The sequence below is a fragment of the Leptidea sinapis genome, chromosome 35, assembly GCF_905404315.1.
Source record: "Leptidea sinapis chromosome 35, ilLepSina1.1, whole genome shotgun sequence".
Lineage (NCBI taxonomy): Eukaryota > Metazoa > Arthropoda > Insecta > Lepidoptera > Pieridae > Leptidea > Leptidea sinapis.
In genome coordinates, this window is record NC_066299.1 from 8,081,096 (window position 1) to 8,202,991 (window position 121,896).

At 33.9% G+C, this 121,896-nt stretch overlaps 3 protein-coding genes across 9 annotated transcripts; all 3 read left to right on the top strand.

Annotated features, from left to right (window-relative positions):
- Nucleotides 1–20,708: 20,708 nt before the first annotated feature.
- On the top strand, nt 20,709–24,993 carry LOC126975267 (circumsporozoite protein-like). The gene is made up of 4 exons (XM_050823078.1): nt 20,709–20,827; nt 21,497–21,896; nt 23,028–23,170; nt 24,866–24,993. Exons 1-4 carry the CDS (start codon nt 20,797–20,799, stop codon nt 24,922–24,924), a joined length of 633 nt encoding a protein of 210 aa, XP_050679035.1. The 5' UTR covers nt 20,709–20,796; the 3' UTR covers nt 24,925–24,993.
- Nucleotides 24,994–36,589: 11,596 nt separating this feature from the next.
- LOC126975227 (uncharacterized) lies at nt 36,590–43,244 on the top strand. The gene is made up of 6 exons (XM_050823024.1): nt 36,590–36,946; nt 37,235–37,376; nt 38,330–38,505; nt 39,721–39,909; nt 41,786–41,980; nt 43,013–43,244. Exons 1-6 carry the CDS (start codon nt 36,922–36,924, stop codon nt 43,222–43,224), a joined length of 939 nt encoding a protein of 312 aa, XP_050678981.1. The 5' UTR covers nt 36,590–36,921; the 3' UTR covers nt 43,225–43,244.
- Nucleotides 43,245–50,169: 6,925 nt separating this feature from the next.
- Nucleotides 50,170–120,544, top strand: LOC126975196 (transcription initiation factor TFIID subunit 4). 7 transcript variants are annotated; one of them, XM_050822966.1, is made up of 14 exons: nt 50,170–50,359; nt 83,365–83,644; nt 91,522–91,665; nt 107,066–107,313; nt 108,023–108,151; nt 108,404–108,562; nt 109,896–110,059; nt 110,991–111,057; nt 111,832–112,048; nt 113,092–113,270; nt 114,851–114,994; nt 116,070–116,148; nt 117,427–117,658; nt 118,289–120,544. In XM_050822966.1, exons 1-14 carry the CDS (start codon nt 50,276–50,278, stop codon nt 118,488–118,490), a joined length of 2,328 nt encoding a protein of 775 aa, XP_050678923.1. In that variant the 5' UTR covers nt 50,170–50,275; the 3' UTR covers nt 118,491–120,544. The 7 variants fall into 7 exon arrangements, with proteins under 7 accessions (XP_050678923.1, XP_050678924.1, XP_050678929.1 ...); XM_050822967.1 differs by having other exon boundaries at nt 109,896–110,044; XM_050822968.1 differs by lacking the exon at nt 50,170–50,359 and adding an exon at nt 51,505–52,136.
- The last annotated feature ends 1,352 nt before the right edge of the window (nt 120,545–121,896 follow it).

The window sequence follows — 121,896 nt, forward strand, 5'->3', positions numbered from 1 at the left end:
TTATAATTATATTATTACTAGAAGAATACTTATAATTAATATTATGTTTTATCATGTTTAATATTTCTCTGACTACTACTACTGCTACTCTTAATAAGTTATTGTAATCATGTATTGTTAACGATAGCGTTAGTTAAATAAAAATAATATTAAATACTTATAACATTATAAAAAAATATAACAGATTATACAATAAAGATTTATTTTATTTCTATTATTATTATAGAAAATCAATAACCACCGTGTATGTACAAGCACCTATAAAGGCGCGCTGCACATTTCAATCCAGTTCATTGGTTCACCCATAGATAAATTACAATGTATAGTAACAATGAATGCGAGACAAACATACAGAACATCTCTCACAAAGATATAGCAAGACAGAAAAGGAAAGCGAATCTCTTGTTGTTACAATTTTCACTGAAGATTAGTCGTAAGTAAGTAAGCCACGCTTGACATTACTATGTGTTTCAACATACATGTCGAATATTAAACCACTAACTAACTAGACTACGCTAGTTTATTCCTTAGAATACACTAGTAATACACTATGAAAAAGATCTAAGCCTTATGTGTCCGTCTGTGCGCATGTAATTAAACTTTCCAACATTTGAAGTGGACTGATAACCCTAACATGAGTCGCCAGTCGGTCTAACGTCGAAGCAGCTGCGCATGTTTTTGTCTTTGTTTTCGTCATCGCTTGATAAAAGGGTCAAATGCGACCTTTTGTTATCAACACGATACTGCTGGTGATCTCATACTTGCTGATATTGACACGTACTGACATATCACGACTTCAGCTGACACTGTAAAAATATTTTATTCTAGCTTTTGCATACGACTTCGCAATCTCTGGAGAACTCGTAAAAAAGGATGACACGTTGTGTGTGAAAGATGTGAAAAATCTCAGTGAATACTCAAATTCTTAACAAAGAATGGGTCACTAATACGATTGGCCTCGAATATGATGTATCTTGACTGCCGGGCAGACAGGCATATAAACGAGCGATCTAATATTTGTTTCGGTTTCACTTAAACGGTATTATGTACGGAACGGTATTTATTATTTACGTACTTTATATTCAATCAGAACCACTGCAAGAGTTTTGGACCCGATGTCCATCTGTTCCTTAATCCCAAATTTCTTCTTTACTATGCTGAGAACCTTGTAAACAATATCCATCCATAGTTGCAATGAAAATTTTCTGCTGTTGCCATTTTTGTTTAAATAATGATCCCAAATTCCTTCTTCACTACGTTGAGAACCTTGTAAACAATATCCATATTGTTGCAATGAAAATTTTCTGCCGCAACCGTCTTTGTTTAAATAATGATCCCAAATTCCTTATTTCTACCTTGAGAACCTTGTAAACAATATCCATATTGTTGCAATGAAAATTTACTGCCGCTGCCATCTTTGTTTACTTTCTACTATCTTTGCACCCAGAACTTCGGAAAGGATCTCAATGATAATTCTTCTTCTCAATCGTTCACTTTTGTTAGAGTGGTCGTGGTTGCCAAGATAACGCAACATTAGTCGCCGATGGTCTCCCCAGTTATGGGTCGCACTGCCTCTCTCGTGATGCTCCTCCAGTTTTGACGGTTTGCAGCATTGCTGGAGCACTCCACAACAGGTGGGTCACTGTTTTGATAAGGTCCATCCATCGCGTGGGTGAGCGTTCTCTCGCTCATTTCCCCTCGACCTTGCCCTGCACTATCAACTGCTCAATCGATCCTTCATTTCTGGAGAGTGACTAAAGAACTTCAGAATTCGTAGTTGCACAGTCGACGATAGTCTTTCTTTTATCTTCAGTTCTTTTAAGATGGAATTGTTGGTTCGGAAAGCCGTCCAAGGGATCTTCAGGAGGCGTCTCCATTACCACATCTCTAAGGCATCAATTTTGCGGCAGTCTTGAAGTCTAGGAGATCAGGTTTCAGTTCCGTAGACGAAGATTGGAAACACAAGGCACCTCACATAAGCCGAACCTTTGTGGTTTTGGTGATCCTTATGTCCTTCCAAATCTTATTGAGCTTCTCTACCGCAGACCTGGTTATAGCACATCGCCTTCGGATTTCCAGCTCGCAACCCCCGTTATTGGAGATAGTAGAACTAAGATATGTGTAGGTTGGCACCACCTCACAGTTAGCTAGTCAGTTTATTAATGTGTTGATGATATATTCCGTCGAATCTTTAAGTTCTTGAATCATCTCGAATATAAAATTATACATCCTAGTGTTTAATGACTCTGCCTACTGGGCTATAGACACCGGTTCGAATCCCGGTATGTGCAAACATTACCCCGTGACCCGATTGTACAATGTATTGCATTTTAATATTCGCTCAAAATTAAAAGTCTACATTTTGACCTAATTAGTGCACCGATTTCGTTCATGTTTTGTATATCGTCAGCAAATGCTATAACAAGTAGGTATGTGGCTACATTTAATTCATAAATGCAAAATACATACTGTACTCGTATGATGAATATGGATGTTTGTTTTCGAGCCATGGATAAGAATGTATTTTTTTAAATATATCGTTGTCTTGTAGGCTTTACTTACTTTGGGGCAAGATAATTATTTAGTTTAAAAGTGTGTTAATATTATTATTAAAAAATAAGCCTAAATTCGTTCTATACTACTCCAAGAACCTTGGAAACTACATCCATATTGTCGCAATCATAATTTTTCGCAGCGGCTATCTTAGGCTTAAATATCATACTCTTGAAGAAACTATACTCAGCAGGTATCCACGGGAATCTACTCCGTTGGTTTACTTCTTATATTGATAGAAGATCACAGGCTGTGGCGGTAAATGCCTACGTTTCAAAGTGGTACACAATTCCTTCTGGCGTTCCACAGGGATCTCCCCTTGGCCCACTCCTTTTTAACGTATTTGTAAACGACATACACACCTGTTTTTAAGAACTCAAATTTTTTGATGTATGCTGATGATTTAAAAATTTACAAACAAATTAACAGCTCTGATGACTGCTTCCTATTGCAACAAGACTAAATTTTAACAATACTGCACACAAAACAAACACGATTTAAATGTATCGAAATGTTTCTACATGATTTTTAGTCGAAAAGAGAAACCGATACAATTTAATTATAAACTTAAAAACCACGAACTAAACCGCGTAGATGAAATACGCGATCTGGGCAAATTTCAAAGTTCTTGGTCAACGCAAAATAACTTGAGAGTGTCGAAATATAGGTACGCTTTTTGCTACATAAACGGCCGTTTCTTTTTTTACCTTAAGTAAGATATTAATTTTTTTTCACAGTTTCAAGAGACTGTAGACCTAAGTTCCTATATCATTTTAATTTCAACTCGATAACCTCCACGCGTTCACGAGATAAAGGGTTTTTACAGACAGACAGACAGACGGATGGATGTAAAACAAAGAGATTTTATAAGGGTTCCGTATCTTCCATTTGAGGTACGGAACCTTTTAAATAATAAGTAACAGAACAGGCGAGAAAATAAGTCTTTAGTGGAGCTATTGCATGTATGATGTAGTTAATGAGGAAATTGTTGTACGTATTAAAATTCAATGAATAAACTCCAATGAACACTTACTACACTCATCAAACTACTACATTATTAGGACTTCATTATTAAATTGAAATATAATAAAAAATAATGGCAATACAACAGAGATATATTAATTCGATTTTGTCGATTTCGGTAATTAATTAGCAAAACCGTTTCTTTTTAAATAAACACTCGTAAATCGCAAGGAGATGTCTTTAAACAAAGCAAAGTTTGTAAACAACACATTTATAAATATTAATGTTGAAGGACAAAGATTACCTACCTTACATATTTTGATTATAAGCTCATTAAAATAAATAGAGCGCCATATTTTTAACGCTACAATGAATCATTTCAAATTAATTAAACTTCTATAATATAATATATAAAAATGTGTTAAATTCTATGCTACACAATATGCAACAACTAGAAAAAGAGATATTGAAAGACTTAGAAAACTTACCAGCAACAACAAATACACACAAAAGTACCCTCCAGCTTAACATTTCCACCGAAATAGCGTCCAAACAAAGCCGCCTCACTCACTATCTAATTAATATTAGCACTAATTACTAATTTGTTAAGCTTGCTTTGTAATGCGGGAATGAATTGTTGAGTGGAACAGATTGATTGGTTTACTGCATCGATGGATATGGTACAGACGACAGGACAGTAGAGGGAGTAGGATGGATAGCGAGCTCGAACACTCAGTCGCTGATAACCTCTGCTTCGGTCGGAGGACACTGATAACAGGCCCCTCCAACGGGCAAACAATTATTTCCACTACTGTTTTGTTTTGTTTTTAATGTAAATAAAATTGTAAATACAAACAATTTGTGGGTCACTGTACGATTATATTAGCCATTTTGATAAGTTGTGAATACTTACTTAAATGATTTATTTAATTCTGATTTTTTAAAGCACCAAACAAATACTCAGATTGCTTAAGGAAATAATATAAATACGTATTATTTAAATTATATTATATTGGTTTCAAAATTCGAGTTGATAAGAATTTGCATAAATCATGTCCTTCATAAGATGCTAAATACATACTTCATATAATTAAATTAATCCTGAGAAATCTTTTCCAAAAGATCTGTTCACGCCCAAACAAGGATATCACTTTCAAGTTTTTATTTCAAATTGAATTGACAGTGATTATTGATACTATTAACTAGAGATTTTAAAAAGCTTTATAGAAATGTTCGCAAAGATCGAACTAGGCGTGTAGTCCTACCTTACCAGAGAGTACCAGGTAAAGAATACAAACATAGGAGAGCATGTTTGAAAGAGATTAAATGCTAGTGAAGGAAGCCAGGCGAGTTTTGTGAGGGCCGTAGCAAATAGAAGTCCGTCATCTGTGCCTACCTCTCTGGGAAAAAAAAAACACAAACAACACCTAGACGACGTTTTTTCCAGTAAATTTATTTTGATTAGTTCAGGCAGAGCACAAAATATCTTTTTTGGCTCCAGCAAGGACCTTTTTTATGTTATTAGATGATGTTTTATTATATTTTTTGCGTAGAGACATTTTTATTTCTTTTAGAAAGGTTATATGATTTTAATAACTACAACAAATAAAACTCACATACTTTTTTTTACCTTTACCTTTACTTACTCAAACAATAAAAATAAAACACTCGCAACCCACTGTTTTATTGGTAGGAATATTCAAGAAGAAGCAGCGAAAACACTTTCACAACTTTTTTTTACAAAAATATGATATTAGTATTAAGTAAAAAACGTTATTGGTGAAATTATATTCATACTTTCGGCAGAAAATTTGATCAAATGGAAATTATCAAATATAACAACGAATTAATACCCTATTGATTACTACTATTATTTATATTATAGTCATAATAAGAAATGCTGATATCGATGTTTTGCTCAATGTTAACGACATTTTTTTATAAACAAAAAATTAGTTATGCAGCACTTGGTGAATGACTAATTTTCTTATAAATTGTGATATTTTATTTAATGTCATGAATGAAATTGATCATCAATTCAATCACAATTCATCAATCACATCATTGAAATGAAGAAAAGAGAATCTTTAAAATTATTGTAAGTCCAATTACGCGCGTGTCTTCTGGGCCGGTTGTTCCCCTCCGAGTGAAAAAAAAAATGGTAAAAAGATGACCTATGATCTTTTTATGTAGTAATTTCGTATCAAAAGACGCGTATTATGTACCTTATGCAGGCAATACTGCTCATTGTTATTCATACACTTAGTCAAAAGAACTTTTGAAGTACAAAAATAATTAATAATATAGTTTTTTAACAAAGATTCATTCATTTCACATTAATATTTCTTTCCACGTTTGAACCCTGAGGAGATATGACCTTAGCTAGGGTTCATCATCATCATCAGCCGGAAGAGGTCCACTGCTGGACAAAAGCCTCCCCCAAAGATATCCATGACGATTGGTCCTGTTATAGCGATCTTGACCAGATCGTCGGTCCATCTTGTGAGGGGCCTACTAACACTGCGTCTGCTAGGGTAACCAGATGAAAAAATAAAAAATCTGGAGGAAAGACCTGATTTCCTTTGAAAAATCCTGAGACTTTTTACAGTTTCAGAATTTAAAAAAATATTAATATCATCGTTTTTATGCACTAGGGCACTAACGGTGACTTCGGTTCGAGCTGTACCTTTAATTCATATATTTTGAATATACATGTGGGGCATATAATAAATCAATAAATAAAATAAACCGCACTTGAAAAGTATCTTCACATATTAAGTATGCTAAAACACCTACTTGGATAAAAAGGTATTGATTTTAGTTGCGCACTTATTAGTCATAGACGATTTTTATAACATTTATTTATATTTGTACTTTTTGCTAAAGAGATCTTTAAAATATACACTCTATTCTATTAAAAACTCTAAAAACTCTGAGATTTCACTGGATTTGCTAATAATCCTAATCCAGAGAAGATTCTAAAAATCCTGAGATATGGTAACCCTAGCCTTTGCCATTAACCATTAATTGTAGAGCTAGAGTACATGGACTGTACGCAATATTAGACTGTACGCCTAAATGATATTGATAGCAAAATTGACCTCTCGCGTTTCGTCTACAAATCCTTAAATTAATGTCTTTATTATTACTAGTTTCCTTAGTCATATTAACGCCAAAGGTATCTATGAGTTTTATTATTTCAACAATGACATTTAATATTATATGGTCTCAATTTGTTGAATTGAAATATTTGTACTAAGTATACCATAATTGGACATTTTCATTTGTATTGTATTTGGTTATTGGTTTAGCTGGATAATAAGATGTATATATTTCTATATTTCTAATTTATATATTATATAAAATAAGGATATATTAATGGTTAAAATCTCTAAAATTTAATCAATTTTAAAAACCACTTTTATTCGCAATCAATCAAGATTCTTTTATGTTATTCACATTTTTATACAGTCATCGCCGTATGTAATTTAAAACAAATATCTAGTATTTATTATTATTGATATAACACGTTTAATATAGAAATACCCGGTTAAATATCTTTAATGAAATCTAAATGTATAGTAGTGAAATAGTCAAGAACATGGGAATATTACTTAGTTCTCACATGGAATGATTAGTGGAAATAATTATATGCCTAATATATCTTTTTATAATATAAATAAAATAAAATAATGAGCTTATCTTTTGATATAAGTAGTAACCTAGTAAAAGTTGCAACTCGACCTGCTTTGTCTTTTTATAAACGGGTGTAATTTAAACAAAAAATAACTGTAATAGCCGTATTTTGAGTCATTATGTTCTCGCAATACAAAATAAATTGTACTGCTTACATTACCCTACAGTAAAAAAAGACAATAACTTTAAATATAAGCTAAATATGATAATATAAGCAAATTTGACAGCAGATAAATATTTTATTTTAAGAGGCAGAGAGCTGGCTCATATATTTATACATCTAGATAGACTGTGTCAGATGTGAAAACGTCGACAAAATTAAGGTTGACTGTTAACCTCTATTTTGAACAATGCACGCACACTAACACAAAATGACATACAAATCGCGAGTGTAGGATGTAGCTTGTCACGTACACTAAAGTAAGAAATTTAGCCTGTTTTCAGAGGCTCTATATAGACGTATAAATTATCTAAGAGCTATCGCTTGAATATTTTTTATATTTCTGCCAATAACAGCTGGCAAAACAAACTATAGAGTGACAAGGATCTTTTAGCAGTCGAATGCCATCTTGCAATACTCTTTAATAATTGTATTAGTCGAGGCGTGTTTCCTGACCTTCTGAAACATAGTAAAATTACACCAATATTTAAGTCGAGTTGCTCTTCTGACCCGAATAACAATCGTCCTGTGTCGGTTTTGCCGACCTTTAGTAAAATTTTTGAAAAAATATTTTTATGCCAAATGCTTACTTACTTTAACTCTCATAAGTTACTTCATTTGAAACAATTTGGCTTTACTAGGGGACGTTCAACAACGGATGCAGGTGTTGAGCTAATCAAGAATATTTTTGATGCCTAGGAGGAATTGCAGAATGCACTTGGCATCTTCTGTGATTTATCTAAGGCTTTTGATTGTGTTCAACATTCAACGCTGGTCAGGAAGCTATACCAGTATGGCAAAAAAGGAACTGCACTCGATCTTTTGACTTCATATCTAAACAATAGAATTCAGAGGGTCGACGTGAATGGCAAGAGATCTCCTGGGACTCTTCTCAGTATGGGGGTACCACAAGGGTCTATTCTTGGACCGTTCCTCTTCCTTATCTATATAAATGATCTTTCTAATCTTATAGAGAAAAAAAATAAGGTAGTATTGTTTGCAGACGACACTTCACTGATTTTCAAAGTGAAAAGAAACCAAGCTATGTATGACGAAGTGAACGATTTTTTATCTGACATCATGTACTGGTTAAGCGATAAAAACCTATTGTTAAATAGCAAGAAAACTAAATACATTAAATTTACTAATAAAAATGTAAATGCAAATATTTTGTTAAACGGACAGGTGATAGAACTGGTGGTATCTGCTATATTTCTTGGTATAACTCTAGATTCCAAATTACAATGGGGCCCCCATATTGAAGGATTGGCGAACAGACTTAGTTCTGCAAAATACGCGGTTAAAAAGATTAGACAATTTACTGACATACATACGGCGCGACTAGTATACTTTAGTTATTTCCATAGTATTATGTCCTATGGTATATTGCTATGGAGCTGAGCTGCCGATATTAATACAATATTTGTGCTGCAGAAGAGGGCTATTCGCGCTATTTATAACCTAGGTCCTAAAGAATCATTGAGAGCAAAATTCAAAGAAATTAACATCTTGACTGTTGCTTCTCAATATATTCTTGATAATGTAATGTATGTTCATAGGCACATAAGTGAATTTGCCAGAAACTGCCATAACTATAATGTTAACGCCAGGAACAAACATAAACTTATGATGCCTACTACTCGGCTAAGTCGAGTTAGTAAGTCTTTTGTGGGGCGATGTATATGTTTTTACAACAAGATCCCAGAAAATTTTCAAAACAAAAGTATAACGTTATTCAAAAGAATTGTTAAAAAACGTTTGTGTGGTAAAGGTTACTATAACATAAATGACGACCTTAATGATACCACAGACAATGGAGTGACCGCCCTCGGGCTATTAAATAATAAGATTAATTGTACAATATTACTTTGTAAACATATTTATTCGATGAAAAAAAAAAGCCCGTTGAGTTTGTTGCGCCCATTCTTCTCAGGTCTGAGGCATTCATTTTGGAATGGGTGGTAGTTTTTTGACTTTCAATAAGTGATGTCACATCCTATTTTGAATAAAAATATTTGAATTTTGAATTTTGAAGGGCGCCGTAGCTAGTGAAACTACTGGGCAAATGAGACTTAACATCTTATGTCTTAAGGTGACGAGCGCAGTTATAGTGCCGCTCAGAATTTTTGGGGTTTTTCAAGAATCCTGAGCAGCACTGCATTGTATTGGGCAGGGCGCATCAATTACCATCAGCTGAACGTTCTGCTCGTCTCATCCCTTATTTTCATAAAATAAAAGTTCGTGCCCGCTCCTCATATATTATGAAAATTAATATTATTGTATAATCAAGTCTTCATATTCATTATATTTTTTATATATCTGTGTTCTAAATAATATTTTTTTTTTAAAAAGCGAACTCAAACTCCTTTGAGTTATGGGTCTCCACCCATAACACACTATACGCCACAAATTAGGGTACATACTTATCATCCTGACTACAGGGATGTCTGGCATTTCTCTACAGTGCGATTTTCAAGTGTTGTCATTGATCACATCAAGTGTCCCGCACGCTCGCTTGTCCACCTCTACCATAATAAGAAGAAGAATGGTTGGTTTGCATCTTTATAGTTTTCGTGGGATGGTAGGACTGACAGTAAACGGTTTATTAACAGTCGTTTTAATTGTACGGTGGTTAGTCGGCCATTGAATTATGTGCTCTGTGCCGAGTTATAATGTGGATTTCCCAAACTGACTCACTGATTTTAAACTTAATTCTGATTTTTAACAAAACAGAATACTTCTAGTATAATCTTACGGCTTTCGTGATGTTAAGCAATCAATCTTGTTCAGTCTCTCATATGACAAGATTGTTTTAACTGGTATACACAATTTCGCTTTGAATAAAAATATTTGTGGTATTTTTCTGATATTTTATTTATTCTTGGGCAATGCTTTGAAATTTGTGGGGCTAATCATAGATTTGTACCAATGTTATTGAAAGTGTAATAAATAATTTCAATAACTGAATAATTATTCATCATTAGATGACTGAAAGCAAGTAAAGGTCTCTTAAGCCAACTAATAGTAAATTAGCAATGAATTCTGATGGAGCACCAACGTTGCTCAGTCACTTCCTTTAGAAATGTAATGTAAACGAAATTTTAATTTTATTTTTGTTAGCCCAGTAGAAATAATTAAATTTTTAAATGTCTAGAGCAGGAGTCGGCAAGTTTTAGGTGTGGTTGACACGGTGGGAAAAATTTTAACGAGGTCCAGAAAAAACAACTGATAATAATTAAGTGCCATCTATTTATTGTATGGTGTGATATGGTATGGTATAAAATACAACAAGGCCTAAAATTAATGTGAGAGACTGCACTGGCAGTCTTGAGCCAGTTTTTTTTATAGTTTAGTATTAATTTGTACCTAGTATTCAATATTTGGCGGTCCGAGGTTTGACATAATAATCAGAGTCTGCAAACGAACCACGGTCCGCCTTTTGACGACCCTTAGTCTAGAGAGAACCGCTGATGTAAGGGGTATTTCGGACAATATGATCATTTGATAATTGATGATATCAACTCTTGCAATACTTGTATTCAACATGGCGTGCTTCTTGACCTTCTGAAGCATAGTAAAATTACATTAAGCACTTCTGACACAAATAACTGTAATACGTTCTGTTTCGGAATTACATTTTTACTATCAACTGATTTCATATTTAAACAAAAAATCAGGAAGTCGATGTGACTGAAGATCTCATGGGAGATCTCCTCCCAATATAGTGTATATTATTGTACAGTTCCTCTTCTGTATATGCATTTATGTACCTCATTTTGTAGAGTAGTAAAACACATATTAGTATTGTTTGTAGATGATACTTCACTCATATTCAAAGTGAAAAGAAACCAACCGTATGACGAAATAAACGATGTTCTATCTGATACTGATTTTGCGCCAATAATCTATTGTTTTTAGCAAGAAAACTAAGAAAAAATAAAGAACATATAGATAGTGTTTTGTAAGCGGTGAGGTGGTAAAACCAGTGGAATCTCATATGGATTAGCATTACTCTAGGTTGCAAATAACAATGGGGCCCGCATATTGAATGATTGCCATTTGATTTAGTACTGCATCATACGTGATCAAAACGATTACACAAATAACTGACATAGATACGGCGCGCCTTGTTTACTTTACTTGCTTTCATCGTATTATAGAAAAGTCTCGTGCCAGATTTTGGCGAGACAACACTGAGTTGAGTAAGAGTCCTGAGGATGCAGGTGTAGAGGCGAAACACGTGTCGAATTGTTTAAAGACAAACATTGGCGGAATTAACACTAAAGAAAATTCAAATCATTTGTATATTCATCGTATTATATCCAATGGCATATTGTTATGGAGTAGATATCAATACCACCTAAATGCTTCAGATGGGGTTATCTGCGCTATTTATGACTTAGGTACTCAAAAATTATTGAGAGAAAAATTTCAAAAAATATTTATAGACTGTTGTGTATCAATATTATATTCTTGATAATGTAATGTATGTACATAGGCACATTAGCGAATAATCTATAAACTGTGATAATCGTCATGTTTTCTCCAGGAACAAACTTTTTATGCATACTACTCTGTTAAGTCGAGTTACAGTAAAACCCGCTTAAGAAGATTTCACTGGAACCCCCCAACCAACAAAGCGTCTTAAGCGAGAAAGGGTATTATTCTGCAGGTCATGGAAATAAAACTTACTACATTTATAAATAAAATAAAATACATAGTGTAATTTTAATTACTTATTTTGGTTTGACAGAAAGATTTTGGTGCAAATTAATTATTACAAGATTTTCAACATAATTTAACTTTAGCAGAGCGTCTTCGCTTTGATTTAAAGAAGGCGACTTAAATCACTAACTGCTGATAACGTATGGGCGATTGATAAAATCGGAGTTTACTCCACTTCGTCTTTATCATTCTCACTTAGGGCTCCTTTTTGTGTATAATTCACATTCTCAATAAGATTTTCAATTCATTGAATTTCTTAGGGTACCACAATGTCATCTATGGAAGAATATCCAGGAAAACCCTGCGGTATCAGGGGTTTTGTTCTTCTGGCGTATTAATCGGGATGACGAATCGTAAAGCGTAAAGTAATGTAAGAAAACATGTGTTAAGTTGCAGGGACTGCCGTAAAATGGCGTAATAAGCGAGAAATTGTATTAAGTGTAATCGTATTATGTGGGTTCTACTAGGTAATTAAAGAGACGTCTTTTGTTCGGCGATGTACCAATATGCTTTCACAACTGCTATGCTTTTACATAAATTAATATGTTTTTTATGTAAAAGTAAAAGGGCACTTGCAGTCCCTTTTTTTTGCACAAAACTAACAAACTCTGTAAATTATACCTTAAGTGAATTTTAAGTAATTCCACTTCAGTCGCGCGTAAAGATTACACCCCAAACTTATTTTTATCATTTTCCGGCAGCGTAACTTTTTTACATTTTTTATCAGTCTCAATCAGATATCGTATGGTATACAGGAAAATACACAGAGCCATCCGAGATGGAGCTACATCACTAAATGCCACTTCAGCCACAAGGAAAATCTTAAAAAAACATTGCGTGAATATTTTCTTAAGTTAAATTCATAGCTCTGCCGCTACACAATTTTCAAAACGATGATTCAAAAACAAATGGCAATCACGTTTTTTAATTAGTTGTATATCAAAGTGTCATTTTAACAGATCAAGAGAAGAAATGTTTTTTTTTCACTTTGTAGAATTCTACATTAAACGACATTTTCTTCAAGGTACGCCCTCCGACTGCAGTTGAAGCATTAAGTATTTTCAATAACTCGTTAATATTGTTATGAAGGTCACGCCAAACGTCAAATTTTCCGAACCCTAGGCCTAATCGAATGCGTAACCTTAAAAAATTAATACGTCTATATATAGTCTCTTGCTGTTAGACAACCGATAAAAACAGACCAGGAATAATACTTTAGTGTGCGTGAAAAGCTATGTCTTACCTACACTCGCGATTTGTATGACACTTTGTGTTACTTGTTAGTGTGCGTGCATTGCTGAAAATAGTGATTAGTTCTAAAGTCAATTTTGTTCGTCTATCTAGGCGTATAAATGATCTTACTACGTAACAATATTATTTATTACACGAACATTAACCTCGATTATAACCGTATAGGGGCTCTGGTACGTATCTTGAACTGTGAGTATTTGTGTGCAGTGTTATTACTCGCGAGGATTCCCCAAAGACCACTCATTACGATATTTCTCAGAAAATTATAATGACAAGCGGGTATTTATCTATACCTACACACATAATAACCTGTCCTGACTGACTGTTTCATCATTCAGAGCCTGTGCCACTGACCCTGAGGCTACAAACTTGTTAAACGGCATTTGTTTTCTCAAAATTGATTCCTTTAGAATTCTTTTTGATTTAATTTCTAATGCTACCACCGCTTCGGAGAGAAATGGCGCTCTGATAGAGTAGAAGCGGTGCAAGAAACTCTCCCAGCATTCTTTTTATAATTAGGTATAAGTGTTACGGCAGACTTACCAGTTTCATTATTAATTATATTCCAAGTTGCTTGTAATATTTTATTATTACTGTTTTTAATTTTATCTGCAATAAAACGTCGCGTAATAATTCTGATATAATATTGTATAAAGCCTCCTTACGTGACGTAAGCGAGCACTAAAACGGGATTTTTTGATATTTCACCCCTGAAGGTATTAAATAAAGTACGAACGGTAGTAGTCATTTACAAAGCACATAATTAAACATAGGTACTGCTGGTTATAGACGTAAAAGTATTTCAGCATCTCGCAAAATTATGACCCCTAAGAGGGTGAAGTAGGGGTTGAACTCTTGTGTTAATAGAAGGTACATCAGTTTTGAAGGAAGCTGAAATTAAGATCAAATCTTCTCGAACGATGGTCTTTTAACTCGTTAAAAATCACATATTTTAATTATGCCAGGGCTTCATACATAAAAACTTTGTTTCACTTTCAATTATAAAAATAAAAAATAAAGGAAAAAATAATATGTACTAAGAAATTCTAATGATACAAGATCTAGTTTCCGGTTTTATACAGATTCTTAAATTATAAATTTTAATTTGAAATAATATAAATTTAATTTTGATATAAAAAACATTGCATCCCTTCGAATTAGTTCGCCTTTAAGTGCCAAAGGTAGGTCACACTAAAAGTTTTGCGTAACTTAAAAAAATTACATGTTATAACCAAAATATTATGTTTATTGCTTTTCAAAATACTCTCCTTTACATTTTAAACATTTTTTTATGCGATCGAACCATTTTTAAAACAGGAGGACCACAGATCTCAAGGCATGTTTTCTACGCGCTGATTGAACGCTATCACGGCCTCTTCAGAATTAGTAAAAGTGAAACCTCTCCTCAAATCTTTGATTTTGGGGAAAATACAGAAATCACAGGCTAGGTCGGGGCTATGTGCAGGATGGGTGACGAGTTGTACTTTTTCGGAAGCTAAAAATCACTTAGTTTTGTTGGCCGTGTGTGAAGAAGCGTTGTAATGATGTAGGAGAACGCGGCTTTTTGGTCGTCTTTCGCGAACGCTTACTTTGGGTATTAAAACTCTTTTAATCTTCAAGTGGAATTGTGCTGATGGGACCCATAGCTGAGAAAAAAAATGCGATCATTTTTTATCAATCTTTCTCGCCTGCCTCACTTATGTCGGCCTTCTCTCATTTTTAAACACCATTCACAAGATTGCTGTTGTTTTTCGGGTATTAAACAATAAATCCACGTTTCGTCTCTTGTGACAATGTCATAAACAGCATCAGAATGTCTGTGGTCGTACTTCATTAGCATCTGTGAGCACCATTCCACGCGAGTCCGCTTCTGCTCCGATTTCATTTCAATTCTTCGTGTTAAAATTTTCTAAATTTGTCTCATACCAATCCCCAATAGTCCTCGAATTATCTCATAGGTAATTCGCGGGTTTTCTTCAATTAGCCGCTTAACAGTAGCCACATTATGTTGGTTGCAACGTTTCAAAAAATATAACATTGAAGTTCCGATTAGATAGAAGAGGAAAACTAGTGTAACACCATGTACTTATAAGAAATTTGAAACGGACAGTAATGAGTTTTTGATCCACTATAAAAGTGCGCCACAGTTACATTAACCGTGCACTTTTTAAAATTGGAACATCTAATTTTTCTAAGTGTTCAGCGCCAAAAAAATCTAACGAAAATATTGTTTGAATAAAGGCTGGCTGATACGACGGCCCCGAGTCGCGCAGCCGGCTGAATTAAAAAAAAATATATCAAATTAAAACGCGCGAACTACAGCCCGCGTTTTCGTAAAATTTTCACGGATTGTTAGAAATTCATGGTTTTGTTTTGAAAAATGAGTTCTTTAGTGACAATTAAAGTATAGAATTAACTCCTGAAAGCTATGACGTTCATTGCCTGATAGTATTAGAAGTGACGCAAGAAATGTGATGGATATTTTATTACCTGCAAAATCCCGGGAGAAATATATGAAAGCCTATGGTAATATTATTGAATGGAAAAATACAAGAGGCGCTTAGAATTTTTCAAAATCTGTGTTGGCCTACTTCCAGTACTTAGCCAAAACTAAACAACTTTCCACTCCTTGGAGTACCTACTCAATGCTAAAATCAACAGTCAGTTCTAATAACGACGTAAAACTGGACACATTCGAGATTAATAGCGTATCTGAAGAGGATGTCTAATTGATTTAAAACTAAAAAGTCCAAAGTCTTGTCAGTCAAAAATATGGAGAATTTCCTTATTGAGGCACCCGACAAAGTCTTACTTGCCGTTAAAGTAAATAACTATGTATATGGTGGATTAGTAAGTGTTTTAAAATACGCATTTTATCTCAACCAGTACTTCGGTATGGGAAAATTTGTGGGAAAAATTAACACTCTTATCTGAAGTTAACAGATATCAAGCTGTATTCAGGACATTGTATTCGTCGTACTGTTCTGAAGCGACATAATTCATTAACATCATCACATTCAAACCTTCAGTTAATCTATCCATGCCGCTGTCGCCGCGCCCATCTATATCCAAACAACGACATTCACCGTCACATTTTCCTCAAAAAAAGCCAGATTCGTATATTATTTCAAACTCGCAGAATATAAAATCTACAACAATCTCTATTCCTAATACACCTGTAACAATAAATTTTCATAATTGCGAAAATGTCTCAAATGTAAAATAAGTTTTTAGTTTGATTTATTATTAGATACGATTGAATTCCAGATTAATTGTTACACTAATTAGTTGTTTATTAAATAATAATATTACAATAAAATATGAGGCATCTTTTATTTCCTCATTGTGAGTGATCAGAAGAGTTTATCACTCGGGCGCAAAATATATTTTTGGCTCTGGCGAAATATTTTGAATCCCTCGCTACGTTCAGGATTCTACCAAATATTTTATCCTTGTATAGAAGTTCAATTATATCAACAATTGTTTTATTGCTCCCTTTTTTGCAATGAAACAATGTCCACCGCAGACCTATCAACCGTGCGTCAAAAATTATTTTTATAGAAATGTAAATACAAAGATACAAAATAAAGATAAAGTAGTAGTAAAAATAATTTAATGTTTCGAATCGAATCAAAGGATAAAAGCAAGTGGCGTTCTGTTGTCTCTGCCTACCCCAACGGTATTAAGGCATGAGTGTATGTGTAGTGTCTCGAATCGAAATAAAAAGAATGATATATCTCTCAAGCTGAAGCAAAATGCACACAGTGTGCAAAATATTATTGAAATCCGTTTAGGAGCTTATCGTAGGAAAACAACGTGACACGAAATTTTTATAATGTATAAAGATTTACATTATTTTGAGCACTAAATCAGTTCTCAAACGCACTATAAAAAGCCAAAGTACTTATAGCTCGCGGATCTCCGTTGCTATGATAATAATACGCGTTAGGATATCCACAAACCAAATTAATCCCGGGACAAATATTTAATATTTATCTGTAAAACTATTTTTACATAAGTGTAAGATGTAACTTAGTATTACGTCATGCTTGATTATTATTAGTAACAATGACATCAAGTAAACTAATACTCGTCAAGTAGATAATTAAAATTTTATCTATTTTCAGTATTTGCCGCAGGCTCATATATCTCATGAATAGAACAAGAATACACTAAATATAGACGAATGTCCACAAACATTATTGACAGTCGAAAGTTGAAACTTAACAATATTAGGAACACTGGTTATAAGGTTCTGGTACATGTTAAATATGCTAAAACTCAAAGAAATCATCAATCAAATCAAGCTCAGCGCTTTTCAATTATCATTACATTTTTCATTAAATTTATTTAATCTTTTACACGAGCGTTAAACTTGGAGAATGCAAAAAGTCCACTTTTTAAACAATTAAAATCAATGTAGTAGTATACCTATTTTATACATTATCTGGTTTTAGATTGCGGAGCCTATAAAGAATTTTCCTCAAGGTGTACCAAAATTTGATTTGAAAATTAATATTATTTATTTCGGATCGATTGGTAGATTTAATAAAAGTTAGTTAATAGTCGATTGGGTTTTGAAGGCGTCCAATAGTGATATATTTTGAACAACGTATTACTCTGGAAATAAACTTTTTATTGATATATATTTCTATAAAATGCAACTGTTTATAATTAATGTTTGTTATTAATGTGCATATAGTTTTGAAAAAATAAATACTTATCAACAATATATAATACATCGGCATATTATCACAAAATAAAGAGGAATAATACGAAGCATAACAAAACAATAATTAACCAGATTAGGGTAAAGACGACAAATATCGCCATCTTAACATTATTCGACGAGCTCGTGATTTCTTTTAGGTAATAAGGTTATAAGTAAATTAATCTTTTAAAAATTTCATCATAACATAATTGTTAATTTGTATATGGTTTCGTGTTTTATTGTATATTAAGTTGACATTAAACTTATTGAAGAATACTACAATAAATCCAGACTCAGTTTATCTCATCGTTTATGTAACATAGAGTTGGGTCTAGAATTGGGAGGGTGGATGAAATCATCCCAAAACTACCATAAAATGCAGGAGAGATCATCCAATGTCTCATATATTGCCATGAAGTACCTTATAAACTAATTTGTTCTGTATATTACAGCCATTGTAAAATACTCTATTGGTTGAAAAGAGTGGCCGTTGAGTTACTTGTATGTTTTTCTCACGAAGTCAACTTTGTACGGACATATGGTAAATTCAGTAATTTAAAAAAACATTTGTAGTGATGATTAAAAGCGCTTAGTTTAAGACTAATTAAATAAAGTTTATTTGACTTTGTCTTTGAATACTGATCAAAATCCTTCAAGCTTATCTTGCCTTATAATCTTACGACCGAATTATAATTTGCAGATAGCCAAAACGAACCATCAGGGACTAGTCTATGATTGTCTTCAATAATAACTTATGTAATAAAAAAATAGTATTATTATTAAAATAGCGCTATAAAGAATACTGGTAGAGTTTCATGCACCATATCTACTCTCTATGAATTCAGAAGCAGTGGTAGTTCAAATTCAAATATTTTTATTCAAAATAGGATTTAAAATCACTTATTGAACGTCAAAAACTACCACCCATTCAAAAGAGACTGCCTCAGACCTGAGAAGAATGGGCGCAAGAAACTCAGCGGGCTTTTTTTTTAAATATAAAATATGGATTACAATGTAATATCGTACAATAAACATTTATAATTAAAGAGCCTGAGGGTGTTCGCTTTATTCCCAGTCCGTGGTGTCATTAAGAAAATCATTTATGCTATAATAACCTTCCCACACAAACGTTTTTTAACAATTCTTTTAAATTTCGTAACACTTTTGTTTTGTACATTTTCTGGGATCATATTGTAGAAGCATATACATCGCCCAACAAAAGACTTACTAACTCGACCCAACCGAGTAGTAGGCATAACAAGTTTATGTTTGTTCCTCGTGTTAACATTATGAATGTCACAGTTTCTAGAATATTCCTCAATGTGCTTATGAACATACAGAACCTTATCAAAAATGTATTGAGAAGCAACAGTCAAAATGTTTATTTCTTTCAATTTTTCTCTTAATGATTCTTTAGGATCTAGGTTATAAATTGCGCGAATAGCCCTTTTCTGTAGCACAAAGATGGTATTAATATCGGCCGCACTGCCCCATAACAATATACCATAGGACATAATACTATGAAAATAACTAAAGCATACTAATCTCGGCGTCTATGTCAGTTAACCGTCTAATTTTCTTGACCGCATATGTTGCAGAACTAAGCCTATTCGCCAATCCTTCAATGTGGGGGTCCCACTGCAATTTGGAATCAAGAGTAATGCCAAGAAATACAGCAGATTCCACTGGTTTTACCACCTCTCCATTTAATAAAATATTCGCATCTACATTTTTGACGTTTCGCGCGGTGAATTTAATATATTTGGTTTTATGACTATTTAACAATAAGTTATTGGCGCTAAGCCAGTACACGATGTCAGATAGAGCATTGTTTACTTCGTCATATAAAACTTGGCTTCATTTCACTTTGAATATAAGTGTAGTGTCATCCGCAAACAATACCACCTTGTGTTTTTTCTACATATATACAAGTGATTCATTTAACTTCAAAAATATATATCAAGGCAGAACATTATAAATGTTACAAATTAACGAAATAAATATCCACTATTCTGTACGTCAGAAGTAAACTGTGCTAAGACATTTTTTCCTAATTGCTTTAAAAATTTAATATTTTTGTGTGCAAAATATTAATTTTCAGTAAGTGACACTTTTATCTCCATACTTTTCAAAATTCTTAAATTGATATTATATTAACTCCACATTTAGTTCGAGGCATAATATTATTCAAGTCCAACATAACACAAGAGGCTTCTAGTATTCTTGAGTAGTAATTAGTTTTAAGTCCCACACGATACTCTGTACCTCTGTGGATTTTTAAACAAAGTAACGTCACTTCGTTTTAAGGGGCCCTTTTTAGTGTCAATGTTAATGTTTTTGATTTAACATACACTACCTCTTGGTAGGTATACTGTTGATACAATTAATTTGATAAATCACAAAGAGAAACCGCCAAATTCAAGAAGTTGCCACAGATCTATGAACAGATTATCACTGAGGCTCTGAGAGACGTTACATGGAGCTTATGTTGGATAGGCTCTTGCTCAATTAAATAAGGTATAATTTCATATAAAATTAGACACTTCAACTTTTGAATATTTATAATTAATGTAGAAAATTGTTTAGGTAGGGACCAATATTATACGAGTTTACCCTACATGAGACATAAAATGCTGTCAGACAAGGTGCGCTTATAAGTAGAATGACCGGCAGTTGACACCAGTTATACAACCGACCTCGGACTATTCAATATCGCGGGTTATTTTATTTAAATATTATGGATAAAATATATCTTGTTTTATATAGTGGTAAGATAAATTATTTTATTTAAATAATATTGGTGTACTTTTGATTGTGTTTCTTATTATTTTTTTATGATTTCTATAATCGGTTGAATTAATTTCGGCATGTGAATGTAAATTCTTAATTTTTAATTACTGTATATCCCTACAATATAACCGGATAAGGTCCACTCGGTGGGTGTTCATAACGATTGTTATAAACAGAAATTTAGAACAGCCTCAAACTTGCTGAATTTTAATTACAACAAATAAGAGAAACCATTGATTGTACCAATGTATTTAATGTAACTCCAGGACAAATAATATCATCCAATCGAACTTCAGCACTGTTCATAAGAGTGAGAATTCGTCTCACTCGACCAAGTTGCTCATAAACAATATAGAACAACAACAAGAATAAATAAAACATAAAAGCCTTTTATTTATTTTATAAAAAATAACAATAGATCTTTGTTTGAATCATAAGTTCCTACTAAAAAAATATTAATATATTTTTGATTAGAATTAGTATTTATTATATTATTGTATTTTGAGTCCCTGGTTGCCCCCTACTAAGATTATCAGCACCCCGAAACAGCTTTTAGTATCCATGGACACAACCATGTCTTAATGAGTTCGTTTTGCTATCTCGTAAGAATAGGATCAACGTTATTCTAATTATCATATACTTTGCAGTTTTGCTGGCCAACGTCGTGTTTGGACTGAGCATTCGTCATAAACGGCAAAATGATAATGATGAATTAGAAGACAGGTATGCGTGGCAAGAATCTTTTCCTGGAATAAGTAACCCCAGGCCGCGACCAAATGGATTTCCATTCCCACCACAAAACCCTGGCCGTTTTCCCTTCCCAAATCCGAATTTTATCCCTAACCAAAACAATTTTCCCAACTCAAATAATTTCCCCAACCAAGATAATTTCCCCAACCAAAATAATTTCCCCAACCAAAATAATTTCCCCAACCAAAATAATTTCCCCAACCAAAATAATTTCCCCAACCAAAATAATTTTCCCAGCCCTAACCCGTTTCCGAACCCTATTCCAACAGTGGCGCCTACAGTCCAACCAAACGGAGGGTAAGTAATCCATATTTTTTTTATTAACTGGTAGGAATTATGTACTCGTAAAGAGCAAATTCTTAAATAATGCATTAAATATAATTGCAAGACACATCATTGGAATATCTTGCGAGCATAATACTTATGGACTACATTTTTGAGTGGGAATATATTTAACAAAAAACAGGTGAACTTTTACTTGAGCATTGTGTCTGAAATATGAATAATTAATTAAACTCCCACGTAATAATGCATTAGTAACTGCTTAAAAAACAAAACACGTCCCACCTACATCAAACTCTTATCTTTTAATTGCCAATCTAAAGCTTATTTTTTATCTATTCCATACCAAAATAAACCCAATAAAACCTTTGAATATAATTTAAAACATCATATCGGAATTGTACTGTGGGATTTGTAGGCAACATATTTTTGCATCGGCAAGGGCAATTAGAGCGGTTTATAAAACGTATTTAAGGGACTAATTAAGAGAGAGGTTTAGTCAAATCAATTTAATAACAGTACACTGCTAGTACCTACGGGAACCTGGTGTCCGCCGATTAAAATATTAACTAATTTAAAAATAATTGTGGTGTACTTACTATACATATGTATGTAAAATAAATCATTATTAACATCATAATATTATGTTAAAAAATATTTAAAAGCTAAAATTAGTTGGGACTTCTTTTCCTGTTTGCCTTCACATAAGTTTTTTCTGTACTATTTGTGACTTCTACTAAATAACTTGTAAAGTTTTAAAGTGAATGTATGTAAAGAAAGTAAATTGTATGAATTGGAATTTGAATAACCCCTGAGTAAAATAATTACCTATTTTCATTGACTCTTACGAGCATCAAAAATTTAATAAAAAAGCACATGCACAGCTTTTAAATATTGATGATTCCTGTAAAAAAATCCAAAATCTTGAAGGTTTATGCAAAAAAGTAGACACAAACCCTTACGCCTTACAAACTTGTATAGCTTGGGCCAGTGAGAATAGCAATTGCGAAGCCGGTCAGATTTTAGGATTTTCAAAAAATCTTTAAAAAGCCTGTAACTATCATCACTAGGCCGTCTTTCGCGTCTTTTTCACATAAAAAGGTATTGAAAATTATGCATTGTAACTGATTAATGGTAAATATACAGGACTACTACCACCCAGTCACCAGCAGTTCAAAACTGCATCCGCAGCTGCCCAGTGACACCGGAGTACAACCCAGTCTGTGGATCTAACGGCAACACTTACGACAACCCTGGAAGATTGACTTGCGCCCAATCTTGTGGTGTTCGTGAGTACCATTTTGGTTCAATCTGCCTTTTATCCTAGAGCATACAACGGTATCAAAAATGTCGTGCACTCGGTCACATTTATTGTCCAAACGGGAAGAAGCGAGGCACCAAAATTATTACTGTTGATTTTGGAAGAATCTTCTTTGTGGTATGGATATCTATATTTCAACGTAGCTTACATATAAACACATACACTTTTGCCAAGTATGTTGGCCAGGTGGCGATTGCCAATAATAATTAAAATATATACCTTAAAGTTATAATGAACTTATTCATGAAATTATGATCATATTGACGAACAATATTCGTCTTACCATTTATCTTTTTATTCCTCTAGCCAAAATGCCTCGTCAAGTATCAGAATACTGGAGCTGGAAATAGAAGAAACTAGGGGTCATCAATAGTTAGTTATAATATTGTTCCCACCTTTGGCATCGATTCATTGTGTGCTTAGTATCGCATTTTGACAACGCGGATTGTCTGTAAAGCTGTTTGAGTTGATTCCAGCTGCGGAATTTCACTTTCACACCTCATGCTTAGAAATCATCCTCAATATTTAGTATTCATCCGCAGTGCGGTTTTCAAGGAGCTTTCATCCATACTACAAAGCTGTGAAATGAACTTTCTTGTGCGGTGTTTCCGATGTTATGACGATACGACACAGGTACCTTCAAAAAAGCGCCTACACCTTCCTTAAAGGCCGGCAACGCTCCTATGTTTCCTCTAGTATTGCAAGAGAGTGTGGGCGGCGGTGATCACTTAACACCAGGTGACCCTCGTCGCTCGTTTGTGCTCCTTTTCTTTAAAAAAAAAGACAAGAGTGTTTTCACAGTTGTATCTGAAATTATAAATGGCGTGTATTTGAAAAAATGTTCATGCAATGATTTAAATTAGTAATTAATTAATAATATTATTGAACTCCAAATTAACATTGAGTGGAATCAGAACAAAAAATGGCGAACAGTGATAAGTAAGTTTTGAAAATATATACAAAGATAACATTATGAATGGGTACAAGTTATGTTCAAGTTAGATAATACTTATCTGGCAACGAGGAAAAACCCAATAGAATATTATTAAACTTGTTTAAATTTTAAGTGTGTTTATAAGTAGTCCAACTATTATAATATCTAAATCCTTTGCAAGGATTGATGTACAAGGATGAAAGAAGAAGAAGAAGGCAGGAGAATAAATCATAACAGAAGATGTTGTTAAAAGTTGTAAATTACAGATTATGGAGATGTATCCTAACATGACTGTAAATATTTGAATTTTTGATAATTTATATGTCTAGATAGAATCCTCTTGCAAAATGCTGCTAGACAACCGATGAAAACAGGCCAGGCTTATTACTTTAGTGTGCGTGGCAAGCTACACCTTATTGAGGTTAACAGTCCCCAAATTTATCTACGTATTCACAACTATCAAAGCCTACCTAGACGTCTAGTTATACGTATAAATGATCAAAAATTTTAATAATTAAGTCTCAATATAATTGTTAGTTAAGAATATTTGTTTATTAGACAAGAAAATAGACCAATTTCAAGAAGCCTGAATCTACACATATGAATTATATTATTAATTAGCTTATATCTTTGTAGTATTGTTGATTTGAATCTAATTAATAAGTTCTCATATTTGATTCATAGTGGGGACTATGTTAGAAAGACGATGATTTTACTTATTTGTTCCAGCTGTCCGCCTGCTGAGATCTTCAAGGTGTCCAACCACCACGCCTGCTCCTACCGCATAAATTAACTGTAATTTATAATTATGTAAATATTAGACCTCGATACGCATACTATAAGTTTTTTGTCATTTACGAAGTCTTTTATTTCTTCTATGTAGTTTGATTATATTTTAGTTTAATTTTAATTCCTTATATTATGTTTACTTGCAACAGTCTTGCATTGTATCTAGGTTTCTACGAAAGCAGAAACTACAAATTTCGAGAAACAGTTACAGTATAACCCTCCAAATATCTGCTTTTAGCACAAATCTTCCCTGAACTATGGCCGCTCATAAATTGTAAACGTAAAGAACACTGCGATAGAAACCTTGTGAATGTAATGGAGAATCTATATGATAAACATTTCTTTCACAAATTTGTAAGGACCACTCAAAAATATCTACGAAGAAGTCTCATGGAATTTCTGCACACTGTTTCTCGTTCAATGTTACCGATTTTTCTTGTTTGTCATCAACATGCGGTATGTGTTGGATGAAACAACATGCTATTTCACCATATTTGCGTTAACGATAGACTGGACCGGGAAGGGCCCTCTTTACTCTCATTTGCCCAGTAATATCACTAGCTTCCCCAGCGCCCTTCAGTCCGAAACACAACAATTGTACATTACTTCTTTAATTGCTAAGCATATATCTTTGACAAAAATTGAAACGTCTGTCAATTGTTACTAGATGTAGATCTAATCCAAGTCTTAGATAATATTCAAATACTATTCATGGAAGTATAAATAAACTACATAAGAGTCAATCTTAAGGAAAACCTCATATAAATTATCATTAATATTTAAACGTAACATCCAATGCCACAATCTTCGTCATAATAATAATTGTTTATGACGAGGTGTGATGCAACTGGTCAACATTTGAAATCATATTGCTATTGTTTCATATAAATAATTAATAATGAAGACGTCATAATTTTTTTATAATAGCTCGTTTTACGTTCGTCTTTATATCTGTGTGGGAAATAGTGATGTTACGAGTACGCACGCAGTGACTTTGTAATTGCGACGTAACTTATAGCCTAACCACATGATCAGATTTGGTCCAGACGCGGTCTGATAGCGGACCATATGCGATGGTATATCACATTAGTACAAAATTATTATGATTACAGTCCGGACCGTACCAAGTACGACGCCGGATCAAACGACGTCCGATGGTCCGGCCTGTCTTTCAGTTATTAGAATCAGCCTTCACAATGTCTCAGATCAGTAATGCGTGCTCTTGTATTTCGACTACAGATTAAATTTTAAGGGCTTTCAAAAATAGATTGAAGCAGAATAGGCGTGGCTTAACCATGAAGTTACCAATCACTTGTACGCCAATACCACCACAGAAAAAGGTAGCAAGTACCTACGAAAATTTTATCTAGGTAAGCGACGTTCGACATATTTGCGCAAAATCTGAGATATAAACATAATATTATATAGGTACTTCGTACAAGAAAAGAAAGCCTAGGTATTATAACGTGTAATATAAAAAAACAAATAATATGTAATATTATTCTATATTATAAAGAAACATAATTACTTTGTTTTTTGTATTGATTTTAATTCAATAATTCAACAAATCACATATTCCTTGTTGTTAATTATTTTGTTTCTTGTATATCTATAAAAAAGATTTTGTAATATGTTATAGATTCTATAACAGAGCAATAACTTTTTTTTGGCGTGTTAACTCGATAAGAATGAAACACTTCAATTAGATATGACATTTATTAAAGTGTTAGTTTATCTTATATATAAAATATAAGTAATATTTATTAGTTGAATCGTTTGTTGAAGCATTCCGTTGACAAAATGGCGATGAAACGTTGCCAACTTCTTGCTTGCACTTGCGCGAAGGTGCAGTCACAGTCAGAAACCACTAATCCATTTATGTTTAAAGTTAACTCTTTTGAATGTAGATTTTAAGCATACATTTTACCAAGCCTGGGTGTTAAATCAATCAATGTTTATGCGTATTTATGTGACTACTCTGTGTGTTGCTCTACCACTCCTCAGATTGACACGAAAGCTCATGAGCTTTACAAACCATCACATTTAATATTTTTTATGATAATCCAATTAATATATTCTAAAGTGTTGTTACAAAGTTACACAGATTTTGTCGCCTGTTTGTATTTTTCTGATCAAAATTTTCATGAAAATTTGTACATCCATGTCACCGAGGCCGGAGAATATATTTGCATTATGTGTTGCACTTGACTTTAACTTGATGTAAAATAACGATGCTATTAAAATAAGCCATGCTGACCGGAAACTTCCAACGTCCTTGTGGTGCGATGCTAATTACGCGGCAGGAATAAGCTCGACCAACTTTTCCGAACATTCCCGTGATAAGAATAAGACACGAAATATAGCTATGTGACTCAACGTGATGGAACGTCACCCCGCACCCCCCGCCCTGTCCAGCCGCGCACTACAAGCACAAGTCCGCAGTGAGAAACGGGACGTTATCACTAACCCACTCCACTCACCCTGATGAAGGACCTCCCCGTACCCACACCTATAAAACGTGAGTAAAGCCGTTTTACTAAATAAAGCCATGGAATACATAATGATAGTACTGAACCTCTGCGTTTCACATGTTCATCTGCAGGTGTGCTCATGTTTCACATGATCACACCTGCAGTGTGAGGGCATTACAATTTTCCTTTGCTGAATGGGCCACGATACCATTTTCTGTATGTAGTGGCGACAGTCACGGCGTTACAAGTAACTGGAGTTAAGGCCCAAATTATGCGTGTTCTGGAAGTTCTTGAAAGCTGACTTAACCATTGCCTGCGCCCCTAGCGATACGAGCGAGGTGGGTGTCTCCGACTCTAACAGAATCGTTTTCTCTTACATATTCTGATTTAGTGAAAATGGCACGAAATGGATACTACTATACTTATACAAAACATACGGCACTTGGCCTTTGTCACGCCGGTATTCCATGCGAGTGTGCTGTTAGTCCGTAGTTTGTTGCCACTCACATCACTAAAAATAAACAATATTGTCACTACAGTCATCAATGAATATTTAACGCCTGCCATAAATTTTTTGCAAAATATATTTCTGTGTCTTTTTCCTTTCTCATGTTCGCAAACACAATTTTGTGTTCAGATGCATTTTCAACTCTACTATATCCAAAGAATTATTTAATCGGATGATTAGTTTTGAGGATTATATTATAGATTATATATTTATAGGATCCTATACAAAATTGGGAGACAGAAACTATACCGCGTTTGTAATTATTATTACCATAAATGCCCATCAAAATAATTTAATGAAGTAAATGGCTGGATTTTTTTATTTTATTTTTACTATTATTAAAGCCTAGCTAGTAGTTACTAATAGGTTATAAGCATTAATTTAAAAATTACAAAAATTTGTTTTTTTACATTCTAAAAATTATCAAACACATCAAATAATAGATAAAAACATTCTTATTCAATTAAAAAATAAATATTCTTTCCCGGCAAGATATTTCGGCTATTCAAACGCGCCATTTTGCGCGGGGTTTCTGTGACGTCAGAGTCTATCCCAAGAATATAGATAGAGAAAATACTTTTAAGTAAGTTTTTGCCTTTGGTCAATTATTTTATAAATCACAAAATGTAATTAAATTTAATACATTTCACCAGAATTGTTACAAATTTGTTTACACAAGACAAGTGCTGATCCGACAATACCCCGCGCCCGCTCATTGTATGACTTACCACATGTAATTTTATGGACTGAATTGGTTGTATTGCGAATTTACAAAATTTAGGTAGAAAAGAATATTCGCAGTTTCCGCATTTGTCAAAATTACCAGAAACGCTACAAGATGATGACATTTTATTATATGTCACTCACTTGGACGCATTACATAAGGATATTACGGAGAGGTTTGAGGATCTTTTAAATTTACAAATTCCTCAATGGGTAATAAATCCGTACAAAACTACAGCTATAGAAGAAGCCAATGTGATAATGCAAGAAGAGTTGATTACCATCAGCACAGACAAAGAGCTTCAGCAGAAGTTCAACAAAGGCTATCAGAAGTTTCTGTTAGCCTTGGTTATCCCACATTGTGGAACATTGCTGAAAAATATATTATCGCTTTTCCATCATCATACCTAGTTGAAAAAAGCTTCAGTGTGGTAACAAACATTTTGACGAAACAAAGAAACCGTTTGAAAATCAACGAACGTGGAGACACCAATATTGAACCGGATGTAGCTAGATTGGTAGATAATCACCAGGTTCATACATCACACTGAATGTTTTATTTTCATTTTGTGAATTAATACTTTTTTCAATATAATTTCCTACCTACTTAAGATTCTTTAAGTACTTAATTTGTAATAATCATTATAAATTAAACTTGATTGTATGTCTTTTTATTTTGTTAAATTTTGATGAGAAAATGAAGTCAACTTTACTCACTTAACCAGGTGCAAAGTTTTCCAATTGGTACCTTAGTACTTACTCAGGTATTTTGTATTAATAGGAAAAAACTAAAGATAGGTCCCCTTATTCATAATAGTCTGCTAACTTAAAGCTTTCTAATTCTCACTCTGTGTTCTACTATTGACCTAAGTCAGAATGAAAAGTAACACTCTGTACCACTCTGACCACATTCCGGTTTGAGGACTTAACTAATACGTCACCGTTATGTGCTAATAATTGTAGATTAATTTCACCATTAAACACAGTGTCAATATAGCAGCGGTGTGGCGAGTGGGGTTCGATAGAAGAGGTGTTTCAAATCTCAGTGAATATTGTTAAGTTTTATTTATTTGGTACTTGTTTATTTTAATTATTCATAATTCTTTTTTTATATTGCTCTTTTTATTTAAAATGGATAAGAATAATTGTTCTAAATGCAAGAAAAATATTATAAACAAGGAAGTTTTTGTCTGCTCAACGTGCTGGAAAAAATTTCATGTCACATGTACTAATGTTACAATATGCAGGTTTTATAATACAATGCAGCAACATTTGCACTGTAAATTTGAATAATAATGCTAAGAACTCTTCTTTGCCAACAACGTCAACGGCTCTACTAGATGAGAGTAAATTCACTGGAAAATCTCGTGATTATGTGGCAAAAAGAGCAAAGTACGAAATTGAGGTTCCAACCGAAAACTCTTTTTCATCTCTAGAATTAGAAGAATCAGACATTACTGATAGATTAGGCAGAAGTTGTCCAGACCTTACCAGAGACTTAAATGAGAAGAGAGAAGAACTACACGAGAAAAATTTGAATCTTCAGGATAAATTTGATAGCGCTGAGGAGAAGATAGCAATTATCGGAAATATATTCCTAAAAAAAGCAGCTCGAAGATTATGCACGCTACATACGAAAACTAGCTCCAGTTTCAACACTTAAACAAAGCTCAAGAAAATCAAAATGTAACACTCCGTGCTCCACTACTGCTTCGGAAAAAGTCATGAAAATATTATCGTATACACAGACAGTAAGCCCAAAATCAATTACACATCTAAATAAGTCATTTGAACCACTGTGTAATCAGGAAGATCCGTCAGAAAGCTACAAACTGTAAATCAACATAATGAATCTAATATAGAGTCCCAGATATCTCTTTTAAAGAATAATATCCACAAAGATTCTGTATGTGAAACAAAATCTGGTAAGAAGCCACGGAACAGTAAAAAAACACTTTTCCTCGAAGGAGACGAAGAACTTTTAGGCTTATCTGCTACACTTATTAAGAGTCGGTATGGTAAATGGAATGATAACTACACCCCATTTAGTTTTATTATAAATAGTTGCACAAGCAAGGAAATTTTTGAGTATTTAAAAAATACAAAACATGCTTGGACAAATACTGATACTATTATATTAAGCTTAGGTAGTAATGACAAAAATCCTCAAACTCTACATAAAAATATCTGTTTGATGCTTGACACGCTGAAGAATGCCACTGTTATTGTTTTACCTGTAAACACTAATCCATATCTTAATGAATCCTATTTGAATTATTACCTTAAACTCTGGACCAAAAACTCATATAAATGTTCTTTTATACATATTGACAAGTCAAACCTACATCAGTATATATACATCAAAACCGTTCGCAAAAATAATAATTTTCTAATTGACACTTATGAATATGACGCTATGTATTTAACTTTCAAATCAGACCAAAAAGAAGAACCATTCTTTTGGACTATTTTCGTCGCGCTCCTAAACCTTCAAATGTAATGTGTCCGCCTAAAACAGACGAGTCGACTGCTAACGCACGTATAAAAGGTACCATACCCTATTATTATATTATTTTCCAATGCTTTCTAAACGGCAAGTTCATGAATTAAAACCGGACAATAATTCAATTTGTTTTCGTCCCGTGGAAACTAATATGTCCTTGCTACACCAAAACATACAAGGTCTCCTAACTAAAATCGAAATTTTAGACTTAACACTTTCGGACATGAAGATTAAGCCGGATATCATCTGTTTGACAGAAACTTTTCTTAAAACGGGAGAAGAAAAAAAATTTATACTTACACACTACGAATTAGCCTCATTTTGCTCCCGAAATTGTAAAAGGGGAGGATCTTGCATCTTGGTAAAGAAAGGTCTGTGTTTTAAAAAAATAGAGACTTTTGACCGTCTTATAACGAAATTCCAGTTCGAGTGTTGCTCTATATTAATACGTCACAATAATATAATAATTGTGTGTCTACAAAAATCATTCTAAGCTGATTGCAGACATTGATTTGTTTTTCTATAAATTTGAGTCAATAATTAATTAATATTTTAAATATCCAAAAAAAGGATTATTATTGCAGGTGATATAAACATCAACACTCTTGCTTCTAGTGAATCATGCAGTAGACTTTTAGATTTAACAAAAAATTATAATCTACAACTTGATATACACGAACCAACCAGAGGAAAAGCGTGTATAGATCACATTTTAAGTAATATAGGTACCAAATGCAAGGGGATCAGTACTACCACTTAAATTGTCTGATCAATTATTTACTTTTAAAGTAGACTCAAAGAAAATAATTTGCACTCCTAAAATAATATTCCAAAGATGTTACAGTGCAGATAATATTGAAAAATTCAAATATTGTTTGGAATGTCTCTCTTTCTCTGAGGTTTTTATGGAATCAGATATGAATTCGGCTTTTGATAAATTTCATTAAATGTTTACTTTATTCTATAATTTATGTTTGCCGGTACTTAAGATAAGCATTAAATCTAAAGTCTAAACCATATATGAGCTGGATATCAAAAGGTTTGAAGAAAAGCTGTATTACCAAGAATAAGCTACGTTTTAAAAGTTATATAAATAAAACAATACAGAACAAATCTAAATATAGGAAATATAGTAAACTGTTTAAAAAATGCATAAATAGAGCCAAAAAGATCATTAATGATAAATACATACGAAATAGTAAGAATAAAATGAAGGCCACCTGGGATAATATACATAATGAGACTGGTTCTAGTGTTGGATTGCACAATATTGATTTCATCGAACATAATAATAATATTATTACACATCCCATGCAAATAGCCGAAATTTTTAACAGTAATTTTATAGAGTTGACAAATAAAATGAATAATAAAACATCGATGACAAATTCAAGACGCGCTGTAAATAATTCAATATATCTGTGTCCTACTCACAAATATGAGGTTTTAAAAACAATTGTTAGTTCAAAGAATACAAATTCAGAAGGCTACGACAATATAAACACAAAGGTAATTAAAGCTTGCAAAGAAAAGTTAAGTGACATTCTAGTGTTTTTAATTAATTTATCAATACAAACTGGTGTATTTCCTGAAAAATCTAAAATTATCAATAATCAAACCTCTTTTTAAAAAAGGTGATAGAAGTAATATAAATAATTACAGTTACCCTCATATCCACACTGTCTAAGGTTTTCGAGAAAATTATTCACGCTATTATTAATCACATTATTAATGAAATTTTTTAATCAGTTTGAATTCATAAAAAGAAATTAGTACGGGTTTCATAGACAAAAATCAACGCTACACGCTTGTTTTGATTTAGTAAAAAATATTATGTTTGGTCGTAATGAAAATAAATATACTTCAGCTTTATTTTTTGATATGTCAAAAGCCTTCGACTTCGTTTCTCATGAACAATTGTTGTCTAAGCTAGAACATAATGGAATCAGAGGTTTGAAACAGAGTTGGATAAGATCCTATTTGTCTAACAGAGCTTAATATGTTGAGGTAACTAAAGTTAATGAGAATCATGCACCGGAAAAATTTAAATCAGAATCTAAAGTTAATAAATTTGGAGTACCACAGGGCAGTGTGCTTGGCCCTCTTCTTTTTTTAATTTACATTAATGACTTACCAGAAGTAACATCCCACAAAGTGGTCCTATTTGCGGATGATATATCTGTTATTGTTACCACAGATAAACGAGATGGATTACGTGTCCACGAATCAGAACTTAATAACACAATAAAAAAAAATATTATGGTTTAATCAAAATAATCTACAGATAAATTTTAATAAGACGACATATATACATTTCAATAAAAGAAATAAATGATATTGACAATTCCGATTCGATGAATATACATTTTGACCAAAATATGATAACCCATGTAGAAAGTACAAATTTTCTTGGTGTGACTATCGATAGAGATCTAAGTTGGAAACATCAAGTATGTAAAGTTTGTAGCAAAATAAACAGTTTCTCCTTTGCACTTTATAAGTTGACGAAAGTTAGTTCGAGGCAAACGGCCTTAATTACCTACCATGCGTACATTGAGTCCATACTTAGATATGGTTTCATACTGTGGGGCAACTCTTCAATAATAAACAAAGCATTTATTGCACAGAAAAAATGCATCAGATCAATCTGTGTTATTAAGCCTGACGTTTCATGCAAGCCCTTTTTCAAGTCACTGAAATTATTGACACTGCCCGATCTATACATTTACGAGATGGCAAAATTTGTAAAGGAAAATCACTGTGTGCTATACTTACAGCAAATGCATATGACCCACAGTACTAGAATACTTAGGAAAGCTGATAGGTTAGTGACTAGAGTCGTTCCGCATAGCACTTTGATGGGCATGAAAATTTTCAATAAGATCCCTGATTCATTTAAGTTGTTACCTTTTTCAAGATTTAAAGTATCCTTAGACAGTTGGCTTCTTCAAAACACATTTTATTCTATAGAATGGTTTTCTGACCACAAAGAGTAAAGGATTGGACATTGCATTCTCAGTGGATTATTATCTTGACTTTAATATTTTTTTGTATTGTATGAAATTATAATTTTGTGTTATATAAAACAAATTAATTTATATTGTAATAAAATTTTTGCCCAAGACCAAGTTTTCATGCTATTGGTAATGGCTAAATAGGAGATATTGTAAGACCAAATTTGTACCACCCTATTAAATAGCAAATAAATTAATATGAATATGTAGGAGCTGTTTTAAGTTAGCGGACCATTATGAACTAGGGAGTTGATGTTAAATGTAGGTAATTTGGCCATGGGGGTCTGAGGTAATAGTTCATTTTGGAAAACAGGTCACTTGTCCAAAATAGTTTGGGGATCCCTGGTTTAACATATGTCAAACAAACGCGTAGAAATATTGAACATTTATCGAACATGATTGAACTGAGACTCAGTAATGTGAACTGATTCTAAAAAATAAGGCGAGATTTGTAGAGTATAAAATAGATAAAATATTACGAAAGCACTGTCAAACTGTGCTACGTTTACCGCCACATAACCTCCAATTTAATCATATTGAAAATATATGGAGGGTAGTGAAAAATTACGACGCAAACAAAATGTCACAATGAACATAATAGTGTGCTATAATGACATTATATGAGGATACATTAACTAATAACATAATTGTAGAGGAATTGATAATTTGTTTATCTACATGGTATTAAAGACGAAAAGAAATTTCAAGGCACGGATAAGAATTTAGAACAAAGTTAACACAAATGATTCATGGGATGAAAGTGAGGATGAGGATAGTACGAAGTGTCTGGAGTTGAAAAAAGTTTGAATTAAAAATTATGTTTATATATTCACTATTTTAATATCCTATAATATTATTTATTTCATATGAAGAACCTGGCTATAAAAATTATATAAAAATATGAAACTTTTGGTTTATTTATTTCTGTGCTGACCGCACACCCACACAAATGCAAAAACGTCTCGAAAGTAATTTATCTGTAGTGATTCTGAATACTTTTATTTTACCTTTAAAAAATTCCGAACAGCTCAAAACTGGATGCTTTAAAAGGGTTAAAGCTGAGACTGGGTTATATTTTACAAATTAAATCATCTTATATACAAGGAACACTCTTCAACGTCAACCAAATTATGAAGTGAGCTTCCTGTAATAAAAATGCAATTAGATGAGCGGCACTGAGCAATCGAGCGAAGTTAAATTGGGATTATTTAATTTTTGTTTGTTTAACAATTATTAGAATTTAGTTTTTTTTACTATGTTCAAATAATGCTGCTTTAGTGTCTAAAAATTAAATTAAATACTATAAAGTATATTTTATTTGAAAAAAATAATTCAGCATAGACCTCGATATAAGAAATTAAAATAGAGTCACATTCAGAATATCTTTTTCACCATAAAAAATACCGTTAATTTAAAAATCCTATTTCAGTGTTTGTTGCATTTTATCTAGTCCTTCATATTTTGTACTTCATAGACCTCAATTATTGTTTTGAATTTGAAGAAATATAACAATATTCGTTTAAAGTCCCATAAAGGACGTTTTGGAATGTATTATTAAGAGATTCATAGACATAGAGACACTTCAACAGCATTCATATTAATACATTAACAAACACGACATTATTTACAGTTTTAATATAAACCTATAACAAAATGCATTAAACGAGTATTAATTAAAGTAAGTGTTTTTTAATTAAGTATCAATTAAGGTTACAGTGAAAATTGAAGTTACTAAGTATTTATTAGTTAGTAGTTTGACTTTAGTGTGTAATTTATTTTTATAAGAGCTAAAAGAATCGTTGAATATATTTACTTTAGTTATATTTGATTATTTTCTTATAAGCATGCGTTCACCAGATCTGATAATTGGAGAGTTAAGTCACAAATTAGATTTTATAATGAACATATTTGGAGCTCGAAGGTAAAGACTAAGGGCTATATGAGATCTATAGAGCTCACTTAGACTTTGCTCAGACTTTACTTAATTTAAACTTAGCTGAGTGTGATAAAACGCGAACTTGATTTTTGGATTAGACTGTCTTAGATTAAGCTCAGCATATTTTCATCTGCCAAATAACTAATAAAAACGAAATCAAATAATATGCTAAACTTACACTCAGCTACGTTTTACGTAAGTAAAGTCTGAGCAAAGTCTAAGTACAGTCTATAGATCTCAACCTAAGACGTTTTATGAAGTTAATTTCTAGGAGGCTCTATTATCGATATATATTTGATAAATGAAAATATAGTAAAATTAGTTCAATGAAGGACCAAAGAAACCAGAATACTATAGTTATTAAATCAAATTTTGTTTTCGACAGATTCTAAAAAAAAATCAAGGAAGCTATTTTGAAAAAATGAATGTCTCTTAAGACTTTGAGATACAATTGGAACAACAACACGCCATAAAATTAGTCACAATGACAAATGGCATGAATTATAATCATAATATAGAAATGGTAAGCATTCCATAATATATTGATCAAATATGGCACATTGAAGGAAAAGTCTTATATCGAAGCCTTCAAAATGGCATTCTAATCGAATGTGCAGTTATATTTCGGATTAAATCGGATAACATATCCTATTGTGAGTCAGGAAAAACATGAGTTATATTTTATAAATATCCGGCAGTATGAGATGAATTTAATAAGGCAGCACACGTACCAGCGGTCATTTAGTTATCTAACACTGTTCTGTTATTACGTTATCTAAACAACCAATTAATGATTACCAAATTGTCTTTAACTTAGTGTATTAATATTACGTTGGTATAGATGGATTCATCTGCGTTGCTTGTCGGTAAGTCTTTTTTTCTTTTTTAGTATTCTTCGACAAACTTGAACTACACTGTCAATTTTTTTTTACATCGTTTCTTTGTTAGAGTTTTTCATTTTATTTGTGAGTTGTATTAGGGTTGTTGAATTTATAAATTCAATTATGAGCTAAAATTGCGTAGAGCTTTGACTTTACGTGTAAAGACCTTACTACCATCCTGTTTGTTTACCAATTATTAATAATTACGAGTCAGACAAAAAATTTGTTCCTGCAAGAAGTTAAAACTTTTCTGTAGTTGTTATTTTTTTTCAGTTATTCTATCAATTGTCTGCCAGGCGACTGCATTTAGTTGGTTTCCCCATTTTCATGACAAATGGTTAAGTGACTTTAGTGATTTTAAAGACAACGATGTACTGGATAATGATAAAATATATTTTCCTGATGATGACGACAGGTATAATTCACAAAGTTTTTATAATATTAATAATTTATTTAAATGTAAGCATATCACATAAGTAATAATTTTTAATTAAGGAAAATATACAGGAAATAACCATAATACGTCTGTTTTGCATTAAGACAAAACAGGTATTATATGATGGAGAAAACAGCAATGAGGCAATGACCTTGCTGATGATGAAGACTGCAATGGCGCCTGACAGCAAAACTTTCGGTAAAGTGCTTTCAACGCCCTCTGGTGTAAGAAATAGGAAACATATTCTCGATATACAGACTAAGTATGGCTGATATTCTCGTTTTGAACAGAATCATAGGACTGCTTCTTCAAATCATTGCTATATTTTCGAGGACATATAATATATAAAAATATGGAATTATCCTTGTTGCGTCATAAAAAGTCTGAATTGAACATTCACTCAAAGCGCGCTTTATGGAATAATTATTGCGGGAAAGAAATTTATGATAATTCAAAACTTCTTCGAACAAAAAACGAAGTGTATTTACCTAATATAAGCTGTACGCTGATAAGAAAGCAATGAGAGAGCAAAAAAGAGCAATGGAGAGGGCTATTTCTGGAGTTTCCCTGCGAGATCGACTCAGAAATGAGGAGTTCCGTAGGAGAACCAAGGTCACCGACATAGCCCTAATGATTGCGAAACTGAAGTGGTAGTGGACATGGCACATAGCTCTCCGGACCGATGGCCGTCGGGGCAGTAAAATCCTCGAATGGTGACCGCGTACCGAAAGACGCAGTGTTGGTATACCCCCACAAGATGGACCGATGACCTGGTCAAGATCACCGAAATACGTTGGATGAGGGCAGCACAGGACCGATCGACGTGGAGATCTTTGGGGGACGCCTTTGACCAGAAGTGGTTGTCTTCCGGCTGATATGATGATGATGATCAAGAAGCTATAATCTCTTAAATCTGATATCCTTGATTCCAGATGGCAAACAACTAGTACAACCATGTCACCAGACACAACAGCACGAACTGACATTCAGATAGTGACCTGCATGAATACGTGTCCCATGACCCTTGACTACAACCCTGTCTGTGCGAGCGATGGAGTTACTTTTCAGAACATTGGACACTTGCTCTGTGCTGTCAAGTGTGGTATAGGTTAGTATTGATCCTTTACTTTAACCTTGAGCAATAAAGTTTTGAGCCTGTATGTATAAATGTTTTTAGACTTAAAAGCATATGATTACATCTTTATTTGTTTTAATATGCCTGTACCTGTAATAGTTAGTAAATCATTGTATTTGTTGGATGCAATTACTAATTGTGACAGTAATCGCGACCATCATCTTCACGATGCACCCTTGCACAAACAGTTATTGAAATAATTTATATTACTTAAACACGACTCATATGTTGGATGCAACAACCTTACAAACTAATTTGTTATGTACTAAATTGTATTGGAAGACGCAAACCAGAAAAAATTATGAAATTGTATCTTCTGATGCTATAACTAGATTAGAAAGCTATACCTTTTTTCTTCTTTTGACAATCCATAAAATACTTGAAAATAATCGATCCCCTGAATATCCTATAAAATCATTTTTTGCGCATGTTGTCTCAAGTCAAGGCAGAATTCGACTTTACTATAAGCGAGGCTTATATTTATAACAATAGATACAAGTTTTTTATCGTGATGATTCAGTAATGAAATAAATATTAACCCAAATGATTCTACACTGGGTTTTCTCAGCTGCATACATATTTGTCTTCTGTGGTTAAAACTTTGTAAGATGGTTCTCTATTTATGCATATAATTAGATGTTGCAACTATTTATATGAAAATGACGAGTTACTATAACTTCCGTGTATTTTTTAAGCATTTGTATCCAAATAGATCAGTGATCATGCAATACACTCCGCTATTTGAGTCCGCGTCTTTGATTGACCAAATTTTGGACCTCCAATTTTTTTCGTCCCTGAATATCAGTTTTGCTAATAGATGTTGAGATTAGATATTAATTTATAATTATGTCTCTTGAATATAACTTTTAATGGGTATACCATGTATATTTGCAGAATCTTGAATTTAGCATCAAAAAAAGTATTTTTAAGATTTATGAGCAAACATTTTTATGTATAAATTCGCTTTTTTAAGAAAAATCAAGCATTCAAGTATTGTTAGTTAAATAGGATAACACATAGATAACAGTTTGTGACCAAACAGTTCCACAGAATAAAATATAATCGACTATATTTAGTAAATTTTATATGCATGCTATCTTTTAGTGGCTTTAAAGTTTTACAGAAGAAACGTTATGAATTCTGAAGTATTGTGACATATCTTAACTCATAGATTATTGTGTTTTACAGATGTCAGAATCGAGCGTTTAGGTGCTTGTCCTAAGCCCGAGGGACTAAAGCCTACAGTCTCTCAGAAGCGCTTAAAGGGCTGTATGGCTGTCTGTCCAACAACTTCGGACGATAATCCAGTTTGCGGAACGGATAATGTCACTTACAAAAATGAAGAAAGCCTCTACTGCGCTAAAATGTGTGGAGCGGGTAAGTTATATTATATTTTTACCCACAAGAAAACTATTAAGACTGTTTGTAAGGGTTCCATTTGCAGAGGAATACTGTAAATAATTCTCCGCTGTGCGCCGCCCTGCGTCTCTTGGTCTATATGTCAAAGTGAAAGTCAAATAAACTTTATTCAATTAGGCTTAAACTAAGCGCTTTTGAATCGTCACTATAAATATTTCTTTTAAATTACTGAATCTACTAATCTAATAACCTACTCAATATGTTCGGAAAAAGTACAGCTCGTGTGAAGAACACACAAGCAACTCAACAGCCACTCTTTTCAAACAATAGAGTATTTTATACAAAACAAATTACTTGTCAGCGGGCTAAATCTCAGGACTGATCACCGTGGAGATCTTTTGGCCTTTGTCCAGCAGTGGACGTCTTCCGGCTCATGATGATGGGCTAAATCTCATACAACGTGATCGCTATTGTTTACTTAATAGTAATTACTATTACTGCTTTATTAAAACGCAATAAAAACTAAGGTGGCGATATCTAAATTGCCACATGCAATTTGCATGGATCTTAATTAAAATAAATTATAGTTAAATAAACTAAAACACACATTTAAAAAAATTAAAATAGAAACTAATGTTCAATAAGTATAATTTACAAACAAAAATCTATTTTTATTGCAAAAAACATGGATGCTTCCTGTCAATTACTATAACTTTTTGACAGATATATGTAAAAATGTCATATTAAAAAATATTTTTGGTTTTTTAGTATTTTTTATTAAAACGATGGTAATTTTGTAGCAACGTATTTACACGCGCCTTAGCTATTGGCAAAAGACACTACTATTAAAAGGTATCCTGCATAAAAACTCACTATTGCTGAAGGTAAGAAATATGGGGCAAACTATTTATGTGCAGTTTCAAATTAAGCCAACGTTTTGAAGGAGTCGAAAGTCACGATTAAACATTCCATTAAATAAAAACAGACGTATAAAACTAGAATAAAAGTAAGAAAAACTATTTAAATTATTGTAATGTTATCGGCGCTTTTACAAGTACTTCAATAAGTACTTACACAAAATTTCAAGTCGATTCAATAATTTTAAGTGGGTGAAAATCGTGTCACCCAAGTCAAGCTAATAAAAAGCGTGTAAAAATTAAGGATGTGTGTTTAAGCCGACCTTGTTATTATCTTGTGCTTCTTTTGCACCTTTTTTATACGATTTTTTGAGTTATTTAGTAAGTTTTTAATTTGACTGAGCTTTTCTGTTCCTATAATGTCATTGTCATGCAATTTATTGTACTTGTTAATCATGAGCACACATTTTGAAGTTACGTTTCTATCCTAACGCCACTGACTAGTAAAAAAATAAGGACTCCGTGTCACCTTACATAACAGTGTAGCACCAAAACTAGCCGATTAACGCGTAAATACATAGCCCCACGCACATACTTACACTACTACAGGCTGATAGGCAGCCATTGTGAGAATTGTCATCGTCTGTGACAGATCAGTTTGCGTCTCAATAAACTATTTTAAAAATGCCTTCCTGCGTAGTGAAAAAGTGTAAAAACGATACAATATAAGTATTTGTGGCCATATATGATTATTTAAGGGAGAAAAAACCGTGTAACTAGTATCCCCCGTAACCGCACACACACAGCATAACGGTGCTTCACTTGCTAATATCATGGCGCGGAGTCCTTCTTTTTTTACTCGTCCGTGCCTAACGCTAAATCATTAACAAATATAATAAAAGGAGTAGACCCAAATGAGGTCCTTGGGGCAGGCCATATTGCTGAGCAGTGAGGAGTTAAAACAAGACATCAGAATATAAATAAGCTGCATTTTGAAAACCTTATTTTTAATATAAAATATTAATTACTTACTACAGGTGTGGATCTGAAGCGCAAATCACGGTGTTCATCAACAATCACGACAACAACAATCGCGCCAAATAAGAATGTACAGATACAGAATTGTATCTCGGGCTGTCCTGTCACGTCGGAATACAATCCTGTCTGCGGCTCCAACTATGTCACGTATAAAAACATCGGGATGCTACAGTGTGCGAATTCTTGTGGAATAGGTTAGATAATGGTTTATTTTATCACTACTATAAATCCTCGGATAAGAATTGATATCTTATTCGAGCAGTTTTTGATTAATTGTATGTACTATGATTTCACGTTTACCGTGATGTTTTTGTCATCTAGTGTGAATAAATCCTTTTGCATTGCGTGATTCAAAAAAGATACCTGTTCTGTGGCGTGATTGTACCACCAAATAAAAACTATGAGAAGAAATGAGTCAAGGTGCAACTCATAATGATAATCGTTTTATGTTATCCTTTTGATAAATTACGAAGACGTCATGGACAGTCATCATCGAATACTTAAAATATGATCTATCGAGATACGATTATTAACTGTTAATAATTCATAAATTAGTCGGGGTTTTCTATGCTGAGTAATACCACACTTGTGGTACCTAATACTAATACCTGAATAGGAACATTGTGTTCAATTAAGCCAGCATGATCAGTATTGATAGCATATTGCATACATATTTAGACGTGAATAGTTGATGTTTTATTTTTGTTTTGCTTGAATATGTCTGTCTTTGAATCTAAAAGTAGGAAATCGTGGTTATGTCTTACCTGATAGTAAGTGATAACCATCATTCATGTTCTATTGTAAAAGCAAAGGTATCCCACAACCTGTTCCTATTGCAAGGTATTCATGTCATTCCAACTTGGAATCTCTCTCTAATGAAGGAAAATCGTTGCAATGTTTGTTAAAAGCCTTTTATGAATCGGACAGTGAATGAACACTACCTATTTAATTGGTGATGATAGTGAATTGGTACGAACTTATGATAAAATAATTAAACTGTGGGAAGAGTTTTTATTGAAAACTCAAAGTGCTGCAGCAATATTTCAAGACCAAGCGTATCGTGAAGTGTCAAACGTTTTATCATGATATTTAATATTAAAAGGTAATCAATTTAACAACAGATCAAAAACACTAGGGTTGAGCTGCCGTATAGATGCAAATTGTATGGAACTGAGGAAGTTTTGGAAGAGGGCATTGTAAAATTCTGAATATTTGTATATTTCCAGATGTAAATGTACTCGCTCACACTGCCTGCTTTCTGCTCACAACGACGCCTCCTCCATCTACACAACCAGCTCCCCAAGACTCTTTACCAACCACCACAACTCAATCAACTGCAAATACCATTCCGCAAGAAATTTTGGACAGTATCTTCAAAAAGCCAGATAATGACGAAATTCCTAACATCGACCCAAGAAGTAATCCTGTAAAGGAATAAAGAAACCTTTGATTTATGTATTTACTTATTTACATTTCTATCCTTCTATATTGCGTCAATGCCGCTGGGTTTGGTTTTGTCTGTGGATAATTCGGAGGAACATCCCTCACCCTCACAGACAAATAACGGCACGGCTAAAAAAATACTACTCCAGGACGGTACCAGACTAAGCAGTCCTGGAGAATCCATCCATGGACGTTCACAATTAGAACTTGTACCTGAAATGTGGATGCTCGGGCTACCCCGCGTGAGCTGGAGCGAGCAAAACTGTGCTGACTCGAGGCAAAGAAACCATGAGGCTCAAACCACCCACCTCCACATTGTTATAACGGAAAAAAGCTTATTATTTTTCAAATTCATATTTTGAATGCTTTTGTTATATTAGAAACTTTGATAATTTCCCGCCATTTCAGATATTTTTTCGAGGTAAATATTAAATTACAATTATGGAATGGTTGTGCAAGAAAACAGAATTGCAGTGATAACTTTGCAAGCCTTAAGTGGGTATGAAGTCGTTTTTTACAAGAGACATCAAATCTAGGTCTTTAGCCGTATGTTCGTTTATCATACTATCGATAGATATAACAACACATCCTCTGTCGAAGACCATAATATAAGATCGGGGCAACGAATAATAATCTAAATATCGGCGATAATGAAGATACCCGCTAGAACTCTTTAACGTACCTATCATCAAATAAGATCTGAAACTATAGGTGCTTATCGTCGATACGAGGGTTAAAATGCAAGATCTTAGAAAATCAAAACATAAATAAAAGTTGCATATTATTTGTTCTACTATATCTTTTCAAAATAGTTTTTCCAAGACAATCTGCAGTAACTATTTTTCGATCCCCTAAAAAAAATGTCTTGAAATGTCCTCTCCTTCCGAAGAACGAGGCCACTATCTTTGGCAATTACTCAGAAGTAAACACAATTAGCAAAGAGTTCCATTTAAAATAAAACATTATATTGTTTACACCCTCGTATACAGGATATCTTCTAAATTAATACCTAAAGTTACAGAGTCGCTCTCGATTAAAATACTATCTGTACCGATACACACATAAAAATTACAGAAATATGATATTCACTGATGAAAAAAAAATATAATTAAAGGGCAATGCAACAAGCTAAATGATTAAGTGTACCTTCATAGCTCCAAAGAAGCTTTACAAGTGGTGGAAAAAGTGCAACATGGTCATCTGCGTCAGTCATGTTCTGGTAGGGGTATCTTATCAAGGAGTAAGGCAAAGCTTCATTTTTGTGAAAAAGCAGTGAAAACTCAACCCAAACTGTATCAAGATAGTCTCTTAGATCGTGTTAGGAAACCTCTTAGCAATACGCAATTTAAAAATATACATTGGATTTTCCAGCAAGACTTTACACCTAGTCATAACTCATAAGTAGGGACGACTTATCCAAGCTTGGCTAGAAGTCACCGTTCCGGACTTTATAAGTGCTGATGACTGGCCCTTTTCTGGCCCACTATGGACTTCAAATTATGATCAGCTTTACAAGGCATGTCTTGCACCTTGATTTTTCGTTTGGTAACAGTGCGTTGATGCATAGATACGTAGCTAGACACCTGATTTAAGCCTGGATTAAAGCCAGGGGGTCTACTCTCTTTCTCCGAAACGAAACTTCGTAAACGAACGAAATTTAAATGAAGTTTCAACAGTGGCCCTATTCTATTTAGTTTTCGGACACATCGACGAAGTTCAGAACAATAGCGAACATTCGTGAACGAATGGTGAACGATTGAAATGAACGTATCTTAATCCGACTAATTTGAAGAGATCTATTTCATGCCAACGTTGGGTAGTAACTTATGACAATCTAAGATGTCTGTATCACAGACGCGATATAAACATGTCAAATTAGTATATGATATGGTTTTTGTTTGAATTGTTTAAAAACTTTTCTAAAAAGAGTTCTCAATTTTGGTGGTAATAAATGATTTTTTATAAAGTAAAGTTAAAAACACACCTTGCAATTGCAATACCTACTCATTCTATCAGAAAGTTTCAAGTAAATATCAGTTATATATTTATTTGTTTTTTTTTTTCACTAAAAATATTGCCTCTACATATTACCATCATCTTTTATAGGTACATTTTTGTAAATGGCTGCACATAACATGATGATGAAGCTATACTTTTTATTTTATATGTCTGAAAACTTACTTACAGCTAACAAAGAGTACCTCTCTTTGTTAGCTGTAAGTAAGTTTTCCTGTAATAATAAAATAAAATAAAAAATAATTTAGCTCTTTTATAATAAAAAAAATGTAATTTATTATAAATGTCACTAAAGATAAGAATACCGAATACCACTACTGTTTGAAAGGAATAAGTAAGATAAAGTTCTACCTTCATCCTTTCTAACAGTTGTACTAATGCAGTTCATGCCCTTCGACCTGCCTGTAGAGCTTGAGGTGAAGATGCAGCTGATTAAGAGGTACCCGCCTGCTTCTTTAACATTGGAGTTCATCCTCTGTTAACTCGGGAATATTAATACCAACCCTTATACATAATTTATGTAAAACACAGCAGGCTATAATTTATTCTATAATTTCCTACATACTCTTAGTCGGGACTTTCACTAATATTAAATTGTTTGCGCAAGCGACACCTTTTCCCTCTACGTTCTCAATGTTCGTCACTTAGAGCAGCCTCGATTATAAGCATACCTATTCCAAGCAAGCCATTTCAAGCAAATTTGCAACAAAATTCACACAAATGAAAATCAAAAGGTTTTTTTATAACAAAAAACTTACAGCTAACTAAGAGTATTTACTCAGACATATAAATTAAAAGTTATAGCTTCATCATTGTATGTGCATGTGTATTTGAAAATATGTATATATATATACCTATATACCTATACCTTTTAAAAGGATGGTTATATGTAAAGGCAATATTTTAAGGGAAAAACAAATAAGAATACAACTGATATTAACTTGAAACTTTCTAATAGAACGAGTAGGTATCGTGCTTGCGAGGTGTGTTAAGGAGCACTTTAAAAGATAATTTATTATCATAATTCAGAGCTATTTTTAGAAAACTTTTAAAAGAATTTAAAGACTTAACATTTAAATAACCAGTTTAACTAATTATTTTATGTATATAATATTATATTTGTGTATTAGTTTCTCTCATTAAAAGTTACCTTAACTTATTAAATCCAAACCCCTTTAGAACGTGAAGAAGTAACGAATATAAACATAAGCTAATAAATAAACATACAAACTTTCCCCTTTATAATATGAGTGTGATTTTTGATTAAAAACGAAAAAAAAACCTCCGACTTAACAGATCTTGATCGGAAAATAGAGACAGACTGAAGAACGTAAAACTTATAGCAACCCTCTTTTTCGTATGGGTTTAAAAAAATACCTAACTACTCCTCTGATGTCACTGTCCAAATCGGGTTCTCAATTCAAAATACGCAGCTGAAACTGAAATAGTGTTTACATTGCTGCCTATTGGCCAATAAAATTTTAAAAAACTGGAGTAAACGCAGAAATGTATAGACATAGCAGTCGAAGCTTATTATGGTGTCATTTGTGGCATATGCCATATTTCGGCTTTTTTTTGTATGAGGTGCAGTGTTTATATGTATAGAACGTCATTGTTCGCAACGTAAATGAATTTTGGAAATTCGAAATGTCAAACAATGGACTTTCGGGACGAACCGAATGAAACCGTAGTAAACATCCAAAACTTCAATCGAAACTTCGTTTTTTGTTGAATAAGAGTAGACCTACTTGTCCAATTTAACCCCCTGTGGGCGGCGGTAATCACTTAACACCTGACGCTCATTTGTCCTCTTTATCCATAAAAAAATAAAGAACAAATATATTTATAAATAATCAATTTTATTGAAGTTTTTGGGCATATTGATTTGCTATTATATTCAGGCTAAAGTAATGGTTTAAAGAATTTTGTATAGCTCCATCAATTGGTTGTATTATCTAATCAGGTCTATTTTACTAATATACCTAATTTTTATATTTTATATATATACTTATTTTTTATTAGTCTATTTGACGCCGCGCTTACAAAGGATATTGGACTGGATACCTATTAGAATGATTTTTATTAATATGTCATGTACCGATTACCAATTAGATCCGAGTAATAAAGAAATCTTTAGCCGCCAATATATACTGGGTCGCATTTTATTTAATCCGAGAATAATTAAAAAGCGAATGAAGAAAGCACGAGGAAAATTTTGATGCCACACAAAAAAAGGTTAATTAATTTATTTCATAGTAAATACCTCGGGACCTGGCCCGCATAACAGCTGTAGGAAGCACCATGGAAGCACGGTCAGCAAGAAAAACTCAACAAAAGCGGTTTATATCAACCATTATTGTAGACAATAAAATTTCATATCTTCTATTTACTGCAAACTTTTTTGTAAAACTTACTGCTAACGGTTTATGGCCCATTTAATGAACCGGTTTTTCGATCTCGGCTGATATCTCTTAAAATATTGTGTTACTAAAAAAATCTATCAATTTTAATAGATTAGTTTATTTTCGACAACTTTTGTCTGAAACTTTTTTTTCTAATGTCCATACTTTTTGAGAATATTTCAATAATTTCAAGGTTAATATAACGTTAAAAATTAAAAAAAAAAATTTGAAGAAACATCCAAATTGTTTATGTTCTTAAACATTATTAGGTAGTTCATTTCCTTACTTGCAATAGTAATGAACTTTTTATATTTAATTTTATTATATTCCGTACAGCAAAAAATATTTAGTAAGTAATTACCAATTATTATTAATTATGTTCAGATGCTACAATAAAATGTAAGAAAGCGAGCTTAACAGTATAATAATCGACGGGGTTTCAGTGTGCTAAGTTGCTATCGCTACTAAGAGGCGCCTATTTCTGCCGTGAAGCAGTAATGTGTAAGCATTACTGTGTTTCGGTCTAAAGGGCGCCGCGGCCGTAGCTAGTGAAATTACTGGGCAAATGAGACTTAACATCTTATGTCTCAAGCTTAGTTGTAGTGCCATTAAGAATATTCGGGGTTTTTCAAGAATCCTGAGCGGCACTGCGTTGTAATTGCCAGGGCATATCAATTACCATCAGCTCAACGTCCTGCTCGTCTTGTCCCTTATTTACATAAAAAAAATAAGAGGACGACACGGCGGGGTGGTGAACGCGGAGGAAGGAGAGTGTCAGTCTAACGCGCACGGGGCTTGATGGTAGGTATTCCACCCCGCTCATTATATCGTCAATAATAAACAATCAGCTGACTCTTTTATTCGCTATACACTGGCATCGCCTGTGTCCCTCTAGGTTTATTACATAAAAAATTGTAGGTAATTTTCAGCCACTTTTATTTACGTCTGCTTAGATAATGTATGTACCTCTAGATTTATCTATTAAGGGATATTAGTTTAGTTTGCGTGACGAGCTACGTCTTACACTCACGATTTGTATGACACTTTGCGTTAGTGTGCGTGAAAAGCTCAAAATAAAGGTTAGTTCTAAATTCAATTTTTTTCGAAGTTTTCACAGTGGTATAGTCTATCTAGACGTATAAATAATCTAAGGACGCCTGTTTAACTGACAAATTGCACACGTCATACTGCATCCTAACCAGGATCACCAGGTAAATCAAACAAATCAATCGACCAAATTGTTTTCCTGTTGATAAATTAAGAGCATATTTACTTCCAAACAGATTTTTAAATATAATTAAAATAGGGTCGTAAATCTTTCATAATCTATTTCTATGATAAGTATTTTTCATACTAAAATCGTAACAAAGTAAAAACTGTATATATAATATTTTCTTTAAGAATACTTACTGTGTGTTGTATAAACAATAGCGAATCCAAAATAGTAGTATAATCGATTTTTTTTCCTGCTTTTTTTTCTCTGTATGTATGTCCAAGAAAAGGCAACAAATAATAATTGAAGTGCAAATTAATAAGATAAGAAATTGTTAAAAGCATTTTCAATCTAACACAAAAATCTAGTTGATCTTTATAAGAAAAATTGTATTTAGAAAATTTAAAATAAATTTATAAACTTTAATTATTCGATTCAGTTCTAGTTAGCTGTTCAATGGACTTGCGCTCGCTGTATCGACCGCCGCACTGTTAGGAACGTCCCTCAAATATCGATAAATATTCCAACTTTGAATTACGTTGCATTATTTTACGTAAAATCAGCAATGACTGTGCATTGACTTCAACCAAAGAAGTAAGTGAGTTTTAATTTATTTATTTCTACTCCTATACAAATTATGATATTATTTTAAGGATTTTCAAATACTTATTTAGATATTTTTTTGAGCTCATCATTATGGATATTGTAATTTAAATTATCGTTGTATTTCAACCCTCAATTGTAGTGGTAGTATCAATATATAAAAATAGACCTTTAAAAAATATTGACGAAGCTAAACCTTCCACGTAAAAAACATGGAGTTCCTGTTTATGTCCACTTTTAGTAAAGCAGTTTAAATAATACATACTTAAATAAATTTAATGATAGTCATGTAAATGCTGTAGAATAGGTAAATGAAAAATATCACTTAAGCACAGTACGTAATAATAATAAATAATAATAATACTTTATTTCATTTTCTTTTACACTCACTGCTAATAACTTAAATTACTAAATGTACAATATTTATTACATAATACCAATTATTTACATCTTTTTATCGCTAATAGTAACAATACATTGAACATTGAAAACCGGTTTTGCAGTGATATTAAAAGAGGTTTTGCAGTGATATTAAAAGACCTCTGACGTACCTACCCTACAACGAACAGTATAGCTCACTTAGTATTTCATTACTGTGGCATTGTATCAATTGTCGTAGTTGCAATTTTCTTATTCACATAAAAATAGGATGTCGGTATTAAGTATATGTTGGAAATATCGATTAGTCAGCTGACATTCCCTATAGGTTAGGGGATGGCAGAAGTACGCGGCAAAGTTCGCGTGACGGTCGCGCGGGCGGCTGCTTATGCAGCCAACCGTCCGCGTTGCAACTAAATAATCACGCATTCACCATGGGCCAGGCATCAGGTGCTGAAAGTAACCTCGACGATGACGATGAAGCCCGCATTCGTGTAAACCCGACTGAAAATTCACTGGTGAGTTTCTTGACGCATTTGTCCGCATTGCCGGCTTGATTTTTTGTTGAATCAACCTTTCAAGATCGCTTTTTTTCCAATTTTTGTATATCTTATTAATTCGAAGAAAATTTATCCATAGTAATTGTAGTGTGTATATTTACCATTACAATTTATAATAATTTTTAAATACTATTGCATACTTAGGTACTTATGATTATATTTACACGTGATTTATTTTATTACCTAGGTACTTACTTAGTATCGATTTGATATTACCTACTTATATTCTTGGGGGAGTTTATATTGCCGTGTAGGTAAACGTAAGTTTTAGCTGAGAACTGCGAGATATTTTAAATTTTCATAATTAATACCTCATGATTGTTACATAATTCACATTAAGTACCTATGTAAAAGTTATCTGTATTTTCTAATTTGAAAAAGAAAAACTGTTAACCTTATAAGAATTGTGGATAAAAATAAAATTATATTTTATTAAATAAGTACGTATTAGATACTTATTTTATGTACCTATTATTGTACTAAAAGTACATTTCTATTATATATTACGCTGAGTTAAAATAATTTCACTATTGATAGCAACTGTATCAGGATTGTGGTTGTCATAATAATTTGTAAATAAGTCATGCGTTTGTCTCAGTCTTCGAAAATTTATTTAGGCGCGCAGCTTCTATTGTTAAAAATGACAAAGGGTACAACAAGCCCATTGGCGACTGGCGTGTTGGACGTTGCGTCATCGCGTGTAAACAATCCACTGAGAAGTGAATTCTGAGCACTGACATTGACAGATATGTTTAAATTTAACATTTATACTTGACAGTTCAGTTCATGTCGGAATGATTTGCAAAATTGCTGCGGTACGATTATCGATTTTAGCAATTTGCTAAGCTTACCAGCTTTGATATTAGAGAAGATTTCACAACTTATTTTTCTTTCAAAGCTAGTAATAGCAAAGACGGAAAAACACGCATCTCGAAAGAATCATAAAGCATTAAAATATCGGCTTTTGGTGAGTTACGCTTAACTCATGTATTATGGATTTTGCCCTTTTATTTAGCCATTACCAGTATATATATAGGTGTATATATATGTATGGTATGCATGTTTTTTGCATGAAGCCTTGTGATGAAACTTTGCCTGCTCTTAATATAATATATTATATGAATATTCGTAAATTTTGTTATTTTCATTAGCGATTCCTTTATTCTTGAACTCGTGCCTGAATTATTTACAGTAATCGATATTAGGTAATATTCTATACTCGGTCTCATTTGACAGAAGTGAGAACTCTCATTCCGCAAGTTTGTTTCGTACGTAGCGACGTGCTATTGAGTATTGCGATTTGCAATACCAACCAACATTCAGCAGCTGACTGCTGAGTTTAAAATAGCTGATTTTGTAAACACAACAAATTATTTTGTTCAGTAAAATATGTTGCTTACTAAACGTTAATAGAATGATGCTATATATTACGAACGTTTTCTTGAACTAAATAGACGAACAATAATTAAAAGTGTATTTATTCTATTAAAAGTGCAGTGTCAAAATCACGCACTCTGAATATAGGGCTGTGAGACATGAGTGTTGTGTGTTGCAAATAATGCTGTGTTTCCATTAACGAATTATCAACTATTATTGAAAACTCGAGTCAACTTACGATTTATCTGTGGCTGCGTCATATAGAAATTCTGTGCAATTTATACACAAAATGTCTAAAGTGTCTCTTAGTAATATTCCTTCAAATCCACGTATAAACCGCCTTAGAACATTTTCCAGGGTAAGTGAAGTATTTAGAATAAGGAAAGTTTGTCTATCTCTTTTTCCTCATTTTTATTATATGAATTAATTTGTTTTGAGGTTAGTTAAATAACAATCAGTATTCTATTTTTAAAATAGACGCGTTACCCACATTGGAAACGCAAAAAGTTCAATGCAATTCCTACAAAGAAGTATGTAAGCTAAAAACTGTTTTTATTAGATATGCATAGCAAAAGAATACGATAATAAACGTTCTTATTATTGTTTCAAATATTGTTGGTTGTTTGATAACATATTTTGTTATCATACAATAGGCACTAGTTAGAACTAGAATTCAAGAGTATTCTAAAACATAATCATTTCTTTCCTGAAATGCTTAAAATAGTTGTTGTGTTTACAAATGTAATAATATGATGTAGTTCAATTATATATTTCAATAGATTACAAAAATCACAATAGGCAAGTAGTTAGTTTAAAATATGAGTATTATAATACATTTGTTTAGTATCTCTTTATGATATTATGTCCAAACAAGTGTGACTCATTAGACTATTGTTAATAATTTATCTAACAACAACCTCAACCTGTACACAAGTAAACAACAGTGAATTAATGATAAAGCTTAGTATAAAATAGAATTGTGTAAAATAAAAAAGGACTGTTTAACAAATATGATTAGTTCTAAAAATTATGGCTGTTTTAGTGTTTTAATATTTAATAATAAAACTATAGTTCATATTAAAAATATTTATATGTAATATATATAATAAATAAGATATTGTGTAGTTATTTTAATTGTGGCTAAAGAGGCAAAACTCTGTGGCCATCTTGATAGGGTTGATAGGTCAGTTTCAGGTCAGGGACTATCCCTATAAATTATAATTATTTTATTATTATTATATTTGAAAAATTGTGTACATATAAAACCAAAGGACCCTGCTGCAGCTGTTGTAAAAAAAAATACATCTGCAAATCCACAATCTCTATACCAGAGTCTAAATTTTCATGTACATTTAGAGCATAGTTTCTCAACCTAATATAAATATTGCTCACCACCTACTTTGAGAATATGTTTTTTTCTAGAGTATTTTCGTGTATTTTTTGCCTTTTTAGACTGTATTTTTTAATCTACCCACACCCCATCTGTGCTGTCTCAATGCCTCCTAATTTTCTCTGGGTCTTCTACTGCCCCCCCGAAAGTCTCAAACACCCACAAGGGGGTGTTATCGCCCATGTTGAGAACCTTTGATTTAGAGTAATGAAACATAGAAATCATTATGTGTCATTTAGATTTGAATTATTTTAAAATAAAATTGTTTGTATTTACAATATTTGTATTGTCTGTGTTACTGTGTCCAATGATTCCAGATAGATGACAGATTAATTATTAAATAACTGTATAAAGAAATTATTAGTTATTCACCATTTAAAACTGTGTTTTTTAATTTATTACAATTAGAACTTCCCACTTTTTTAAACTATAATACTTCGATTGAGCGCAGCAGAGACCAATCCTTAATCTAAGCTAAAATATAAATAAATCACTCAAAATGTTAACCACAGTTTCATAACATTGTTAATTTTAAATATTTACAGATTCTTGGCCCACCTTTAGAAGAATTTTGTTAAAGTATATAACATCGGTTTTGTTGTGAAAAATATAAACAGTGTTTTCTGAGTAGGTAACCAGGTTTTGAAATAATAAGCTGAAATATTATGTTCTACTGTGATATACATTCTAAAAGCAAAATCAAATTTTTAGTAGGCAGTCTACATAAAATTTATGTCACCTATTTATTTATTTTCTTGGAATACTGTTATTTCACTTTTCTGACTTCTTGATTACTGGTTTTGTTGATTTAGTTGTCAACTTGGTGTTATTTATCATTTGTCATGATCTTAAGTTTGCTAAATTTCATCTCTGTACCAACATATAGAGAGACTTCATTTAACGTTTGGATTGTTATTTGTGAATTGCCTGGATGTTTCAGTGGATTTTTAAATAATGGTTCTCACATGGCCCAACATATTATGTGTGCTCCTGAATCCATCTTGTTCAGTAGAATTATAAAAAAGGGGTTATTATTTTTGTCAACAGTTTATAAAGGTTAGATAACAAAATGATAGGGAGGTAGTTGTTAAGGTATATTTTGTAATAATTTTTGAATAACAATAGTTGCTAATAATAATAAATTTGAATAGCACTTTACCAGTCTAGTTGCCGAGCTTTTTTTTAAAGGTATATCTTCTGATAGGAATTTCATTATGTATTATTGTTCAATATTATTTGATTCCTCTTATATGAGGGTCCAAAGCTTTTAGGAGCATATAGATTTTAATATTATTCTTCTTTGATTTTAATTAGATAATTCTCTTTATCATCAAATTTTCCGTCACATGCTTTTCTAAAAATTTCAAGCCCTTTGTCTTTTTCTATCATGGACTGCACAGTTTTCTCTTGATATTCTTTCATGTCTCTACTACTAACTTTCTTATACAATTGGAGACATGACTTTAGCCCTGATAATTCTATGGTCACTTCAAGTGTGAAGCAGCGGCCTAGTGCCGCTATGTTTCGCATAGTTTAGTGTCGAGGACCGGAGGCCATCCCTCCCCCAACATAATATGAGACCGGTACGAAATAAGAAATTACCCCAGGATGGTACAGGCTCAACCAGAGCCGGAGAATCCCTCCCCGAGCACTCTCGCTCAGGCTGCCCTTTGTCAAGGTCGGCAACGCTCTTGTGATTCCTCTGGTGTTGCAAGAGAATGTGGGCGGCGGTGATCACTTAACACCAGGTGACCCGTACGCTCGTTTGTCCTCCTATTTGAGAAAAAAAAAGTGTCTTGTTTCAATATTTGTGACTGCTGAATATACAATCAATCTCATTTTTATCTCTAACTCTAAATCACCTTTACCTTAATTATATTATTATTATTATACTAGCTGACCCGGTAAATGTTGCATAAAAATATAAAGAAAAAAAATTGCAATAACAAAAATTACCTACCTGACCTTTTCTCAGACCTACCACATATAAATATAAAAATTGATCAAGCTATTTCCGACGAGTATGGCAACTAACATTCTAACATGAGAATTTTATACCTATAAATAGATATTACAACAATATAATACCTCACATTCCTAAGCTTCAAATGAGAATAGCACTAAATCATAAATTTACAATATAAATATGTATTAAGTATATATAGAGGAGTATAGTGTGTAATTAATATGCTGTCAGCATAATTGCTTCCAAGTCATTAGATTCAATGTCAAAAGCAATACGCATGCTTTTAATCATGAGCACATGCAATTGATAGGAATGTGCATAAACATATATGGTTATTCAGAATTGGTTTACTTAAAGACTACTATTTTTAAATAAAATTTAATATTATAGAATGATTGGACTTCTTATTTAATGTGTATGGATTGATTATTTATGTGTAATTTCTTATTAGTATTGTATTATATTTGTTTTTGTTTATTTAGTTTTTTGGCTGCTTGTAAAAATAAATTAAACAGTAAAGCTTTTATTTTATCACATTGTATTAGGGGCATTCCTGTATTGATTATTTTAATCCTTTTAGATAACTAAATAAATATATATAGGTAAAAAAGTGAATAACCTAGCATCTAGGATTGCTTTTACAAAATACCAATAACTAAAGGTGAATGTTGTGTAGTGGCTAGGGTTGCCAACTTTTTCTGGACGATCCTCTGGATTCTCTGAAAGCAGTAGAAGAGAGAAACTTAAGAAGGAGTATAGATTAATAAAAAGGGGGGTTAAAACTTAGTAGCACTAATTATGAGGTAAAAAATATTGTAATTTATAGTTTTAGTCCACGATTATAATGCCTACCTACCTACCTTCCCCCCACCCTAATTTGTTATTGGGGGGAAAACGCCTACAATTCGGTTCTGGCACTCTACGGCCGCTACTGCGCCCCCGCTACGCTCGGCTCGTGCGTTGTTTTACCTGTTCTAACATAACCTAATCTAACCAATTTTAATAAATTTTAATTGATAGAGCTTTGGGCATTTTATACTTATACTAAAAGTGTGGTTTAAAATAACAATGAACCCTTTTATAAATGTTTTCCTTTTTCTAAAAATAATTATTGATGAAGCTGTCTCATCTGTCACAGACAATTTTTTAACCGACTTCAAAAAAGGAGGAGGTTCTCAATTCGTCGGTGTTTTTTTATTTTTATGTTTGTTACCTCAAAACTTTCGACTGGGTGAACAGATTTTGAAAATTCTTTTTTTATTTGAAAGCTGGTGCTTCCCGTGTGGTCCCATTGTAATTTGGTCCAGATCTGACAGTGGCATCCTTGAGAAAACCATAAAAGTCTTAAATGTGCTATACATACGTATAGTAAAGTGGATGATAAATTTACGAATAACTCAATATCGCGCCAACCGATTTCGATGATTCTTTTTTTATTGGAAAGGTTATACTTCAAAGATAGTGTGGTGAGATTTTGGTTAGGTTCTGATTTCGGAATCTATGGCAAAGTAACTGAACTCTTCAGTTTAGTATATCTAAACATATTTAGACAAATTCTTAGTTAATGTACTTCAAATTCACTAAAAATCAATAAAATCAAAAGTAAAGTTGTTTTTGAAAAATGAAAGCCTATATATGTCAAATTTATGCCTAACACACAAATGCAAAAAAATCAGATTAAGTGAAAATTGTATTTAAGCTTACTCTATTAGTATTGTAGATTGTAAAGTAAGTACCTATATGATGTAGAGTAGGCATAACACTCTATTTTAGAGTATGGTTGGCAACCCTAATAGTGTCGGAAAATTTAAGGTGCATGCTATGTCTTAACAATAATCATAATAAATCTGCTCCCTTATAAGGAATTGATCTGTTTTCTGTGCTAGTGCTTTACTCCTTGCACCCACATGTATTCTGCTTCTATGGCTTGTGTAAAAATACGGTTTATTATTTCTTATATTATGAACTCAACAAAAATAGGTTTTATGTGGTACTCACCTAAAACTTTAATGAAAAAATATATGCAACATTGGTGTTGTTCATTAAAAAAAATCTTTTAAGTACATAAAAATTAGGTGTAACTGAGTTGAATTATATATACTTTCCACCCAGTTCTAAGGTGAGCTTTCATGGGCTGCCCATATAAATATCTAAGGACCAAAATGATCGGAAACATTCACACCCAGGCATAAACAAAAAAAAAGTGTTTTTGAAATATTAGAGCAAGTGTCTCACCTAATGGAAAGTGGAATCTGAAATATTAGTTTTTCATAATGATTTTTTTATATCACAAGGTAATCAAAATTTTACACTATTATAAGTAATAAATGTGTTTCCATGATCCCAACAAATAAAGGTACTCACCTGAGTTGCTGCTTAACTAATGCTTGTATATAGATTATCTATAAGTATGAAAAATAACAATGAGATTACATTATTATTTAATAGTATAGATACAATAGTCAGCTAAGTTGCTCATTCTACATGAGGCCGTGCGTTGCAGCCCGAACCGTAGGCGAGGGCGTAAATCAGGCTAATGCCTAGTTGCTCAGGAGTTTCATACTTACTTTTTCAACAAACTTGCGAGGAAAAAACACAGCCACACAGCAATAAATGCGTTACAATCAGAATATGAAAATTACGGGAAATGGCGCGCAAGTTTTTTTTTCACGCGTCAAATGTCGCTGATTGATGACATATTATAGGCATACAGCCTACTTCAAAATTGTATTTTATGCAATAAAATATTATTAATTTTATAACAAATTATTGTGAAATAATAATATTTTTTTTCGTCTTAATTAGGGACACATCTATTTATTCCAAAAATATAAACGGATTTTCAGTGGCATTTTATAACCTCTTTGTTGTTCCAAAAAAAACTGTATTTCCATATTAAATTGGAAATGCTCGTTTTACGCTCATCTAATTTGTAGTTATGTACTTACTTAATTTTGTAGGCATAATTCTATTAAGCACGTTCGGTTTATAGCCCTAAGAACGATGTATTAAGGCTCACTTTACGAGCAAGTGTGTTGAAAATATAATTAAAAGTATTATAATTGAGAAAGGACCTTTGATCTCATTGGTGAAAAAAGAGACAGTAAAACAATTGGTTTGTTCAACACTTAGAACTATACAATTAACCATTAACTGTCAATAGCTCCATGTCCACTATAATAAGTGGGCTTAAGTAATTGACCTACACATCGTTCGTTGATTAGATAAACATCATTATTAATACCTGCTTATTTATTTAAAATACATGTTGTTTGAAATATTTTACCCTGACTTGATGCATATCAAAGTTTTAACTCCACCCAATCAAATGATACTTACGCCAAGCTTAATATTTTAACACTTCGCAGGTAAATGAAAATTAGGCCAGTACCAAGGTCTCACAGGACTAGAAAAATAAATAAGGAATCGCCGCACCTCATAAAAAATGTTATAAATGGTTACATTAAATTGAATACCGTTCCAGATTGAGCACAGTAAACAAATCCATTGCTATACCATCACGAGTAGTGTCAGCTACAACTGGACAATTAAACATGGACCCTAGTAATGTTACCACAGCGAGCTCTAGTATGGGGAATAATAAACCTAACGTTATGACTATCAATAAATCTGGGCAAAATGTTGTTGTTACAAGTCAAAATATGGGCTCTGCTGCATCTGCTATATTACCCAATGTTCAAATATTAAATACAAGGCCAGCTGCCCCAACAGGGGGAGCACAGAAGTCGGTAGCTACAGTATCACCAAGAGTAGTGATTGGAACACCACAGATGGTTGGTACTAGGGCTGCAGTTCCAGGTATAACATTGCAAACTCTACAAAGTCTACAACAGGGGCAGCAGGGTCATTTGTTGTTAAAGACAGAGAATGGTCAATACCAACTGTTGAGAGTTGGGCCTGCGCCCACAGCTGGTACCCTGACGGCTCCACAAGCTCAAACTCTTCGGTTGTCTACTGTGCCTGCAGTGCCAGGTGTAGTATCCGCTTCAACTAGCGTGGCGATACCAGGTCAGATAGCCGGTCAAATGCCCATGGGAGCTGTCACTACCCCAGTCTCTGTATCCGCAGTATCGACGATATCAGCTCCAGCGGTTGTTCAACAGCCAATCGTCATAAATCAGAAACCTCCTGATAACACAAAAGAGAAGTGTCGCAATTTTCTTGCAAACCTTCTAGATTTGTCGAGCAAGGAACCAAAGTCTGTGGAGTGCAATGTGCGGAACCTTATTCAAGAGTTGATTGACGCGCAGGTGGAACCCGAAGAATTTTGCGATAGGCTAGAAAAGCTTCTGAAAGCAAGCCCACAGCCCTGCCTTATAGGATTTTTGAGGAAAAGCTTACCTTTTTTGAGGCAATCCATGTGCACAAAAGAGATTGTGATAGAAGGCATAAATCCGCCATCGCCTCATGTCGCATTTCCCTGCTTACCGTCATCAGCAGGTCCATCACAAGCACAATCGGTGATTGCAACCACCAACTTACAGATGCCGAAAGTAACAATGAAACCGGGCAGTTCCATAGCCGTTCTGCAAAACATACCAATAAACACAAAGATTAACACTACAAAGATTGGCAATACAATGACTGTTAACGCGAAAACCAACGTTGTCAGGGCGGGAGGGTCTTCTGCGGCTTTGTCTACCCTACTGACCAGTGCCAAATCAGTCCAAAAAGAAAAGGATAGGAAATCTACTCTACAGTTTACTCAACCCTTTGGTGACGAAAAGATGGCAGGTGATGACGATATTAATGACGTTGCTGCGATGGGCGGTGTCAACTTAGCTGAAGAGACGCAGAGGATCTTAGGATCCACTGAAATGATTGGGACCCAGATAAGGTCGTGTAAGGATGAATATTTGCTGAACCTTGGTGCGGTACAGAATCGCATCAAGGTTGCTCTTCAGCGCCACGGGCTAGACGATGCCGTTCCCGAAGTAGCTGCTCTGTTAAGCCACGCGGCTAGCGAGTATCTCAAGGGCATTGTGGAGAAATTGGCGACCAATGCCCAGTACCGCAGTGACTTGTTTTTCAAATCTGATGCACAGTATGATGTAACACAAGACGTGAAGGGCCAGCTGAAGTTTTTAGAAGAGTTGGATCGCGTAGACAGAAAGAAGCGGGATGATTCGGAGAGGGAGATGCTGCTGAGAGCTGCTAAATCTAGATCCAAGAATGAGGATCCTGAGCAAGCCAAACTGAAAGCAAAGGCGAAAGAAATGCAACGTGTTGAATTAGAAGAGTTACGTCAACGAGAGGCGAACCTGACAGCGTTACAGGCTATTGGACCGAGGAAGAAGTCTCGGTTGGACGGAGCCGGAGGCTCAAACGAAACTATTCAACAAAGCACGGGAATGAGTGGACGCAGTCAAATGGCATTACGGACCCGTCTGAAGCGCATTAACATGCGTGACATGCTTCACGTTTTGGAGCAAGACAAAAGGACAGCGCGTTCAACACTCTTGTACCGGTGCTACCTAAAATAAATTTATTTTTAATTTAGCTGTAGTATGCGATCAGGGGCCTGCTGGTATGAGATTATTCCATCCAAGAGGTGGAAATAGTACTCCATACAGTCCAAATTTGTCCAGAAGAGCTTACAGAGTTGCAGGCGGTAGCCTGAAGTGAATTGCTGTCTCGCCCCTTAGAGCGTAGCTATCGGTACTTAGTGGTACTTTTTTTTTAACAGATTGTTAACGATCTGTCTGCTAATATTATGTAAGAGTAGAATTCTAACTCTAAGAGTAGAAAAATGGAAGATAAATCATTATATCTCGATATTATCGCCATTAATGTTTAAAATTAGTACCTAGTTATCTTATTTTAAATATACATACTTGTAGTTGAACCCGGTTTTTCATTCCACATACCACATATTATGCACAGATAAAAAAAATTTGGTGATATCATAATCGATCATGTACCGATGCAAATGTTTATTGACTTGACATCTTAAATGTTATTAAGTTGACTTGGTCCGTCCTAGAATACATCTTAGAATATTTCTAATTGTTAATCTGATATACGGATGGACATTAAAAGACGATTAAAGTATTTTTTTAAAGTTAACAAATAACAAATACAACAAAAGACGAAGAAATCGAATTCACGTCCTTTACATTTGTGAATTCACTGCAACCTGACACCAGAGGGAATCGAAATTGCGGCTGCAACGAGAGTGGATTCTACTGGCCATCACCAACGGAATAATCAAATTATAATATTTTAAACATTTCTTAATCCTAAATTTACATTACATGCAAAATCTCTTGCTTGCTCTTGTAGCAATTCTATCTTTTTACATATTACCCCGGGACAGCACACGCAAAATGAACCCAATTGACGAGTTTAACTGTGGAAAATCTGCACACCATACCCCTGACATCTTGAATCAAAAATTTTATGATGAGTGGTTGAACAGCTAAGGCGTGAAAGCATAACAATCACTCGCATTCTAATATGTAATTAAAGGACATTAATTATATTATTTTAGTCTAGTTTCATGAAATTTAACGATGTTTCTGCGTCACAATTAATAATTTGAGTTTAAACAAAAGGCACAGAGTCAATGAGCTGTATGTGTTATCAAAATAACCTATAACCATTGTTTGGTTTGAATTTGTATTGTATCCACAATAGAGCTGACCTTTGACCAATGCTCTATTAACGCATAGGCTATCTAACTGTAATTACCTAACGATAGATAAAGGTATAATAACCTACCTAATTAGTTATTGCAATTTAAATTCATTTTGTATCACTGCGTAGTTAGACTTGATAATCGATTTAACACATTTTTCAAATCGGAAGAAGGTAGTTAGTGGGATTAATTCCTATTAGGAACATTGCAGTTTTTTCACGTCTCAAAACAAGATAATAGATTGGGGAAAAAATAGGGGTGAAAAATGTTCTGCGCATTTTTGTGAAATCTTATTTCAATGTTTATTTACATATAAATAGAGAATATGCCATTTTTTTTTCGATGATTTTTGCTATCTTGTAGGTAGCGACATGACCCCGGTGCTATTTTAAAATTTTGGGACTTGTGAGCAAAAAACGCGAAAAATAGTTTTTTTTGTGAAACCTGTGGAAATCTGAGACTGCAAGGTCAGGGGGCAGATGCATTATCATTTCCCAGCCAAACTTTAATTTTTCCTGAGTGCCAAAAGATACGTGTTCTAGCGTTATCGTGGGAAGACCACACCCAATAAGGGTGTAGCTTTGATTGATCTGTTTCGATCGCTGTCTCTCAATTTTTCCTTTAATCTCATCATTTATTGACGGCAGAGATCCGAATCGATGGGCAGAACCCGGCGGTAAAAGCTCATAATTAAAAATTGCCCTTCCAATCCTTCCTAACTCACAGCGTCACCTAACACCTTAGTAACCTCATTTTAAGTTAACCCGGGTTTTGCCAAAATCTGTGAACCCTGATGGACCTTTGAACACGACCTTTTTGGCATATTTTATATCCGCCATATTTTGTTGAATAATAACAGAATGTCACATAACTAACGTTTAATAACTATTAATAGGAATAACAGTTTCATTAGTTTTAATTCAAGGCATAAAAGGCATATATTTTCACAAAATTTATTCCTTTAGAATTCTTTTTGATGTCATTTCTAATATACTAGATAATACTGCCGCAAGAAACTCTTCCAGCATTTTTTTTTGCGCTCTTTTGAATAAAAATATACAATATTGTACAGTCATTTCTATCGCTAAAAATAATCGTAATCTAGTCCCAGGCTGTCCGATCTTAGATATTCAGCTGTGGAGTAATAGGATTAACCACGGAGCCATTTTTTGTAAAACATTTAAATCTATTTATAGATAAGGCCTGAACAGTGGCTGGGACTTTATTACAAAAGTGTATACATTTACCCTTAAAGCTATTATGTATCTTATAAAGCCTACTAGAATTGGTTACAAGCAATCCCTTATTTCTAGTGTTATAATAATGAAAATCACTATTAAGCAAAAAGTTATTAAAGTTAGCATAAAATTATTGGGTGAAGGGGTAGTGCAGATTACGAGTATAATTAGCTATAAGTATATGAGTATATAATTATAGGATGTCTTAGTTCTTTCCGATTTTTGGCGTTGCGTCTGCATTCTCTGCCACATATTATACACTGGCCTGCAAAAGTAAGTATCACACTTTTCAAATTATTTTTTTTTCTTAATTATAGAAAGTAGAGATTTAAGATTAAAAACGTTTTATTGCAAATTTTATAGGCTTTAATTCTAAGAAACTAAAATTATACATTAGTTACATTTTTAACTTAAAAAAGATAAAACAATGAAAATAGACATATTTAGTTTAGTGTAAAAAAATTCAAATAAAATGTATTACATGTTATTTAATTTTTAATAACTGGTATTACCTCCTCGAGCTCTGATTACAGCTTCGAGCCGGTTTGGCATACTGAACACTAGGTTTCGGAGCCGATGTTGGGGAATATTCTCCCATTCTTCTACCAGGGCCTGCTTTAGTGCCCTGAGGGTAGTAGGTGGTGGTCTGCGATTTCTGACTAGCCTCCCAAGCTCATCCCAGGCGTGTTCAATCGGGTTGAGATCAGGACTTCTTGATGGCCAAGCCATCACGCTGATACCGACCTCCTGAATATACTCTTGTACGATATGAGCCGTGTGTGACCGGGCATTATCATGCATCAGCATCGATTCATCGCCCATATTTTCTAAATACGGCCCTGCATACTCATTGAGAATCTCTTGAGCATATCTTTGCCCAGTCAGGGTGCCATTTTCTATGGCTGTTAGCTCTGTGCGACCTTCTGAAGATATGCCAGCCCATACATGTACACTGCCTCCACCGTATTGGACTCTTTCTGAGATGTAGGCTTGAAGGTATCGCTCACCAGGTCGCCTGTAAACACTTCGCCTTCCATCAGAAGTGTATAGGGAGAATCGAGACTCATCTGCTAACAAAATTCTTCACCATTCTTCTTCATCCCACTGCATGTGTTCACGGGCGTATCGCAGTTTCGCTACTCGATGCTGTCTCTCGAGTTTTGGGCCACTCGCTGGTCTTCGGGATTTCAAATTTGCTTCAGCAAGTCTTCTTCTCACTGTACTGTCACTAATATAGTCCCTCCGGGTCTGATTTATTAACACAGTTGAAATAATATAACGATCTTCTCGGGCACTGGTACACCTGGGTCTGCCATTACAAGGTCTCCTCAGATGGTGTCCAGTCTCTTCGTACCTTCGCTTTACCTTCTGGACCGTTCGTACCGTCACACCCACCATTCTTGCAGTGCGACGCATACTGATGCCTAGTTCCAGAAAAGCCATGATCCTAGCACATTCTTCAACTGAAAGAGGCATGATAAATAAATGTTATGTGCTTTTTAGCATAAATTTTTAAAACAAGACCCATCGATCTTGAAAAAAATTTAAAACAGAAAGAAAAATGTGAATGGTAAAATTGTAATTCGGAAACGTCCACTTTGAAAAAGGAATGGTTTTGTTTTTGAAGTTTTTTTTCAGCCAGTTCTGTAAAGAAGGTTACCGACTATAAAGTTTTTATGTACAAAATTAAATTCTCTTTGGAGTCCTTTTTATTTCGAAAGTATATCTTGTGAACTTAAAACGTTATCCCAATTTTAAAAGGGTGATACTTACTTTTGAAGGCCAGTGTCTCTAATTTCACGGAATGTGCTTGGCGAAATAGTCGCGTTAATAGGTTCTTTCAAGGAACTTTCTGCCACATGCAACCAAATTTTGGATTTGAGTCTCCTAGCGTAGTAAATACGGAAAGCAACAGCAGGGGTACCTTCAAAAGAAGCGCTTACACTTATATACAAGACTAAGTCGTAAGACTAAAACATATCTCTTGTGATACCGGTACCTCTTGTATTGCAAAGGGGTGTCGCCAGCTTGATCACTTAACATCACGTCACCCATACTCTTGTTTTGTCCTCACTTCCATATAGAAAAATTCACCAGACCTCGGACCTTGTTGTCTGGCGTTCAACATCCGCACTACTTACAAGAATTTGAATTTTGGACGAATACGACTGGAGAGACCTATCTAATTCTGATGCACGCACTCCACGACCTCAAGACTTCTGGATTTCAGATAGGCAGCGTGTTCACTTTGATGCAGCTGCTTGTACATTAACTTATACGTCAGATCACACTCTGTTAGATTTTGGGCTAACTCATATATATATAGCTTTTTAGCGGTAAATGTAAATAGAAAAGAATACTTGTCATTCATAAGTTCCATTTCCTTCACCTACGGCCACACGCTAAACCTGCACGACACAACGCTAGTAGGGAAGATGTTCTACTTTGTCGCGACCGCGTGCTAAATCTGCACGATACAACGCTAGGAGTGAAGATGTTCTACTTACTCACATCCGTGTGCTAAACCTGCACGGTACAATGCTAGATGGGAAGATGTTCTACGTTTTCGCGGCCGCGCGCTGAACCCTCGAGCACCTCGGATACGATATCCATATTGTAGAAATCATAATTTTGCGCGGCGGCCATCTTGGATTTCAAAAGTGATCCCAAATTAATTCTCAGGAGGTACGCTACTCGCAAAATTGACAGCGATATATTCGGAACGTTACGATAATACCCGAATATATCGCACGTTTATACTCTAACACGAATATACTCTAACAAATGTTCGTATTCCATATCGTTTATCGTAACAGTATCGTAACCATAGACTAATATTTTGATTTTTTTACGATGTTAGAGTGAATGAATTATGCGCAAACCTTGAAAAACCAAATATTATCTGTGCTATGTCGCTGTTAAGTGTCAAAAATCAAAACATAGCTTAGACACTAAGGACCATGCCAGACACTGCATCACCAATTTGCATCATTTACACAAAATGTAAATATTCAAAAATTATGTAATGAATATAATATGTCCATTTAAAATTAAATAAATGATTCTAAACTTGCGGATAATAAAATGTAAAAAAAAGTAACTCAACCCGACGAGAACGTCGACTTCCTATTTCTGAGGCGGCCATTTCCATTACTTTCTACGCATAAACGATCAACAAAATGACTGAAATTACTTGATAGTAAAAAAAATCTGTTGAATAGTAAATCACATATAATTATTTTAATAATATTTATTAATTATTTATATTATATGGCGAATATATCTATACAACTTGAAACGATAATAGCCTAGAAGGTGTCAGGTGTCAAATTGTCAAATTCGAATATTCGTCTCTGACATTTTCAATTAAGTAAATAAGTAGGGTTAGGACCGATAATATCGAAAAATGTTTCGTTCGTTCAATCATCGTTTCGACATTGAATACGATGTAACTAAGAGTAGTATTCGACACGACTAATCCCACGATATATCGAATATCGATTTTGCCAGTAGGCCAGCTGCACCCTCGAGAACATCGGATACGATATTCATATTGTTGAAAAAATAATTTTAAGCGGCGGCCATCTTGGATTTAAAAAATGATCAAATTCGTTCTCTGCGCCCTCGAGAACCTTGGATTCGATTTCCATAATGTTGAAATCATGACTTTGCGCGGCGCCCATCTTGGATTTAAAAAAACAAAATGGCGCGTTACCGAAAATCGTGATGATGTGCTATAAAATTTCTCTTATACGTCGATAAAGAAGTTTCACTTCAAAAAGTAAATGTAAATGAATACGTAAAAATTAGAGCTATTGAGTACAGTTTTATCCACACACACCCAAAAATAGGGAATAAAAAGGGAACGGACCTGTCCCACGTAGCCACCAAGCAGTGACATTTACTGAAGCCTGTCACGACAACTCAACCAAATAACTACAAAGAATGTTCATTTACATTTTAATAATATGTAATACTAAATACTCATACATAGGTATATATCTAGGTCAAAAAAGCTTTTTACTAAATTCGTATAGTTCTTGTCACTTACAAGGAGCACTGAGGGGCAAAGGTGCGCATGTTACTGTACCAGTGTACACATATCACCATTTTCCCGCAGTGCTCTCTTAAGTAGCGTGAAACTATATGCCATATTCCTGAAAATCTTTTGCTTATCTTTCTGTTAGGCTGATCTGATTTCGATTGAGATTTAGATAGTCACACAGCTTGAATGGTATAAAGGAATAAATAAGCAAAAATGAAATATAGTTACGGGCAAATATAGACAAAATTCAATATACTTAATGGGCATGACAAGTAAACGATGCAGATGTTTACACGACCTACCACGGGCCGCGGGCGCCCGCGCCTGAAGTGAATGCACAACCGCAGGTAAAAATATTAATTAAAGCTTATCTCTGCTCCAATTTGTCGGAGAAATCATTTCTGCAATACTGGGCAGATAGCCAGCCCGTATCATAGAATTGCAAAACAATTGGTCGCATACTTGTTATGCGGAGACAATTTTTATCATCAGTAGCAGCCTATAATTTCATGAATACATTGATTTCACAAGTGTATATATACGAGTATATATCTATGTATATCCAGCCACCACAGATCCTGTTGCCGGAAACTATTCTTCATATTGTATTTTAAATTAAAGTTATTCAATTTATTTATAGTCTTTACTCAATATAAAATTTTCGTGTCACGTTGTTTGTCTGCGATGAACTCCATAACTACTGAACCGATTTAAATCAAAATTTGAACACTGTGTGCAGATTGGTCCAACTTATGAGATATGATAGTTTTTATTTCGATTCGTGACTCTAAACATTTTTTTACATCTTATGTTTATTATGAACTATTTCTATGAGATAAATTTTCGACGCACAGTTTGACAGTTCTGCTCTGACACAATTTCACTTGCATTATATAGCTACGCGTGACAGTTGAGTCATATTCAAAGATTCCACTTTAAATTGGATCCCTTTTAGAATTACTTTCTTCTCCGTCAGTTACGACAATTTTTCTCATAAATACAGGGATAACTTAAATTGACGTTGGTATAATATATTCAATTCAAATTCATATTCCTACTTGTCCACTTTTTTATACAACAGGAGGACAAACGGGTTTGTGGGTTATTCCATAGAAAGACGTTTCAACATAATCTATGCAATAATAATCATGTTGACGGCCTTTGAGGCACGAGTATACTCTAAACCTGAAAATCTCTAAGACCTAGCTATCTAAGGTTCGGGAATGCAGCAGTTGCCTGATGAATCCACAACATTGCTGTGCTTGAGAATCCTTCAAATGACTCTGCACAACTGCCAGGGGATAGAACTCAGTCTTTTGGGACACGTAAGTCTGGGACTACGCATGATGAGTACAAGAGCCAGAAAAGACGGGTAAGGACCGGAGTTCTGGAGCACATGTCCAAAGCACGATCAGGTTCCCCTCTCATAGCACCCGCTTGATTTTTGATAGTACAAGGTGAAAAACGCGTTGACGCTATGCCTTAACCACCGATGAATCGCACATTTTAATAAGTAATGGGGAACGTTGCTAATCCAGAGTCGAGTTGGAGCTGTTGGTTATCAGCTTTCTCTTTTGCGTTGTGAGCGAGTGAGTCGTCGTCCCTGTGTAGTGACGGAATGCAGGCTTTCAGAAGTTTCAAGTTTGACAGCCTTGGCGAGAGACCAGAACGCACTGGTTTGTGAGGGAAGTCTCTCGCCAGTTATGCGCATGTGCTTCTACTTCGCCTCAAGAATTACTCTTTGGAGGGACCGAGAGACATGACTATACGTTTTTTGCAGTACACTGGTGTTTACATGATTTTAGATGCCGCCGCTTTCCCCATGCCCAACAACACTCTTGATTGAATTCGGGAGCTTTCTTCCATGTACAAACTTTGCGCTTTGCGTAACTTCTTGCGCGGACCTTAAACTAGTTCTCAGGACCATACCACATGGGAACCTTTAATAAAGCCCGTACACACCCGACGGCAGCGATACTGTGATTTCCCTGGCGTTGCTGGAGTGTGACCGGCGGTGATCATTACCATAATATAACTCCTACGCTAGATTGACCCCCATTGTCGCTTAGAGACAAAGCGAATTCACCAATGCATTGAACCCTGAGCGTATTAAGTAAGTACCTGCCAATAAACATAATGAAAATATTTATAATTCTATAATTTAAAATATGAAATAATAACAAGACAGCTAATAAACGGGTTCAAATACGTTAAATCGAAAAAAATTTTTCGATGTTCAGCATGTTTTACTGCGTTCGAATAATGTTGCTGAAATGCATATTATACTCGTTAACAAGAGTACTGTACATGAGTACTGAGTTTTAAATTGATCGCGTTTTAGATCAAAGGAAAAACTTGTCTTAATCAGTTAACACATATCATCTTAATTATATAAGGTGTAATCTAAATATTTAGTAAGTATAGTTATTATTTTGACCTAAATCGTTTAACGTTGAGAGTCACGACTCGTTATGGCAACCTTTATAGGCCAAATATTTACACAAAACAAAATTAACAACAATGATGGTTATTATCTCAATCAACTAATGACAATAATTTGCTCTGTCGACAAACTGCTGTCTATAATTACAATAACAGCTCATTACTTCGTCGGTACAGGAGTACGAACATGCTCAGTGTATGCCTTAGATCCAGTATAATAAATAGTACATATTAATTACTTATAAAGATTATATAGTCTATCAAGTGTTGATTAGGATAATATTCTTATCAAATAATTGTGTATCACTGAGTCAGTGTTATCACTAGCTAATTTGCCGACAAACGTGTGAGGTGCTGTGTTTTGTGCCGGGATACAAATTTAATTATGGTGAGTTTTTATATAAATATTATAGATATGTATTATAATTTTAAAACATTGTTTACGTGAACCTATTTTTAAGGCTAGGCTCCTTTGATTATCATATTTTTACAAATAAAAGAAATATCGTATCAAAGAGAAATTTAAATGGTTGATAATTTTCAAAAACTTTTCTTTCCGATGCCACAGCTCAAAACACGATTGAAAGATTTTTGTTCGATATTTCGTTTCGGGAGGGACGCTTATTTTTTCAACCGACTTCAAAAAAGGAGGAGGTTCTCAATTTGTCGGTTTTTTTTATGTTTGTTACCTCAAATCTTTCGACTGGGTGAACAGATTTTGATAATTCTTTTTTTATTTGAAAGCTGGTGCTTCCCGAGTGGTCCCATTGTAATTTGGTCCAGATCTGACAGTGGAATCCATGAGAAAACCATGAAAGTCTTAAATTTTGCTATACATACGTATAGCAAAGTGGGTGATAAATTTACGTATAACTCAATATCGCGCCATCTGATTTCGATGATTCTTTTTTTATTGGAAAGGATATACTTCAAAGATAGTTTAGAATCCATGATAAAGTATCGGAACACTGTCTGTAATCAAATTGCAAAGTACTTACGTTCTTTGCTGCATTGAAAAATTTAGTATATTAACACATATTTAGACAAATTGTTAGTTAGTGTACTTAAAATTCACTAAAAATCATAAAATAAAAAAAAAATAACAAAAAAACAACCTCCTTCAAAAACACTATTCCATAACAATAGATATAATGTGCACTAAAAGTATAAAAATAATTGCGTATTATATACAATCTAATTAATTAATCTTATTCTAGTTACGATTATTATAATTTTTGGAGTCGGTGTCGTCCAAGATAGGTTTGTTACTACATACATAGGTAGGTGAGATGTGCTTGAGTCGTGAGGAGGCGAGAGGCGAGAGTGGGTTGCGGCGGAAGGACACCGATTCCAAAAATAACAATACTCGTAACTAGAATTAGATTAATTAATTAGATTGTATAAAAATACGCAATTATTTTTATACTTTTTAGTGCACATTATATCTATTGTTTTGGAATTGTGTTTTTGAAGACGGTTGTTTTTTTGTATTTTTTTTTTAAGAATATGGTATTTTGCTTGATAACTACATCATCAACATTAAATAATTTAAGTTACATTAAATAACTTTCTGACATATGAAACAAAGTTTTCTAGACAATTGAATATATGGATTTTAAAGATAAATATCAATCTTTTAATCAACTTTCGTCCATCGTACCTATAACCAGCGATATTATGTAAGATAGTACCTACTTACCTAATAATCCATATCTGGTTCGTATAGATATAAATACTTATTAATATATTTGATAATTTTGCTTATACCTACATAAAATGATTCTATCTAAATTAATTAGTGTGTGCATAGTAATTGAGTGATAATTAATTAAGGTTGTAATCATTAATGAAACAATTTTTAGTACCTATTGTTATTATTAATACCAACTTCTAAATGTTGTAGAGATAATTTTTTCTTTTTAAGTTACCTTGTTTCATAGTACTTATATGCCGTACTTCACACGACACGCCACAAGTAAGGATATCATCTCCACCATCTGGATCTGTGGCGGTCCTCCACAGTGCGGTTTTCAATGAGCTTTTTTCCATGTACTACAAAGCTGTGGAATGAGCTTCCTTGTGCGGTGTTTCTGGGACGATACAACATTCACCTTAACTTACCTTACCTTACCCACCTTCAAAAAAAAGCGTGTACAACTTCCTTAAAGGCCGGCAACACTTCAAGGCCGATTCCTCTGGTGTTACAAGAGAATTTGGGCGGAAGCGATCACTTAACACCAGGACAAACGAACGTATCGTTTGTCCTCCTTTTCCTTACAAAAATGAATGTTTCAAATCGGTATTTTTTGTTAAGAATATTATATTTTCTCTATGGACTGCTACTGTCGACCAAATTATCTCCGATCCTCCTTATTTACAGCCTAATCGAAACCGAAAAACAATCCGAATCACTTTATCCTTATCTTGGTGAATCTTGGTAAGTTACCGAATCAGAATTTATTAACTAAACATCCCAGAATAAATAAAAGTACTACCTATTAGTATAACAACAATGTCCTTCTTATGTCCTATGGTATATTGCTATGGGGCAACGCTGCCGATATTAATACAATATTTGTGCTGCAGAAGAGGGCTATTCGCGCTATTTATAACCTAGGTCCTAGAGAATCATTGAGAGCAAAATTCAAAGAAATTAACATCTTGACCGTTGCTTCTCAATATATTCTTGATAATGTAATGTATGTTCATAGGCACATAAGTGAATTTGCCAGAAACTGTAATGTTAACACCAGGAACAGACATAAATTGATGATGCCTACTACTCGGCTAAGTCGAGTTAGTAAGTCTTTTGTGGGGCGATGTACCTATATGCTTTTACAACAAGATCCCAGAAAATGTTCAAAACAAAAGTATTACGTTATTCAAAAGAATTGTTAAAAAAAGTTTGTGTGGTAAAGGTTACTATAACATAAATGACTTTCTTAATGATACCACAGATTGGGAATGGAGCGACCGCCCTCAGGCTATTAAATAATAAGTTTAATTGTACAATGTTAATTTGTGAATGTTACTTTAATTGTAAAACATATTTTTGATGAAAAAAAAGCCCGCTAAGTTTGTTGCGCCCATTCTTCTCAGGCCTGAGGCATTCATTTTGGAATGGGTGGTAGTTTTTTGACTTTCAAGAAGTGATCTTATTTTGAATAAAAATATTTGAATTTAATGGTTGTATACCATGCTCGGAACACAATTATAAATTCCCAGCGAAGATCGAAACCGGTTTTCTCAGGTCTATAAGGTCTAAGGTAAATTCTAAAAAACGTTTAGATAGCACTTACCAGGACTGTGGGTTGGACAACTTCATGGATTAGGAGGACAAACAGACATAAGGATCACTTACACGTGATGATATGAAATCATCAACGGATGTACAATATGGTGGTTCCCATGTTTTTTTTTATTGGAATAAACATAAGAAAGCGTACATTGAAGCTGATGCTAATGCCACAACCTGCTCATAAAATAACAAAACGATGAAATGCTTCTTCAGTTATACGTAGCTGTAGATAGTTTCCTGTGACTGTATTTACACCGCCATTCTTTTCATTCTTCAAAGCTGAATGTAACAGCACGGTCCGTATTCCAATCAATTGTATGTAGTGTAAGACAGTGACATAAATCATAATACGTGTCTAATACCTAGTTTAGCAGTAGTAGGAGTAGTATTAGTTTAGTCTAGTGGTACCTAATACATAATAGATACCACTGAAAACCTGGCCCTCGAAAGAAGAGTACTTTCCAAAGGTGGACAAAGACACGTATAAAGGATAAGGTCTCTTAATATTCCGTTAATTATTTGTCTGTAACAAATGAGATATCCAGGTCACGGTAATAAGGTAATGTTAACTAGCAATTGTCCGACAAGCAATTGGTTATTTCCGAACAGCAATAATTAATGTTGTATTTTCTACGATTGACGTTAGTGTCAGACAATTAAATTAAAACCATTAAAACAATCGTAATATCTCCACCTTCATTTTTATATTTTAAATATCAGTTTAAAGAGGTTTTATATCATCAATAGCAGATTAAAATAAAGTCTTATTAAATTATTTGTCGAGCATTGGCGGCGAGATCAACTCAAACCTAAATACAATAAAAGAAGAAAATGTAAATATTTGTTTTAAATAAATTCGACTACAAGAAAAATCCCCTTTAGGTTTTTGGATACAACTTCGTAATGTATGTTTAACTTCTACGTTACTCTCTCGATAAAATAATATTCTACTCCTCTACATTTATCTATTATTTATACAGCCACGATCACTAATTTATATAAGTACATACTATATTTAGTCTTTGAAAAATCTATACTCTATTGTTTATGGTCTAAAAAGCATTGTTTAATGTTAAGTATTAAAAGGTGAGGCGTTTTAAAAGGTTGTTACAAGTTGAACATTTTAAATAGAATGGGTAATTATTGACAGGTACCTAAGGTTAGGAAATATTAATATTCAAGCAATATATTTTTGCCTCTTAATTTTATTCAGTAAGAGAATCGGGTTAAAGAGTTGTTAAGAAACGTTTATGTGGTAGCCGCCAGGCTATTTAAATTGTAAATTGAATCGTAGCGAAATTTTAAGAAAAAAAAAAAAGAAGAGGCCTGCTAAAATTCTTGTACCCGTTCTTCTCAAATGTGAGGCATACTTTAGTTTTTTTTAAGAGGATTTTTAAGGAGAGGAGCATACATTCGTTACGTTATGGTATGTGATCACCTAGTATAGGCTACATATATAGGGTATTTAGTACTCTTGTAACACCAGAAAAATCACGAAATCATTGCCAACCCTATAAAGAGTCGAATAATCGTACATTGAATTAGAAAACCTTAAACAGATTATATCTCTCTAGGCATCTCATATTGAGACAAAGAGAAAAAACAGGTGACTCATATCCTATGTTTGTTGTCCTCTTCTTCCAAAAAAATAGGGATAAGATATTATATAATTATTTAAAAAAAAGCTACATCGAATGGACGGCTTGGGTTTAGGTATTCTTATACGAGTGGGAAACAAAGGACACAGTACATCAGTAACGTTGAATATGTAAAAAATACGGCACAAAGAATTGGTCGATGAACTCATGACGTTGATAAACAGAGGATGTACTTGTAAGGAAGGTAAGGTTCTTTGTTTCACGCTGTAATTAAATCTTTATATTGATCTTTACAATTCTTCTGGAGATGCATCTATGCTCCGCCCATGTATACATATTTAGAACAAATGATCTGGAGTTTTTCTTTAATAAATTAGACGAAATTATGTCATTAACTATTTTTATTGCACCTAGATAATATTATGTTACAAACTCACAAAAAATATTCCGCGCAGCATAGACAGATTGAAATAACGACTCGCTAATAATATATCTACTCTTTGTTAACATTTCTATAGTAATCGATGATGAGCCGTTCTTTTTCCTTCGGTTATACTGCGATAACTTTTGAAGCGATCGGTAATAACATATTATACTTATACCATAAGATGCAGCTTGTTTCGGAGAAGGTTTTAGTATATAATTTATGGTAATTATTTCTCCGGAACTTAACATTTTTGACTTAAAAATACGCAATGCAAATTATTCAGACTGTGACATTTCTAAACTTATTCTGACTTAATTTATATGGCAGAATAATGTTCGCCAAGCTATCACTTATGATGCCATAGTTTTCTACATAACAGAACATAAAACTTAATCTTCACCATTGCGTCGTCTTTATTTTTTAATTGAACACTTCTTTAGTTGTGTTGGGCATTTTTTGGGATGAGAAAAACCATTAACTTGCGACACTGTTACCGTTACCGACACCTCTGTTATATACATATATTGTATATATACGTACACAGATAGATATGCATGTTGGCATTTTATGAGATTGGTTATTACTTGCGGCACTGTCACAACTGACACAACTCTGCCTATACTGGTCCATTCGCGGCCGTATCGTAGATATGATTTCCTTGTATGTAGCAACATTTTGATTTTGCCCATCGTCATAAGTTGTGGAAGGGCGTATCTCCCAGGACCTAAACTTAACCCACATTTTTGTTATATATATATCTCCTTTTGACAAACCACAACAGTTTCGAGAGAATGTACCTTGACCATGGGGTCCATGCGTCAACTAGTGAAGGGGTGCTGCTTGTGGTGCCAGCTCGATTTGTTATAGTTCATAAATCATTGTGTTTGCTGGATGCAATTACTAACTATATCAGTACTCACGACCATCATGTTCGCAAAGCAATCCTTACACAAACAATAAATTCAGTCTCTAAAAGTGGTGGCATGCAATATAGGATAATTTATATTTAAACAATTTGTTATGTTCTTAAATTGTTTAGATTTACAAGAGCGATATCTCAAGCCAATTTCCTAATATACAAATATTGGGGTTAAACAGGTTATCAACTGTAAAGTAGATCCTGTGGATGACGCCACAACCTGAGAGTTGAACAAAGCATACAAGATTTTATAACGATACGTCACTCGAACGGTTAGCTGAGTTGGTTAGAGCACCGGCACGGAAAGGGCTCGAGTCCCGCATCGTTCATAAAATTTCGTTTTTCAAATTTTATTTGTGTAATTTATATTTATACAATTTATTCTTTATTACTTTTTATGAAATATTTACTATTTAAAACGCTTTTTATTTTGAACACGATTCATATATTATACAAACTAATAATTTATTTTTATATTGCAATTGTAAAATACTCTATTGATTGAAAAGAGTGGCCGTTGAGTTTCTTGTACCTATGTTCTTCTCACGTCCTCTACTTTTTCCGAACATATGGTAGATTTAGTAATTTAATAGAAAAAATATTCTATTCAAAAGCGCTTATTTTAAGCCTAAATGAAAAAAGATTGTTTGACTTTGGTAGAATGGAGATAACTTTTAGAGTCCAGGTGATGTCTAGCATCCTCTGGTAGGGCCACATCCCGACAGCTTCTTCCTGTGTTTCACTATTGTATTCCTCCCACAACTCGAAAAATGTAGTAATTATAGCATTCTAAGTCAAAATTAAGTAAATAGCATCTAAGCAGGTCGAATATTTGCTTACTTAAACTCGGACGAATTTTTGCGCGTCTCTAAAAGGATCGAACATCTCTCCCCTCTGCAATGTTGGGAGATGAGAGGAGAGAGTGAGTATTCTGCATAATTTTGACGTTTGGTTGACTTGACATATAGATATATATATAGATAGATATATAATAATATAGATTACCCTTTTTATAGTAGTATAAATATTTTAGTTTTGGTGGAAAAATGTTGGTAACTTAGAGCGAGCTTGTCGATCAAATGTCGTTGACGCGCGGCTCCCATCCATTTACAGTTCAGTTTACGTTCTAGGGAAATAATAGAAGAATACGAATGTAGAGCCAAACATGGATAGGATTCCTATAAAATATAATAAGTTCCTACTTAGCGTCAACGATTTTGTAATTACGTGAATAGCACCGCTGAACTACAGCACAGCCACGATTGCCCACATACTAACATATAAATAAATACTCCTAGAGTCTAGGTAACAGGTTCGTGCCAGCAATAATCAATTAAAAGCAATCATTATCACGTGTTTCAACAATTGTACACGTTTGTTTGATGTGATGTGTTATATCAAGGCGAACCTATTATTTTAAAGTCATATTATTATATTGTACTGCAAAACCAAGTAGAAATTAAACAAAATGTAATACGATCGTGGCAATACGACACTATAATAATAATAATAAAGCCCGGACCACCTTAGTACCTATTTTCAAAGTATTAAGATCTAAAAACTATAAATGTAGATATTCAAATATATATTATATTTTATTACTTTATTATTTTTTGTGGGTCCGTTTGCCAATCGGCAAAGGCCCCCTCCAACCTTTACCATTCCTGCCTATCTTCTGTCCACTCTATTCCATGATACTCCTGCTACTTGTCTTCCTGTCACCTCCTGTCACTTTTTCTGTGGTCTGCCTCTTTTGCTTTTCCCTTCTCTAGGGTACCATCGTGTCACAATTTTGCTCCATTTCTCTTGATCTCTTATCAAATGCAATAAGACAAGTGAAACATATTATTTAGTTCTTATCTGCACGGACTTTAATAATATGCGCGGAATATTAATTCACTTTCTGAAAATATTAGTATAAGTTACTCAGCGTAGTATGATCTATCTGCCAGTTAAAATTCTGTCAAAATTTGATGAGCCGTTTCGAAGATTAGCCGAAACATGCGGTCAGGTTGGTTTTTGGATATAGTTACCGCATAACCATTGTTATTTCAATACTAGAGACAGACACTCAATGTAATTGATATGCACGGTGATGAAATAACATTTATTTTTGTTATTATTACTTTACTTTTGTTAAAAATCAGCGGAACACAAACGGTCCAGAATACATGTATTATAAATTTTAGAACTCAATGTCTACACATGTATTTGTATTTCCGTTTGTGTTTTTCTTATAAAATAAATAAATAACTCACAACATTTTACTTACTAGTCGCCGCATTCTATGTCACTACTAATAATGAAACATTCAACGAATCGATGTGTTCCGCTATATTGGAATGTTACTTGCTATCTAATAATTATTGTCACATAGAATAGAATTTCGCTCCTGATCTTTTCTCGTGTAAGTAATATAAATCTGATATTATGATGGTAATTGATACGCCCTGCCCATTACAATGCAGTGCCGCTAAGGATTCTTAAAAAAACCATAAATTCTGAGCGGCAGTACAATTGCGCTCGTCACCTTGAAACATAAGATGTTCTCATTTTCCCAGTAGTTTCACTAGTTACGGCGCCCCTCAGATCGAAACACAATAATGCTTACACGTTGAGGTACCCATAATCTATCCGGAATCCTGTCAAAGGAGCCTCCCACTGGTAGATCTTAGGTGATTACCCCCCTTAATTACATCTTTACTAATATTATAAGGCAGGAAGGTATGAGGTATCATATAGGCCATAGGGTATTTGTTGAACACGCAGACCTTGTACTGCCAGCAATGAATACAGCAATTACAAGTGCTCAAATGCAGCATGATGCTAATCTTTATAAGGATCGATTTACTGATATAGAAGCTGGTATGCTGCAGCATCACGTGGAGGGGAGCTGCAACGGATTCTCCACGAAAAAGTTCTTAAACATGCCAATTTTCACTAGAACGGTGTGTGAATATGGCCATTATATTGATACTTTAAATTAATTGAGAAGAAAGATCGCTCCCGATTTGCTTCATCCGCTTGCGCTGGAGTAACGATTTCGGCCATCTTGGACTATTGCATGTAATTCATGCAAAATATAGAAGCCGCTAATGTGAGCACAGGATTTATCGATAAATTATTAGTGTCATAACGCAGGAAGCTTCGGCTCGCATTCTTCGGGGCGATATTCGCAGATGCTGCCGAAGTATAAGTGATAAACGTAAAACAATGTTCTATAACGATACTGATCCTTAGTGCATCCTAATAAACGTCGGCATGAGGCTGTTTTTTTGTTTAATTAATAAAAGATGGAAAGTATATGAAAAAAAAAAACGCGAATGGGTTCTGAAAAAAAATTCTGTCAAGACTAATAAGTCGAAATTACATACCTCACGGACATGATCAATACTTTTCTAAAAATAAAATGCCCTAAGATATTGGTACCCTGAAAATAAGCAATTTCGCCTCGATATCTTATCAACGCGTTGTATAGAAATATTCGTGATCTTGCCACCAATATGTGAAAATTTAAAATCACGAATACAAGCAAGACAAGTGGTCTTGCTTAGAAATGAGACTTCTTCCTTGTATGATTACTGCGAGTAAACATTTGGAAGGTCGGTCAAACTTTCCGGATCGTTTGTAAACAACTCGACACTGACAGATCATACAAACGCAAATATATGCATAACAATTTGAAACAGATATTAATTTGTAAACCGGCAGTATAAGTAGTAAATTAGTCCTAATCGGGACGCATTTTGACAGTAAGTAACGTATATTTACACATTAAGCGCAAGTGATAAACATTCATTTCTTTTTCTTACTTCTTTGATCACGCCTTCCTTTTTACATCATTTATATACGCCAGAGTGCTGCGTGGAACATTTTTTTCGGTTATTCTATAATAATATTGACACACATTTTACACTATATAGCCTGTGTTATGGGTTACAATACAATGATATATTTAATACAATATACTTACTTAAACATACATAAATTAATATAAACATACATAAATACATTTAAACATCCATGACTCGGAAACAAACATCCATATTCATCATATAAATGCTTGCACCTACCGGGATTCGAACCCGGGACCTCTAGCTTAGTAGGTAGGATCGCTAACCACTATACAGGTCGTGTATGGATATATTATGTATATCTGTAGGTTTTATAATATAATTAATAAACTTATTGTCCTTTCTAGACAAGAAACTTAATAATGAGAAATGTATGGGACATTTCTAACATTATATATAACATGAGATTTTTCATTGTAATCTGTTGTGATATAAAAATGTTATAGATATACTCGAGATAGCGTGATCGCGTTGCACAGATAATACCAGCTATTAAATATGCTTTTATTTTTGCGTAATCTCTCGCATTGTTATCTTTGTAGAAATATTATAAATTGTGATATTACATCTTGTTTGTACCAGGATGTCTTAATTTTTTTCAATAAGGTATATTAGTGAAGTGCGATTGTAGGTGGCATAAATGTTATATGATCTTCATCACTATTTTATTTATTAATTATAATTAGAATTCGCCTGTTCTCATCGTAATAACATTTACAATAGAAGTAGATTCCTTAAAGGTAGGCAATGTTTTGAGTTATTTCTCTATTACACTGGTGTTGGTACTTATTATTAGCAGAGTTGTCCTCCGAGTGCATTATAATCCACAATAACTAACATCCACAACATAGCACAATAATTACCAGTGGGAGGCTTCTATGTACAGGAAGCCGGCTAGATTATGGGTACCACATCGGCTCCTATTTCTGCCGTGAAGCAGTAATGTGCAAACATTATCGTGTTTCGGTCTGAAGGGCGAAGGCGCCGTAGCTAGTGACATTACTGAGACCTAACATCTTATGTCTCAAGGTGACGGGCGCAATTATTGTAGTGCCGCTCAGTATTTTTGGGTTTTTCAAGAATCCTGAGCGGCACTGCATTGATTACAATGGGTAGGGCGTATAAATTACTATCAGCTGAATGTCCTGCTCGTCTCGCCCATTTCCATTAAGAAAGTATATACTATCTACTCAAAGCTATTTTTTTTATAACTTTATCACTTCATATAATCCATCAAATATAATGACATCCATAGACCATTGTTTTTAACGAAAAGCAAAGGTTTTACATTTAAAAATTTATTCAAATAATAAAAGCAATCTGTTGATAAGTATAAGTAACTAATTTGTTGCATAAATAAGCATGACTCTTTTATTGAGTGTGATTTATTCGAATGGATTAGCTAGTAATAAAAATTTGAAAGTTTATTTCAAATAATCAGTTAATTACGGTTTTGATGTAATATGGGATATTTGTAGTCGTTGCATATTGGATTTTATAAATAATATCTAATAAACAATATTTCCGAAATATAAATTTTTGTTCTCTGACATTTTAAATTAGTCCGCTCCCCGTGCCTTATTTTGAGACTTATTCTACTATCTAGCCGGCATATTTATAGATATATTTATCACCAATTTATCCCAAAAATCAGTAACAAAAATCTTCAGACGTACAATCTCAAGATGTCCAAATAAATATTAACTCGTTCCTAAAATTAAGCGTTCAAGAATTATAAAAACAATTTTATGTCTACTTAAATCAGCTAAGTGTTGTCAACACACGACATAAAATCTAGAATATTCCCAAGCGACAATATTTCATATTGACGCGAATTGTGAAGTGAGTATAATAAGCTGCCAAATTAAATGCTCTATTAATTTGCAGATGTTTTAAGTACCGTTCAAGTCTAACAAAGAGCAATTAACATAATCGATAATACATCTTGCCACTTCCTATAGAGTTTTCCTTTAATGTGTTGAGAATAACAAACGTGTTAACGTGATGAGGCATTACAAAGTCCTTCGCGAGTGTTGTACATACATATTGTACACCTATTTTATTAATCATCGAATAATTATTGTTAGGAATAGCCATGTTTTCGTTTATCTTAACTTAAACTGTATAATAGTAGAATTGACTACCTGCATATTTATATGCAGTGTTCGTTTGAGGTAGTAGGTAGGTACTGCCATTATCTCATATCTCTGGACCTCGTTGGAACTTGGAACGTGAAGCCCCCCCCCCCCCCCTTCCCTTTCACCCCTTCGCGCTCGTTCTGTAGCGTCAGCAGTGACAGCAGTTTACAATTTCATTACTGTTAGGTACATGTCGTGATATTTTCATGTTATCACTGCATTGTTTTTGAAGTTTTCATTGTTTCGTTTTGTCTTTTGTTGTTAATAATTCTGTAGTTTCTGTTGTTCTGTGTTGCTATAATAGTACCAACTGCCAGAAAAAAAAATACTTTTTTTACTTAATCCAGATTCTTTCATTGACTTTTCATCATTATAATAATAATAATCGGCATCAAAAATATAAATTAAAAAAATATGTGAAATGGCGGGAAGCAATTGAAGTTTCTAACATAATAAAAGCATTTTAATTTAAATTCAGAAAACAATATTAACATGTTTTGAAGTTGTAACAATATTGTAACTATCTGTGTGTCAAATGTAAATGATGCAAAGTAATTTTGTATGAGTTGGAAACAATCATATTATAATGTATGGAATCTCTTCAAATGTAAATAATCGCTCGGGTTTTATTACAGCCATTCATAATTTAACGATAAGCGACGATAAAATAAACTGAAACTGTTTGGTCTGTTAAAATGATGATGATTGCTTGGTGACGTCTGCTATTTCAGGTTTATAGACTTTCCGGAACATTAACTCTACTCTAGTTGTCATTTTATTGTGTTATTGAGAAATAATATGTATCATTTGATCATGTATACCTAGGAATTTTAGAGAAAGCAGCCTAAAGTAAATATAATTTCGAATCATATATGCGAGGAGTGTTCGGAAGAGCTGTTTGACAATTACAATATTATCCCCACCATCTGTATCTGTGGCGTTCCTCTACAGTGCGGGTTTCAAGGAACTTTCTTTCACGCACAACAAAGCTGTGGAATGAGCTTCCTTGTGCGGTGTTTCCAGAACGATTCGACATGGATATCTTAAAAACAACGCGTATACCTTTTAAAAAGGCCGGCAACGCTCTTGCAATTCCTCTGGTGTTGCAAGAGAATGTTCGCGGCGGTGATCACATTTAATTGCAAAAATTTCTCTTTGAGACGTAAAAAACGCAAGAAAATCTAAAATAAAAGTTCCAAGAAGAACATCCAGAAAATATAATATTTTGTTTTTATTTATATTTATTTTATGAGGTTGTCGCTGGAAGGGTACCGCAGCAGCCTTCTCCGTCAAGCGAGTAGTGTTCGGTATTTTTGTTTCGGTTTGAAAGGTATCATAGTTAGTGAAACTACTGGGCCAGTCGGACTTAGCATTACATTAACTTATGTCATGGGCTGAGATCTATAGCTTTAATGTATTTTTATCTATAGCTTTGGATTCTTCAAGAATCTTAATCTTATCTTGAGCGGCACTGCGTTATACATAATGGGGTGATCATCTGTTACTTCGACCTTTTGGTCAACGAGTATTTTAGTTGACCACCTCTTTATTATAGTTGAGATATATATTATGTTTGATGCTTTTTGTACATTAAACTGAACGTATCTTTGCAGACCGAAAGCGAGACATCTTGCGAAGAGGCAGCGCGTCTAACAGCAGAAGGAGCGGCTGATGATGATGACGAGGCCTACGACTACGGAGAGCTTCCGCCGCCACCTGATGGAGGCTACGGCTGGGTCGTGGTGTTCGCCTCGTTCATGTGCAACCTGGTGGTGGATGGCATCGCGTACACCTTCGGGATATTCCTCTCGGAGCTCGTGACGTACTTTGGTGAAGGGAAGGGCACAGTCGCGTGGGTTGGCAGCTTACTGTCTGGCGTGTATCTAGCTGTTGGTGAGTATACCTATATATTTAATTAAAGTAATGATACAGACATAGTGGTCGCCCAGAGATTGAAATTAGACCAAAATACATTTAATTTTGAGTTTGAACTTATCTAGCGTTTATTTGCCAAAGGCTATACCTCTATAATGTATGTGTGTCATTCCAGCAGGAGTGTTATATGTATTTTAATTAATTTAATGAATTTATAAGGCATTTTATATGAGGGGTACAAAGTTTTAGCTTTACGTATTAATACATAGATATATAAATAGGCAGCAGTTATATAGGTCAATAAACGGTGGCTTGTTGAGAGCAGCACAGGACCAATCGTCGAGAAGATCTTTGGGGGAGGCTTTTGTCCAGCAGTGGCCGTGTTGCGGTTCAGTAGAGTTACGAGTTTACAAGAGGCTTGGTAGCTAAAGTATGATGAATGAATTATGACAAATGGTCTAGTTGACCAGCTGACGTCAGGGTGTCGAATTTGCGTGACGGTGTGCGCGCGCGTCGTAATAATTCACTCTGATATTTTTTTTTCTAGCACGCCAAAAGAAGTATAAGTTTTAAAATAAAAAAAATATATACATAGATATATATAAATATTATTGTATCTTTAATGTCTGTTCTATCGAGCAACAGGTCGTGTTTTCGATTTCGTTAGGGATGAGGTATTTTCACATCTATAGTTTCCTACAGAACATTCGGGACTTATATTTCGGTATCAATGTGTGAATTTGCTTAGTGTCAGTTAAATAAATTTGATGATGATTAACGACGCATTAATAACTGTTGCTGTTTTTTAATATAGAACAATAAATGAGCGTGCGTATTGACACCTATTTGAAAGTTATCACCAGCGCTCATCAGTGATATCTTACAACACTAATCATTAGCCTGACTTTATTTTGCTACATGTAAAGATTATTAATTGATTAAATAATACTCTGTTGGTGTTTATATTTATAATGATGAGCTCATAATGTACCTTCGTAATACAAGCATATCAATTGCATATTTTTATTTATATTATATAGTTTTATTCAAAGCTTATAGCATAAGCGGTAGCTAAAGCGGAATCTTTAGTAAAACGGGTCTCGGTGTTATAAAAAAAAATCCCTAAAAATATTTGTACATACTGATATATCAATTTATATAAATAGTTAAGATAAACAAAATTTAAAAGTGTCGGTGGCTCAAAATGTTGAACTAATGACAATTCTCGCGGTCCGAACATCACCCCCCACTAATGTGCTTTCATTTTCAAATTTTTCATATGTGCGATTTTTAGACGCCTTATTAGTTCAGCGACTATCTTGTGATTCCTCTGATGTTACTAGAGAGCAAGGGTTGAGGTGATCACTTTCCGTATCGTATGCGCTCTTTTCTCGTTCTCCGTCATAAAATCCATTGGGCGGATGTACCTTTTGTTGACTGACATAATAAACTATTCCCGGCGCAGACTCACGCTTGACCTAATTTTTTCAAAGAAATTCTATGCTCTGTAGATTATCTTATATAAATGGGATAAAATGCGGCTCAGCAGTAAACCCTCTTCGTACTACAATTAAAATAGGTCACGTTTTCAAACACGTGTCTGACCTGCGTAGCTCGCTGTTCTATACAGTACAAGGGATCAACTGTTTTGGTCCGATTACATACGTAACTAAGGCATTGTTCAAGCGCTTTTGAAGTCATAAACTTCATTATGCGCACTGTGAACACTTTATTTTATGGATAAGTATCTTTTATACGACTGAGCTGGCTCGCTCATAGACGAGCGTACAACCCGTTCGGGTAAAATCGGCTCGACACGACCGCCTACGAGAGCGAGTCAGGGCAAATTTAACATAGTCGTTTAAACACAAAATAAAATTTCTCATTATTAAGATGAACAATTAGTGGTCATTTTTCCATACAAACGTTCTCGGCTCTTTTCTCTTTTGATCTCATTTGAAAACAATTTTAATCATCCTTATATTATGACTGTATGTTTTTTTTCAAGATTTTTTAATTGATACTTCTTTGCGCGCATGAGGGTAACATTTTACGGATGAAACGCAATATTAAGACGATTTTGTCCAAGAAGAGGGAGACAGCGATGGAGTCCGATTGAGAGAGAGGACAAACGTAGCATGACGCACGTAACCATAGAGTGAGAGTAGAGAGAGAGCGAGCGAGAAAGGGAGACTGAGAAAAAATACACGCTATTGGTTGATGTTCTCGTTTAGTAATTAAATATTTAAGAACTTTTGATAGCAATTCTGTCGCATAAGGTCTTGTGTACTACAGTAAACCACTCTTTACCACTCGTCATTTGAAAATTTAATATACAATTTTTCATAAAATAAAAATACTTCATAAATTCTCTTTTCAAAATTTTTAATTTCAATAAAAATAATTATTTATAATAATATTGACAAAACACATTAGATTTAGAGAACATATTAATATTTAGAGAGCAGATTAGTATTTAGAGAACAAATTACTATAAATATAAACTAAAAAATTACTTCTTACATGTGTACTTTATACGCACGCAAATTTTATTTTGTAAACTTGCTAAAATACTTCAAAATGTGCTAAAACAGCTGAATCATTTATGCCCTAAACAGAGGTCTAGTAAAATAATCCGACAATAAAAAGCGAAAAATCAAATTGCTGAGAGTGAAACCCTCATTTTTCCGTTTTTGAAACTCACGACGCTTAATCGGAGCTGCAGTTGTTCTTATCATAATGATGATAGTCTCTCCTGCGTTAGCGCGACGGTAATATGTTGTTTTAGAATTATTAAATCTATAAAAGGCTTTACCCATTTTTTCCACTTATTCTCATCTTGATGAATTTTTCACTTATTTTGTGAAGTTCTAAGCACACACCCTTCTTATTATGTCATTGTATTGTTAGGTGACGGACGCAGGAAAAGTAAGATTAATTTATAAATTTTAAGTCCTACTGTTTGAACTTAATCCCTATGCAATGTTTGTTTCTATAAACTTTATTACATTCTCAGTTATATTCACTTTAGCTTTTCTTTTGTTCAGTGGTGCAATTTACGCAATGGTGCAAATAAATATGATTTTGCAATCAATCAAATGGGAGTTTCAATGTAATTGTTTGGTTTGTAAATTTGAATTTTATTCTTTATTCGAAATGCTCATGATGTCGTCTCAGGCAGATATAATAGATTTCTATCAGATTATTATCTCAAATTGTTTATCGTTGTTGATGATAGTAGTAGTTTATTTTTGATATTCGGAGTAAGCCATCAGTATAACATAAGTATGTTACTTTGTTTACGACTACTGGTTGTGAATTTGAATTTGTTTTTGGGATTTCAACTCACAATCCGATTTATTCCTTTAACACAATTCACTCAATACAGTTATCTGATTAAAACAGGTCAATGTCTAATTCATGTTGTTCTTGTCAAATATTTTGCTATCTATATCACAGTAGGTATCTAATCGTTTGATAGATATGAGTAAATTGTTATAATAGATTTATATCACCGTGTTGCTAAGGATAATTAATCTGTTTGTTGCAGTCGTATTATATAAGAGTGATTGAAATAGTTATAACAACAACAAAATGGCATCAATAAGCACCAAAATTAAACTCCAGATAAATTACTCCTTGTCCTTTATAATTCGAGATAAGTACGTCCGCTCACTTCGGACGTCCAAACAGTAATGCGTTTATTGCTTCAAAATGGCCGCGGCCCTCGCTCTGCCAAGTCTACCCTCCATTTATTTTACAGTGGTGCCAGTCAAGAAAGAAGTTATGTTATCCGGACTTACTCTGCTCGATAAAATATCTAAAATCGTCATTTTAATGGAAGACGAGGATAATCGTGTAATCAGATTGTATATTATGATCACTGTGGCCTAAACTCTCTTGTATTACCAGATAAATCCCAAGAGTGTTATATAGCAATTCGAATAAGTGGCGGGCGAGGATCGAACCGCGGCATCGTTATGGAAGTTCACTGCAATAACTAAATTAAGTAAATAATTTATAAAACAATGAATAACTTCTATGTATGGTATGTAGGCAACATATTATCAACATTTTACATTACTTACAATGACCCCGTTCGATCGAAGATAAATATTAACCAACATGATTTTCTGCTATCTTGTTGAATCGAGTGCAGATAGCAAGAGGTAGCTGATAACTTAATCATTTTGTTTTCAGATTCCGATTGTAAAAACACTTGCAATCTTAAAATTAGCTCCTGTTGTAAATATGTCACGAAACATAATTATATAAAAAAAATAAGTGAACTTCTATGCACGTTGGGCAGTTTGGGAGCGTGGGAAAACACGTCCCCACCCCTCAAAGAGGTTGAAGTATATGTATGACATAGAGTGGATAACACAAAACATTGTTTATGTGATTTTTTTTTTTTATGGAATAGGAGGACAAACGAGCGTACGGGTCACCTGTTGTTAAGTGATCACCGCCGCCCATACTCTCTTGCAACACCAGAGGAATCACAGGAGCGTTGCCGGCCTTTAAGGAAGGTGTACGCGATTTTTTCAAAAAGCAAACAACCGCAGAACATGCTCTCTACGAGGTTATCAAAATTTCAAAATTAAAAATCTTTAGCTTCTGTGCCTTGAATTAAAAAAAAATGTTATTCGAAAGGAAGCTTCATTATTCAAAAACCGACAAACAGACAAAAACTTTAAGTAATGTTTCTTTCTGATCTGTAACTTATTTCTCGTTTCATTCAGTTATTATATTATTGCAAGCGTCTTTGAAGTTTTGTGTATTTTAAGGTCGGCAACGTGTCGGTAGCGTGTCGGTAACACCCTTTAATTTATCTAGTGTTAGTTTGGGTAGCGACGATCTTATTATACCATATTCAAGTGACCGTATCTATCTTCTTCCATAAAGAAGAGATCCTCAACAAAATCTCTCCACAATACACGATTTCGGGTCATCTGCTTTACTTCTTACCAACTTTTACTGTCTCCCTGGAGCTCTTTGATTGGATTTTCGTCTTCACCCTCTTTCTTCTTCTGTGGGTTCAACGAGTTCTGAAGGTTAACTGGCTGATTTTTCTTATGTTATTGTTTGCTTTTCTTAAATTGTGTTATCCATATTTCGTCTTTATCTCTCAGAAGCTCAGATTATTCAATCAATTCTATAATGTTCCCAATTTAAAAACATCAAAGAATGGTATGATTTCTCATACTAAAGCACAAACAAAGCCTTCGTTTTAATAATTGGCTGAGATAGATGTAAGGAAAATTTTGAGTCTGCTTTAAGTTATCATAATTTTTTTTTAATCAAATTCATCAAATTTCTTGGATGTCATTGGAACATTTCCTGTCTGTTTCCTCTAGTTCACGTCAGCAGTAAGAATGTAAAAAATGACAATTACTTGATATAGATAAATGCATGTTAAAGTGAAACTTTTGCAACACAAACATCAACAAACACACATCGCAACACCTCAAATTTTTTCATCCATCAATCATGTCACATTACAGTCGCCCGCGGAGCAGGGGTGTAGTTGAATCATTAATTTCAATCACTGCTTTCAAGTCAGATTGGCCGAGATGTTTAAAGACGCCAGATTTAAGCTCTTGTTTTTTCTTTCGATTACTATGCTGATATTAATATGTTTTTTGGTATCATAAAACCACAAAATTTCTATTTTTATAAATGTTTCGGTTTATTATGCTCAGAGATAAAACTAAGCGAAATTATGCACTCCTCGGATAAATCCGAAGTTTAATTAATAATAATAATAAATTTACATAAAAGTAAATATATTATTATAATATTTGTTTTGTTTAGATTTTAAAAATAACATTTTTTATACATTTACTATAAAATAGGTACATTTTTTTCAATTTTATTAATTTATCACGATGTTTTGTTTATTATGTTAAAGTTAAGTCATGTTTAAGATAAAATACAGTTTTAGGCAATAACATGCGTATTTATATAACTAATTAACTATAGGTTAAGTTATCTTAGTAGACGCAGGGCACTTAAAATTTTCCGAATGCTGTGTGTTAATATTGAACAATTTTCCTAGAACCGGATAGCAATTAGCAAGTATTCAAATGATGTGGATTTGTAATGGCAATCAAGATTGGAAAAGTAGGTTTTAGGACAAGCTGCAATACAGCCTTCGTAATTCCTTGTATATTAAATTATTAATGTTGTATAAAATTATCAAACCGGCTAAGCATGAGTCGGTTTTGCGCATTGATGCTTCCTATACTATGGGTTGTTCATGTATCTTCATAATTTCTATAATGTAATTTTATATTCAATAATAATACTTTAACACTGGTCAGATAAATTTCGTACAAAAGGTACATACTTTATTTATTTATATTCAGATATTTTTACATGGCAACATTTTTGCGTTTGGTTAATACAAACAAAAGTCTATTAACTTAGGTGATCTAAGTTAATAGACTTTTATTTTTTCTTCTTGGCTCCTATTGATTATGTCAGTCGAAAGTAAAAATCAAAGAATATATATCATTGTAAAATAGGGAATTAAATCCAGTGTTTGTAATTCCAAGACAGTACGACATGAGTATCTTAAAATAAATCAATAATTAACCTTCATTATCAACTTCATAAAAAAATTTCATTACTTTTTTATGGAAAAGGAGGATATACAAGCGTACGGTTCACCTGACGTTAAGTGATCATCGCCCACATGCTCCTGTAACACCAGAGCATTCAAAGGAGCGTTGCCGGCCTATTAGAGGTACGCGATTTATTTGAAGGTACCCATCTCACATCGTCCTGGAAACACCGCACAAGGACGCACATTCAACTACTGAATAAAACAAGTAATAACTCTCGGAAATACCAGAGATAAGTCTAATGGGTATAATAAATCCAATATAAAACACTAGTCGTAAAAATCGCGATATAAGTTTTAATTTACTGCAGTTTTCCTGTAAAGGTAGTGTTACGTCTTAGTTCATGACAACCAAACAAAATAAATTTATGTTTTTACTGGTCTTGCACATTATGCGGCGTAAATTAGGGTCGTGGGTCATATTATAATATAGAGTTTATTGAATCTTGTATTAACTTTATATTATGTTAATAAATATTTGTATGTGGTAATAATTTGATAAGCTTTATATAATACTAGCTGCTGCCGCGACATCGTCCGCGTGGACGCTTTAAAGCAGCAATAATATTTGTGTCTGCAAAATTGCAAAATTTTAATCAAATCTATGCAGTAGTAATACCGCTAACCGCACCATAGTATCGCGTTGGCTAACACTCGGTTGTTTATTGTCATCGTCGATGCAGTGATAAAGACAAAGTTTATCTACTTTGTCCTTTACGTTATATACATTACATACACTACCAGATCTATGTAGTACTTCTATATACATCTGGTAGATACTTATTGTACTATCAAATGCGATAAAAGTATTTATTTTGATAAAAGTATCAATTTTCTTACTACAAAATGATTAAATTATCAATTTTTACTGTATTTTCGGTTCTATTTTGGCGATAATGGCTTACACATAAAATATAGACATATGCTGTCGGGGGCTTTTTTGTAGGATTATTTAAGACTAACATTTCCACCATAAACTAAATTCGTGCAAGTCCAATGGTTTTGCGGCGCACGCCAGAATAACTCACAGATGGCAGATTTTTTTCGTACTTGACACTTATCGTTATATTGTGGATAATTCACACAATATCTTTATAAATTATAGCCTATGAGTTATTCTAATGTGTAAGCTAAATTATTGTAAAGTTTCATCAAAATCATTCGAAATAATAAACATACACATATGTACACTCACAAACTTTCGCCTTTATAATATAAGTGTGCTTCTAGTAGATAAAGATCTTATTATAATAATTTATTTCATTTCTAGGTCCCATAGTGTCGGCGCTATGCAATAAGTATGGGTGTAGAGCGGTCTGTGTTGCCGGGTCCATAGTGGCCACCTTCGGGTTCGTGCTGTCCACCTTCAGCAAGAGTGTCACCATGATGATGATCACCTACGGAGTTATAGGAGGTGAGCGAAAATACTAGATACCTTGATACTTGTTACATCTTACTTATTGGTGGAAAAAATAATATTAACGACATAAAATTTTAGAACCTTTCTGGTCTGATGCTGCTGGCAAAAGAAATAAAGTATTTCATTTAATTATTTACTTATATAATATCATAATTCGTTTGCTAATATTATTAAAGAATAAAATAAAAATTAGATACGATTCTCAAGCGATATCCACGGGAAAGTAAGAATATACGTATTATATGCCCGTAGAAAATACGGCATACGGCATGAGTCAATGCGGCATACGGTTCAAAAAGGGTTTGTTAGTGCCTTCGACTTTAACTGTTAACATCTGCCGATGTGGGACATATCATAGAAAATCAGATGTAACGACATCGAACGGACCGCTTATATTGTGGTGTCTGCAAGTTCAATTTACCGCGAAACACTGTTCATTCGTTCTACTTTTCCAGTCCCTTGCAACCCATCCTTTTTGTCCAATATTTATTTACTTTTGCGATTTTTATATCCATTTACTTTATAAGAAGTAAAAGTAAGTAGAAGATATCTACTTATTTCAATTGTTCCAAGTTTCACATATAATATATGCTATTTGGTTAAAACTATCGTACCTACTACTCTGCCCTTCGACGTCGACATCGGCTTTGATATTTCATCAGTATATTAAAAGTTTTACTACAAACAAACCTCAAATATTCTGACTTTAAAAAATATTATCAATTCAATAAATTCAAATTCAACTTCAAAAATACTTTATTCATGTAGGTCACGGAAATGACACTTATGAAATGTTAAAAAAAAAAATATTGTTTCTTATTGAATTTACCGCTACTTCGTAAAGGGTTGAGCTAATGAGAAGAAGTAGCAAGAAACTCATTGCCACTCTTCTAAGTCAAGATTTACATTTTAATTGTTTTACAAATCATTTCAATTACAATATATGCAAAGTGACGCAACAAAAATACTCAAACGTCAAAAACTTAAAGGCTTACACGAGTCAAAAAAGAAAAAAAAAGTAAATTAATACTTATAAACACAAGAGTTCTTCTGGAACATACATTTCAATTTTTATTATGTTATTATTTATTAATATATGCTTACCTGACACGTTTGAGATGGTTATTATCAATTTTATGAAGTCTTTATGATATAGCCAGAACTGTTGGGTCAGTTAATTAATCATTAATAAAGATACTATCTATCATTTATATAACTATTCAAATGTACCCGGTCTAGTAGAACTACTAGTTAAATATAAAGCCAATTTGCCTTTGGTAGTTTACAAAAGAAATAAATACTACTACTATACGTAAGCCTAGAACACAATATTGGTCTTCCTGTCTGCAAGATGTCGTTATTTTTATCACAATCGCAGGTAAACTTTACGAGCATTCAAATTAAGTGGTTCTAGTAGAATAGCTTCTGGCGTCTATCCAGATTGACAACACATTATTTGCTAGACTGTCCTTTGACAGTTACAATTTATTTCACTTGCCAAGTATTTAATTATATTTGATTCGTTGACGGTCTCGCTTTTTAAACGTGGTTAGAGAAGAGGCCGAACATATATAGGAGACAGTATTTATGTCTTCCTGCGATTAACCTATTTAACCGTCAGGTTTATTCAAACTGCACTGCACACTGTCCTTTGGTCATGGAGCTTTAAAAACAAAAACATTGAAATTACTGGCAGCTAACATAGCAACAAATCTTGTCGTGCAAATTTGTAGAAAATACAAATAAGAACCATGCTAGTTAAACATATTCTCAGAGAGTTCCATTTACAAATTTACTATTTCTTTTGTTATTGTTATCTTGGCCAGTTCTAGATACTCTCAGTATGCCCTTGCATGATATAACGTGTATGAACTGAGGAAAGTCCGCAAAAGGTCTACCTTCTCTATGACTCGCCTCGCCACACGCTTTCTCTTTCGTAGCTTAGCTTTATTTCGCCGTCGTTATTAATTGAATCACGAATATACCCTTCGAAACTTATATTCAGATTTCATCTTATAGTTAGGTGCAAAGATGGCAGGTTTATACTATACTAATTTATCAATACCACCCGCGATTTTTACAAGATTTGTATTCAGTACACGTAAAGTAAATTTCTTTTCCTCATACAAAATAACCCTCGAATCATTTTGTTTATCTACATTCTACTGGGACGATAGAAAACGTGATTATTTTCCCAATATTCTTTACGACCTCCAAATAATACGCCTCTGCTGTAAACAAACGTTTCTATTGCTTTAACTGTTCCGAAGTAAGAGTTTATTTATTTATTTATATTTTTAAATACGGAGTTTGTTTATTTATACGTAGAAAAATCTTTGAAATCACTTAAGAGAATAGGTTATATTAACTGAGAATTTGTCTAATATTTATGAACTTTGGACGTATTTAGTATGTATTTTACGTAGTTTTAATAAATTTACCACTGACTTACAATTGTAGGGGGTGTATATTCTTCATAGCTAAGAAAAGAACAAACAATTGTTTCAAATTCTTTTCTTGTTCCTGTTGCGAGAAATCGGTATCGATGAGTTACAAATTTATCCTGTGAATTCGTAACATCGTGTGAAACTAAAATAATATCATTTTTATATCCTTGTTTCATTCATGTTAATAATGTTCAAATTTTTCTTAAAAGTTACGTAAACAACATAAATTGGACTTGTTGATGTTGAAATAAATGCCTTTTATTCCTTCGCAAAGCCCCACTTTTGCTGTTCAGTCACGTTTTGTATTTATTCTTTTAAAAATTTTCAAGGGCTTTGAAATATAAGTCCATATTGTATGGTGTCTGCAAATAATAATTAAATTTATATAAGCTTTTATAAAATATAATTATTGTATTGTTTACAAACTTCTTTTACTGCATTATAAGCACTATTTGTCATAAGAAAAAAAGTTGTGTTCCTCCAAGTCATTGTGGGGTGTGTGTCCAACATGCTTTGTTTTGCTGGTGACAATACCGGGAATATCGTATGTACCATACATACATACACGCATGTACGGCTATCTCGCGGTATTGCGGATAAGTGCCCTTTGAATCTTGAAACTTCTACTTAATGAGAAGTCTTCTGTTTAACCTTTGCTTTTGAACACATTAATACTTCATAATAGGCCCGTCATGTCATTCTTGAAAGTCTTCATTCGTTCGTCGCTGAAACGTATGGAATTGGACTTGTGCCAATGTCAACACTACAATTTGATTTCTAGCGAATGTCCAAAGCCCGAGTTGGAAATTCCACGGAGTCACACTAATTGCCCTACAGCTTAGAACATTTAACATATTGGAGACGGCAACGGTATTTGCTTGCGTGGAAGGTTAAAAGAATAAGATTGTGGCTTAGCTATTTATATTTTAGACGTAATCGCCAAGTAATCGATTGTGGTTTAGTAACATATTAGCTTGAAAGTTATTAAATTTTTAATTACACACACAATATTTCTGTTCTGGACAGAGTTGAGGTTGGTTTTGGGGAGACAATACTAATTAATCAAATTCATATTTAAGGACATGGACATGTTTACTACTTGTGAATTTACGATATACGATACGTACTAACTTTAAGGTGTAGCTTTGTAGCTTTTAGATAACCAGATGAAATATTATCACTTCAGAGGTCAATTAAAAAAATATCACGTATTATTTGACAAACTATTTTGATTACTCTCTCTTTTTGTAAATACTCTAAGTTCTTCATTTAACCAAACTACATTTTTCCGATATGGAATTATTCCCTACATAATATTGTATTCTTGGAATACGGTGCGCTGAACTCGAAGGGGTGAACCCTTCGAGTTCAGCGCACCATGAATTAGTGACGATTCATTTTCTTTGGGTTGAATAGACTGTTTACGACAAAGGCCTTTGTCGACTAAAAATACCGGCGTTTTATGACTTTTCCTTCATCAAATAATTTTGTTAAGAATTAACAGATAAAATTCTGCAGTATTTATTTATGGTTCTCGATGAATCAGGGTAAACCTCATTGAGGGAAGATATTTCATCAAAAATAAAAATTTATTTTAAGTATATACCACCTTAATGTAGCTGTCTACATATTCTAATGATAATGTATCTATAATTTCTAGAAACCTTTTTTTAAAAATATTTACGAGTGGGCTGACACAGCAAACATGCTTTATCATGTCATTATCTGACATTGAAATTATTTTTCTCATTTTCCCGCTTGTAGTACAGAATTCTTGTCTTATTTTTATTCGATACTCAATGAAATAAAAAGGAGAACTAGAAAATGTTTTGAACTGTATTGCAGAGAGAGAGTACCGCTTATAAAAAGTGGTGCTTTTTATTACCATTTTTATTGCTTAGGCTTAGACATTTTATACTCCATATAAACTATGACACCTGTCAAAACGTCGAAAAAAAAATGCACATTAGCATTAACAAAGTGTCATCGCGAGTGTAAAACGTAGCTTGTCACGCACACTAAACTAATATTCCTGGCCTGTTTTTATCGGGTCACTATTTACAATTTATATAATGATTGTGTGTGTTATATATATTAGTCTGGTGAGCTCACGATCCCTTAGTCGAACCACAATATAAAGTGCCAACGGACCTAAATAAGATTTCACTTCAAGGGTCATTGATATATAAAGAGCGAGTCGAATTTATTGTAAATTGCATCTTGAGAAAATCGTTAAATGAATCTTTAAAATTCAACTTCGTATAAATATTTATACCCGAAGCAATGACGCGAAATAAAATATTAAAAAAAAAAATCAGTCATTTACTAATTAAACCAAAGAAGTTGTATTTTCTAATTGTATAAAACACTTTTAAAGGATTAAAACGCGTGTAATATTAACTGTGTTTTTACGTTATATTTTTGCGTAAAAGTTCCATTTTAAAAAACCGAGGTTTCAAGACCTTTCCAGATCTCGTCTTAGTCCCCCTGAAATTTAATGTAAAAACACAGTTACAATTACACGCGTTTTAATCCTTTAAAAGTGTATCCAAAGAAGTTGATGAATAGCATCAATGGAAAACTACTCACAATTTTTTTTTTATGAAAATAGGTAAGGGACGAGATGGGCAGGACGTTTAGCTGTTGGTAATTGATACACCCTGCCCATTACAATGCAGTGCCGCTCAGGATTCTTGAAAAACCCAAAAATTCTGAGCGGCACTACAACTGCGCCCGTACCTACATAGAGACATAAGTTGTCAAGTATCATTTGCCCAGTAATTTCAGTAGCTACCGCGCCCTAATAGACGAATAAATATATTCTTCTCTCGTATTAATGTGAAGGTCGCATGAGGACTTGGCATGGTGCCACTACGTGTAGACATTGTGGCGCCTACTTCCTACTGACAGCGGCGTGGTTACCACCTTATCTGATAATACTTTCGATTGTTGTGACGTCATCTATCAATCTATCTTGTAGCGCGATGTAAAGGAATTCTATTTAAGGGCGTGAACAGACAGGTTTTTGCGTTGTTTATCGTATCAGCTGTACTAGCAATTATTGTTCAAATATATTTTTGTGTCTATTTTGCGTATCTCGGAATCGGATTCACCGATTTTCGTGACAAGTACACAGGGGCTCGAAGGAGGCTCGACCTAGTTGTAATCACTGAGAAAACGCATTTTTCTAATGACCCAGGCTAATAATCAATACTCAGATTAATCAGTAGGTACGTTCTTATATGGATGATCTTCCTTTTTTAACAATTCGTCGGTATGTTTGTTAACTTAGAACTTTCGACTGGGTGAACCGATTTTGATAATTCTTTTTTTATTTGAAAGGTGGCGCTTGTGTGGTCTCATTGTAATATGGTCTAGATCAGACATTGGCATCTATGAGAAAACTATGAAAGTCTTAAATGTGCTATTAGTATGTGCGCGACAAATTAACGAATAACTCAATATCGCGCCGACTGGTGATTGATGATTCTTCTTTTATTGGTAGTTTGGTGATTGATTGGTTAGGTTCTGATTATGAGATCCATAACAAAGAAACGGAACTCTTCAATTCTTAGAAGCAAAATAACGTTACTGGGCTGAATCTTATATTCATATGCTATCCGGATATTAGAGTCACCTACCGTAACGTTGTTAAGGACGAGTAATTGTCGTAGTCAAATATGATGATCAATGGAACTCCATAACGACTCACAGTAAGGGTGCGATCTGTGGCAGAATTTCTAACTGTCTGTAATCAAATTGCAGAGCTTACGTTCATTGCTGCATTGAAATTTTAGTAGACCTACACATATTTAGACAAATAGTGTACTTCAGATTCACTATATATAAAAAAAAAACAGAAAATAATTGACTTCAAAAACTCTATTCCAAAACAATAGATATAATATGCACTAAAAAGTATAAAAATACGCAATTATCTTTATAATTTTTAGTGCATATAATATCTATTGTTTTGAAATAGTGTTTTTGAAGTCGGTTATCTTTTTGTTAATTTTTTTTAATTGTATGTATATGAAATTCGTTAAGTACCTTCCTACAAGAAATTTACAGGATTATTGGTATTTGGACGTACTTCCGTTAGGAGTTGACAGGGGTGACTATTTACGACAATTTTAACCCTCATATGCTTGCTAATGAGGCTAAATTACAAAATGTCTTAATTGATACTTTTTATTAATAATTATTACTACTAAACTGTTACTTATTATAGATGTTATGTTACATTATGTAAATTGATTAAAAGCCTTATCAATTTACTTTACACTGAATGTGCGTGCAAAAAAATTTATAATTGGCCAGTATATGATGCATAGCTGAGTTTTATTTCATGGCTCTCTAAACTTTCTTGACACTCGCAAAATTATTCCTATTTCAAAGACGAAATAATCTTCAAAATCTTCCCCTTATTGGGTCAAGAGTCAAGTCGGTTCGATCCTCGCCCGCCACGTAGGTACCAATGTGGTTTTCAAATTCATATATAATTCGACAGTACGTATGTCTCTTCGTTTTAGTGTGCGTACGTTTACTGAAAATAGAGGCTGACGATTCGCCGCATTTTTTTTTCGACGTGTTTACAGCAGTCACAGTCTATCTAGACGTATAAATTATCTAAGGTTACAAGTTAGTATAGGTGATCATATACGACCAAGGGATCCGTATGTAAGCTCGTTTGTACTGCTGTACTGTTACAATATATACTGTCGTTCTATCTAAACGTACTATCATTTTGTTCTATTGTCAATAGTTTTTGCAGCGCACGCAACAATAGGTTTTCGATTTTACACCTTGTGTTACAAAATAGCAATTTTATTACGGATCCCTAATTTTGAAAAAAAAAAACATAGCCTTCCTCGATAAATGGACTACCCAACACTGAAAGAATCATTCAAATCGGACCAGTAGTACCAGAGATTAGCGCGTTCAAACAAACAAACAAACACTGCAGCTTTATAATATTATATAGTATATAGATTAGGAATCAAACGAAATACCCTTGAATTGTAATGGGATGTTAAGCGTTTCTACTCTTGCGAATTAGGTCACCGTGTATTGACTGTATGGCTTATGAGAATTCTGTTACATCGCTTTTATATAACGGATTTTCATTCGGATTGTCTATACGTATTGGGTACATTATTACTGACTGATTTTATCTTGTTAGGCAAAGTGTATGCTTTTAGGATGAGGTCCTAGAAATTTTACAAAATACATTAGTCAATTATTCAAAAGAACTGAAAAATAATTAAAAATTAGGAATGGAGCGGTCGCCAGTCGGTCGATCCAAAAAAAGAGTTCGCTTATTTTGGTCTGATGTATAATTTCTCGAATTGGAGGTAGACTATGATTTTCAATAGTGATTTGAAAATACCAGTGTGAATAAAATAGTATATAGTGAAATAATTGAATTTGTAAGTATCCCAAAACACGTATGCACACCTACTAATCCGTGTTAACATACAATTATATTAGCATCAATTGACAAGTATCTTGCGCCAAGCGTGATGTAATTGTTAGTCTACATTGGAGACATAACTACATACATATACTCACGCTTGTTTTCCCTAGAGGGGCACCCCAAAATCACAACCTTCACTTGCAACAACGGTCCTGGTATACTTACATCAAGGGTATTCACTTTTTCACGAAGTGTCGTGGAGACTAAATTATCGCAAACGATACCTTCTTCTTCTACGATCGTCTTTACCACATTACTCTCTTATTTTATTTTTAATAGAAAAAGTGACGAGTCAAGTAATACGTTCACCTGATTATCTCCATTACATTGCACTCCCGGTTAAGATTCTTGATAGTAACGAAAGTTCTTAGCATCATCGCAATTGCGCTTGTCACTTTTATACATAAAATGTTATGTCTCATTAGCTCAGTAATTTCAGTACGGTGCCCTTTAAACTCCAATAAGCCGCCATCCAAAGAACATTTCTACTGCTACAAAAAGTATTTTATAAATGTCTCTAAAATTAACTCTACACTCAAAGCTCTTCCCACATTAATTCTGCTTTCCATACATTTTCTATCGTGCCCAGTATCCATTGCCATAACGAGCGTAGGAACCAACACGCTTCTATGAATAATCATATTTGCTGCATCTCAATATTAAATTATTATCACATTCCTCTGTACCAATATGCAATTGGTCTCGATTCTATTTAATAAATCTTTTAGTCGCAATATTGGCAATTATTTTAAATTTATTCGGATTACATAATATGAGATTTTTTTCTTCTTCTATGAGTGTTTTGTAACTAATAATTTTGCCATTGGTGATGTTCTATAGTATATTTCCGATCGATGATGTTATAAGTGAATCCTGTTTTTCAAATAATTTATAAGTTTTAGTTTTGTTTCTCTCAATCATACCGAAGCAATCATACGAAAGAAAGAAAGTCCCACGAATAAGAGGTGTTATATGGAAGAGTTAAGAAAGGCCGTGAAGAACGCCAATATCGTTGCAAACGGAGGTCAGTAATCAATGCCGACCCGCACGAAGCACTACCATCGTACAATATATGTATATACAACTATGAACTTTTTGAACAATTTTTAAAAATATTGCATGGCGGACATCTTGTACATCTTCATATTTATTATTACTGCTTTCTTCTATAACGGCAAAAGTGATAATACGCACCCTTAAAATTTCAGTGGTATGTGGGTAAAATAGTGTTCTGTTTTAAAAACCCTATAAGACTATTTCTACTTTGATTTAATATTTTTTATTTATTTATTCGACGTGAGTCATAATAGATTACGAATGAAATTTATAAATAACTCAATTGTGAGTCCCTAACAGTAATTAAAACAATTTCAATAATAGTAGTTAACAGCAAAAATAACAAAATTGTGTATTTCTTTGAGTCACGAAGTGAATCATATTACAATGGTTCAAATACTGGCATTCAAATTGGTTTGCAAATTAATTCATAATATATAATATAATCTTTTTATATTTATTATCCTTTTGCTGACACAATATTAACGAAAGTGATTGATAACCTCCAAACAAGAATAGATTCAGTATAGCTTGCTATATCTGAGCCATCCTTGCGTTCTTGCCAAACGTACGTTTACAAAAGCCGAGATTATTCACTACCATAAATACATTTTCGTATTTACCTTTGCTTGCGTTTCTTTGATTTATTCATTGTGTATATTCAGGTGTTGGTGCAGTAGTCCTACTTCAAGATGAGGTTGCCATGGAGTCCTTGGATGATTGCAATCAAATATTATTTAATATTGTTAATTTGATGAGACTTATTTATATTAGTTATTGTGAATCCTTAAGTACATAGCAGTACTTAGTCCAGTTCTTCGTATCTTAAACTTTTGGCGGCCTTACGTAGATGATTTTTTTTTTGGTGTTTTCACTTCCTATTAGGAGACCTGGATACCATGTAGCCCCCTCAATATAAAAATAAAAGATGAAAATATCTTGTCACATACAAAGTCACTAAAGTCAACATTTTTTAAATTTCTGCACGTGCTTTACATATTATATTCGTCTTTGAAAATAAATTCAAATTGAGATTTAAATAATTCCTGAAATATCTGATATAGCGCTCCCGGAAACTGACACACAATTTGTGGCGATGACCGCAATGCTGTCCTTTGTTTCTCGTGTTATGATCTCTGGGCTGCAAACACTGAGTCACGTCGGACGCGTTATCATTCTACATATTGCATGTTTGTACATGTGGAAACACACAATAATGTTAAATTAGTTTAAATGTGTTGACCTTAATTACATCATCAATGTGGCACCTTCCGCTTGTGGAATTGTTATTTTTTTTGGTTCTGATGTGGTGAACTTCTTAGCATTGGAAAATCTGAACTTATCTGTAATCTCGAAAGGCCAAGGTCCATTCGTTATAGAGACATTGTTCAGGGTTTACCCTTGCACCTACTTTGAAGACATAAAAAATATCAACGTTGCCATTTATTGTTAAGGGCCTTTTTAATATGTATTTTTAATTTGTGGTCAATCCCTTTTGGGGTCGGGGTACTGACAGTGTTTCTGTGGGTGATATAGAGTACTCATTCATGGTAATTTATTCTGCAAATTAGGTCAATCATTTCTTTCTCCCAGAGACTTAGGCAGATTTTCCAAATCACAATTGCCACGGACCTGACAAACTCAACCTGGTAATAAAAAAGTTAAACGTAATAAATTTGGTGGTATAAGCTTATAAATTATCAAAAGATGGAGGAAGTAGCAAAAACTCAAATCACATAAAAAATGTAAACACAACAAGAAAATAGGCGATTGACATCCCACCCCACGGAACCAATCGGCCCAACTTTTACTAGCAACTTTTAATACCTGGCACTGCATTGTAATAGGCAAGGCGTATCACTTACCATCAACTCAACGTCCTGCTGTTCTCGTCCCTTGTTTTTACAAAAAAAAACTGCTACTCCCCAACTCTTGCTAAAAGATACTAGACTAATTTGTTGTATTTATTTAGTTAATTTATTATACCAGTTACGTAAAAAAATCTATCTATGCGTAGGATTCGTACGCGTACAAATTGAAAAAAAAAATTTTGTTACACGGCGTGCGTTTTTTAATGTAAACAATTTTATATCTACGTACTATGTTTCTTATTTAATAACTTTGTTATTGAACAAAGGCGAAGTTTTTGACAAAAATTAACTTGTATATATCTTAAAATTTTATAATAATGATATGTAGTTTAATATTTAATCGCGATACATTCAGTTTTATCTTGGTACCACATGATTCTGCCACACTGCAGGTACAGGACGAATCTTGTTTTTGGTAGCACGTAATATTTTCATTAATATATAATATAATAACAACGGAAACTATGAAGAGATTTTAACTGTGAATTTACGAGGAAATATTTACAAACAAATAAGACCTGAAATATAGACTTTGAATGTTGTTTCATTTGTTATAGGAAAATAATTATTTTAGTACATTTTTCTCAAATCAAATAAGTCTCAATAAAGAGTTGCTGCTAGTTACGTGATCATTTGAGCATTTTGAAAGTTCATGGTATGACCCCGTGAATATGGATCTCAATGATACACTAATAAACATGATGTTAGTAGCTCGCCTACATGCTAAAATTAACCTCATTATATATCAATAGGCATGCTTTGTTTCATGACAAAAAAATTAAACCAATATATTCGTTTGAGTCATCCATAAAAGGCACTATAATTTAAATATTTGCTTGTTTCTTGCATTCTTAACTAGCTATTACCCGCGGCGTCAACGTGGTTGCTATAAGCAGCAGAGCTGCCATACGTTTCAATTATACACATAATTTTTCTTTCTTTAAAAATTTCTATGTGTGTATTGCATGATAATATATTTTTTGCCTATATGTTGCCCCGACCTCTTGTTATCCATGCAAAATTTGAATTAAATCGTTTCTGTTTTACTGACATACATACAGAGAAACAGACATACCGAGAACAATTCTATAAACTACTTTTTCTGCACCTCTACTTTATGTGTATCTCCTGTAAATAATTATATAAACGGAAGTCAAAAATCGCTCGTGGCGTCATTCATTCACCACTCACGTTTTTAGACACTTCTTATACAACTGTTGCATAAAATACTATTATTGGGTTCGGTATTGTTTGTAGAACACAAAGGACCCTTTATTTAAATAAAATATTCAACGTACAGTTTTCACTTTGTTAAGATTTTATTAAGTGTATTTTTATGAGCAAAAATGTTTGATTAAAATATTGGAAAAAAATTTACGGCAATCATTTAGGAATGTTGAAAAAACCAAGGACATTCTTTTGTAAACTTAATATGACGTCATATTCAAATACCTACTTATCCCTAATGAATTTTTTTAATGGCCTATTTAATGTTTCATTTGTTACCAGTGGGATTCGTTTTGTCTGTTAGCTGACCCTCTCATCTTATAAACCGTAATTTTAAGACAGTTACAATTTTACAGTGTTCGCACTCAGATCGAAATCCACTACCGAGTAAAAGCCTCCCTCATGCTGTTAGCTCGAAAGCTTTTTCAGCAGTACGGGCGGGGGCTTAAGCGGCCGAAATTCTAGCTCAAATTCGCGGAAAGTCACCCGACGGGACTCGATCTCGGACCGACTGTGCACTGAAGTGAACAGAGATTAGTTTATTGGAAAACTGAAAGGGACATGTGTGAACCTACACGTTTATGAATTTATCTTTGTGTATAGCTGTATATGTGAGTGCGTGTCTGACTTCCAACTTCCACTTGTCCAGTTATTTATTGAATAGAAGCCTATGTTCGTGACTTTTAGTCGTGGCGATAAGATGTTATTTGTTCTGTTTTTCACTACCTCAATAGCTCGCTATCATAACACATGATGTGTATGACTCAAGTGACGATTGGATAATCCATATATTTGCATGGACAAGCCTTTTTTTAAATATGAAAATAAGGGACGAGACGAACACGACGTTCAGCTGATGGTAATTGATACACCCTACCCATTACAATGCAGTGCCGCTCAGGATTCTTGAAAAACCCAATAATTCTGAGCGGCACTACAATTGCGCTCGTCACCTTGAGACATGAGATGTTAAATCTCATTTGCCCAGTAATTTCACTAGCTACGGCGCCCTTCAGACTGAAACACTGTTATGTTTACACATTACTGCTTCACGGCAGAAATAGGAGTCGTTGTGGAACCCATAATCAAGCTGGCTTCCTGTGCAAAAGAGCCTCCCACTGGTTAATATAGCCTGTTGATTTAGGTTGAATATTTAGTTTGATTTAAAGATATTTCTTTTTATCTCGATATTTCAACACTAATTTAAACGTCTTGCTCAATAGAAACTTCAGATAATAGCTAGTTGTAGTCATTTGTCGAACTTAATCATCGTCAATACCAGCGGTTTCATTTTCGAACGATCAAAAGAAAATCTCCTATAATAGTGGTAAATAAGTAACCCTTTAAATACTGTAAATTGTATTCAAAACTATAAATTGTTTAAAAATTTATGGTTTCCTAATTGTAGTTATTATTACCTAAATAATGGAATTGATGCTCACTGTTAACTGCTCTGTTTTTTTTATTTATTTAATATACATATATGTATAGAGTAAGCCACTATTTCAAGTCTACCACCGACTACTTTATGGGCAGCCCAGGTCCGGTCACACTTGGACTATTACTATTAATTTATAACCGGGCACAACCCAGTATCAGCTCGAACCATTTGACCACGTTCAACGCAGACCTACTTGACTTCACTGCTTTGTCAACTAAATCACTTGCACGGTGTGGAAACACGAGACGAATTGACGAGCTTTTGCAAGTGCAATTTTATTTAAAAAAGAGAAGCCCGCTGAGTTTATGCACCCGTTCTTCTCGGGTCTGAGTTATAATTTCAATAAGCGATTTAAAAACCTTTGTTGATATCTTGGAAGTGGTTAGTTTCATCTTTTCAAAGACGGAGAATACATAAAATCTCTTCCAGCTACAGGTTTATTGAAGCCGCAGTTCATTATCAGATATCTATGCTCTTACTTACTTTGAATTGGTTTTTTGGCGTGTTTAGGAGACTTTTTGTTTTAACCACGCCTTATTTTCTCTAAAACTTTATAACACTAAAGTCTATAATTAATAATGTCATACAAATTAAAGTTGTAAACTAAATTTATAAACGATGTGGGACTTGAACCCGTGACCTCTCGGGTTCCGTCCCAGCGCTCTTACCAGCTGAGTTAACCGTTCAAGTGACACATGGTTCATAAATCTTGGTATGTCTTGTTCAAATCTCAGGTTGTGGCTCCATCTACAGGATCTATTTTACTGTTGATAAACTGCTCAACCCCAATAATTGCATATTAGGATTTTCGACTTGTTCTAGAAACGCGTCGTTCACAAATTTAATTTCTATAATTAATCCCAGAAGTGAGGGAGTGAGATCATTATAAAAATAACAAATTAATTAATAATATTAACAAAAGCTGACTGTTCAAGCAAGTTTATACAAATGTTGCAGCTTCTTTAAATCAAATTATTATACAAAAATTATGTAACGCAGTAACCGTAAGATATTTACCTCTCGGCCTGGTGTAATTATAAACAGCCCCCAATCAACGTAACAGTTCCTTTTGATTCTTTAGCTGTCAAGAGGTATAGTAATCAAACTTTGGATGTGGCTGTTAGATATGAAGCGATAACAAAATGTATCCCCTTATTTTGTAATCATTATGCCTCCTACTATTAAAGTAAAACTAAAAACTAAATGCTGAATACTTTTTGGGCCTTCCTTACCATGATGAAAATTTATTTAACTATACTTATAACAAGTCACGTGTCAGTCCAAACTGAATAGATTGTGTGATTGAAGCCGAGGTCGAGAGACTCACAAGAGACGAAATTGTAATTGGTGCCCATCACAATTTGGCACTCACTAATTATAGTTATGTGGATTCCTGGGAGTTGGGACTACTGTTATGAAATTATATACCTACTTGTTATATATTCTAATCCAAACCTTAATTTGGACGATGTACTTGTTTTTACAATATGACCCCAGAAAATGCACAAAACATATTTGTCACAAAATCCCATTGTTATAAAATGTTTAAATATGTTAAAGGTTAAAAAAAATACTTTATTTGTACCACACACTTTAAATGTAGCGACCGCCCTGGGGCTATTTAATTAATAACTTTTATTGTAACGAAATTTTATTTAAAAAAAGCCCGCTGAGTTTCTTACGCCCGTTCATCTCAGGTCTGAGGTATATATTTTTGAATGCGTAGAAGATTTTGTTAAAGCGTTTTTAAATAGTAAAAATATTCGTCTGTAAATATCTTTACTAATTCATGCAGAGCCGTTTTTTCTTTCGGTGATACTACGAAAACCGACAGATATATATAAATCTCAGACTAACAAGACTATTTGGTCTCCAGGAATCGGCTTCGGAATGATATACCTGCCGTCCGTAGTAGCAGTAGGCTACTACTTCGAAACCCGTCGCTCTCTGGCCACTGGTATAGCAGTATGCGGGTCTGGAGTGGGCACCTTCAGTTTTGCACCCCTGGCCACTATTCTACTGCAAGAGTTTGGCACTTGGCAAAACGCAAACCTTCTCTTGGCCGGTTTGATCCTCAATTGCGCTGTTTTCGGAGCACTCATGAGACCGTTGGTGTATCCCAAGGTGAGTTATTTTTAAATATAGTAATGAGTTGTGAAGAGTAATTTTAGTAACAAATAGCTGTCAAGGGCAGTTGCGGTATTATTTCTAATAGTATCCGTAAATATTAGTGTGAACAGAGCTTACTTTATAAGAAAATATTCGCGTTTGTAAAACTTTAAACAGACAGCATTGTACTGGAATATGTGGATGCTACGTAATTGCATATTGTCAATTGATTTTATTGAAAAGGTGGACAAACGAGCATTATCACTTACCAGCAGTTAACCCGGTATGGTCACCTGATGTTAAGTGATCACCGCGGCCCATACTCTATTTGTAACACCAGAGAAATCACAAGAGCGTTGCTGACCTTATAAAGCGTCGAATAAACGCATTAAGGTTCAATTTATTGCTCCATCGACGCTTCATCGTCTTTCCGGCCTCTTAAAAATCTTTATGCGCAAAGTTTTTGATGGTACTCATTTCGTATCGTCCTGGAAACACCGCACAAGGTAGCTCGCTTGGTTGAAGGTAGAAGAAAGTTCCTGAAAACCGCACTGTGGAGGAACGCCACACAGTCGTACGGAGGCGGAGTTCGGCGGCATTAATCAGGTCAAACAGCTCTTCGGAACTCTCCCGTGATAAATGCGGACACATAATGAAGTGACAATGATTTGTATTTTAAATAATGTCTTTATTGTGTTAATATTTGAACCTTCAAATTTTTCAGAGTGCTGGCGAGAAACCACTTTTGCAACGCATGGCCGAGGAAAAACGCTTGCAAATGGAAAGAGGATCCATCGGGGGATCTTATTTCGTTGTTCAGCTGCCAGACGGTACTATGGAAAAGAGATTGAAGGTACAAATTATTGAGATTAGAATGAGAGGGTACGACGTTTGGGTTGATACCTTTACTACCCCGAACGAACACTTCACATACAGTTTTCCTTTACCAATAATTGCTTCACTTGAAAGCTTAAGTTGATATTTACAATATATCAAATGTAATTAATTAATTTATGTAGTCATAGTATTGTAAATATAGTTATAATATATTAACAGGTTACAAATTATTCTATTAATATTATCAAATGTTTACTTCTTTTTCCAGGCACCCTTAAACATAGATCCAGGAGTCCATTCGTCTCTCAACCTGGAAGCGCTGGCTCGCGTGCCGACGGTACCCAACATGCCAGGTGTGCCGACCGTACCCACCCTGCCTACTATTACTGAAGCCAAAGTAACTGATGATAAAGCGGATCTCAAAAAGGTAATTCCAAAAACGGACTAAACTTCTAACATAGCTTTTCCTAATTTCCCTCACACTTTCTAAACTTTTTGTTAATATACTTATTTACATTAACCATGTCTTAATTTTTTTTCTATTCATTTAAGCAACTGAAATGACAAAATTTAGTGAAGTAGGCGTTATTCTGCGGAAATCCATAATCATCCAAATGTGTTGAGTTCTCTTGAGTGTTAATTCCACCTATATTTGTATTCAAACAATTCTACGTGTTTCGCCTCTACACGAGGCCTCCTCGGGAGATGTTGACTCGTTAAACTCTGGCACGCCGCACGACACTCAAGAGAGAGAAGGGAGTCAGAAAGTAATATTATTAACCTCACAAAGTGGTGGTATGTTGGAACCACAGAACAGAAAAAACTGGAACAACGTGAATATAATTTTAATATTATGTTGATCATTTAAAAGTAAAATTAATAAGTTGATCTTTAGCAGCGCCATCTTGTGGCATATATATCTTGGATATTTCGTTGGCTTTTTTAAGAGTAGAAATAATCTTCATAAATTAGTATTAACCTGATATGCAAAGTTCTATTACAACCGGATGAAGTGTGAGTGCATAGAGGACTTATATGTTTAATAATTATGTATTAGCAAATATTATTAATAATCCTAAGCAAACCAGGTATAGCAATAAAGTTTGTCGCCTAGTTAATATATTAAGATACTTGTGTGTTAATGTAGTTAACATGCCAACAGATGTCGCTGACTTAAAATGGCATCTCATGCTTTATATTTGCGACCACACATTACTTAGCATTCGTCATCGATCAGTGATTCACTGTGTTTTTTTTAAATTATTACAATGGATATTTTCAAAATCTGGATCAGACACAGACACGACTTGCGTAATGCGTTTAATAAAGTTTAATTACTGTGCAAAATTTTAGTCATATACAAAGTATTTCTTTTAATTCTTGACGGGTTATATTAATTTAATGATTCAACTTTGTGTTTTTTTTCCTATCGGTGAAATTCTATGACAACATGTTTCCACATCACTCATTCGCTAGATCATAACCTGAATTTAAAGACATTTATTTCAACGTGATTGATATAGAATTGTTAAATAGTTCAATATCTTGCTAAGCAATTTAAGGTAGGGCGCAGCCCTTAATTAGCTCAAGTCTAGCGCTCTCAACGACTGTTTGAAGTAGCCTTCACTCGGCAGATCAGAAGGGTATGATCGGGTTACTTGGGGCTTCCACAAACTATTTCCATGGCGCTTTCCTGATGTAGCCTGTGAAATCTCTGGCCATAATAGCTTACCTTAACATATTATTACTATTTATTTCAGAGCGAAAATGGCAAAGCCATTCCGCTTCAACCAACACAGATATCCCGTAACGTGTCGTCTCCAGCGTTCAGCGCCCAAGCGCCGGGTCTGCCCAAGAATGGCTCCGTGCCGTTCTTCGACAGACAGCGCAAACACAGCACCGGCGATAGGTCAGCAACCGATAGGTATAGCGATTATGTATACAGGTGCTTGCTACCAGGTGGTGGGATCTGCTTATGGCGTGGGAACTGGTAAATATTCAATAATGCATGTCTGAGTTTCAATTACATATTATGTAAGTACCTATAATATACTTGAAAAGTACACGTATGAGCAAGAAAAATGGATTAAGTGTATAGAAAACTTGCAGATAGATATTTTTACAACAGCAGTGTTAGAAATTTCTAGAACGACAACAACATAACTTTGGTGAAAGAAGATGGAACTTTTAACTGTATGATGTCGTGTATATGCAATGACGTACGTATAGAACGTCATTGTGTGATAGTAAATTCTAAATAATATAACCACCGTCGACTTTGAAAATGCTTCTATACTATTTCTGGATGAGTTTTGAAGTGTATGACTGAAACTGACGTTACGATGACGTCACTAAGATGGCCGCCAGCCCCTATTTCTTCGCATGTTTATAACCGTTGCTTCGTGAAGTCTCCCGCTTTCTCGCATGAATTATCATCAGATTTCCTCATCAATTCTTTCAAAATTAAGCATGTATCCTTATTTCTATATTTTGATATGTATTGCTTTAATTCTAAACCAAATGTATTAATTAGTAAAGAATTAAACCAAGTGTATTCATTCATTAATCATATAATATTAATATTGCATGTTTTTCAGTTTAAATAGCATAAGGCTTGTAAATATTTAAAGTGTTTAATAAAACTATACACCGGTCGCGAAGCACAGAAAATTATTTTCATTATTGACCTAATACATATCATATACTAGTATTGAAATACAATAATTTTACGCTCATGACGCTGAGGGAAAAACGTAAGCGCCAGTGTTTTATATCAAGAATCCTGTGATTCGCGACCGCAAGCAATTCCAACTTAGTAATAACGATATTAACGTTTGATTTATACCTATTCACAGATTTAAACCGTCCTTAGCTGCAATTAAAGCAACGTCCAAAACCTCTATCGGGAGCCATAGAAACGATGTAAGTTTTAATATCACATTGTGGTATCTACTAATTTATATGGAAATGTTTTTAATTAAATCAATTTGTACTTATTTATTCTTAAATTCACTATAACTTTAAGTTACGAAATCTTGTGTCTATGTTTGTTTTCAAACATTAAAACATCTAATACAACCTGTATTAAACATTGTTGTTTTTCTTTTTATGAAAATAAGGGACGAGACGAGTACGACGATCAAATAATGGTAATTAATGCGCCCTGCACTGCACGTGAGCGGCACTGCATTGTAATAGGTACTATGCAGTGCTGCTCAGGATTCTTGAAAACCCTCAAAAATTTTGAGCGGCGCTCGTCACCTTGAGACATAAGATGTTAAGTCTCATTTGCCCAGTAATTTCACTATCTACGGCGCCCTTCAGAACGAAACACAGTAATGCTTACACATTACTGCAGAAATAGGCGCCGTTGTGGTACTCATAATCTAGCCGGCATCTTGCGCAAAGGAGCCTCCAGTGGGAGGCTTTACCAGTAGGTAAAACTTCTACGTAAATTATTGGATCAAACAAGCTAGCATAAATAAAATTCAAATATTTTTCTCATCATAATATTAGGGCCTGATATACTCTACACTCAAAATTTTGAGTGTAGAGTAAAAAGTAAAGTTAAAATTTTAACTTCCATTTAACATGAAAAAGAAAGTTTGTATTTTTTTATTTTCAAATATTCTAAAGTTTAGAACATATTTAATAATTTGTGGAGTATATATTCGATAAAATGTTAATTTTTTTCAGGATACAGAAAGCGGCGTATATAACTCCAAGTTATCTGTGGCGGTCGTTAAAGAACCTTCTAGAATGGTGCGGCCGATGTCTAGGAAGGACATATTTTATTCCGGCTCTGTGTTGAACCTGCCACAATACCAGAGTCAGAAGTCTCTACAAGGATACAGAAATTCTGTGCTTAGTTTGCCACAGAGTAGGCAAACTGGAGATTTGGAGAGACAGGAAGGTTTGTATAGCATCAAAAGCATTTACAATTAAAAGGCACTATCTTTTCCTTATATCCTATCTGTATTGACTTTTATCTCAATAAAGGATGTTGATCCTGGTAAGATACACTGCTAGTGATAAATATATTGTATTGTCTTTGGTCTTGAATTTTAAAATAAAACGGAAAATTACGTTAAATGATTTCGTTTGCAAATACGTAGGTAATACAGGTAAAGCTAATAAAAAGTGAATAATATTGTGGATAGATAATATAATATGTTTAAAAGTAGGTATATGTTATGCTATTATTATTATATATATAACCATAACAATAACAAGCATGATTTTGACGTCTGGCAATCAACGTATAGATGTTTTGCCATTATTTGGAATCAATTACCTGCAGTTTTCCCGAACCGATACGACTCAGGGCCGACGACGACCTTCAAGTATAGAGCATACTCCCACACCCACCTTAAAGGCCGGCAACGCATCTTTTTTTATTTTTTTTATTTATTTACATTAATGTTTACAAAAGAAAATACTTAAAGCTAGCATCAGAAAACCATACGGGTTTGTAATATATGCTAACAAAAGTTAAATCTAGGTACGTTAACTACAGAACATTAGTGCCAGTTAAATAAATTTTGTATACTCGTATATATTTAGTTTGAGTGACTTCTTTTCAGTTTTTTCTTAATATTACGAGGATTTATACAGTTCCATACATCAGTGTGTAATTCATTAATTAGGCGAGGAACTAGGCAAGCATTCGTTCGTTCGCCATATCTATTGAGCGCGCTCGGAGCGCATAAGCGGCCCCGAGTGACGGCCCGTGCATACAGGATGTTGTACTTTATCCCAGTATTTAGTATTAAAAAAGTATATTTTTAAAATTGAATATTTTATCAGTACCTGCACCGGTAAAATTTTGCAATGTTTAAAAAGTTCAATTTCGGAATAGTCACTAAAACTTTTGTTGGACAAAAGTTTTAATAATTTGACCGTATCGGATGTCACATCACGTGAGTGCTGCCCCCTCTCATATAACCATGACTCCAGAGTACGCGCTGTGCCCGTGTTTCCGCCTGCCGGCGTCGTTCAAGGCGGCGCTGTCGTCGATGTTGGACACCAGCTTGCTGCGCGACCCCGCCTTCATGTTGATCGGAGTGTCCAACGTATTTGGCATGGCTGGTCTCTACGTGCCTTTTGTTTATATCGTTGACGCTGCTGTTATGAATGTGAGTGTTTGTGGGATTTACTTTTATAATTATTATCTCATATAATTTATACGTCTAGATAGAGTCTCTTGCTGTTTGACAACCAATATAAACAGGTCAGGTTTAAGACTTTAATGTGCGTGACAAGCTACGTCTTACACTCGCGATTTGTATTTGTTTGCATAAGTGTGTCTATTTCTTAATTCTAAACTCATTTTTGTTTGTTGGTGTTTTTGCAGCATAGTCTATCTAGACGTATTAAATGATCTAATATTTTATATACCTACCGTTTTTGAGAAAACATTGACGACCTATGGGTCGGTCGCTAACATTGAACGGGGCAACGGCCAATATAGAAAGCAAATCTATTGAACAAAGATTTTAAATGAAATGCTTAATTTATTAATGACATATTTGAATATAATAATATGAAATACCTACAAAAGTACACTTTGATCCATTTTGTACAAGAGATTTAAGTACAATTACAGAATCCTTTACTTAAAGAAGTAATTAAATTTTTTTTTTCAATGAAAATAAGGGACGAGACGAGCAGAACGTTCAGCTCATGGTAATTGATACGCCTTGCCCATTACAATGCAATTTCGTTCAGGATTCTTGAAGAATCCGAAAAATTTTGAGCAGCACTACAATTACTGCGCTCGTCGCCTTGAGACATAAGATGTTAAGTCTCATTTGCCCAGTAATTTCACTAGCTATGTGCAAAGAAGCCTCCCACTGGTGAATATTGAAATTTAATACATAACATTATATTAGTTATTATTTATAATAGAATCGAATCGAATTTCGATTATTAATAAACGCGCATTAAAGTTAATACAAAGTTAAACAATATTAAAAAACTGTTGGATAGAGCGAAATGATCTATAATTATGGACATGTCAATTAGCTGCTTATATAAGGACCTGGTCCTTTTCACATTTGAGAATTCAATGTGAAAAGAGACCATCGCCCATTTTTGCATTTAACTAGCAAACTTTACCTTTCCTTTGTTACTGCATAATTACATGACAGGGAGAAGTAATTTTAAACTTAGAGTAACTTTACATTGCGTTTATTAATGAGACATTATAAGTCTGTCATTCATAGTTATAAAATGGTTATTATTCTATTCTATTCTTCTTACTATGGCTCCTGTGGAAGGTATACCACAAGATTGCCAATGTCACGTTAAGGTAGACCACCAAGCTTAGAGTATTTGTTTACTAATTTTAATGGTAGTGATCGGTGCTAAAGATTGAAACAAGTTTTATTTTCTTATACCTGAAACAAAATATACATGCTGTTACGACTATAAAGGACATACACAAATATAATTATTTAATATAAGTACTTAGTGATATTTACAACTTAATCTTATTTATTTTAATAATATATTTAAACAATGGTTATTGTTGTCATCATTAGTTGCTAATCCGACATTTAATGTAAGTCACTTACCTTAAAATATGTTGATGTTTGTTTTCTTTGTCATTTTACATTGCATAAGAGACTGACACCCCCCCCCTGTCACGGGCTATCCTAGTTTTGCAACAAATAAAGATTAATTATTATTATTATGGTTATCGTTATATTTCCAGCACGTGGACGAGTCGAAGGCTTCGTTCCTGTTGTCTATAATCGGCATCACGAACACTATCGGTCGTATTGCTTGTGGCTGGGTGGCGGACTTTCCCTGGATGGACTCCTTGTTGTTGAATAATATCTGCCTTATTATTGCTACGGTAAGGTTTTACTATGTAAGGGGCAGACAATCTCTCTTGTAACACCAGATGAATCAATCACAGAGCATTGATAGTACCTACCATCGACAATATTGATTCATGAACCGCTCTGTTGATAATTTATTTAAAATTATAAATACAGTTAGGTTTATATGTGGACAAAAAGATTGTATAACAATTGGTGTACTGTCACGGTGTTATTACAAAAAAAAATATTTAAACATGGCTTACACACGTGGTATATTAAACAGTGAGCTAACTATAACAACGTCAGTGACCTTACAATAACGACGCCTAAAATGGAGTTTATCTTTTTCTTTTACAAAACTGTGTAGCCAAAACATCATTAAACACAACATAAACTGAAATGTATAGGAACAATAATTAATAAAGGAATGGAACGCAATTTTTGCCAGCTGTCATCTATCTGTCATCATATTGTATAAACATGGTCTATCCGTTACACACACCTTACACAAGCTTCGACTCGTGTTTCTTCTGCTGCATTATCATGTCAGAATGTCGCAAGGAGCTTTTTATCTGACTCCCGCTGCCAATTCCACCATCGCAGCTCACGTGCATACTTAACTATCATTCTAACCATTTGGATAACTAGCGTTTATCCACAGTGCGGTTTTTAAAGAACTTTCTATCACGGCCTACCAAACTTTGGATTTTTTATAAGAAACGGGTGAAAGGATTATCAAGGTGGTGAGGAAACCGCTAATGCACATCCGAATCACCAGGGGTCAATAGATTGAATCATCCTGGCTAGGGCAGCTAGTCGTTATCACGAATCAACCATCAAATAGTGCGTACAACTCAAAGGTCGCAACGCTTCTATGATTCTTGTGAAGTTAGTTTGTGGCTCTTCTTCCATAAAGATTCATAATAAATTCAAAAAGAGAAAATATCTAAATTAAAATCACTGTACTACTACTGTACTGTTTATACTCTACAACTCTACCTGTCCCTTGGGGGATAGAATCTAATTATAGATTTATCAACGACACACAGCTAGTGACACCACGACTGATTACCTAAAACAGGCTTTTTTAAAATATTATTTTTTCAGATTTCAGTTGGTGTGATTCCATTCTGTTATTCGTACGCTTCATATGTGGCTGTGGCCATCGCTTTCGGTATAGCTATATGTAAGTAAATTGTATTTCAAATATTTCTTAACTTAAAGAGATGTTATCCTAAATTTATGTTTGCTTATTCTCTGTATTTTTTTTTTAATTTCTATATTATTCAAATAAAATACTTTTTAAGGGATTCAAACGCGTGTAATTAAAGCTGTACTTTTAACATTAGATGCGTAAATTTTTCAGAGGGACTGAAAACGTCAAAGTGAAAACTTGAACATTAACGTTGTGCATTGTTCAATATTTTGGAATGGTTATGGAATAATTTCGCATAAATCGCCTTATTTATCCAAATAAAAGTACTAGCATTTATATGGTTAAATACAATATTCATTTATTGCGCTATCCTACACAAAAAAGACAATTTATACTACGTAAAAAATTTTACACTTCAGAAACATTACAATTATTGTACATTATAGAGTTTATCTCTCAGGAAAATCAACTTTCATCCATAATTTCAACGACTGTCTTACAAATTTTCGATCAGGTCATGTGTACCTACTGACGCGATTTTAACATTTTACCATTACCATTTACCCATCTTAAGAAAAGTGCTCAACGCCGCTAAAACAAGTTTTCACTTGAAAATGTTTTTTTGCGAAAATAAATTATTGGTCTTTAAAATATTATTAATGATGATCTCTGATGATAACTTCGATACGTCTTTCATCCCTACTACGAATATATTGACTGTTGCCTCATAATAGGTATATCTTAAATCATATACCTCATGTACAGGAATTAATAAAATTTCCAGTAATAACGGCAGTTATAAAATTAAATATAATGCGCAAATAGTAACTTGTAAAAGGCATTTATTTTCTCAAAGTGGATTCCTTTAGAATTCTTTTTGATGTCATTAATCTGATGATTAATGACATGATCCTACTTCGCCCCCGAGTAATAGGCATTACATGATTGTAAGGCCTATTACTCGGGGGCGAAGTAGGATCCCAGAAAATAAACAAACAGATGTGTTTCAATTTTTCTAAATAATTGTTAGAAAAAGTTTACTTGGTATGGTAAAGGTAAGGTTAATAAAGTATGTCACCGGTTTATATTTTATTTGTAATGCCATTTGAATATTTAAAATAAGAGAAACTCTGGCTGAGTTTCTTGTTGGTTCTTCTCATGCATTAAGAGGCATTTCTCTTTCGAATGGTGGCTGATTGATGATTCGTATCGCTGATATCGATGAACGTGGATTAAAAATACGTAAATTTGACTTAAACTGTTGTGTTGTTTCATATATGCATTAACAGTCAGCGTTGTATGTTCCAGCGGGCTATATTTCCCTCACGTCTATAATCCTCGTGGATCTGCTCGGGCTGGACAAACTGACGAACGCGTTCGGTCTTCTCATACTGTTCCGTGGTGCGGCCGCTATTATTGGATCTCCGCTAGCGGGCGCCGTCTACGACGCGACCAGAAATTATGACGCGTCATTCTACATGGCCTCTGCGTTCTTCCTAGCTTCCACGCTGACGTCATTCGCTGCGCCTATGTTTAGAAGGTATGCAAAAAAGTGAAACCTTAAATTCAGTACACCAGGGTCAATAATTTCTGAAACCAAAAGGAATAATAGTAGTAGGATGAAACCCATTGGAAAAGATAGAGAATATAACAAAAATGAAAGGAAAATAAATTACGGGCGATCTGAGGTGTAGAAAAGTGGCGGTGTTAAAGGTAAAAAATGGTTTATATCGGTGTTGGGGAAACTTCAAGTCCTATCTACAACTTTTGCATTTGCACTCTTTTTACATTACCTTAAAATTTATATGAATTCAAAAAAACAGATTTTTTGGTTTTTTATTTTTATATTATAAAAAAAGAAAATTCTACGAAATTTGGTGAAAATTTACCACCTTTTCATATCCCAGATTCACTGTAACATCTTTGATTTGAAATTTCACAAAATATCAGCTTTTTCAAAAAAGTTTTCTTTTTGATGGTGTAAAAAAAATATACATTACTATGGTAAATGTTTACAGAAATGTAGGCCTAATGAATGATCGAGATTTTTTAATATTCTATGGTTTTCTCTACTTATTCCGGCTTTTTTGCATTCACCATCAAGTCTTTTCTAAAAGGCTTCGTGGTTTTAAGCCACATTTTTTCATGTATATATTTATATTTTTATCAGAAAACAAGAGGACGCTCCTCAGCCCCTGGACGTACTCACTCCAATAGACGAGGACCTGGAAGAAGATGATGACGACACTCCGATAACGATGGGCTCCCTCCCCCAGAGGAACAGGAACCCCGCCATCGTGCGGACGGCGCCCTCTCCCTCCGACCCTCCCTCGCCGCAGAACGACGTCTCGCAGAGAGAAAGCGTGCTATGAATGGTACCTGATATAAAAAATAATATTTAGAAAAATTGCTGAATTAATATTTAATTGATTAAAGCGCGTGCAGTTATAACTGAATTTAAATCATTGATGTTTAAAGTGTATATTTATTCCGACGTACAGTTAATTTTCCAATTAGGACGGTCGTAGCCGAGGGGATTGCGATATTACCACAATAGTTAGTCGTGTTAAAATTCAGTTAAAACTACACCCGTTTTGATCGTTTTAAAAAGTATTTTATTTAAATGTGTGATAATCGTGTTACTTATAAAAATATCCGAAGTTTTTATACAGGGACATTGTTTTTAAAATGTGCGAAAGCGATCTAACCACTCCCTGATTAGAACAGAACGCACACGCGATGATTACTGTAAATGTTGTTTTCTCGGTTTACGTGTTAAGGTTTAAGGCCGGATCGCATTACAGCGGCACTGCGCGGCACAAAGTGTCTAAATACTATTTCAATCATTTGGCATGTGCGATAGTTTTGCCTCGGAAAGAACATTTTGATGCGCAGCGACGTTCAGTATGACACAACAAGCGGCACGTCACTTCAGTATACATATTGTTAATTGCTAAGTTTTTGAATTTTGTCTTCGACATTCTGAAGTAAGTGTGCAATCGTGCAGAGTAACTAAAACAGCGAGGAAATAAATTCGCCTTCTTGATAGCGTGACCTTGGTATGTCAGCAAACTATTTCTCATTACTTTTTTTCTCTTCCATAATTCGTTCTTCTTCTGCACACTACAAAGAAATAATGATCAAATCCTCATCACTATCGCTCATCTTGTAATGTTGCTCGCGCGCGAACTAGTATAAAAACGACGCGAGCTGCCGCTTACTGCAGTTGTAATGCGATAGGACCCGTCGAGCGACGTGAAGCGAAGCGCCGCGCGGGGCTGCTCTAATGCGGTCCGACCTGAATGTATAATCCCACCGTACATCCGAGTGATGAAGACGCTACTCGTATATTATGTAAACAAAGTCCGATTAAACTCGGACGCAGCTCTATTCATACGGATCATTTTACGGTGAATGAAATGCGTCATCTAAGAAGAAGTTGAATGAACTTTTAGAAGTTTGGCAGAAGATTAAGAAATGCTTTACCCGCTGTTTCTGAATTAAAACAAACAGAAAAAATTGTAAAAAGATTTTTTGGCCTCAGTTCAACTCTTTTTTTATATTTAATGACACGATTACGATTTTACTATAAGTATAGATTAAACATTAATTTTTAATTGAACATACAATGAGCCTGTATAAAATAGGATAATTACAATGAATGCTTAATTCGTAAAATGCTATTATACTTAACATACAAAGTGTATTTTATAATTATAAATTATTATAATATATTTATATATGTATGAAAAATGATTTGCTGTCCTGATAAATAGTATTTTGATCTTGTTATACAAATTAGGTATATACATTGCAAATTTATAAGCCATGTGTAATCAAAAGACTTAAAAGCAATTTATATTTTCTATAAACATAATAATATTGCCCTTCGTTTTCAATTATAACAGTAATATCAAACGTTGAATGCCCGCGGTGTTATAAAATGATGATTCTCTAGGCGAGGGACAGAAATTATCTGTTTATATTATTTTTTATATTAATTGTTAGACGAAACCGCTTTGTACTTATTCTCATAAACTTTATGACATAAAAATTGGCTCGCGGGCATAGAGTTCATGACATTTTTGCACCTAGATTCTTACATAATTTTATTAATAAGCTTTTCAGCAAATTTTTTTTTTTTACGTTTACGTTTTGTTACGGTTAATGTACTGTGTGTACTATAAGTTACCATACAGTTAAGATATGCTAAGTAGCCTTTGTATATGAAAAATAGTAATAATGAGAATTAAAATAATTTCTGTTCCAATGATGATAGTGTGCCATGGATTTGTTATTAATAATTTTATATATTGAATTATTTAGAATGATACTCAAGATATTCTAAAATCAATCAGCTTATAAAAGAAACTGCATATTTATATTGTTAGTATTCATTAGCAATAATTAACTAGATGCCTATTGATACTTATATAATACATTTAATATGTAAATACACGTTGAGAGTCTAAAGTTTTATTGTAACTGTCGTCGTTGCCTTAGAATTTATTAGATCATAGCAATATTCATTATTTTAATATATTTCTATTTCAACTATCGCTAGCTAAATATGCGATTAACTAGGTCTTAGAATCTGTATAAAAGTTGTTTTGTATAGATTTCTGTCTGTCAAATTAATTGAGCTTAACTTGTGTAAAGAGTCTGTGTTTTTGTATAAAGTTCGCTCAAAATTACGTGTACGATAATTATTGACTGTTAGATGTTTCGAGAATCGACGCCAGAATCAGCGCTATTATAATATTTTACAAATAAAGATAATTAGGTGAAGGAAAACTATGACCCCTATAAAGTCACTTATTTCTTTAAAGCCGGGTCTACACATAACGAATGACAACGATAAAAGCCATAGACTTAAAATACACTAGCGTATAGTCCGACCTGACAGCCCAACAATACGTGACCAATTTATATTGGCAAATGTGTGCGTTAGCTTGCTTTAACATTTAAAATACTATGGAGCTAATTAAGCGTGGCTGACTGTTTACGACATGTCAATCAAAATCTGTTGTAATAATAATAGATTCGCTTTCCTTTTGTATCTTGCTGTATCTCCGTTGTCTATACGCTAGTCTGTTGTAAGTCTATGTGTAGCGAGGTCGGTGAAAATAAAAAAGACATCTAAAGTTGAATTTCATTCACCTTCGTTCTTTGTGTGCGTACAATGCCTAACAAGATTGCAATGACTTTTATTTGTGTCAATATTCTTGGTGCTTTGATAAAATGCTCAAATTAACAAAAAAAAAATATGTTTGTATATTTGAATATTTAAACAAATGGAGACTAACCCCCTTATTCATAATGGTCCACTAACTTTAAACAGCCGCTAACGAGTGTTTTTTCTCATTCTGACTTAGGTCAATAGAGGATGACAGAGTGAGAATTAGCAATGCTTTAAGTTAGCAGACTATTATGAATAAGGGGGTATAGCTCAGGATAGATTGGGACAATGGCTTTTATGATTGTATAAGTTAGACCTACTTTTTGTGCATCATCTAAATATTTCATGCGAGTTGCGCGCGTGACGTCATTCGGCGTAAAGGCCCGCTCTCACCATAATGAGTGTAGCTGTAACTATAGCGCGACAACTTCGTGCGCGACCGTCCCACGGGGTGACAGACGACGGGGGTCGGGGCACTAAGATGTCAGCGGGCAGCGGGTGGTGCTGCGGGGAGCGACGAAGTTGTCGTACGTAGCTACGGCACAGCGCCTAACTAAACAACTTAATATTTCAGAAATAGATACCCCGTATCCAAAATA

Coding starts and splice junctions, on each gene's coding strand:
- LOC126975267 (XM_050823078.1), top strand. CDS start 20,797: ATGGATAAAATATATCTTGTTTTATATAGTG. Junction 21,897..23,027: donor ACAGTCCAACCAAACGGAGG/GTAAGTAATCCA, acceptor GTAAATATACAG/GACTACTACCACCCAGTCAC. Junction 23,171..24,865: donor CGCCCAATCTTGTGGTGTTC/GTGAGTACCATT, acceptor TATTTGTTCCAG/CTGTCCGCCTGCTGAGATCT.
- LOC126975227 (XM_050823024.1), top strand. CDS start 36,922: ATGGATTCATCTGCGTTGCTTGTCG. Junction 37,377..38,329: donor TTTCCTGATGATGACGACAG/GTATAATTCACA, acceptor CCTTGATTCCAG/ATGGCAAACAACTAGTACAA. Junction 39,910..41,785: donor CGCTAAAATGTGTGGAGCGG/GTAAGTTATATT, acceptor TACTTACTACAG/GTGTGGATCTGAAGCGCAAA.
- LOC126975196 (XM_050822966.1), top strand. CDS start 50,276: ATGGGCCAGGCATCAGGTGCTGAAAGTAACCTCGACGATGACGATGAA. Junction 83,645..91,521: donor TGGCGTGTATCTAGCTGTTG/GTGAGTATACCT, acceptor TTTCATTTCTAG/GTCCCATAGTGTCGGCGCTA. Junction 111,058..111,831: donor TCGGGAGCCATAGAAACGAT/GTAAGTTTTAAT, acceptor AATTTTTTTCAG/GATACAGAAAGCGGCGTATA.